Genomic DNA, 144179 nt, shown 5'->3' on the forward strand with positions numbered 1-144179 from the left:
ACGTGACATAGCTTTGCAGACGATAAGTACAACCGTTTCAGAGAAAAGAGCAGCCAATGTGACGATCTGGCTTTAAGACGAATCGATAACCAATGACCAAAACGTATGGATTTCTCAGGTTTTTACTACATATGAACACTTTTCACATTCTCCCGTACAACTCGGCTGCTAGTCCTTCTTTCATGCAGGATCTTAAGGTCCTAGCTCATGTCCAAGGCACCAAAGCCAGCTACAAAGTCAATAATCGATACCTAAAACTTGAATTGTACTACTTCTTACTGGCTATTACATCAACTTTGAAGCTTCATCTGTGTTCTACTATGGTGCATTTAGTGTCTCTGCATACCGCAGCACGCGACATAGCTTTGCAGACGATAAGTACAACCGTTTCAGAGAGGAGAGCGGCCAATGTGACGATCTGGCTTTAAGTCGATTCCATAACAAATGACGAAAACGGACGGATTTCTCAGGTTTTTACTACATATGAACACTTTTCACATTCTCCCGTGCAACTCAGCTGCTAGCCCTCCTTTCATGCAGAATCTTAAGGTCCTACCTCATGTCCAAGGCACCAAAGCCAGCTAAAAGTCAATAATCGATACCTAAAACTGGTATTGTACTAATTCTTACTGGCTATTACATCATCTTAGGAGCTTCATCTGTGTTCTACTATGGTGCTTTTAGTGTCTCCGCATACCGCAGCACGCGACATAGCTTTCAGACGATAAATACAACCGTTTCGGAGAGAGAAGAGCGGGCAATGTGACGATCTGGCTTTAAGTCGATTCGATAACAAATGACGAAAACCGACGGATTTCTCAGGTTTTTACCACATATGAACACTTTTCACATTCTCCCTTGCAACTCGGCTGCTAGTCCTCCTTTCATGCAGAATCTTAAGGTCCCAGCTCATGTCCAAGGCACCAAAGCCAGCTAAAAAGTCAATAATCGATATCTAAAATTCCAATTGTACTACTTCTTACTAGCTAGTACATCAACTTAGAAGCTTCATCTGTGTTCTACTATGGTGCTTTTAGTGTCTCCGCATACCGCAGCACGCGACATAGCTTTGCAGACGATAAGTACAACCGTTTCAGAGAGAAGAGCGGCCAATGTCACGATCCGGTTTTAAGTCGAGTCGATAACAAATGACGAAAATGGACCGATTTCTCAGGTTTTTACTACATATGAAAACTTTTCACATTCTCCCGTGCAACTCGGCTGCTAGTCCTCCTTTCATGCAGAATCTTAAGGTCCTAGCTCAGGTCCAACGCACCAAAGCCAGCTAAAAGTCAATAATCGATACCTAAAACTGGTATTGTACTAATTCTTACTGGCTATTACATCATCTTAGAAGCTTCATCTGTGTTCTACTATGGTGCTTTTAGTGTCTCCGCATACCGCAGCACGCGACATATCTTTCAGACGATAAGTACAACCGTTTCGGAGAGAAGAGCGGCCAATGTGACGATCTGGCTTTAAGTCGATTCGATAACAAATGACAAAACGGACGGACTTCTCAGGTTTTTACTACATATGAACACTTTTCACATTCTCCCGTGCAACTCGGCGGCTAGTCCCCCTTTCATGCAGCATCTTAAGGTCCTAGCTCATGTCCAAGGCACCAAAGCCAGCTAAAAAGTCAATAATCGATATCTAAAATTCCAATTGTACTACTTCTTACTCGCTATTACATCAACTTAGAAGCTTCATCTGTGTTCTACTATGGTGCTTTTAGTGTCTCCGCATACCGCAGCACGCGACATAGCTTTGCAGACGATAAGTACAACCGTTTCAGAGAGAAGAGCGGCTAATGTCACGATCCGGTTTTAAGTCGATTCGATAACAAATGACGCAAGTGGACCGATTTCTCAGGTTTTTACTACATATGAAAACTTTTCACATTCTCCCGTGCAACTCGGCTGCTAGTCCTCCTTTCATGCAGAATCTTAAGGTCCTAGCTCATGTCCAAGGCACCAAAGCCAGCTAAAAGTCAATAATCGATACCTAAAACTGGTATTGTACTAATTCTTACTGGCTATTACATCATCTTAGGAGCTTCATCTGTGTTCTACTATGGTGCTTTTAGTGTCTCCACATACCGCAGCACGCGACATAGGTTTGCAGACGATAAGTACAACCGTTTCAGAGAAAAGAGCAGCCAATGTGACGATCTGGCTTTAAGACGAATCGATAACCAGTGACGAAAACGTATGGATTTCTCAGGTTTTTACTACATATGAACACTTTTCACATTCTCCCGTACAACTCGGCTGCTAGTCCTTCTTTCATTCAGAATCTTAAGGTCCTAGCTCATGTCCAAGGCACCAAAGCCAGCTACAAAGTCAATAATCGATACCTAAAACTTGAATTGTACTACTTCTTACTGGCTATTACATCAACTTAGAAGCTTCATCTGTGTTCTACTATGGTGCATTTAGTGTCTCCGCATACCGCAGCACGCGACATAGCTTTCAGACGATAAATACAACCGTTTCGGAGAGAAGAGCGGGCAATGTGACGATCTGGCTTTAAGTCGATTCGATAACAAATGACGAAAACCGACGGATTTCTCAGGTTTTTACTACATATGAACACTTTTCACATTCTCCCGTGCAACTCGGCTGCTAGTCCTCCTTTCATACAGAATCTTAAGGTCCTATCTCATGTCCAAGGCACCAAAGCCAGCTGAAAGTCAATAATCGATAAGTAAAACTTGAATTGTACTACTTCTTACTGGCTATTCCATCAAATTAGAAGCTTGATCTGTGTTCTACTATGGTGCCTTTAGTGTCTCCGCATACCGCAGCAACGCGACATAGCTTTGCAGACGATAAGTACAACCGTTTCAGAGAGTAGAGCGGAAAATGTGACCTTCTGGCTTTAAGTCGATTCAATAACAAATGATGATGGCGAACGGATCTCTCAGGTTTTTACTACATATGAGCACTTTTCACATTCTCTCGTGCAACTTAGCTGCTAGTCCCCCTCTCATGCAGATTCTTAGGGTCCTAGCTCATGTCCAAGGCACAAAAGCCAGCTAAAAAGTCAATAATCGATACCTAAAACTTGAGTTGTACTACTTCTTACTGGCTATTACATCAACTTAGAAGCTTCATCTGTGTTCTGCTATGGTGCTTTTAGAGTCTCCACATACCGCAGCACTGCGACATAGCTTTGCGGACGATAAGTACAACCGATTCAGTGAGAAGAGCGGCCAATGTGACGATCTGGCTTTAAGTCGATTCGATAACAAATGACGAAAACGGACGGATTTCACAGGTTTTTACTACATATGAACACTTTTCACATTCTCTCATGCAACTCGGCTGCTAGTCCTCCTTTCATGTAGAATCTTAAGGTCCTAGCTCATGTCCAAGGCACCAAAGCCAGCTAAAAAGTCAATAATCGATACCTAAAACTGGAATTGTACTAATTCTTACTGGCTATTACATCATCTTAGAAGCTTCATCTGTGTTCTACTATGGTTCTTTTAGTGTCTCCGCATACCGCAGCACGCGACATAGCTTTCAGACGATAAGTACAACCGTTTCAGAGAGAAGAGCGGCCAATGTGACGATCTGGCTTTAAGTCGATTCGATAACAAATGACGAAAACGGACGGATTTCACAGGTTTTTACTACATATGAACACTTTTCACATTCTCCCATGCAACGCGGCTGCTAGTCCTCCTTTCATGCAGAATCTTAAGGTCCTAGCTCATGTCCAAGGCACCAAAGCCAGCTAAAAAGTCAATAATCGATACCTAAAACTTGAATTGTACTACTTCTTACTGGTTATTACATCAACTTAGAAGCTTCATCTGTGTTCTACTATGGTGCTTTTAGTGTCTCCGCATACCGCAGCACGCGACATAGCTTTCAGACGATAAGTACAACCGTTTCAGAGAGAAGAGCGGCCAATGTGTCGATCTGGCTTTAAGTCGATTCGATAACAAATAACGAAAACGGACGGATTTCTCAGGTTTTTACTACATATGAACACTTTTCACAATCTCCCGTGCAATTCGGCTGCTAGTCCTCCTTTCATGCAGAATCTTATGGTCCTAGCTCATGTCCAAGGCACCAAAGCCAGCTAAAAAGTCAATAATCGATACCTAAAACTTGAATTGTACTACTTCTTACTGGTTATTACATCAACTTAGAAGCTTCATCTGTGTTCTATGATGGTGCTTTTAGTGTCTCCGCATACCGCAGCACGCGACATAGCTTTGCAGACGATAAGTACAACCGTTGCAGAGAGAAGAGCGGCCAATGTCACGATCCGGTTTTAAGTCGATTCGATAACAAATGACGAAAATGGACCGATTTCTCAGGTTTTTTCTACATATGAAAACTTTTCACATTCTCCCGTGCAACTCGGCTGCTAGTCCTCCTTTCATGCAGAATCTTAAGGTCCTAGCTCATGTCCAAGGCACCAAAGCCAGGTAAAAAGTCAATAATCGATACTTAAAACTTGAATTGTACTACCTCTTACTAGCTATTACGTCAACTTAGAAGCTTCATCTGTGTTCTACTATGGTGCTTTTAGTGTCTCCACATACCGCAGCACGTGACATAGCTTTGCAGACGATAAGTACAACCGTTTCAGAGAAAAGAGCAGCCAATGTGACGATCTGGCTTTAAGACGAATCGATAACCAATGACCAAAACGTATGGATTTCTCAGGTTTTTACTACATATGAACACTTTTCACATTCTCCCGTACAACTCGGCTGCTAGTCCTTCTTTCATGCAGAATCTTAAGGTCCTAGCTCATGTCCAAGGCACCAAAGCCAGCTACAAAGTCAATAATCGATACCTAAAACTTGAATTGTACTACTTCTTACTGGCTATTACATCAACTTTGAAGCTTCATCTGTGTTCTACTATGGTGCATTTAGTGTCTCTGCATACCGCAGCACGCGACATAGCTTTGCAGACGATAAGTACAACCGTTTCAGAGAGGAGAGCGGCCAATGTGACGATCTGGCTTTAAGTCGATTCCATAACAAATGACGAAAACGGACGGATTTCTCAGGTTTTTACTACATATGAACACTTTTCACATTCTCCCGTGCAACTCAGCTGCTAGCCCTCCTTTCATGCAGAATCTTAAGGTCCTACCTCATGTCCAAGGCATCAAAGCCAGCTAAAAGTCAATAATCGATACCTAAAACTGGTATTGTACTAATTCTTACTGGCTATTACATCATCTTAGAAGCTTCATCTGTGTTCTACTATGGTGCTTTTAGTGTCTCCGCATACCGCAGCACGCGACATAGCTTTCAGACGATAAATACAACCGTTTCGGAGAGAGAAGAGCGGGCAATGTGACGATCTGGCTTTAAGTCGATTCGATAACAAATGACGAAAACCGACGGATTTCTCAGGTTTTTACCACATATGAACACTTTTCACATTCTCCCTTGCAACTCGGCTGCTAGTCCTCCTTTCATGCAGAATCTTAAGGTCCCAGCTCATGTCCAAGGCACCAAAGCCAGCTAAAAAGTCAATAATCGATATCTAAAATTCCAATTGTACTACTTCTTACTAGCTAGTACATCAACTTAGAAGCTTCATCTGTGTTCTACTATGGTGCTTTTAGTGTCTCCGCATACCGCAGCACGCGACATAGCTTTGCAGACGATAAGTACAACCGTTTCAGAGAGAAGAGCGGCCTATGTCACGATCCGGTTTTAAGTCGAGTCGATAACAAATGACGAAAATGGACCGATTTCTCAGGTTTTTACTACATATGAAAACTTTTCACATTCTCCCGTGCAACTCGGCTGCTAGTCCTCCTTTCATGCAGAATCTTAAGGTCGTAGCTCATGTCCAACGCACCAAAGCCAGCTAAAAGTCAATAATCGATACCTAAAACTGGTATTGTACTAATTCTTACTGGCTATTACATCATCTTAGAAGCTTCATCTGTGTTCTACTATGGTGCTTTTAGTGTCTCCGCATACCGCAGCACGCGACATATCTTTCAGACGATAAGTACAACCGTTTCGGAGAGAAGAGCGGCCAATGTGACGATCTGGCTTTAAGTCGATTCGATAACAAATGACAAAACGGACGGACTTCTCAGGTTTTTACTACATATGAACACTTTTCACATTCTCCCGTGCAACTCGGCGGCTAGTCCTCCTTTCATGCAGCATCTTAAGGTCCTAGCTCATGTCCAAGGCACCAAAGCCAGCTAAAAAGTCAATAATCGGTATCTAAAATTCCAATTGTACTACTTCTTACTAGCTATTACATCAACTTAGAAGCTTCATCTGTGTTCTACTATGGTGCTTTTAGTGTCTCCGCATACCGCAGCACGCGACATAGCTTTGCAGACGATAAGTACAACCGTTTCAGAGAGAAGAGCGGCCAATGTCACGATCCGGTTTTAAGTCGATTCGATAACAAATGACGAAAGTGGACCGATTTCTCAGGTTTTTACTACATATGAAAACTTTTCACATTCTCCCGTGCAACTCGGCTGCTAGTCCTCCTTTCATGCAGGAACTTAAGGTCCTAGCTCATGTCCAAGGCACCAAAGCCAGCTAAAAAGTCAATAATCGATAAGTAAAACTTGAATTGTACTACTCCTTACTGGCTATTACATCAAATTAGAAGCTTGATCTGTGTTCTACTATGGTGCCTTTAGTGTCTCCGCATACCGCAGCAACGCGACATAGCTTTGCAGACGATAAGTACAACCGTTTCAGAGAGTAGAGCGGAAAATGTGACGATCTGGCTTTAAGTCGATTCAATAACAAATGATGATGGCGAACGGATCTCTCAGGTTTTTACTACATATGAGCACTTTTCACATTCTCTCGTGCAACTTAGCTGCTAGTCCCCCTCTCATGCAGATTCTTAGGGTCCTAGCTCATGTCCAAGGCACAAAAGCCAGCTAAAAAGTCAATAATCGATACCTAAAACTTGAGTTGTACTACTTCTTACTGGCTATTACATCAACTTAGAAGCTTCATCTGTGTTCTGCTATGGTGCTTTTAGAGTCTCCACATACCGCAGCACTGCGACATAGCTTTGCGGACGATAAGTACAACCGATTCAGTGAGAAGAGCGGCCAATGTGACGATCTGGCTTTAAGTCGATTCGATAACAAATGACGAAAACGGACGGATTTCACAGGTTTTTACTACATATGAACACTTTTCACATTCTCTCATGCAACTCGGCTGCTAGTCCTCCTTTCATGTAGAATCTTAAGGTCCTAGCTCATGTCCAAGGCACCAAAGCCAGCTAAAAAGTCAATAATCGATACCTAAAACTGGAATTGTACTAATTCTTACTGGCTATTACATCATCTTAGAAGCTTCATCTGTGTTCTACTATGGTTCTTTTAGTGTCTCCGCATACCGCAGCACGCGACATAGCTTTCAGACGATAAGTACAACCGTTTCAGAGAGAAGAGCGGCCAATGTGACGATCTGGCTTTAAGTCGATTCGATAACAAATGACGAAAACGGACGGATTTCACAGGTTTTTACTACATATGAACACTTTTCACATTCTCCCATGCAACGCGGCTGCTAGTCCTCCTTTCATGCAGAATCTTAAGGTCCTAGCTCATGTCCAAGGCACCAAAGCCAGCTAAAAAGTCAATAATCGATACCTAAAACTTGAATTGTACTACTTCTTACTGGTTATTACATCAACTTAGAAGCTTCATCTGTGTTCTACTATGGTGCTTTTAGTGTCTCCGCATACCGCAGCACGCGACATAGCTTTCAGACGATAAGTACAACCGTTTCAGAGAGAAGAGCGGCCAATGTGTCGATCTGGCTTTAAGTCGATTCGATAACAAATAACGAAAACGGACGGATTTCTCAGGTTTTTACTACATATGAACACTTTTCACAATCTCCCGTGCAATTCGGCTGCTAGTCCTCCTTTCATGCAGAATCTTATGGTCCTAGCTCATGTCCAAGGCACCAAAGCCAGCTAAAAAGTCAATAATCGATACCTAAAACTTGAATTGTACTACTTCTTACTGGTTATTACATCAACTTAGAAGCTTCATCTGTGTTCTATGATGGTGCTTTTAGTGTCTCCGCATACCGCAGCACGCGACATAGCTTTGCAGACGATAAGTACAACCGTTGCAGAGAGAAGAGCGGCCAATGTCACGATCCGGTTTTAAGTCGATTCGATAACAAATGACGAAAATGGACCGATTTCTCAGGTTTTTTCTACATATGAAAACTTTTCACATTCTCCCGTGCAACTCGGCTGCTAGTCCTCCTTTCATGCAGAATCTTAAGGTCCTAGCTCATGTCCAAGGCACCAAAGCCAGGTAAAAAGTCAATAATCGATACTTAAAACTTGAATTGTACTACCTCTTACTAGCTATTACGTCAACTTAGAAGCTTCATCTGTGTTCTACTATGGTGCTTTTAGTGTCTCCACATACCGCAGCACGTGACATAGCTTTGCAGACGATAAGTACAACCGTTTCAGAGAAAAGAGCAGCCAATGTGACGATCTGGCTTTAAGACGAATCGATAACCAATAACCAAAACGTATGGATTTCTCAGGTTTTTACTACATATGAACACTTTTCACATTCTCCCGTACAACTCGGCTGCTAGTCCTTCTTTCATGCAGAATCTTAAGGTCCTAGCTCATGTCCAAGGCACCAAAGCCAGCTACAAATTCAATAATCGATACCTAAAACTTGAATTGTACTACTTCTTACTGGCTATTACATCAACTTTGAAGCTTCATCTGTGTTCTACTATGGTGCATTTAGTGTCTCTGCATACCGCAGCACGCGACATAGCTTTGCAGACGATAAGTACAACCGTTTCAGAGAGGAGAGCGGCCAATGTGACGATCTGGCTTTAAGTCGATTCCATAACAAATGACGAAAACGGACGGATTTCTCAGGTTTTTACTACATATGAACACTTTTCACATTCTCCCGTGCAACTCAGCTGCTAGCCCTCCTTTCATGCAGAATCTTAAGGTCCTACCTCATGTCCAAGGCATCAAAGCCAGCTAAAAGTCAATAATCGATACCTAAAACTGGTATTGTACTAATTCTTACTGGCTATTACATCATCTTAGAAGCTTCATCTGTGTTCTACTATGGTGCTTTTAGTGTCTCCGCATACCGCAGCACGCGACATAGCTTTCAGACGATAAATACAACCGTTTCGGAGAGAGAAGAGCGGGCAATGTGACGATCTGGCTTTAAGTCGATTCGATAACAAATGACGAAAACCGACGGATTTCTCAGGTTTTTACCACATATGAACACTTTTCACATTCTCCCTTGCAACTCGGCTGCTAGTCCTCCTTTCATGCAGAATCTTAAGGTCCCAGCTCATGTCCAAGGCACCAAAGCCAGCTAAAAAGTCAATAATCGATATCTAAAATTCCAATTGTACTACTTCTTACTAGCTAGTACATCAACTTAGAAGCTTCATCTGTGTTCTACTATGGTGCTTTTAGTGTCTCCGCATACCGCAGCACGCGACATAGCTTTGCAGACGATAAGTACAACCGTTTCAGAGAGAAGAGCGGCCAATGTCACGATCCGGTTTTAAGTCGATTCGATAACAAATGACGAAAGTGGACCGATTTCTCAGGTTTTTACTACATATGAAAACTTTTCACATTCTCCCGTGCAACTCGGCTGCTAGTCCTCCTTTCATGCAGGATCTTAAGGTCCTAGCTCATGTCCAAGGCACCAAAGCCAGCTAAAAAGTCAATAATCGATAAGTAAAACTTGAATTGTACTACTCCTTACTGGCTATTACATCAAATTAGAAGCTTGATCTGTGTTCTACTATGGTGCCTTTAGTGTCTCCGCATACCGCAGAACGCGACATAGCTTTGCAGACGATAAGTACAACCGTTTCAGAGAGTAGAGCGGAAAATGTGACGATCTGGCTTTAAGTCGATTCAATAACAAATGATGATGGCGAACGGATCTCTCAGGTTTTTACTACATATGAGCACTTTTCACATTCTCTCGTGCAACTTAGCTGCTAGTCCCCCTCTCATGCAGATTCTTAGGGTCCTAGCTCATGTCCAAGGCACAAAAGCCAGCTAAAAAGTCAATAATCGATACCTAAAACTTGAGTTGTACTACTTCTTACTGGCTATTACATCAACTTAGAAGCTTCATCTGTGTTCTGCTATGGTGCTTTTAGAGTCTCCACATACCGCAGCACTGCGACATAGCTTTGCGGACGATAAGTACAACCGTTTCAGTGAGAAGAGCGGCCAATGTGACGATCTGGCTTTAAGTCGATTCGATAACAAATGACGAAAACGGACGGATTTCACAGGTTTTTACTACATATGAACACTTTTCACATTCTCCCATGCAACTCGGCTGCTAGTCCTCCTTTCATGTAGAATCTTAAGGTCCTAGCTCATGTCCAAGGCACCAAAGCCAGCTAAAAAGTCAATAATCGATACCTAAAACTGGAATTGTACTAATTCTTACTGGCTATTACATCATCTTAGAAGCTTCATCTGTGTTCTACTATGGTTCTTTTAGTGTCTCCGCATACCGCAGCACGCGACATAGCTTTCAGACGATAAGTACAACCGTTTCAGAGAGAAGAGCGGCCAATGTGACGATCTGGCTTTAAGTCGATTCGATAACAAATGACGAAAACGGACGGATTTCACAGGTTTTTACTACATATGAACACTTTTCACATTCTCCCATGCAACGCGGCTGCTAGTCCTCCTTTCATGCAGAATCTTAAGGTCCTAGCTCATGTCCAAGGCACCAAAGCCAGCTAAAAAGTCAATAATCGATACCTAAAACTTTAATTGTACTACTTCTTACTGGCTATTACATCACCTTAGAAGCCTCATCTGTGTTCTACGATGGTGAGTTTAGTGTCTCCGCATACCGCAGCACGCGACATACCTTTGCAGACGATAAGTACAACCGTTTCAGAGAGCAGAGCGGCCAATGTGACGATCTGGCTTGAAGACGATTCGATAATAAATGACGATAACGAACGGATTTCTCAGGTTTTTACTACGTATGAACACTTTTCACATTTTCCCGTGCAACTCGGCTGCTAGTCCTCCTTTCATGCTGAATCTTAAGGTCCTAACTCATGTCCAAGGCATCAAAGCCAGCTAAAAGTCAATAATCGATACCTAAAACTGGTATTGTACTAATTCTTACTGGCTATTACATCATCTTAGAAGCTTCATCTGTGTTCTACTATGGTGCTTTTAGTGTCTCCGCATACCGCAGCACGCGACATAGCTTTCAGACGATAAATACAACCGTTTCGGAGAGAGAAGAGCGGGCAATGTGACGATCTGGCTTTAAGTCGATTCGATAACAAATGACGAAAACCGACGGATTTCTCAGGTTTTTACCACATATGAACACTTTTCACATTCTCCCTTGCAACTCGGCTGCTAGTCCTCCTTTCATGCAGAATCTTAAGGTCCCAGCTCATGTCCAAGGCACCAAAGCCAGCTAAAAAGTCAATAATCGATATCTAAAATTCCAATTGTACTACTTCTTACTAGCTAGTACATCAACTTAGAAGCTTCATCTGTGTTCTACTATGGTGCTTTTAGTGTCTCCGCATACCGCAGCACGCGACATAGCTTTGCAGACGATAAGTACAACCGTTTCAGAGAGAAGAGCGGCCAATGTCACGATCCGGTTTTAAGTCGATTCGATAACAAATGACGAAAGTGGACCGATTTCTCAGGTTTTTACTACATATGAAAACTTTTCACATTCTCCCGTGCAACTCGGCTGCTAGTCCTCCTTTCATGCAGGATCTTAAGGTCCTAGCTCATGTCCAAGGCACCAAAGCCAGCTAAAAAGTCAATAATCGATAAGTAAAACTTGAATTGTACTACTCCTTACTGGCTATTACATCAAATTAGAAGCTTGATCTGTGTTCTACTATGGTGCCTTTAGTGTCTCCGCATACCGCAGAACGCGACATAGCTTTGCAGACGATAAGTACAACCGTTTCAGAGAGTAGAGCGGAAAATGTGACGATCTGGCTTTAAGTCGATTCAATAACAAATGATGATGGCGAACGGATCTCTCAGGTTTTTACTACATATGAGCACTTTTCACATTCTCTCGTGCAACTTAGCTGCTAGTCCCCCTCTCATGCAGATTCTTAGGGTCCTAGCTCATGTCCAAGGCACAAAAGCCAGCTAAAAAGTCAATAATCGATACCTAAAACTTGAGTTGTACTACTTCTTACTGGCTATTACATCAACTTAGAAGCTTCATCTGTGTTCTGCTATGGTGCTTTTAGAGTCTCCACATACCGCAGCACTGCGACATAGCTTTGCGGACGATAAGTACAACCGTTTCAGTGAGAAGAGCGGCCAATGTGACGATCTGGCTTTAAGTCGATTCGATAACAAATGACGAAAACGGACGGATTTCACAGGTTTTTACTACATATGAACACTTTTCACATTCTCCCATGCAACTCGGCTGCTAGTCCTCCTTTCATGTAGAATCTTAAGGTCCTAGCTCATGTCCAAGGCACCAAAGCCAGCTAAAAAGTCAATAATCGATACCTAAAACTGGAATTGTACTAATTCTTACTGGCTATTACATCATCTTAGAAGCTTCATCTGTGTTCTACTATGGTTCTTTTAGTGTCTCCGCATACCGCAGCACGCGACATAGCTTTCAGACGATAAGTACAACCGTTTCAGAGAGAAGAGCGGCCAATGTGACGATCTGGCTTTAAGTCGATTCGATAACAAATGACGAAAACGGACGGATTTCACAGGTTTTTACTACATATGAACACTTTTCACATTCTCCCATGCAACGCGGCTGCTAGTCCTCCTTTCATGCAGAATCTTAAGGTCCTAGCTCATGTCCAAGGCACCAAAGCCAGCTAAAAAGTCAATAATCGATACCTAAAACTTTAATTGTACTACTTCTTACTGGCTATTACATCAACTTAGAAGCCTCATCTGTGTTCTACGATGGTGAGTTTAGTGTCTCCGCATACCGCAGCACGCGACATACCTTTGCAGACGATAAGTACAACCGTTTCAGAGAGCAGAGCGGCCAATGTGACGATCTGGCTTGAAGACGATTCGATAATAAATGACGATAACGAACGGATTTCTCAGGTTTTTACTACGTATGAACACTTTTCACATTTTCCCGTGCAACTCGGCTGCTAGTCCTCCTTTCATGCTGAATCTTAAGGTCCTAACTCATGTCCAAGGCACCAAAGCCAGCTAAAAAGTCAATAATCGATACCTAAAACTGGTATTGTACTAATCCTTACTGGCTATTACATCATCTTTGAAGCTTCATCTGTGTTTTACTATGGTGCTTTTAGTGTCTCCGCATACCGCAGCACGCGACGTAACTTTCAGACGATAAGTACAACCGTTACAGAGAGAAGAGCGGCCAATGTGACGATCTGGCTTTCAGTCGATTCAATAACAAATGTCGAAAACGGACGGATTTCTCAGGTTTTTACTACATATGAACACTTTTCACATTCTCCCATGCAACGCGGCTGCTAGTCCTCCTTTCATGCAGAATCTTAAGGTCCTAGCTCATGTCCAAGGCACCAAAGCCAGCTAAAAAGTCAATAATCGATACCTAAAACTTGAATTGTACTACCTTTTACTGGCTATTACATCAACTTAGAAGCTTCATCAGCGTTCTACTATGGTGATTTTAGTGTCTCCACATACCGCAGCACGCGACATAGCTTTCAGACGATATGTAGAACCGTTTCAGAGAGAAGAGCGGCCAATGTGTCGATCTGGCTTTAAGTCGACTCGATAACAAATGATGAAAACGGACGGATTTCTCAGGTTTTTACTACATATGAACACTTTTCACATCCTCCTGTGCAACTCAGCTGCTAGTCCTCCTTTCATGCAGAATCTTAAGGTCCTAGCTCATGTCTAAGGCACCAAAGCCAGCTAAAAAGTCAATAATCGATACCTAAAACTTGAATTGTACTACTTCTTACTGGATATTACATCATCTTAGAAGCTTCATCTGTGTTCTACTATGGTGCTTTTGGTGTCTCCGCATACCGCAGCACGCGACATAGCTTTCAGACGATAAGTACAACCGTTTCAGAGAGATGAGCGGCCAATGTGACGATCTGGCTTTAAGTCGATTCAATAACAAATGACGAAAACGGAAGGATTTCTCAGGTTTTTACTACATATGAACACTTTTCACATTCTCCCGTGCAACGCGGCTGCTTGTCCTCCTTTAATGCAGAGTCTTAAGGTCTTAGCTCATGTCCAAGGCACCAAAGCCAGCTAAAAAGTCAATAATCGATACCTAAAACTTGAATTGTACTGCTTCTTACTAGCTATAGCATCAACTTAGAAGCTTCATCTGTGTTCTACTATGGTGATTTTAGTGTCTCCACATACCGCAGCACGCGACATAGCTTTCAGACGATATGTAGAACCGTTTCAGAGAGAAGAGCGGCCAATGTGTCGATCTGGCTTTAAGTCGATTCGATAACAAATGACGAAAACGGACGGATTTCTCAGGTTTTTACTACATATGAACACTTTTCACATACTCTTGTGCAACTCAGCTGCTATTCCTCCTTTCATGCAGAATCTTAAGGTCCTAGCTCATGTCCAAGGCACCAAAGCCAGCTAAAAAGTCAATAATCGATAACTAAAACTTGAATTGTACTACATCTTACTGGCTATTACATCATCTTAGAAGCTTCATCTGTGTTCTACTATGGTGCTTTTAGTGTCTCCGCATACCGCAGCACGCGACATAGCTTTCAGACGATAAGTACATCTGTTTCAGAGAGAAGAGCGGCCAATGTGACGATCTGGCTTTAAGTCGATTCGATAACAAATGACGAAAACGGACGGATTTCTCAGGTTTTTACTACATATGAACACTTTTCACATTCTCCCATGCAACTCGGCTGCTAGTCCTGCTTTCATGCAGAATCTTAAGGTCCTAGCTCATGTCCAAGGCACCAAAGCCAGCTAAAAAGTCAATAATCGATACCTAAAACTTGAATTGTACTACTTCTTACTGGCTATTACATCAACTTAGAAGCCTCATCTGTGTTCTACGATGGTGAGTTTAGTGTCTCCGCATACCGCAGCACGCGACATACCTTTGCAGACGATAAGTACAACCGTTTCAGAGAGCAGAGCGGCCAATGTGACGATCTGGCTTGAAGACGAGTCGATAATAAATGACGATAACGAACGGATTTCTCAGGTTTTTACTACGTATGAACACTTTTCACATTTTCCCGTGCAACTCGGCTGCTAGTCCTCCTTTCATGCTGAATCTTAAGGTCCTAACTCATGTCCAAGGCACCAAAGCCAGCTAAAAAGTCAATAATCGATACCTAAAACTGGTATTGTACTAATTCTTACTGGCTATTACATCATCTTAGAAGCTTCATCTGTGTTCTACTATGGTGCTTTTAGTGTCTCCGCATACCGCAGCACGCGACATAGCTTTCAGACGATAAGTAAAACCGTTTCAGAGAGAAAAGCGGCCAATGTGACGATCTGGCTTTAAGTCGATTCGATAACAAATGACGAAAACGGACGGATTTCTCAGTTTTGTACTACATATGAAGACTTTTCACATCCTCCCGTTCAACTCGGCTGCTACTACTCATTTCATGCAGATTCGTAAGGTCCTAGCTCATGTCCAAGGCACCAAAGCCAGCTAAAAATTCAATAATCGATAACTAAAACTTGAATTGTACTACATCTTACTGGCTATTACATCATCTTAGAAGCTTCATCTGTGTTCTACTATGGTGCTTTTAGTGTCTCCGCATACCGCAGCACGCGACATAGCTTTCAGACGATAAGTACAACTGTTTCAGAGAGAAGAGCGGCCAATGTGACGATCTGGCTTTAAGTCGATTCGATAACAAATGACGAAAACGGACGGATTTCTCAGGTTTTTACTACATATGAACACTTTTCACATTCTCCCATGCAACTCGGCTGCTAGTCCTGCTTTCATGCAGAATCTTAAGGTCCTCGCTCATGTCCAAGGCACCAAAGCCAGCTAAAAAGTCAATAATCGATACCTAAAACTTGAATTGTACTACTTCTTACTGGCTATTACATCAACTTAGAAGCCTCATCTGTGTTCTACGATGGTGAGTTTAGTGTCTCCGCATACCGCAGCACGCGACATAGCTTTGCAGACGATAAGTACAACCGTTTCAGAGAGCAGAGCGGTCAATGTGACGATCTGGCTTGAAGACGATTCGATAATAAATGACGATAACGAACGGATTTCTCAGGTTTTTACTACGTATGAACACTTTTCACATTTTCCCGTGCAACTCGGCTGCTAGTCCTCCTTTCATGCTGAATCTTAAGGTCCTAACTCATGTCCAAGGCACCAAAGCCAGCTAAAAAGTCAATAATCGATACCTAAAACTGGTATTGTACTAATCCTTACTGGCTATTACATCATCTTTGAAGCTTCATCTGTGTTCTACTATGGTGCTTTTAGTGTCTCCGCATACCGCAGCACGCGACGTAACTTTCAGACGATAAGTACAACCGTTTCGGAGAGAAGAGCGGCCAATGTGACGATCTGGCTTTAAGTCGATCCAATAACAAATGTCGAAAACGGACGGATTTCTCAGGTTTTTACTAAATATGAACACTTTTCACATTCTCCCGTGCAACGCGGCTGCTAGTCCTCCTTTAATGCAGAATCTTAAGGTCGCTGCTCATGTCCAAGGCACCAAAGCCAGCTAAAAACTCAATAATCGATACCTAAAACTTGAATTGTACTACCTTTTACTGGCTATTACATCAACTTAGAAGCTTCATCAGTGTTCTGCTATGGTGATTTTAGTGTCTCCACATACCGCAGCACGCGACATAGCTTTCAGAGGATATGTAGAACCGTTTCAGAGAGAAGAGCGGCCAATGTGTCGATCTGGCTTTAAGTCGACTCGATAACAAATGACGAAAACGGACGGATTTCTCAGGTTTTTACCACATATGAACACTTTTCACATCCTGCTGTGCAACTCAGCTGCTAGTCCTCCTTTCATGCAGAATCTTAAGGTCCTAGCTCATGTCCAAGGCACCAAAGCCAGCTAAAAAGTCAATAATCGATACCTAAAACTTGAATTGTACTACTTCTTACTGGCTATTACATCATCTTAGAAGCTTCATCTGTGTTCTACTATGGTGCTTTTAGTGTCTCCGCATACCGCAGCACGCGACATAGCTCTCAGACGATAAGTACAACCGTTTATGAGAGAAGAGCGGCCAATGTGACGATCTGGCTTTAAGTCGATTCGATAACAAATGACGATAACGAACGAATTTCTCAGGTTTTTACTACATATGGACACTTTTCACATTCTCCCATGCAACTCGGCTGCTAGTCCTCCTTTCATGCAGAATCTGAAGGTCCTAGCTCATGTCCAAGGCAGCAAAGCCAGCTAAAATGTCAATAATCGATACCCAAAACTGGTATTGTACTAATTCTTACTGGCTATTACATCATCTTAGAAGCTTCATCTGTGTTCTACTATGGTGCTTTTAGTGTCTCCGCATACCGCAGCACGCGACATAGCTTTCAGACGATAAGTACAACCGTTTCAGAGAGAAAAGCGGCCAATGTGACGATCAGGCTTTGAGTCGATTCGATAACAAATGACGAAAACGGACGAATTTCTCAGTTTTGTACTACATATGAAGACTTATCACATCCTCCCATTCAACTCGGCTGCTACTACTCCTTTCATGCAGAATCGTAAGGTCCTAGCTCATGTCCAAGGCACCAAAGCCAGCTAAAAAGTCAATAATCGATACCTAAAACTTGAATTGTACTACTTCTTACTGGCTATTACATCTACTTAGAAGCTTCATCTGTGTTCTACTATGGTGATTTTAGGGTCTCCGCATACCGCAGCACGCGACATATCTTTGCAGACGATAAATGTAACCGTCTCAGAGAAAAAAGCAGCCAATGTGACGACCTGGCTTTCAGTCGATTCGATAACAAATGACGAAAACGGACGGATTTCTCAGGTTTTTACTACATATGAACACTTTTCACATTCTCCCTTGCTACTCGGCTGCTAGTCCTCCTTTCATGCAGAATCTTAAGGTCCTAGATCATGTCCAAGGCACCAAAGCCAGGTAAAAAGTCAATAATCGATACTTAAAACTTGAATTGTACTACCTCTTACTAGCTATTACGTCAACTTAGAAGCTTCATCTGTGTTCTACTATGGTGCTTTTAGTGTCTCCACATACCGCAGCACGTGACATAGCTTTGCAGACGATAAGTACAACCGTTTCAGAGAAAAGAGCAGCCAATGTGACGATCTGGCTTTAAGACGAATCGATAACCAATGACCAAAACGTATGGATTTCTCAGGTTTTTACTACATATGAACACTTTTCACATTCTCCCGTACAACTCGGCTGCTAGTCCTTCTTTCATGCAGAATCTTAAGGTCCTAGCTCATGTCCAAGGCACCAAAGAAAGCTACAAAGTCAATAATCGATACCTAAAACTTGAATTGTACTACTTCTTACTGGCTATTACATCAACTTAGAATCTTCATCTGTGTTCTACTATGGTGCATTTAGTGTCTCTGCATACCGCAGCACGCGACATAGCTTTGCAGACGATAAGTACAACCGTTTCAGAGAGGAGAGCGGCCAATGTGACGATCTGGCTTTAAGTCGATTCCATAACAAATGACGAAAACGGACGGATTTCTCAGGTTTTTACTACATATGAACACTTTTCACATTCTCCCGTGCAACTCAGCTGCTAGCCCTCCTTTCATGCAGAATCTTAAGGTCCTACCTCATGTCCAAGGCACCAAAGCCAGCTAAAAGTCAATAATCGATACCTAAAACTGGGATTGTACTAATTCTTACTGGCTATTACATCATCTTAGAAGCTTCATCTGTGTTCTACTATGGTGCTTTTAGTGTCTCCGCATACCGCAGCACGCGACATAGCTTTCAGACGATAAATACAACCGTTTCGGAGAGAAGAGCGGGCAATGTGACGATCTGGCTTTAAGTCGATTCGATAACAAATGACGAAAACCGACGGATTTCTCAGGTTTTTACCACATATGAACACTTTTCACATTCTCCCTTGCAACTCGGCTGCTAGTCCTCCTTTCATGCAGAATCTTAAGGTCCCAGCTCATGTCCAAGGCACCAAAGCCAGCTAAAAAGTCAATAATCGATATCTAAAATTCCAATTGTACTACTTCTTACTAGCTAGTACATCAACTTAGAAGCTTCATCTGTGTTCTACTATGGTGCTTTTAGTGTCTCCGCATACCGCAGCACGCGACATAGCTTTGCAGACGATAAGTACAACCGTTTCAGAGAGAAGAGCGGCCAATGTGACGATCAGGCTTTAAGTCGATTCGATAACAAATGACGAAAACGGACGGATTTCTCAGTTTTGTACTACATATGAAGACTTTTCACATCCTCCCGTTCAACTCGGCTGCTACTACTCATTTCATGCAGATTCGTAAGGTCCTAGCTCATGTCCAAGGCACCAAAGCCAGCTAAAAATTCAATAATCGATAACTAAAACTTGAATTGTACTACATCTTACTGGCTATTACATCATCTTAGAAGCTTCATCTGTGTTCTACTATGGTGCTTTTAGTGTCTCCGCATACCGCAGCACGCGACATAGCTTTCAGACGATAAGTACAACTGTTTCAGAGAGAAGAGCGGCCAATGTGACGATCAGGCTTTAAGTCGATTCGATAACAAATGACGAAAACGGACGGATTTCTCAGTTTTGTACTACATATGAAGACTTTTCACATCCTCCCGTTCAACTCGGCTGCTACTACTCATTTCATGCAGATTCGTAAGGTCCTAGCTCATGTCCAAGGCACCAAAGCCAGCTGAAAGTCAATAATCGATAAGTAAAACTTGAATTGTACTACTTCTTACTGGCTATTACATCAAATTAGAAGCTTGATCTGTGTTCTACTATGGTGCCTTTAGTGTCTCCGCATACCGCAGCAACGCGACATAGCTTTGCAGACGATAAGTACAACCGTTTCAGAGAGTAGAGGGGAAAATGTGACGATCTGGTTTTAAGTCGATTCAATAACAAATGATGATGGCGAACGGATCTCTCAGGTTTTTACTACATATGAGCACTTTTCACATTCTCTCGTGCAACTTAGCTGCTAGTCCCCCTCTCATGCAGATTCTTAGGGTCCTAGCTCATGTCCAAGGCACAAAAGCCAGCTAAAAAGTCAATAATCGATACCTAAAACTTGAGTTGTACTACTTCTTACTGGCTATTACATCAACTTAGAAGCATCTGTGTTCTGCTATGGTGCTTTTAGAGTCTCCACATACCGCAGCACTGCGACATAGCTTTGCGGACGATAAGTACAACCGTTTCAGTGAGAAGAGCGGCCAATGTGACGATCTGGCTTTAAGTCGATTCGATAACAAATGACGAAAACGGACGGATTTCACAGGCTTTTACTACTTATGAACACTTTTCACATTCTCCCATGCAACTCGGCTGCTAGTACTCCTTTCATGTAGAATCTTAAGGTCCTAGCTCATGTCCAAGGCACCAAAGCCAGCTAAAAAGTCAATAATCGATACCTAAAACTGGAATTGTACTAATTCTTACTGGCTATTACATCATCTTAGAAGCTTCATCTGTGTTCTACTATGGTTCTTTTAGTGTCTCCGCATACCGCAGCACGCGACATAGCTTTCAGACGATAAGTACAACCGTTTCAGAGAGAAGAGCGGCCAATGTGACGATCTGGCTTTAAGTCGATTCGATAACAAATGATGAAAACGGACGGATTTCACAGGTTTTTACTACATATGAACACTTTTCACATTCTCCCATGCAACGCGGCTGCTAGTCCTCCTTTCATGCAGAATCTTAAGGTCCTAGCTCATGTCCAAGGCACCAAAGCCAGCTAAAAAGTCAATAATCGATACCTAAAACTTGAATTGTACTACTTCTTACTGGTTATTACATCAACTTAGAAGCTTCATCTGTGTTCTACTATGGTGATTTTAGTGTCTCCGCATACCACAGTACGCGACATAGCTTTCAGACGATAAGTACAACCGTTTCAGAGAGAAGAGCGGCCAATGTGTCGATCTGGCTTTAAGTCGATTCGATAACAAATAACGAAAACGGACGGATTTCTCAGGTTTTTACTAAATATGAACACTTTTCACAATCTCCCGTGCAATTCGGCTGCTAGTCCTCCTTTCATGCAGAATCTTATGGTCCTAGCTCATGTCCAAGGCACCAAAGCCAGCTAAAAAGTCAATAATCGATACCTAAAACTTGAATTGTACTACTTCTTACTGGTTATTACATCAACTTAGAAGCTTCATCTGTGTTCTACTATGGTGCTTTTAGTGTCTCCACATACCGCAGCACGCGACATAGCTTTCAGACGATAAGTACAACCGTTTCAGAGAGAAGAGCGGCCAATGTGACGATCTGGCTTTAAGTCGATTCCATAACAAATGACGAAAACGGACGGATTTCTCAGTTTTTTAATACATATGAACACTTTTCACAATCTCCCATGCAATTCGGCTGCTAGTCCACCTTTCATGCAGAATCTTAATGTCCTAGCTCATGTCCAAGGCACCAAAGCCAGCTAAAAAGTCAATAATCGATACCTAAAACTGGTATTGTACTAATCCTTACTGGCTATTACATCAACTTAGAAGCATCATCTGTGTTCTACTATGGTGATTTTAGTGTCTCCGCATACCGCAGCACGCGACATATCTTTGCAGACGATAAGTACAAACGTTTCAGAGAGAAGAGTGGCCAATGTGTCGATCTGGCTTTAAGTCGATTCGATAACAAATGACGAAAACGGACGGATTTCTCAGGTTTTTACTCCATATGAACACTTTTCACATTTTCCCGTGCAATTCGGCTGCTGGTCCTCCTTTCATGCAGAATCTTAAGGTCCTAGCTCATGTCCAAGGCACCAAAGCCAGCTAAAAAGTCAATAATCGATATCTAAAATTTCAATTGTACTACTTCTTACTGGCTATTACATCAACTTAGAAGCTTCCTCTGTGTTCTGCTATGGTGCTTTTAGAGTCTCCACATACCGCAACACGCGACATAGCTTTGCAGACGATAAGTACAACCGTTTCAGATAGAAGAGCGACCAATGTGACAATCTGGCTATAAGTCGATTCGATAACAAATGACGAAAACGGAAGGATTTCTCAGGTTTTTACTACATATGAACACTTTTCACATTCTCCCGTGCAACGCGGCTGCTAGTCCTCCTTTAATGCAGAGTCTTAAGGTCTTAGCTCATGTCCAAGGCACCAAAGCCAGCTAAAAAGTCAATAATCGATACCTAAAACTTGAATTGTACTGCTTCTTACTGGCTATTACATCAACTTAGAAGCTTCATCTGTGTTCTACTATGGTGATTTTAGTGTCTCCACATACCGCAGCACGCGACATAGCTTTCAGACGATATGTAGAACCGTTTCAGAGAGAAGAGCGGCCAATGTGTCGATCTGGCTTTAAGTCGATTCGATAACAAATGACGAAAACGGACGGATTTCTCAGGTTTTTACTACATATGAACACTTTTCACATACTCCTGTGCAACTCAGCTGCTAGTCCTCCTTTCATGCAGAATCTTAAGGTCCTAGCTCATGTCCAAGGCACCAAAGCCAGCTAAAAAGTCAGTTATCGATAACTAAAACTTGAATTGTACTACATCTTACTGGCTATTACATCATCTTAGAAGCTTCATCTGTGTTCTACTATGGTGCTTTTAGTGTCTCCGCATACCGCAGCACGCGACATAGCTTTCAGACGATAAGTACAACTGTTTCAGAGAGAAGAGCGGCCAATGTGACGATCTGGCTTTAAGTCGATTCGATAACAAATGACGAAAACGGACGGATTTCTCAGGTTTTTACTACATATGAACACTTTTCACATTCTCCCATGCAACTCGGCTGCTAGTCCTGCTTTCATGCAGAATCTTAAGGTCCTAGCTCATGTCCAAGGCACCAAAGCCAGCTAAAAAGTCAATAATCGATACCTAAAACTTGAATTGTACTACTTCTTACTGGCTATTACATCAACTTAGAAGCCTCATCTGTGTTCTACGATGGTGAGTTTAGTGTCTCCGCATACCGCAGCACGCGACATAGCTTTGCAGACGATAAGTACAACCGTTTCAGAGAGCAGAGCGGCCAATGTGACGATCTGGCTTGAAGACGATTCGATAATAAATGACGATAACGAACGGATTTCTCAGGTTTTTACTACGTATGAACACTTTTCACATTTTCCCGTGCAACTCGGCTGCTAGTCCTCCTTTCATGCTGAATCTTAAGGTCCTAACTCATGTCCAAGGCACCAAAGCCAGCTAAAAAGTCAATAATCGATACCTAAAACTGGTATTGTACTAATCCTTACTGGCTATTACATCATCTTTGAAGCTTCATCTGTGTTTTACTATGGTGCTTTTAGTGTCTCCGCATACCGCAGCACGCGACGTAACTTTCAGACGATAAGTACAACCGTTTCAGAGAGAAGAGCGGCCAATGTGACGATCTGGCTTTAAGTCGATTCAATAACAAATGTCGAAAACGGACGGATTTCTCAGGTTTTTACTACATATGAACACTTTTCACATTCTCCCGTGCAACGCGGCTGCTAGTCCTCCTTTAATGCAGAATCTTAAGGTCCTAGCTCATGTCCAAGGCACCAAAGCCAGCTAAAAAGTCAATAATCGATACCTAAAACTTGAATTGTACTACCTTTTACTGGCTATTACATCAACTTAGAAGCTTCATCAGCGTTCTACTATGGTGATTTTAGTGTCTCCACATACCGCAGCACGCGACATAGCTTTCAGACGATATGTAGAACCGTTTCAGAGAGAAGAGCGGCCAATGTGTCGATCTGGCTTTAAGTCGACTCGATAACAAATGACGAAAACGGACGGATTTCTCAGGTTTTTACTACATATGAACACTTTTCACATCCTCCTGTGCAACTCAGCTGCTAGTCCTCCTTTCATGCAGAATCTTAAGGTCCTAGCTCATGTCCAAGGCACCAAAGCCAGCTAAAAAGTCAATAATCGATACCTAAAACTTGAATTGTACTACTTCTTGCTGGATATTACATCATCTTAGAAGCTTCATCTGTGTTCTACTATGGTGCTTTTGGTGTCTCCGCATACCGCAGCACGCGACATAGCTTTCAGACGATAAGTACAACCGTTTCAGAGAGAAGAGCGGCCAATGTGACGACCTGGCTTTAAGTCGATTCGACAACAAATGACGATAACGAACGAATTTCTCAGGTTTTTACTACATATGAACACTTTTCACATTCTCCCATGCAACTCAGCTGCTAGTCCTCCTTTCATGCAGAATCTGAAGGTCCTAGCTCATGTCCAAGGCAGCAAAGCCAGCTAAAATGTCAATAATCGATACCTAAAATTGGTATTGTACTCATTCTTACTGGCTATTACATCATCTTAGAAGCTTCATCTGTGTTCTACTATGGTGCTTTTAGTGTCTCCGCATACCGCAGCACGCGACATAGCTTTCAGACGATAAGTACAACCGTTTCAGAGAGAAAAGCGGCCAATGTGACGATCAGGCTTTAAGTCGATTCGATAACAAATGACGAAAACGGACGGATTTCTCAGTTTTGTACTACATATGAAGACTTTTCACATCCTCCCATTCAACTTGGCTGCTACTACTCATTTCATGCAGAATCGTAAGGTCCTAGCTCATGTCCAAGGCACCAAAGCCAGCTAAAAAGTCAATAATTGATACCTAAAACTTGAATTGTACTACTTCTTACTGGCTATTACATCTACTTAGAAGCTTCATCTGTGTTCTACTATGGTGATTTTAGGGTCTCCGCATACCGCAGCACGCGACATAGCTTTGCAGACGATAAGTACAACCGTTTCAGAGAGAAAAGCGGCCAATGTGACGATCTGGCTTTCAGTCGATTCGATAACAAATGACGAAAACGGACGGATTTCTCAGGTTTTTACTACATATGAACACTTTTCACATCCTCCTGTGCAACTCAGCTGCTAGTCCTCCTTTCATGCAGAATCTTAAGGTCCTAGCTCATGTCCAAGGCACCAAAGCCAGCTAAAAAGTCAATAATCGATAACTAAAACTTGAATTGTACTACATCTTACTGGCTATTACATCATCTTAGAAGCTTCATCTGTGTTCTACTATGGTGCTTTTAGTGTCTCCGCATACCGCAGCACGCGACATAGCTTTCAGACGATAAGTACAACTGTTTCAGAGAGAAGAGCGGCCAATGTGACGATCTGGCTTTAAGTCGATTCGATAACAAATGACGAAAACGGACGGATTTCTCAGGTTTTTACAACATATGAACACTTTTCACATTCTCCCATGCAACTCGGCTGCTAGTCCTGCTTTCATGCAGAATCTTAAGGTCCTAGCTCATGTCCAAGGCACCAAAGCCAGCTAAAAAGTCAATAATCGATACCTAAAACTTGAATTGTACTACTTCTTACTGGCTATTACATCAACTTAGAAGCTTCATCTGTGTTCTACTATGGTGCTTTTAGTGTCTCCGCATACCGCAGCACGCGACGTAACTTTCAGACGATAAGTACAACCGTTTCAGAGAGAAGAGCGGCCAATGTGACGATCTGGCTATAAGTCGAACCAATAACAAATGTCGAAAACGGACGGATTTCTCAGGTTTTTACTACATATGAACACTTTTCACATTCTCCCGTGCAACGCGGCTGCTAGTCCTCCTTTAATGCAGAATCTTAAGGTCCCAGCTCATGTCCAAGGCACCAAAGCCAGCTAAAAAGTCAATAATCGATACCTAAAACTTGAATTGTACTACCTTTTACTGGCTATTACATCAACTTAGAAGCTTCATCAGTGTTCTGCTATGGTGATTTTGGTGTCTCCACATACCGCAGCACGCGACATAGCTTTCAGACGATATGTAGAACCGTTTCAGAGAGAAGAGCGGCCAATGTGTCGATCTGGCTTTAAGTCGACTCGATAACAAATGACGAAAACGGACGGATTTCTCAGGTTTTTACTACATATGAACACTTTTCACATCCTCCTGTGCAACTCAGCTGCTAGTCCTCCTTTCATGCAGAATCTTAAGGTCCTAGCTCATGTCCAAGGCACCAAAGCCAGCTAAAAAGTCAATAATCGATACCTAAAACTTGAATTGTACTACTTCTTACTGGCTATTACATCATCTTAGAAGCTTCATCTGTGTTCTACTATGGTGCTTTTAGTGTCTCCGCATACCGCAGCACGCGACATAGCTTTCAGACGATAAGTACAACCGTTTCAGAGAGAAGAGCGGCCAATGTGACGAGCTGGCTTTAAAACGATTCGATAACAAATGACGATAACGAACGAATTTCTCAGGTTTTTACTACATATGAACACTTTTCACATTCTCCCATGCAACTCGGCTGCTAGTCCTCCTTTCATGCAGAATCTGAAGGTCCTAGCTCATGTCCAAGGCAGCAAAGCCAGCTAAAATGTCAATAATCGATACCTAAAACTGGTATTGTACTAATTCTTACTGGCTATTACATCATCTTAGAAGCTTCATCTGTGTTCTACTATGGTGCTTTTAGTGTCTCCGCATACCGCAGCACGCTACATAGCTTTCAGACGATAAGTACAACCGTTTCAGAGAGAAAAGCGGCCAATGTGACGATCAGGCTTTGAGTCCATTCGATAACAAATGACGAAAACGGACGGATTTCTCAGTTTTGTACTACATATGAAGACTTTTCACATCCTCCCGTTCAACTCGGCTGCTACTACTCCTTTCATGCAGAATCGTAAGGTCCTAGCTCATGTCCAAGGCACCAAAGCCAGCTAAAAAGTCAATAATCGATATCTAAAATTTCAATTGTACTACTTCTTACTGGTTATTACATCAACTTAGAAGCTTCATCTGTGTTCTACTATGGTGCTATTAGTGTCTCCGCATACCGCAGCACGCGACATTGCTTTCAGACAATAAGTACAACCATTTCAGAGAGAAAAGCGGCCAATGTGACGATCTGGCTTTAAGTCGATTCGATAACAAATGACGAAAACGGACGGATTTCTCAGGTTTTTACTACATATGAAGACTTTTCACATCCTCCCGTTCACCTCGGCTGCTAGTACTCCTTTCATGCAGAATCGTAAGGTCCTAGCTCACGTCCAAGGCACCAAAGCCAGCTAAAAGTCAATAATCGATGCCTAAAACTTGAATTGTACTACTTCTTAGTGGCTATTACATCTACTTAGAAGCTTCATCTGTGTTCTACTATGGTGATTTTAGTGTCTCCGCATACCGCAGCACGCGACATAGCTTTGCAGACGATAAGTACAACCGTTTCAGAGAGAAGAGCGGCCAATGTGATGACCTGGCTTTAAGTTGATTCCGTAACAAATGACGAAAACGGACGGATTTCTCAGGTTTTTACTACATATGAACACTTTTCACATTATCCAGTGCAATTCGGCTGCTAGTCCTCCTTTCATGCAGAATCTTAAGGTCCTAGCTCATGTCCAAGGCACCAAAGCCAGCTAAGAAGTCAATAATCGATACCTAAAACTGGTACTAATTCTTACTGGCTATTACTTCATCTTAGAAGCTTCATCTGTGTTCTACTATGGTGCTTTTAGTGTCTCCGCATACCGCTGCACGCGACATAGCTTTCAGACGATAAGTACAACCGTTTCAGAGAGAACAGCGGCTAATGTGACGATCTGGCTTTAAGTCGATTCGATAACAAATGACGGAAACGGACGGATTTCTCAGGTTTTTACTACATATGAACACTTTTCGTATTCTCCCATGCAACTCGGCTGCTAGTCCTCCTTTCATGCAGAATCTTAAGGTCCTAGCTCATGTCCAAGGCACCAAAGCCAGCTAAAAAGTCAATAATCGATACCTATAACTGGTCATGTACTAACCTTACTGGCTATTACGTCATCTTTGAAGCTTCATCTGTGTTCTACTATGGTGCTTTTAGTGTCTTCGCATACCGCAGCACGCGACGTAGCTTTCAGACGTTAACCACAACCGTTTCAGAGAGAGGAGCGGCCGATGTGACGATCTGGCTTTAAGTCGATTCAATAACAAATGACGAAAACGGAAGGATTTCTCAGGTTTTTACTACATATGAACACTTTTCACATTCTCCCGTGCAACGCGGCTGCTAGTCCTCCTTTAATGCAGAATCTTAAGGTCCTAGCTCATGTCCAAGGCACCAAAGCCAGCTACAAAGTCAATAATCGATACCTAAAACTTGAATTGTACTACTTCTTACTGGCTATTACATCAACGTAGAAGCTTCATCTGTGTTCTACTATGGTGATTTTAGTGTCTCCACATACCGCAGCACGCGACATAGCTTTCAGACGATAAGTACAACCGTTTCAGAGAGAAGAGCCCCCAATGTGACGATCTGGCTTTAAGTAGATTCGATAACAAATGACGAAAACGGACGGATTTCTCAAGTTTTTACTACATATGAACACTTTTCACATTCTCCCGTACAACTCGGCTGCTAGTCCTCCTTCATGCAAAATTTTAATTTCCTAGCTCATGTCCAAGGCACTAAAGAAGGGTAAAAAGTCAATAATCATTACCTAAAACTTGAATTGTACTACTTCTTACTGGCTATTACATCAACTTAGAAGCTTCATCTGTGTTCTACTATGGTGATTTTAGGGTCTCCGCATACCGCAGCACGCGACATAGCTTTGCAGACGATAAATGTAACCGTCTCAGAGAAAAAAGCAGCCAATGTGACGACCTGGCTTTCAGTCGATTCGATAACAAATGACGAAAACGGACGGATTTCTCAGGTTTTTACTACATATGAACACTTTTCACATTCTCCCTTGCTACTCGGCTGCTAGTCCTCCTTTCATGCAGAATCTTAAGGTCCTAGCTCATGTCCAAGGCACCAAAGCCAGCTAAAAAGTCAATAATCGATATCTAAAATTTCAATTGTACTACTTCTTACTGGTTATTACATCAACTTAGAAGCTTCATCTGTGTTCTACTATGGTGCTATTAGTGTCTCCGCATACCGCAGCACGCGACATTGCTTTCAGACAATAAGTACAACCCTTTCAGAGAGAAAAGCGGCCAATGTGACGATCTGGCTTTAAGTCGATTCGATAACAAATGACGAAAACGGACGGATTTCTCAGGTTTTTACTACATATGAAGACTTTTCACATCCTCCCGTTCACCTCGGCTGCTAGTACTCCTTTCATGCAGAATCGTAAGGTCCTAGCTCACGTCCAAGGCACCAAAGCCAGCTAAAAGTCAATAATCGATGCCTAAAACTTGAATTGTACTACTTCTTAGTGGCTATTACATCTACTTAGAAGCTTCATCTGTGTTCTACTATGGTGATTTTAGTGTCTCCGCATACCGCAGCACGCGACATAGCTTTGCAGACGATAAGTACAACCGTTTCAGAGAGAAGAGCGGCCAATGTGATGACCTGGCTTTAAGTTGATTCCGTAACAAATGACGAAAACGGACGGATTTCTCAGGTTTTTACTACATATGAACACTTTTCACATTATCCAGTGCAATTCGGCTGCTAGTCCTCCTTTCATGCAGAATCTTAAGGTCCTAGCTCATGTCCAAGGCACCAAAGCCAGCTAAGAAGTCAATAATCGATACCTAAAACTGGTACTAATTCTTACTGGCTATTACTTCATCTTAGAAGCTTCATCAGTGTTCTACTATGGTGCTTTTAGTGTCTCCGCATACCGCTGCACGCGACATAGCTTTCAGACGATAAGTACAACCGTTTCAGAGAGAAGAGCGGCTAATGTGACGATCTGGCTTTAAGTCGATTCGATAACAAATGACGGAAACGGAAGGATTTCTCAGGTTTTTACTACATATGAACACTTTTCGCATTCTCCCATGCAACTCGGCTGCTAGTCCTCCTTTCATGCAGAATCTTAAGGTCCTAGCTCATGTCCAAGGCACCAAAGCCAGCTAAAAAGTCAATAATCGATACCTATAACTGGTCATGTACTAACCTTACTGGCTATTACGTCATCTTTGAAGCTTCATCTGTGTTCTACTATGGTGCTTTTAGTGTCTTCGCATACCGCAGCACGCGACGTAGCTTTCAGACGATAACCACAACCGTTTCAGAGAGAGGAGCGGCCGATGTGACGATCTGGCTTTAAGTCGATTCAATAACAAATGACGAAAACGGAAGGATTTCTCAGGTTTTTACTACATATGAACACTTTTCACATTCTCCCGTGCAACGCGGCTGCTAGTCCTCCTTTAATGCAGAATCTTAAGGTCCTAGCTCATGTCCAAGGCACCAAAGCCAGCTACAAAGTCAATAATCGATACCTAAAACTTGAATTGTACTACTTCTTACTGGCTATTACATCAACGTAGAAGCTTCATCAGTGTTCTACTATGGTGATTTTAGTGTCTCCACATACCGCAGCACGCGACATAGCTTTCAGACGATATGTAGAACCGTTTCAGAGAGAAGAGCGGCCAATGTGTCGATCTGGCTTTAAGTCGATTCGATAACAAATGACGAAAACGGACGGATTTCTCAGGTTTTTACTACATATGAACACTTTTCACTTTCTCCCATGCAACTCGGCTGCTAGTCCTGCTTTCATGCAGAATCTTAAGGTCCTAGCTCATGTCCAAGGCACCAAAGCCAGCTAAGAAGTCAATAATCGATACCTAAAACTTGAATTGTACTACTTCTTACTGGCTATTACATCAACTTGGAAGCCTCATCTGTGTTCTACGATGGTGATTTTAGTGTCTCCGCATACCGCAGCACGCGACATAGCTTTGCAGACGATAAGTACAACCGTTTCAGAGAGCAGAGCGGCCAATGTGACGATCTGGCTTGAAGACGATTCGATAATAAATGACGATAACGAACGGATTTCTCAGGTTTTTACTACGTATGAACACTTTTCACATTTTCCCGTGCAACTCGGCTGCTAGTCCTCCTTTCATGCAGAATCTTAAGGTCCTAACTCATGTAGAAGGCACCAAAGCCAGCTAAAAAGTCAATAATCGATACCTAAAACTGGTATTGTACTAATCCTTACTGGCTATTACATCATCTTTGAAGCTTCATCTGTGTTCTACTATGGTGCTTTTAGTGTCTCCGCATACCGCAGCACGCGACGTAGCTTTCAGACGATAAGTACAACCGTTTCAGAGAGAAGAGCGGCCAATGTGACGATCTGGCTTTAAGTCGATTCAATAACAAATGACGAAAACGGACGTATTTCTCAGGTTTTTTCAACATATGAACACTTTTCACCTTCTCCCATGCAACTTGGCTGCTAGTCCTCCTTTAATGCAGACACTTATGGTCCTAGCTCATGCCCAAGGCACCAAAGCCAGCTAAAAAGTCAATAATCGATACCTAAAACTTGAATTGTACTACTTCTTACTGGCTATTACATCTACTTAGAAGCTTCATCTGTGTTCTACTATGGTGATTTTAGGGTCTCCGCATACCGCAGCACGCGACATAGCTTTGCAGACGATAAATGTAACCGTCTCAGAGAAAAAAGCAGCCAATGTGACGACCTGGCTTTCAGTCGATTCGATAACAAATGACGAAAACGGACGGATTTCTCAGGTTTTTACTACATATGAACACTTTTCACATTCTCCCTTGCTACTCGGCTGCTAGTCCTCCTTTCATGCAGAATCTTAAGGTCCTAGCTCATGTCCAAGGCACCAAAGAGAGCTAAAAAGTCAATAATCGATATCTAAAATTTCAATTGTACTACTTCTTACTGGTTATTACATCAACTTAGAAGCTTCATCTGTGTTCTACTATGGTGCTATTAGTGTCTCCGCATACCGCAGCACGCGACATAGCTTTGCAGACGATAAGTACAACCGTTTCAGAGAGAAGAGCGGCCAATGTGATGACCTGGCTTTAAGTTGATTCCGTAACAAATGACGAAAACGGACGGATTTCTCAGGTTTTTACTACATATGAACACTTTTCACATTATCCAGTGCAATTCGGCTGCTAGTCCTCCTTTCATGCAGAATCTTAAGGTCCTAGCTCATGTCCAAGGCACCAAAGCCAGCTAAGAAGTCAATAATCGATACCTAAAACTGGTACTAATTCTTACTGGCTATTACTTCATCTTAGAAGCTTCATCAGTGTTCTACTATGGTGCTTTTAGTGTCTCCGCATACCGCTGCACGCGACATAGCTTTCAGACGATAAGTACAACCGTTTCAGAGAGAAGAGCGGCTAATGTGACGATCTGGCTTTAAGTCGATTCGATAACAAATGACGGAAACGGACGGATTTCTCAGGTTTTTACTACATATGAACAATTTTCGCATTCTCCCATGCAACTCGGCTGCTAGTCCTCCTTTCATGCAGAATCTTAAGGTCCTAGCTCATGTCCAAGGCACCAAAGCCAGCTAAAAAGTCAATAATCGATACCTATAACTGGTCATGTACTAACCTTACTGGCTATTACGTCATCTTTGAAGCTTCATCTGTGTTCTACTATGGTGCTTTTAGTGTCTTCGCATACCGCAGCACGCGACGTAGCTTTCAGACGATAACCACAACCGATTCAGAGAGAGGAGCGGCCGATGTGACGATCTGGCTTTAAGTCGATTCAATAACAAATGACGAAAACGGAAGGATTTCTCAGGTTTTTACTACATATGAACACTTTTCACATTCTCCCGTGCAACGCGGCTGCTAGTCCTCCTTTAATGCAGAATCTTAAGGTCCTAGCTCATGTCCAAGGCACCAAAGCCAGCTACAAAGTCAATAATCGATACCTAAAACTTGAATTGTACTACTTCTTACTGGCTATTACATCAACTTAGAAGCCTCATCTGTGTTCTACGATGGTGATTTTAGTGTCTCCGCATACCGCAGCACGCGACATAGCTTTGCAGACGATAAGTACAACCGTTTCAGAGAGCAGAGCGGCCAATGTGACGATCTGGCTTGAAGACGATTCGATAATAAATGACGATAACGAACGGATTTCTCAGGTTTTTACTACGTATGAACACTTTTCACATTTTCCCGTGCAACTCGGCTGCTAGTCCTCCTTTCATGCAGAATCTTAAGGTCCTAACTCATGTCCAAGGCACCAAAGCCAGCTAAAAAGTCAATAATCGATACCTATAACTGGTATTGTACTAATCCTTACTGGCTATTACATCATCTTTGAAGCTTCATCTGTGTTCTACTATGGTGCTTTTAGTGTCTCCGCATACCGCAGCACGCGACGTAGCTTTCAGACGATAAGTACAACCGTTTCAGAGAGAAGAGCGGCCAATGTGACGATCTGGCTTTAAGTCGATTCAATAACAAATGACGAAAACGGACGTATTTCTCAGGTTTTTTCAACATATGAACACTTTTCACCTTCTCCCGTGCAACTTGGCTGCTAGTCCTCCTTTAATGCAGACACTTATGGTCCTAGCTCATGCCCAAGGCACCAAAGCCAGCTAAAAAGTCAATAATCGATACCTAAAACTTGAATTGTACTACCTTTTACTGGCTATTACATCAACTTAGAAGCTTCATCAGTGTTCTACTATGGTGCTTTTAGTGTCTCCACATACCGCAGCACGCGACATAGCTTTCAGACAATAAGTACAACCCTTTCAGAGCGAAAAGCGGCCAATGTGACGATCTGGCTTTAAGTCGATTCGATAACAAATGACGAAAACGGACGGATTTCTCAGGTTTTTACTACATATGAAGACTTTTCACATCCTCCCGTTCAACTCGGCTGCTAGTCCTCCGTTCATGCAGAATCTTAGGGTCCTAGCTCATGTCCAAGACACCAAAGCCAGCTAAAAAGTCAATAATCGATACCTAAAACTGGGATTGTACTAATTCTTACTGGCTATTACATCATCTTATAAGCTTCATCTGTGTTCTACTATGGTGCTTTTAGTGTCTCCGCATACCGCAGCACGCAACATAGCTTTGCAGAAGATAAGTACAACCGTTTCAGAGAGAAGAGCGGCTAATGTGACGATCTGGCTTTCAGTCGATTCGATAACAAATGACGAAAACGGACGGATTTCTCAGGTTTTTACTACATATGAACGCTTTTCACATTCTCCCTTGCTACTCGGCTGCTAGTCCTCCTTTCATGCAGAATCTTAAGGTCCTAGCTCATGTCCAAAGCACCAAAGAATGGTAAAAAGTCAATAATCGATATCTAAAATTTCACTTGTACTACTTCTTACTGGCTATTGCATCTACTTAGAAGCTTCATCTGTGTTCTACTATGGTGATTTTAGGGTCTCCGCATACCGCAGCACGCGACATAGCTTTGCAGACGATAAGTACAACCATTTCAGAGAGAAGAGCGGCCAATGTGACGATCTGGCTTTAAGTAGATTCCATAACAAATGACGAATACGGACGAATTTCTCAGGTTTTTACTACATATGAACACTTTTCACAATCTCGCGTGCAATTCGGCTGCCAGTCCTCCTTTCATGCAGAATCTTATGGTACAAGCTCATGTCCAAGGCACCAAAGCCAGCTAAAAAGTCAATAATCGATACCTAGAACTTGAGTTGTACTACTCCTTACTGGCTATTACTTCATCTTAGAAGCTTCATCTGTGTTCTACTATGGTGCTTTTAGTGTCTCCGCATACCGCAGCACGCGACATAGCTTTCAGACGATAAGTACAACCGATTCAGAGAGAAGAGCGGCCAATGTGACGATCTGGCTTTAAGTCGATTCGATAACAAATGACGAATACAGACGGATTTCTCAGGTTTTTACTACATATGAACACTTTTCACACTCTCTCGTGCAACTCGGCATGCTAGTCCTCGTTTCATGCAGAATCTTATGGTCCTAGCTCATGTCCAAGGCACCAAAGCCAGCTAAAAAGTCAATAATCGATATCTAGAACTTGAGATGTACTACTTCTTACTGGCTATTACATCAACTTAGAAGCTTCATCTGTGTTCTACTATGGTGCTTTTAGAGTCTCCACACACCGCAACACGCGACATAGCTTTGCAGACGATATGTACAACCGTTTCAGACAGAAGAGCGGCCAATGTGACGACCTGGCTTTAAGTCGACTCGATAACAAATGACGGAAACGGACGGATTTCTCAGGTTTTTAGTACATATGAACACTTTTCACATTCTCCGGTGCAATTCGGCTGCTAGTCCTCCGTTCATGCAGAATCTTAAGGTCCTAGCTCATGTCCAAGGCACCAAAGCCAGTTAAAAAATCAATAATCGATACCTAAAACTGGTATTGTACTAATTCTTACTGGCTATTACATCATCTTATAAGCTTCATCTGTGTTCTACTATGGTGCTTTTAGTGTCTCCGCATACCGCAGCACGCGACATAGCTTTCAGACGATAAGTACAACCGTTTCAGAGAGAAGAGCGGCCAATGTGACGATCTGGCTTTAAGTCGATTCGATAACAAATGACGAAAACGGACGGATTTCTCAGGTTTTTACTACATATGAACACTTTTCACATTCTCCCTTGCTACTCGGCTGCTAATCCTCCTTTCATGCAGAATCTTAAGGTCCTAGCTCATGTCCAAGGCACCAAAGAATGGTAAAAAGTCAATAATCGATATCTAAAATTTCACTTGTACTACTTCTTACTGGCTATTACATCAACTTAGAAGCTTCATCTGTGTTCTACTATGGTGCTTTTAGTGCCTCCACATACCACAGCACGCGACATAGCTTTGCAGACGATAAGTACAACCGTTTCAGAGAGAAGAGCGGCCAATGTGAGGATCTGGCTTTAAGTCGATTCGATAACAAATGACGAAAACGGACGGATGTCTCAGGTTTTTACTACATATGAACACTTTTCACATCCTCCCGTGCAACTCGGCTGCTAGTCCTCCTTTCATGCAGAATCTTAGGGTCCTAGCTCATGTCCAAGGCACCAAAGCCAGCTAAAAAGTCAATAATCGATACTTAAAACTTGAATTGTACTACTTCTTACTGGCTATTACATCATCTTAGAAGCTTCATCTGTGTTCTACTATGGTGCTTTTAGTGTCTCCGCATACCGCAGCACGCGACATAGCTTTGCAGACGATAAGTACAACCGTTTCAGAGAGAAGAGCGGCCAATGTGACGATCTGGCTTTAAGTAGATTCCATAACAAATGACGAATACGGACGAATTTCTCAGGTTTTTACTACTAATGAACACTTTTCACAATCTCGCGTGCAATTCGGCTGCTAGTCCTCCTTTCATGCAGAATCTTAAGGTCCTAGCTCATGTCCAAGGCAAGAAAGCCAGCTAAAAAGTCAATAATCGATACCTAAATCTGGTATTGTACTAATTCTTACTGGCTATTACATCATCTTAGAAGTTTCATCTGTGTTCTACTATGGTGCTTTTAGTGTATCCGCATACTGCAGCACGCGACATAGCTTTCAGACGATAAGTACAACCGTTTCAGAGAGAAGAGTGGCCAATGTGACGATCTGGCTTTAAGTCGATTCGATAACAAATGACGAAAACGGACGGATTTCTCAGGTTTTTACTACATATGAACACTTTTCACATTCTCCCTTGCAACTCGGCTGCTAGTCCTCCTTTCATGCAGAATCTTATGGTCCTAGCTCATGTCCAAGGCACCAAAGCCAGCTAAATAGTCTATATTCGATACCTAGAACTTGAGTTGTACTACTTCTTACTGGCTATTACATCATCTTAGAAGCTTCATCTGTGTTCTACTATGGTGCTTTTAGTGTCTCCGCATACCGCAGCACGCGACATAGCTTTCAGACGATAAGTACAACCGATTCAGAGAGAAGAGCGGCCAATGTGACGATCTGGCTTTAAGTCGATTCGATAACAAATGACGAAAACGGACGGATTTCTCAGGTTTTTACTACATATGAACACTTTTCACACTCTCTCGTGCAACTCGGCATGCTAGTCCTCGTTTCATGCAGAATCCTATGGTCCTAGCTCATGTCCAAGGCACCAAAGCCAGCTAAAAAGTCAAAAATCGATATCTAGAACTTGAGATGTACTACTTTTTACTGGCTATTACATCAACTTAGAAGCTTCATCTGTGTTCTACTATGGTGCTTTTAGAGTCTCCACACACCGCAACACGCGACATAGCTTTGCAGACGATATGTACAACCGTTTCAGACAGAAGAGCGGCCAATGTGATGACCTGGCTTTAAGTCGATTCGATAACAAATGACGGAAACGGACGGATTTCTCAGGTTTTTAGTACATATGAACACTTTTCACATTCTCCCGTACAACTCGGCTGCTAGTCCTCCTTTCATGCAGAATCTTAAGGTCCTAGCTCATGTCCAAGGCACCAAAGCCAGCTAAAAAGTCGATAATCGACACTTAAAACTTGAATTGTACTACTTCTTACTGGCTATTACATCTACTTAGAAGCTTCATCTGTGTTCTACTATGGTGATTTTAGTGTCTCCGCATACCGCAGCACGCGACATAGCTTTGCAGACGATAAGTACAACCGTTTCAGAGAGAAGAGCGGCCAATAAGATGACCTGGCTTTAAGTTGATTCCGTAACAAATGACGAAAACGGACGGATTTCTCAGGTTTTTACTACATATGAACACTTTTCACGTTCTCCAGTGCAATTCGGCTGCTAGTCCTCCGTTCATGCACAATCTTAAGGTCCTAGCTCATGTCCAAGGCACCAAAGCCAGTTAAAAAGTCAATAATCGATACCTAAAACTGGTATTGTACTAATTCTTACTGGCTATTACATCATCTTATAAGCTTCATCTGTGTTCTACTATGGTGCTTTTAGTGTCTCCGCATACCGCAGCACGCGACATAGCTTTGCACACGATAAGTACAACCGTTTCAGAGAGAAGAGCGGCCAATGTGACGATCCGGCTTTAAGTCGATTCGGTAATATATGACGATAACGAACCGATTTCTCATGTTTTTACTACATATGAACACTTTTCACATTCTCCCATGCAACACGGCTGCTAGTCCTCCGTTCATGCAGAATCTTAGGGTCCTAGCTCATGTCCAAGGCACCAAAGCCAGCTAAAAAGTCAATAATCGATACCTAAAACTGGTATTGTACTAATTCTTACTGGCAATTACAACATCTTATAAGCTTCATCTGTGTTCTACTATGGTGCTTTTAGTGTCTCCGCATACCAGAGCACGCGACATAGCTTTCAGACGATAAGTACAACCGTTTCAGAGAGAAGAGCGGCCAATGTGACGATCTGGCTTTAAGTCGATTCGATAACAAATGACGAAAACGGACGGATTTCTCAGGTTTTTACTACATGTGAACACTTTTCACATTCTCCCATGCAACTCGGCTGCTAGTCCTCCTTTCATGCAGAATCTTATGGTCCTAGCTCATGTCCAAGGCACCAAAGTCAGCTAAAAAGTCAATAATCGATACCTAAAACTTGAGTTGTACTACTTCTTACTAGCTATTACATCAACTTAGAAGTTTCATCTGTGTTCTACAATGGTGCTTTTAGTGTCTCCACATACCGCAGCACGCGACATAGCTTTGCAGACGATAAGTACAACCGTTTCAGAGAGAAGAGCGGCTAATGTGACGATCTGGCTTTCAGTCGATTCGATAACAAATGACGAAAACGGACGGATTTCTCAGGTTTTTACTACATATGAACACTTTTCACATTCTCACTTGCTACTCGGCTGCTAGTCCTCCTTTCATGCAGAATCTTAAGGTCCTAGCTCATGTCCAAGGCACCAAAGAATGGTAAAAAGTCAATAATCGATATCTAAAATTTCACTTGTACTACTTCTTACTGGCTATTACATCAACTTAGAAGCTTCATCTGTGTTCTACTATGGTGCTTTTAGTGCCTCCACATACCACAGCACGCGACACAGCTTTGCAGACGATAAGTACAACCGTTTCAGAGAGAAGAGCGGCCAATGTGACGATCTGGCTTTAAGTCGATTCGATAACAAATGACGAAAACGGACGGATTTCTCAGGTTTTTACTACTAATGAACACTTTTCACCTTCTCCCGTGCAACTTGGCTGCTAGTCCTCCTTTCATGCAGAATCTTAAGGTCTTAGCTCACGTCCAATGCACCAAAGCCAGCTGAAAAGTCAATAATCGATACCTAAAACTTGGATTGTACTACTTCTTAGTGGCTATTACATCAACTTAGAAGCGTCATCTGTGTTCTACTATGGTGCTATTAGTTTCTCCGCATAACGAAGCTCGCGACATAGCTTTGCAGGCGATAAGTACAACCGTTTCAGAGCGAAGAGCGGCCAATGTGACGATCTGGCTTTAAGTCGATTCGATAACAAATGACGAAAACGGACGGATGTCTCAGGTTTTTACTACATATGAACACTTTTCACATCCTCCCGTGCAACTCGGCTGCTAGTCCTCCTTTCATGCAGAATCTTAAGGTCCTAGCTCATGTCCAAGGCACCAAAGCCAGCTAAAAAGTCAATAATCGATACTTAAAACTTAAATTGTACTACTTCTTACTGGCTATTACATCATCTTAGAAGCTTCATCTGTGTTCTACTATGGTGCTTTTAGTGTCTCCGCATACCGCAGCACGCGACATAGCTTTGCAGACGATAAGTACAACCGTTTCAGAGAGAAGAGCGGCCAATGTGACGATCTGGATTTAAGTAGATTCCATAACAAATGACGAATACGGACGAATTTCTCAGGTTTTTACTACATATGAACACTTTTCACAATCTCGCGTGCATTCGGCTGCTAGTCCTCCTTTCATGCAGAATCTTAAGGTCCTAGCTCATGTCCAAGGCACCAAAGCCAGCTAAAAAGTCAATAATCGATACCTAAATCAGGTATTGTACTAATTCTTACTGGCTATTACATCATCTTACAAGTTTCATCTGTGTTCTACTATGGTGATTTTAGTGTATCCGCATACTGCAGCACGCGACATAGCTTTCAGACGTTAAGTACAACCGTTTCAGAGAGAAGAGTAGCCAATGTGACGATCTGGCTTTAAGTCGATTCGATAACAAATGACGAAAACGGACGGATTTCTCAGGTTTTTACTACATATGAACACTTTTCACATTCTCCCTTGCAACTCGGCTGCTAGTCCTCCTTTCATGCAGAATCTTATGGTCCTAGCTCATGTCCAAGGCACCAAAGCCAGCTAAAAAGTCAATAATCGATACCTAGAACTTGAGTTGTACTACTTCTTACTGGCTATTACATCATCTTAGAAGCTTCATCTGTGTTCTACTATGGTGCTTTTAGTGTCTCCGCATACCGCAGCACGCGACATAGCTTTCAGACGATAAGTACAACCGATTCAGAGATAAGAGCGGTCAATGTGACGATCTGGCTTCAAGTCTATTCGATAACAAATGACGAATACAGACGGATTTCTCAGGTTTTTACTACATATGAACACTTTTCACACTCTCTCGTGCAACTCGGCATGCTAGTCCTCGTTTCATGAAGAATCTCATGGTCCTAGCTCATGTCCAAGGCACCAAAGCCAGCTAAAAAGTCAATAATCGATATCTAGAACTTGAGATGTACTACTTCTTACTGGCTATTACATCAACTTAGAAGCTTCATATGTGTTCTACTATGGTGCTTTTAGAGTCTCCACACACCGCAACACGCGACATAGCTTTGCAGACGATATGTACAACCGTTTCAGACAGAAGAGCGGCCAATGTGACGACCTGGCTTTAAGTCGATTCGATAACAAATGACGGAAACGGACGGATTTCTCAGGTTTTTAGTACATATGAACACTTTTCACATTCTCCCGTGCAACTCGGCTGCTAGTCCTCCTTTCATGCAGAATCTTAAGGTCTTAGCTCACGTCCAATGCACCAAAGCCAGCTAAAAAGTCAAAAATCGATACCTAAAACTTGGATTGTACTACTTCTTACTGGCTATTACATCAATTTAGAAGCTTCATCTGTGTTCTACTATGGTGCTATTAGTGTCTCCGCATAACGCAGCACGCGACATAGCTTGGAAGGCGATAAATACAACCGTTTCAGAGCGAAGAGCGGCCAATGTGACGATCTGGCTTTTAGTCGATTCGATAACAAATGATGAAAACGGACGGATGTCTCAGGTTTTTACTATATATGAACACTTTTCACATCCTCCCGTGCAACTCGGCTGCTAGTCCTCCTTTCATGCAGAATCTTAAGGTCCTAGCTCATGTCCAAGGCACCAAAGCCAGCTAAAAAGTCAATAATCGACACTTAAAACTTGAATTGTACTACTTCTTACTGGTTATTACATCAACTTAGAAGCTTCATCTGTGTTCTACAATGGTGCTTTTAGTGTCTCCGCATACCGCAGCACGCGACATAGCTTTCAGACGATAAGTACAACCGTTTCAGAGAGAAGAGCAGCTAATGTGACGATCTGGCTTTAAGTCGATTCGATAACAAATGACGAAAACGGACGGATTTCTCAGGTTTTTACTACATATGAACACTTTTCACATTGTCTCGTGCAACTCGGCTGCTAGTCCTCGTTTCATGCAGAATCTTATGGTCCTAGCTCATGTCCAAGGCACCAAAGCCAGCTAAAAAGTCAATAATCGATACCTAGTACTTGAGATGTACTACTTCTTACTGGCTATTACATCAACTTAGAAGCTTCATCTGTGTTCTACTATGGTGCTTTTAGTGCCTCCACATACCGCAGCACGAGACATAGCTTTGCAGACGATAAGTACAACCGTTTCAGACAGAAGAGCGGCCAATGTGACGATCTGGCTTTAAGTCGATTCGATAACAAATGACGAAAACGGACGGATTTCTCAGGTTTTTACTACATATGAACACTTTTCACATCCTCCCGTGCAACTCGGCTGCTAGTCCTCCTTTCATGCAGAATCTTAAGGTCCTAGCTCATGTCCAAGGCACCAAAGCCAGCTAAAAAGTCAATAATCGATACTTAAAACTTGAATTGTACTACTTCTTACTGGCTATTACATCATCTTAGAAGCTTCATCTGTGTTCTACTATGGTTCTTTTAGTGTCTCCGCATACCGCAGCACACGACATAGCTTTGCAGACGATAAGTACAACCGTTGCAGAGAGAAGAGCGGCCAATGTGACGATCTGGCTTTAAGTAGATTCGATAACAAATGACAAATACGGACGAATTTCTCAGGTTTTTACTACATATGAACACTATTCACATTCTCCCGTGCAACTCGGCTGCTAGTCCTCCTTTCATGCAGAATCTTATGGTCCTAGCTCATGTCCAAGGCACCAAAGCCAGCTAAAAAGTCAATAATCGATACCTAGAACTTGAGATGAACTACTTCTTACTGGCTATTACATCAACTTAGAAGCGTCATCTGTGTTCTACTATGGTGCTTTTAGAGTCTCCACATACCGCAACACGCGACATAGCTTTGCAGACGATATGTACAACCGTTTCAGACAGAAGAGCGGCCAATGTGACGACCTGGCTTTAAGTCGATTCGATAACAAATGACGGAAACGGACGGATTTCTCAGGTTTTTAGTACATATGAACACTTTTCACATTCTCCCGTGCAACTCGGCTGCTAGTCCTCCTTTCATGCAGAATCTTAAGGTCTTAGCTCACGTCCAATGCACCAAAGCCAGCTAAAAAGTCAAAAATCGATACCTAAAACTTGGATTGTACTACTTCTTACTGGCTATTACATCAATTTAGAAGCTTCATCTGTGTTCTACTATGGTGCTATTAGTGTCTCCGCATAACGCAGCACGCGACATAGCTTGGAAGGCGATAAATACAACCGTTTCAGAGCGAAGAGCGGCCAATGTGACGATCTGGCTTTTAGTCGATTCGATAACAAATGACGAAAACGGACGGATGTCTCAGGTTTTTACTATATATGAACACTTTTCACATCCTCCCGTGCAACTCGGCTGCTAGTCCTCCTTTCATGCAGAATCTTAAGGTCCTAGCTCATGTCCAAGGCACCAAAGCCAGCTAAAAAGTCAATAATCGACACTTAAAACTTGAATTGTACTACTTCTTACTGGTTATTACATCAACTTAGAAGCTTCATCTGTGTTCTACAATGGTGCTTTTAGTGTCTCCGCATACCGCAGCACGCGACATAGCTTTCAGACGATAAGTACAACCGTTTCAGAGAGAAGAGCAGCTAATGTGACGATCTGGCTTTAAGTCGATTCGATAACAAATGACGAAAACGGACGGATTTCTCAGGTTTTTACTACATATGAACACTTTTCACATTGTCTCGTGCAACTCGGCTGCTAGTCCTCGTTTCATGCAGAATCTTATGGTCCTAGCTCATGTCCAAGGCACCAAAGCCAGCTAAAAAGTCAATAATCGATACCTAGTACTTGAGATGTACTACTTCTTACTGGCTATTACATCAACTTAGAAGCTTCATCTGTGTTCTACTATGGTGCTTTTAGTGCCTCCACATACCGCAGCACGAGACATAGCTTTGCAGACGATAAGTACAACCGTTTCAGACAGAAGAGCGGCCAATGTGACGATCTGGCTTTAAGTCGATTCGATAACAAATGACGAAAACGGACGGATTTCTCAGGTTTTTACTACATATGAACACTTTTCACATCCTCCCGTGCAACTCGGCTGCTAGTCCTCCTTTCATGCAGAATCTTAAGGTCCTAGCTCATGTCCAAGGCACCAAAGCCAGCTAAAAAGTCAATAATCGATACTTAAAACTTGAATTGTACTACTTCTTACTGGCTATTACATCATCTTAGAAGCTTCATCTGTGTTCTACTATGGTTCTTTTAGTGTCTCCGCATACCGCAGCACACGACATAGCTTTGCAGACGATAAGTACAACCGTTGCAGAGAGAAGAGCGGCCAATGTGACGATCTGGCTTTAAGTAGATTCGATAACAAATGACAAATACGGACGAATTTCTCAGGTTTTTACTACATATGAACACTATTCACATTCTCCCGTGCAACTCGGCTGCTAGTCCTCCTTTCATGCAGAATCTTATGGTCCTAGCTCATGTCCAAGGCACCAAAGCCAGCTAAAAAGTCAATAATCGATACCTAGAACTTGAGATGAACTACTTCTTACTGGCTATTACATCAACTTAGAAGCGTCATCTGTGTTCTACTATGGTGCTTTTAGAGTCTCCACATACCGCAACACGCGACATAGCTTTGCAGACGATATGTACAACCGTTTCAGGTAGAAGGTCGGCCAATGTGACGACCTGGCTTTAAGTCGATTCCATAACAAATGAAGAAAACGGACGGATTTCTCAGGTTTTTACTACATATGAACACTTTTCACATTCTTCCTTGCTACTCGGCTGCTAGTCCTCCTTTCATGCAGAATCTTAAGGTCCTAGCTCATGTCCAAGGCACCAAAGCCAGCTAAAAATTCAATAATCGAAATCTAAAATTTCACTTGTACTACTTCTTACTGGGTATTACATCAACTTCGAAGCTTCATCTGTGTTCTACTATGGTGCTTTTAGTGCCTCTACATACCGCATCACGCGACATAGCTTTGCAGACGATAAGTACAACCGTTTTAGAGAGAAGAGCGGCCAATGTGACGATCTGGCTTTAAGTCGATTCGATAACAAATGACGAAAACGGACGGATTTCTCAGGTTTTTACTACATATGAACACTTTTCACATCCTCCCGTGCAACTTGGCTGCTAGTCCTCCTTTCATGCAGAATCTTAAGGTCTGAGCTCACGTCCAATGCACCAAAGCCAGCTAAAAAGTCAGTAATCGATACCTAAAACTTATATTGTACTACTTCTTACTGGTTATTACATCAACTTTGAAGCTTCATCTGTGATCTAATATGGTGCTATTAGTGTCTCCGCATAACGCAGCACGCGACATAGCTTTGCAGGCGATAGGTACAACCGTTTCAGAGCGAAGAGCGGCCAATGTGACGATCTGGCTTTAAGTCGATTCAATAACAAATGACGAAAACGGATGGATGTCTCAGGTTTTTACTACATATGAACACTTTTCACATCCTCCCGTGCAACTCGGCTACTAGTCTTCCTTTCATGCAGAATCATAAGGTCCTAGCTCATGTCCAAGGCACCAAAGCCAGCTAAAAAGTCAATAATCGATACTTAAAACTTGAATTGTACTACTTCTTACAGGCTATTACATCATCTTAGAAGCTTCATCTGTGTTCTGCTATGGTGCTTTTAGTGTCTCCGCATACCGCAGCACGCGACATAGCTTTCAGACGATAAGTACAACCGTTTCAGAGGGAAGAGCGGCCAATGTGACGATCTGGCTTTAAGTCGATTCGATAACAAATGACGAATACAGACGGATTTCTCAGGTTTTTACTACATATGAACACTTTTCACATTCTCTCGTGCAACTCGGCTGCTAGTCCTCGTTTCATGCAGAATCTTATGGTCCTAGCTCATGTCCAAGGCACCAAAGCCAGCTAAAAAGTCAATAATCGATACCTAGAACTTGAGATGTACTACTTCTTACTGGATATTACATCAACTTAGAAGCTTCATCTGTGTTCTACTATGGTGCTTGTAGAGTCTCCACATACCGCAACACGCGACATAGCTTTGCAGACGATATGTACAACCGTTTCAGACAGAAGAGCGGCCAATGTGACGACTTGGCTTTAAGTCGATTCGATAACAAATGACGAAAACGGACGGATTCCTCAGGTTTTTACTACATATGAACACTTTTCACATTCTCCCGTGCAACTCGCCTGCTAGTCCTCCTTTCATGCAGAATCTTAAGGTCCTAGCTCATGTCCAAGGCACCAAAGCCAGCTAAAAAGTCAATAATTGATACTTAAAACTTGAATTGTACTACTTCTTACTGGTTATTACATCATCTTAGAAGCTTCATCTGTGTTCTACTATGGTGCTTTTAGTGTCTCCGCATACTGCAGCACGCGACATAGCTTTCAGACGATAAGTACAACCGTTTCAGAGAGAAGAGTGGCCAATGTGACGATCTGGCTTTAAGTCGATTCGATAACAAATGACGAAAACGGACGGATTTCTCAGGTTTTTACTACATATGAACACTTTTCACATTCTCCCATGCAACTCGGCTGCTAGTCCTCCTTTCATGCAGAATCTTATGGGCCTAGCTCATGTCCAAGGCACCAAAGCAAGCTAAAAAGTCAATAATCGATACCTAGAACTTGAGTTGTACTACTTCTTACTGGCTATTACATCATCTTAGAAGCTTCATCTGTGTTCTACTATGGTGCTTATAGTGTCTCCGCATACCGCAGCACGCGACATAGCTTTCAGACGATAAGTACATTCGTTTCAGAGAGAAGAGCAGCTAATGTGACGATCTGGCTTTAAGTCGATTCGATAACAAATGACGAAAACGGACGGATTTCTCAGGTTTTTACTACATATGAACACTTTTCACATTCTCTCGTGCAAATCGGCTGCTAGTCCTCGTATCATGCAGAATCTTATGGTCCTAGCTCATGTCCAAGGCACCAAATCCAGCTAAAAATTCAATAATCGAAACCTAAATCTGGTATTGTACTAATTCTTACTGGCTATTACATCATCTTAGAAGCTTCATCTGTGTTCTACTATGGTGCTTTTAGTGTCTCCGCATACCGCAGCACGCGACATAGCTTTCAGACGATCAGTACAACCGTTTCAGAGAGAAGAGCGGCCAATGCGACGATCTGGCTTTAAGTCGATTCGATAACAAATGACGAAAACGGACGGATTTCTCAGGTTTTTATTACATATGAACACGTTTCACATTCTCCCATGCAACTCGGCTGCTAGTCCTCCTTTCATGCAGAATCTTATAGTCCTAGCTCATGTCCAAGGCACCAAAGCCAGCTAAAAAGTCAATAATCGATACCTAAAACTTGAGTTGTACTACTTCTTACTGGCTATTACATCAACTTAGAAGCTTCATCTGTGTTCGACAATGCTGCTTTTAGTGTCTCCACATACCGCAGCACGCGACATACCTTTGCAGACGATAAGTACAACCGTTTCAGAGAGAAGAGCGGCCAATGTGACGATCTGGCTTTAAGTCGATTCGATAACAAATGACGAGAACGGACGGATTTCTCAGGTTTTTACTACATATGAACACTTTTCACAATCTAGCGTGCAATTCGGCTGCTAGTCCTCCTTTCATGCAGAATCTTAAGGTCCTAGCTCATGTCCAAGGCACCAAAGCCTGCTAAAAAGTCAATAATCGATACCTAAAACTGGTATTGTACTAATACTTACTGGCTATTTCATCATCTTAGAAGCTTCATCTGTGTCCTACTATGGTGCTTTTAGTGTCTCCGCATACCGCAGCACGCGACATAGCTTTCAGACGATAAGTACAACCGTTTCAGAGAGGAGAGCGGCCAATGTGACGATCTGGCTTTAAATCGATTCGATAACAAATGACGAAAACGGACGGATCTCTCAGGATTTTACTACATATGAACACTTTTCACATTCTCCCGTGCAACTCGGCTGCTAGTCTTCCTTTTATGAAGAATCTTATGGTCCTAGCTCATGTCCAAGGCACCAAAGCCAGCTAAAAAGTCAATAATTGATACTTAAAACTTGAATTGTACTACTTCTTACTGGTTATTACATCATCTTAGAAGCTTCATCTGTGTTCTACTATGGTGCTTTTAGTGTCTCCGCATACTGCAGCACGCGACATAGCTTTCAGACGATAAGTACAACCGTTTCAGAGAGAAGAGTGGCCAATGTGACGATCTGGCTTTAAGTCGATTCGATAACAAATGACGAAAACGGACGGATTTCTCAGGTTTTTACTACATATGAACACTTTTCACATTCTCCCATGCAACTCGGCTGCTAGTCCTCCTTTCATGCAGAATCTTATGGGCCTAGCTCATGTCCAAGGCACCAAAGCAAGCTAAAAAGTCAATAATCGATACCTAGAACTTGAGTTGTACTACTTCTTACTGGCTATTACATCATCTTAGAAGCTTCATCTGTGTTCTACTATGGTGCTTTTAGTGTCTCCGCATACCGCAGCACGCGACATAGCTTTCAGACGATAAGTACATTCGTTTCAGAGAGAAGAGCAGCTAATGTGACGATCTGGCTTTAAGTCGATTCGATAACAAATGACGAAAACGGACGGATTTCTCAGGTTTTTACTACATATGAACACTTTTCACATTCTCTCGTGCAAATCGGCTGCTAGTCCTCGTATCATGCAGAATCTTATGGTCCTAGCTCATGTCCAAGGCACCAAATCCAGCTAAAAATTCAATAATCGAAACCTAAATCTGGTATTGTACTAATTCTTACTGGCTATTACATCATCTTAGAAGCTTCATCTGTGTTCTACTATGGTGCTTTTAGTGTCTCCGCATACCGCAGCACGCGACATAGCTTTCAGACGAAAAGTACAACCGTTTCAGAGAGAAGAGCGGCCAATGCGACGATCTGGCTTTAAGTCGATTCGATAACAAATGACGAAAACGGACGGATTTCTCAGGTTTTTATTACATATGAACACGTTTCACATTCTCCCATGCAACTCGGCTGCTAGTCCTCCTTTCATGCAGAATCTTATAGTCCTAGCTCATGTCCAAGGCACCAAAGCCAGCTAAAAAGTCAATAATCGATACCTAAAACTTGAGTTGTACTACTTCTTACTGGCTATTACATCAACTTAGAAGCTTCATCTGTGTTCGACAATGCTGCTTTTAGTGTCTCCACATACCGCAGCACGCGACATAGCTTTGCAGACGATAAGTACAACCGTTTCAGAGAGAAGAGCGGCCAATGTGACGATCTGGCTTTAAGTCGATTCGATAACAAATGACGAGAACGGACGGATTTCTCAGGTTTTTACTACATATGAACACTTTTCACAATCTAGCGTGCAATTCGGCTGCTAGTCCTCCTTTCATGCAGAATCTTAAGGTCCTAGCTCATGTCCAAGGCACCAAAGCCTGCTAAAAAGTCAATAATCGATACCTAAAACTGGTATTGTACTAATACTTACTGGCTATTTCATCATCTTAGAAGCTTCATCTGTGTCCTACTATGGTGCTTTTAGTGTCTCCGCATACCGCAGCACGCGACATAGCTTTCAGACGATAAGTACAACCGTTTCAGAGAGGAGAGCGGCCAATGTGACGATCTGGCTTTAAATCGATTCGATAACAAATGACGAAAACGGACGGATCTCTCAGGATTTTACTACATATGAACACTTTTCACATTCTCCCGTGCAACTCGGCTGCTAGTCTTCCTTTTATGCAGAATCTTATGGTCCTAGCCCATGTCCAAGGCACCAAAGCCAGCTAAAAAGTCAATAATTGATACTTAAAACTTGAATTGTACTACTTCTTACTGGTTATTACATCATCTTAGAAGCTTCATCTGTGTTCTACTATGGTGCTTTTAGTGTCTCCGCATACTGCAGCACGCGACATAGCTTTCAGACGATAAGTACAACCGTTTCAGAGAGAAGAGTGGCCAATGTGACGATCTGGCTTTAAGTCGATTCGATAACAAATGACGAAAACGGACGGATTTCTCAGGTTTTTACTACATATGAACACTTTTCACATTCTCCCATGCAACTCGGCTGCTAGTCCTCCTTTCATGCAGAATCTTATGGGCCTAGCTCATGTCCAAGGCACCAAAGCAAGCTAAAAAGTCAATAATCGATACCTAGAACTTGAGTTGTACTACATCTTACTGGCTATTACATCATCTTAGAAGCTTCATCTGTGTTCTACTATGGTGCTTTTAGTGTCTCCGCATACCGCAGCACGCGACATAGCTTTCAGACGATAAGTACATTCGTTTCAGAGAGAAGAGCAGCTAATGTGACGATCTGGCTTTAAGTCGATTCGATAACAAATGACGAAAACGGACGGATTTCTCAGGTTTTTACTACATATGAACACTTTTCACATTCTCTCGTGCAAATCGGCTGCTAGTCCTCGTATCATGCAGAATCTTATGGTCCTAGCTCATGTCCAAGGCACCAAATCCAGCTAAAAATTCAATAATCGAAACCTAAATCTGGTATTGTACTAATTCTTACTGGCTATTACATCATCTTAGAAGCTTCATCTGTGTTCTACTATGGTGCTTTTAGTGTCTCCGCATACCGCAGCACGCGACATAGCTTTCAGACGATAAGTACAACCGTTTCAGAGAGAAGAGCGGCCAATGCGACGATCTGGCTTTAAGTCGATTCGATAACAAATGACGAAAACGGACGGATTTCTCAGGTTTTTATTACATATGAACACGTTTCACATTCTCCCATGCAACTCGGCTGCTAGTCCTCCTTTCATGCAGAATCTTATGGTCCTAGCTCATGTCCAAGGCACCAAAGCCAGCTAAAAAGTCAATAATCGATACCTAGAACTTGAGATGTACTACTTCTTACTGGCTATTACATCAACTTAGAAGCTTTATCTGTGTTCTACTATGGTGCTTTTAGTGCCTCCACATACCGCATCACGCGACATAGCTTTGCAGACGATAAGTACAACCGTTTTAGAGAGAAGAGCGGCCAATGTGACGATCTGGCTTTAAGTCGATTCGATAACAAATGACGAAAACGGACGGATTTCTCAGGTTTTTACTACATATGAACACTTTTCACATCCTCCCGTGCAACTTGGCTGCTAGTCCTCCTTTCATGCAGAATCTTAAGGTCTTAGCTCACGTCCAATGCACCAAAGCCAGCTAAAAAGTCAGTAATCGATACCTAAAACTTATATTGTACTACTTCTTACTGGTTATTACATCAACTTTGAAGCTTCATCTGTGATCTACTATGGTGCTATTAGTGTCTCCGCATAACGCAGCACGCGACATAGATTTGCAGGCGATAGGTACAACCGTTTCAGAGCGAAGAGCGGCCAATGTGACGATCTGGTTTTAAGTCGATTCAATAACAAATGACGAAAACGGACGGATGTCTCAGGTTTTTACTACATATGAACACTTTTCACATCCTCCCGTGCAACTCGGCTACTAGTCTTCCTGTCATGCAGAATCTTAAGGTCCTAGCTCATGTCCAAGGCACCAAAGCCAGCCAAAAAGTCAATAATCGATACTTAAAACTTGCATTGTACTACTTCTTACTGGCTATTACATCATCTTAGAAGCTTCATCTGTGTTCTGCTATGGTGCTTTTAGTGTCTCCGCATACCGCAGCACGCGACATAGCTTTCAGACGATAAGTACAACCGTTTCAGAGGGAAGAGCGGCCAATGTGACGATCTGGCTTTAAGTCGATTCGATAACAAATGACGAATACAGACGGATTTCTCAGGTTTTTACTACATATGAACACTTTTCACATTCTCTCGTGCAACTCGGCTGCTAGTCCTCGTTTCATGCAGAATCTTATGGTCCTATCTCATGTCCAAGGCACCAAAGCCAGCTAAAAAGTCAATAATCGATACTTAAAACTTGAATTGTACTACTTCTTACTGGTTATTACATCAACTTAGAAGCTTCATCTGTGTTCTACTATGGTGCTTTTAGTGTCTCCGCATACTGCAGCACGCGACATAGCTTTCAGACGATAAGTACAACCGTTTCAGAGAGAAGAGCGGCCAATGCGACGATCTGGCTTTAAGTCGATTCGATAACAAATGACGAAAACGGACGGATTTCTCAGGTTTTTATTACATATGAACACGTTTCACATTCTCCCATGCAACTCGGCTGCTAGTCCTCCTTTCATGCAGAATCTTATATTCCTAGCTCATGTCCAAGGCACCAAAGCCAGCTAAAAAGTCAATAATCGATACCTAAAACTTGAGTTGTACTACTTCTTACTGGCTATTACATCAACTTAGAAGCTTCATCTGTGTTCGACAATGCTGCTTTTAGTGTCTCCACATACCGCAGCACGCGACATAGCTTTGCAGACGATAAGTACAACCGTTTCAGAGAGAAGAGCGGCCAATGTGACGATCTGGCTTTAAGTCGATTCGATAACAAATGACGAGAACGGACGGATTTCTCAGGTTTTTACTACATATGAACACTTTTCACAATCTAGCGTGCAATTCGGCTGCTAGTCCTCCTTTCATGCAGAATCTTAAGGTCCTAGCTCATGTCCAAGGCACCAAAGCCTGCTAAAAAGTCAATAATCGATACCTAAAACTGGTATTGTACTAATACTTACTGGCTATTTCATCATCTTAGAAGCTTCATCTGTGTCCTACTATGGTGCTTTTAGTGTCTCCGCATACCGCAGCACGCGACATAGCTTTCAGACGATAAGTACAACCGTTTCAGAGAGGAGAGCGGCCAATGTGACGATCTGGCTTTAAATCGATTCGATAACAAATGACGAAAACGGACGGATCTGTCAGGATTTTACTACATATGAACACTTTTCACATTCTCCCGTGCAACTCGGCTGCTAGTCTTCCTTTTATGCAGAATCTTATGGTCCTAGCCCATGTCCAAGGCACCAAAGCCAGCTAAAAAGTCAATAATTGATACTTAAAACTTGAATTGTACTACTTCTTACTGGTTATTACATCATCTTAGAAGCTTCATCTGTGTTCTACTATGGTGCTTTTAGTGTCTCCGCATACTGCAGCACGCGACATAGCTTTCAGACGATAAGTACAACCGTTTCAGAGAGAAGAGTGGCCAATGTGACGATCTGGCTTTAAGTCGATTCGATAACAAATGACGAAAACGGACGGATTTCTCAGGTTTTTACTACATATGAACACTTTTCACATTCTCCCATGCAACTCGGCTGCTAGTCCTCCTTTCATGCAGAATCTTATGGGCCTAGCTCATGTCCAAGGCACCAAAGCAAGCTAAAAAGTCAATAATCGATACCTAGAACTTGAGTTGTACTACATCTTACTGGCTATTACATCATCTTAGAAGCTTCATCTGTGTTCTACTATGGTGCTTTTAGTGTCTCCGCATACCGCAGCACGCGACATAGCTTTCAGACGATAAGTACATTCGTTTCAGAGAGAAGAGCAGCTAATGTGACGATCTGGCTTTAAGTCGATTCGATAACAAATGACGAAAACGGACGGATTTCTCAGGTTTTTACTACATATGAACACTTTTCACATTCTCTCGTGCAAATCGGCTGCTAGTCCTCGTATCATGCAGAATCTTATGGTCCTAGCTCATGTCCAAGGCACCAAATCCAGCTAAAAATTCACTAATCGAAACCTAAATCTGGTATTGTACTAATTCTTACTGGCTATTACATCATCTTAGAAGCATCATCTGTGTTCTGCTATGGTGCTTTTAGTGTCTCCGCATACGGCAGCACGCGACATAGTTTTCAGACGATAAGTACAACCGTTTCAGAGAGAAGAGCGGCCAATGCGACGATCTGGCTTTAAGTCGATTCGATAACAAATGACGAAAACGGACGAATTTCTCAGGTTTTTACTACATATGAACACGTTTCACATTCTCCCTTGCTACTCGGCTGCTAGTCCTCCTTTCATGCAGAGTCTTAAGGTCCTAGCTCACGTCCAATGCACCAAGGCCAGCTAAAAAGTCAACAATCGATACCTGAAACTTGAATTGTACTACTTCTTACTGGCTATTACATCAACTTAGAAGCTTCATCTGTGTTCTACTATGGTGCTTTTAGTGTCTCCACAAACCGCAGCATGCGACATAGCTTTGCAGACGATAAGTACAACCGTTTCAGAGAGAAGAGCGGCCAATGTGACGATCTGGGTTTAAGTCGATTCCATACCAAATGACGAATACAGACGGATTTCTCAGGTTTTCACTACATATGAACACTTTTTACCTTCTCCCGTGCAACTTGGCTGCTAGTCCACCTTTCATGCAGAATCTTAAGGTCTTAGCTCACGTCCAATGCACCAAAGCCAGCTAAAAAGTCAATAATCGATACCTAAATCTGGTATGGTACTAATTCTTACTAGCTATTACATCATCGTAGAAGCTTCATCTGTGTTCTACTATGGTGCTTTTAGTGTCTCCGCATACCGCAGCACGCGACATAGCTTTCAGACGATAAGTACAACCGTTTCAGAAAGAAGAGCGGCCAATGCGACGATCTGGCTTTAAGTCGATTCGATAACAAATGACGGAAACGGACGGATTTCTCAGGTTTTTAATACATATGAACACGTTTCACATTCTCCCATGCAACTCGGCTGCTAGTCCTCCTTTCATGCAGAATCTTAAGGTCCTAGGTCACGTCCAATGCACCAAGGCCAGCTAAAAAGTCAATAATCGATACCTAAATCTTGAATTGTACTACTTCTTACTGGCTATTACATCAACTTAGAAGCTTCATCTGTGTTCTACTATGGTGCTTTTAGTGTCTCCACAAACCGCAGCACGCGACATAGCTTTGCAAACGATAAGTACAACCGTTTCAGAGAGAAGAGGGGCCAATGTGACGATCTGGCTTTAAGTCGATTCCATACCAAATGACGAATACAGACGGATTTCTCAGGTTTTTACTACATATGAACACTTTTCACAATCTCGCGTGCAATTCGGCAGCTAGTCCTCCTTTCATGCAGAATCTTAAGGTTCTAGCTCATGTCCAAGGCACCAAAGCCTGCTAAAAAGTCAATAATCGATACCTAAAACTGGTATTGTACTAATTCTTACTGGCTATTTCATCATCTTAGAAGCTTCATCTGTGTCCTACTATGGTGCTTTTAGTGTCTCCGCATACCGCAGCACGCGACATAGCTTTCAGACGATAAGTACAACCGTTTCAGAGAGGAGAGCGGCCAATGTGACGATCTGGTTTTAAATCGATTCGATAACAAATGACAAAAACGGACCGATCTCTCAGGATTTTACTACATATGAACACTTTTCACATTCTCCCGTGCAACTCGGCTGCTAGTCCTCCTTTTATGCAGAATCTTATGGTCCTAGCTCATGTCCAAGGCACCAAAGCCAGCTAAAAAGTCAATAATCGATACCTATAACTTGAGATGTACTACTTCTTACTGGCTATTACATCAACTTAGAAGCTTCATCTGTGTTCTACTATGGTGCTTTTAGTGTCTCCGCATACTGCAGCACGCGACATAGCTTTCAGACGATAAGTACAACCGTATCAGTGAGAAGAGTGGCCAATGTGACGATCTGGCTTTAAGTCGATTCGATAACAAATGACGAAAACGGACGGATTTCTCAGGTTTTTACTACATATGAACACTTTTCACATTCTCCCATGCAACTCGGCTGCTAGTCCCCCTTTCATGCAGAATCTTATGGTCCTAGCTCATGTCCAAGGCACCAAAGCAAGCTAAAAAGTCAATAATCGATACCTAGAACTTGAGTTGTACTACTTCTTACTGGCTATTACATCATCTTAGAAGCTTCATCTTTGTTCTACTATGGTGCTTTTAGTGTCTCCGCATACCGCAGCACGCGACAAAGATTTCAGACGATAAGTACAACCGTTTCAGAGAGAAGAGCGGCCAATGTGACGATCTGGCTTTAAGTCGATTCGATAACAAATGACGAAAACGGACGGATTTCTCAGGTTTTTACTACATATGAACACTTTTCACATTCTCTCGTGCAACTCGGCTGCTAGTCCGCGTTTCATGCAGAATATTATGGTCCTAGCTCATGTCCAAGGCACCAAAGCCAGCTAAAAAGTCAATAATCTATACCTAGAACTTGAGATGTACTACTTCTTACTGGCTATTACATCAACTTAGAAGCTTCAGCTGTGTTCTACTATGGTGCTTTTAGAGTCTCCACATACCGCAACACGCGACATAGCTTTGCAGACGATATGTACAACCGTTTCAGTCAGAAGATCGGCCAATGTGACGACCTGGCTTTAAGTCGATTCGATAACAAATGACGAAAACGGACGAATTTCTCAGGTTTTTACTACATATGAACACTTTTCACATTCTCCCGTGCAACTCGCCTGCTAGTCCTCCTTTCATCCAGAATCTTAAGGTCCTAGCTCATGTCCAAGGCACCAAAGCCAGCTAAAAATTCAATAATCGATACTTAAAACTTGAATTGTACTACTTCTTACTGGTTATTACATCAACTTAGAAGCTTCATCTGTGTTCTACAATGGTGCTTTTAGTGTCTCCGCATACCGCAGCACGCGACATAGCTTTGCAGACGATAAGTACAACCGTTTCAGAGCGAAGGGAGGCCAATATGACGATCTGGCTTTAAGGCGATTCGATAACAAATGACGAAACCGGACGGATTTCTCAGGTTTTTACTACATATGTACACTTTTCACATCCTCCCATGCAACTCGGCTGCTAGTCCTCCTTTCAAGCAGAGTCTTAAGGTCCTAGCTCATGTCCAAGGCACCAAAGCCAGCTAAAAAGTCAATAATCGATACTTAAAACTTGAATTCTTCTACTTCTTACTGGCTATTACATCATCTTAGAAGCTTCATCTGTGTTCTACTATGGTGCTTTTAGTGTCTCCGCATACCGCAGCACGCGACATAGCTTTCAGACGATAAGTACAACCGTTTCAGAGGGAAGAGCGGCCAATGTGACGATCTGGCTTTAAGTCGATTCGATAACAAATGACGAATACAGACGGATTTCTCAGGTTTTTACTACATATGAACACTTTTCACATTCTCTCGTGCAACTCGGCTGCTAGTCCTCGTTTCATGCAGAATCTTATGGTCCTATCTCATGTCCAAGGCACCAAAGCCAGCTAAAAAGTCAATAATCGATACTTAAAACTTGAATTGTACTACTTCTTACTGGTTATTACATCAACTTAGAAGCTTCATCTGTGTTCTACTATGGTGCTTTTAGTGTCTCCGCATACCGCAGCACGCGACATAGCTTTCAGACGATAAGTACAACCGTTTCAGAGAGAAGAGTGGCCAATGTGACGATCTGGCTTTAAGTCGATTCGATAACAAATGACGAAAACGGACGGATTTCTCAGGTTTTTACTACATATGAACACTTTTCACATTCTCCCATGCAACTCGGCTGCTAGTCCTCCTTTCATGCAGAATCTTATGGTCCTAGCTCATCTCCAAGGCACCAAAGCAAGCTAAAAAGTCAATAATCGATACCTAGAACTTGAGTTGGACTACTCCTTACTGGCTATTACATCATCTTAGAAGCTTCATCTTTGTTCTACTATGGTGCTTTTAGTGTCTCCGCATACCGCAGCACGCGACATAGCTTTCAGACGATAAATACAACCGTTTCAGAGAGAAGAGCAGCTAATGTGACAATCTGGCTTTAAGTCGATTCGATAACAAATGACGAAAACGGACGGATTTCTCAGGTTTTTACTACATATGAACACTTTTCACATTCTCTCGTGCAAATCTTCAGCTAGTCCTCGTTTCATGCAGAATCTTATGGTCCTAGCTCATGTCCAAGGCACCAAATCCAGCTAAAAATTCACTAATCGAAACCTAAATCTGGTATTGTACTAATTCTTACTGGCTATTACATCATCTTAGAAGCATCATCTGTGTTCTGCTATGGTGCTTTTAGTGTCTCCGCATACCGCAGCACGCGACATAGTTTTCAGACGATAAGTACAACCGTTTCAGAGAGAAGAGCGGCCAATGCGACGATCTGGCTTTAAGTCGATTCGATAACAAATGACGAAAACGGACGAATTTCTCAGGTTTTTACTACATATGAACACGTTTCACATTCTCCCTTGCTACTCGGCTGCTAGTCCTCCTTTCATGCAGAGTCTTAAGGTCCTAGCTCACGTCCAATGCACCAAGGCCAGCTAAAAAGTCAATAATCGATACCTGAAACTTGAATTGTACTACTTCTTACTGGCTATTACATCAACTTAGAAGCTTCATCTGTGTTCTACTATGGTGCTTTTAGTGTCTCCACAAACCGCAGCATGCGACATAGCTTTGCAGACGATAAGTACAACCGTTTCAGAGAGAAGAGCGGCCAATGTGACGATCTGGGTTTAAGTCGATTCCATACCAAATGACGAATACAGACGGATTTCTCAGGTTTTCACTACATATGAACACTTTTTACCTTCTCCCGTGCAACTTGGCTGCTAGTCCACCTTTCATGCAGAATCTTAAGGTCTTAGCTCACGTCCAATGCACCAAAGCCAGCTAAAAAGTCAATAATCGATACCTAAATCTGGTATGGTACTAATTCTTACTAGCTATTACATCATCGTAGAAGCTTCATCTGTGTTCTACTATGGTGCTTTTAGTGTCTCCGCATACCGCAGCACGCGACATAGCTTTCAGACGATAAGTACAACCGTTTCAGAGAGAAGAGCGGCCAATGCGACGATCTGGCTTTAAGTCGATTCGATAACAAATGACGGAAACGGACGGATTTCTCAGGTTTTTAATACATATGAACACGTTTCACATTCTCCCATGCAACTCGGCTGCTAGTCCTCCTTTCATGCAGAATCTTAAGGTCCTAGGTCACGTCCAATGCACCAAGGCCAGCTAAAAAGTCAATAATCGATACCTAAATCTTGAATTGTACTACTTCTTACTGGCTATTACATCAACTTAGAAGCTTCATCTGTGTTCTACTATGGTGCTTTTAGTGTCTCCACAAACCGCAGCACGCGACATAGCTTTGCAAACGATAAGTACAACCGTTTCAGAGAGAAGAGGGGCCAATGTGACGATCTGGCTTTAAGTCGATTCCATACCAAATGACGAATACAGACGGATTTCTCAGGTTTTTACTACATATGAACACTTTTCACAATCTCGCGTGCAATTCGGCAGCTAGTCCTCCTTTCATGCAGAATCTTAAGGTTCTAGCTCATGTCCAAGGCACCAAAGCCTGCTAAAAAGTCAATAATCGATACCTAAAACTGGTATTGTACTAATTCTTACTGGCTATTTCATCATCTTAGAAGCTTCATCTGTGTCCTACTATGGTGCTTTTAGTGTCTCCGCATACCGCAGCACGCGACATAGCTTTCAGACGATAAGTACAACCGTTTCAGAGAGGAGAGCGGCCAATGTGACGATCTGGTTTTAAATCGATTCGATAACAAATGACAAAAACGGACCGATCTCTCAGGATTTTACTACATATGAACACTTTTCACATTCTCCCGTGCAACTCGGCTGCTAGTCCTCCTTTTATGCAGAATCTTATGGTCCTAGCTCATGTCCAAGGCACCAAAGCCAGCTAAAAAGTCAATAATCGATACCTATAACTTGAGATGTACTACTTCTTACTGGCTATTACATCAACTTAGAAGCTTCATCTGTGTTCTACTATGGTGCTTTTAGTGTCTCCGCATACTGCAGCACGCGACATAGCTTTCAGACGATAAGTACAACCGTATCAGTGAGAAGAGTGGCCAATGTGACGATCTGGCTTTAAGTCGATTCGATAACAAATGACGAAAACGGACGGATTTCTCAGGTTTTTACTACATATGAACACTTTTCACATTCTCCCATGCAACTCGGCTGCTAGTCCCCCTTTCATGCAGAATCTTATGGTCCTAGCTCATGTCCAAGGCACCAAAGCAAGCTAAAAAGTCAATAATCGATACCTAGAACTTGAGTTGTACTACTTCTTACTGGCTATTACATCATCTTAGAAGCTTCATCTTTGTTCTACTATGGTGCTTTTAGTGTCTCCGCATACCGCAGCACGCGACAAAGATTTCAGACGATAAGTACAACCGTTTCAGAGAGAAGAGCGGCCAATGTGACGATCTGGCTTTAAGTCGATTCGATAACAAATGACGAAAACGGACGGATTTCTCAGGTTTTTACTACATATGAACACTTTTCACATTCTCTCGTGCAACTCGGCTGCTAGTCCGCGTTTCATGCAGAATATTATGGTCCTAGCTCATGTCCAAGGCACCAAAGCCAGCTAAAAAGTCAATAATCGATACCTAGAACTTGAGATGTACTACTTCTTACTGGCTATTACATCAACTTAGAAGCTTCAGCTGTGTTCTACTATGGTGCTTTTAGAGTCTCCACATACCGCAACACGCGACATAGCTTTGCAGACGATATGTACAACCGTTTCAGTCAGAAGATCGGCCAATGTGACGACCTGGCTTTAAGTCGATTCGATAACAAATGACGAAAACGGACGAATTTCTCAGGTTTTTACTACATATGAACACTTTTCACATTCTCCCGTGCAACTCGCCTGCTAGTCCTCCTTTCATCCAGAATCTTAAGGTCCTAGCTCATGTCCAAGGCACCAAAGCCAGCTAAAAATTCAATAATCGATACTTAAAACTTGAATTGTACTACTTCTTACTGGTTATTACATCAACTTAGAAGCTTCATCTGTGTTCTACAATGGTGCTTTTAGTGTCTCCGCATACCGCAGCACGCGACATAGCTTTGCAGACGATAAGTACAACCGTTTCAGAGCGAAGGGAGGCCAATATGACGATCTGGCTTTAAGGCGATTCGATAACAAATGACGAAACCGGACGGATTTCTCAGGTTTTTACTACATATGTACACTTTTCACATCCTCCCATGCAACTCGGCTGCTAGTCCTCCTTTCAAGCAGAGTCTTAAGGTCCTAGCTCATGTCCAAGGCACCAAAGCCAGCTAAAAAGTCAATAATCGATACTTAAAACTTGAATTCTTCTACTTCTTACTGGCTATTACATCATCTTAGAAGCTTCATCTGTGTTCTACTATGGTGCTTTTAGTGTCTCCACAAACAGCAGCACGCGACATAGCTTTGCAGACGATAAGTACAACCGTTTCAGAGAGAAGAGCGGCCAATGTGACGATCTGGCTTTAAGTCGATTCCATAACAAATGACGTATACGGACGGATTTCTCAGGTTTTTACTACATATGAACACTTTTCACAATCTCGCGTGCAATTCGGCTGCTAGTCCTCCTTTCATGCAGAATCTTAAGGTCCTAGCTCATGTCCAAGGCAACAAATCCAGCTAAAAATTCAATAATCGATACCTAAATCTGGTAATGTACTAATTCTTACTAGCTATTACATCAACTTAGAATCTTCATCAATGTTCTACTATGGTGATTTTAGTGTCCCCGCATATCGCAGCACGCGACATAGCTTTGCAGACGATAAGTACAACCGCTTCAGAGAGAAGAGCGGCCAATGTGACGATCTGGCTTTAAGTCGATTCGATAACAAATGACGAAAACGGACGGATTTCTCAGGTTTTTACTACATATGAACACTTTTCACATTCTCCCTTGCTACTCGGCTGCTAGTCCTCCTTTCATGCAGAGTCTTAAGGTCCTAGCTCACGTCCAATGCACCAAGGCCAGCTAAAAAGTCAATAATCGATACCTGAAACTTGAATTGTACTACTTCTTACTGGCTATTACATCAACTTAGAAGCTTCATCTGTGTTCTACTATGGTGCTTTTAGTGTCTCCACAAACCGCAGCACGTGGCATAGCTTTGCAGACGATAAGTACAACCGTTTCAGAGAGAAGAGCGGCCAATGTGACGATCTGGCTTTAAGTCGATTCCATACCAAATGACGAATACAGACGGATTTCTCAGGTTTTTACTACATATGAACACTTTTCACATCCTCCCGTGCAACTCGGCTGCTAGTCCTCCTTTCATGCAGAATCTTAAGGTCTTAGCTCATGTCCAAGGCACCAAATCCAGCAAAAAGTCAATAATCGATACCTAAATCTGGTATTGCACTAATTCTTACTGGCTATTACATCATCTTGGTAGCTTCATCTATGTTCTACTATGGTGCTTTTAGTGTCTCCGCATACTGGAGCACGCGACATAGCTTTCAGACGATAAGTACAACCGTTTCAACGAGAAGAGCGGCCAATGTGACGATCTGGCTTTAAGTCGATTCGATAACAAATGACGAAAACGGACGGATTTCTCAGGTTTTTACTACATATGAACACTTTTCACATTCTCCCGTGCAACTTGGATGCTAGTCCTCCTTTCATGCAGAATCTTATGGTGCTAGCTCATGTCCAAGGCACCAAAGCCAGCTAAAAAGTCAATAATCGATACCTAGAACTTGAGTTGCAACTACTTCTTACTGGCTATTACATCAACTTACAAGCATCATCTGTGTTCTACTATGGTGCTTTTAGAGTCTCCACATACCGCATCACGTGACATAGCTTTGCAGACGATATGAACAACCGTTTCATAGAGAAGAGCGGCCAATGTGACGACCTGGCTTTAAGTCGATTCGATAACAAATGACGAAAACGGACGGATTTCTCAGGTTTTTACTACATATGAACACTTTTCACATCCTCCCCTGCAACTCGGCTGCTAGTCCTCCTTTCATGCAGAATCTTAATGTCCTAGCTCATGTCCAAGGCACCAAAGCCTGCTAAAAAGTCAATAATCGATACCTAAAACTGGTATTGTACTAATTCTTACTGGCTATTTCATCATCGTAGAAGCTTCATCTGTGTCCTACTATGGTGCTTTTAGTGTCTCCGCATACCGCAGCACGTGACATAGCTTTCAGACGATATGTACAACCGTTTCAGAGAGAAGAGCGGACAATGTGACGACCTGGCTTTAAATCGATTCAGTAACAAATGAAGAAAACGGACGGATTTCTCAGGTTTTTACTACATATGAACACTTTTCACATTCTCCCGTGCAATTCGGCTGCTAGTCCTCCTTTCATGCAGAATCTTAAGGTCCTAGCTCATGTCCAAGGCACCAAATCCAGCTGAAAATTCAATAATCGATACCTAAATCTGGTATTGTACTAATTCTTACTGGCTATTACATCGTCTTAGAAGCTTCATCTGTGTTCTACTATGGTGCTTTTAGTGTCTCCGCATACCGCAGCACGCGACATAGCTTTCAGACGATAAGTACAACCGTTTCAGAGAGAAGAGCGGCCAATGCTTCGATCTGGCTTTAAGTCGATTCGTTAACAAATGACGAAAACGGACGAATTTCTCAGGTTTTTACTACATATGAACACGTTTCCCATTCTCCCATGCAACTCGGCTGCTAGTCCTCCTTTCATGTAGAATCTTATGGTCCTAGCTCATGTCCAAAGCACCAAAGCCAGCTAAAAAGTCAATAATCGATACCTAAAACTTGAGTTGTACTACTCCTTACTGGCTATTACATCAACTTAGAAGCTTCATCTGTGTTCGACAATGGTGCTTTTAATGTCTCCACCTACCGCAGCACGCGACATAGCTTTGCAGACGATAAGTACAACCGTTTCAGAGAGAAGAGCGGCCAATGTGACGATCTGGCTTTAAGTCGATTCGATAACAAATGACGAAAACGGACGGATTTCTCAGGTTTTTACTACATATGAACACTTTCCACATTCTCCCTTGCTACTCGGCTGCTAGTCCTCCTTTCATGCAGAGTCTTTAGGTCCTAGCTCACGTCCAATGCACCAAGGCCAGCTAAAAAGTCAATAATCGATACCTGAAACTTGAATTGTACTACTTCTTACTGGCTATTACATCAACTTAGAAGCTTCATCTGTGTTCTACTATGGTGCTTTTAGTGTCTCCACAAACCGCAGCACGCGACATAGCTTTGCAGACGATAAGTACAACCGTTTCAGAGAGAAGAGCGGCCAATGTGACGATCTGGCTTTAAGTCGATTCCATAACAAATGACGAATACAGACGGATTTCTCAGGTTTTTACTACATATGAACACTTTTCACAATTTCGCGTGCAATTCGGCTGCTAGTCCTACTTTCATACAGAGTCTTAAGGTCCTAGCTCATGTCCAAGGCACCAAATCCAGCTGAAAAGTCATTAATCGATACCTAAATCTGGTATTGTACTAATTCTTACTAGCTGTTACATCATCTTGGAAGCTTCATCTATGTTCTACTATGGTGCTTTTAGTGTCTCCGCATACTGGAGCACGCGACATAGCTTTCAGACGATAAGTACAACCGTTTCAGAGAGAAGAGCGGCCAATGTGACGATCTGGCTTTAAGTCGATTCGATAACAAATGACGAAAACGGACGGATTTCTCCGGTTTTTACTACATATGAACACTTTTCACATTCTCCCGTGCAACTCGGCTGCTAGTCCTCCTTTCATGCAGAATCTTATGGTGCTAGCTCATGTCCAAGGCACAAAAGCCAGCTAAAAAGTCAATAATCGATACCTAGAACTTGAGTTGTACTACTTCTTACTGGCTATTACATCAACTTACAAGCATCATCTGTGTTCTACTATGGTGCTTTTAGAGTCTCCACATACCGCAACACGTGACATAGCTTTGCAGACGATATGTACAACCGTTTCAGAGAGAAGAGCGGCCAATGTGACGATCTGGCTTTAAGTCGATTCGATAACAAATGACGAAAACGGACGGATTTCTCATGTTTTTACTACATATGAACACTTTTCACATCCTCCCGTGCAACTCGGCTGCTAGTCCTCCTTTCATGCAGAATCTTAAGGTCCTAGCTCATGTCCAAGGCACCAAAGCCTGCTAAAAAGTCAATAATCGATACCTAAAACTGGTATTGTACTAATTCTTACTGGCTATTACATTAACTTAGAAGTTTGATCTGTGTTCTACTATGGTGCTTTTAGTGTCTCCGCATACCGCAGCACGCGACATAGCTTTGCAGACGATAAGTACAATCGTTTCAGAGAGAAGAGCAGCCAATGTGACCATCTGGCTTTAAGTCGATACCATAACAAATGACGAAAACGGACGGATTTCTCAGTTTTTTACTACATATGAACACTTTTCACATTCTCCCGTGCAACTCGGCTGCTAGTCCGCCTTTCATGCAGAATCTTAAGGTCCCAGCTCATGTCCAAGGCACCAACGCCGGCTAAAAAGTCAATAATCGATACGTAAAACTTGAATTGTACTACATCTTGCTTGCTATTACATCAACTTAGAAGCTTCATCTGTGTTCAATCATGGTGCTTTTAGTGTCTCCGCATACCGCAGCACGCGACATAGCTTTGCAGACGATAAGTACAACCGTTTCAGAGAGAAGAGCAGCCAATGTGACGATCTGGCTTTAAATCGATTCGATAACAAATGACGAAAACGGACGTATTTCTCAGCTTTTTACTACATATGAACACTTTTCGCATTCTCCCATGCAACTCGGCTGCTAGTCCTCCATTAATGCAGAATCTTATGGTCCTAGCTCATGTCCAAGGCACCAAAGCCAGCTAACAAGTCAATAATCGATACCTAAAACGTGAATTGAATTACTTCTTACTGGCTATTACATCAACTTAGAAGCTTCATCTGTGTTCTACTATGGTGCTTTTAGTGTATCCGCATACCGCAGCACACGACATAGCTTTGCAGACGTTAAGTACAACCGTTTAAGGGAGAAGAGCGGCCAATGTGACGATATATCTTTAAGTTGATTCGATAACAAATGACGAAAACGGACGGATTTTTCAGGTTTTTACTACATATGAACACTTCTCACATTCTCCCGTTCAACTCGCCCGCTAGTCCTCCTTTCATGCAGAATCTTAAGGTCCTAGCTCATGTCCAAGGCACCAAAGCCAGCTAAAAAGTTAATAATCAGTACCTAAAACTTGAATTGTACTACTTCTTACTGGCTATTACATCAACATAGAAGCTTGATCTGTGTTCTACTATGGTGCTTTTAGTGTCTCCGCATACCGCAGCACGCGACATAGCTTTGCAGACGACAAGTACAACCGTTTCAGAGAGGAGAGCGCCCAATGAGACGATCTGGCTTTAAATCGATTCGATAACAAATGACGAAAACGGACGGATTTCTCAGGTTTTTACTACATATGAACACTTGTCACATTCTCCCGGGCAACTCGGCTGCTAGTCCTCCTTTAATGCAGAATCTTAAGGTCCTAGCTCGTCTAAGGCAAAAAAGCCAGCTAACAAGTCAATAATCGATACCTAAAACGTGAATTGTATTACTTCTTACTGGCTATTACATCAACTTAGAAGCTTCATCTTTGTTCTACTATGGTGCTTTTAGTGTCTCCGCATACCGCAGCACGCGACATAGCTTTGCAGACGATAAGTACAACCGTTTCAGAGAGAAGAGCGGCAATGTGTCGATCTGGCTTAAGTCGATTCGATAACAAATGACGAAAACGGACGGATTTCTCAGGTTTTTACTACATATGAACACTTTTCACATTCTCCCGTGCAACTCGGTTGCTAGTCCTTCTTTCTTGCAGAATCTTACTGTCCTAGCTCATGTCCAAGGCACCAAAGCCAGCTAAAATGTCAATAATCGATAGGTAAAACTTGAATTGTACTACTTCTTACTGGCTATTACATCAACTTAGAAGCTTCATCTGTGTTCTACTATGGTGCTTTTAGTGTCTCCGCATACCGCAACACGCGACATAGCTTTGCAGACTATAAGTACAACCGTTTCAGAGAGAAGAGCGGCCAATGTGACGATCTGGCTTTAGGTTGATTCGATAACAAATGACGAAAACGGACGGATTTCTCAGGTTTTTACTACATATGAACTCTTTTCGCATTCTCCCATGCAACTTGGATGCTAGTCCTCCTTTAATGCAGAATCTTAAGGTCCTAGCTCATGGCCAAGGCACCAAAGCCAGCTAAAAAGTAAATAATCAGTGCCCAAAACTTGAATTGTACTACTTCTTCCTGGCTATTACATCAACTTAGAAGCTTCATCTGTGTTCTACTATGGTGCTTTTAGTGTCTCCGCATACCGCAGCACGCGACATAGCTGTGCAGACGATAAGTACAACCGTTTCAGAGAGAAGAGCGGCCAATGTGACGATCTGGCTTTAAGTTGATTCGATAACAAATGACGAAAACGGACGGATTTCTCAGGTTTTTACTACATATGAACACTTGTCACATTCTCCCGTGCAACTTGGATGCTAGTCCTCCTTTCATGCAGAATCTTAAGGTCCTAGCTGATGTCCAAGGCACCATAGCCAGTTAAAAAGTCAATAATCTATACCTAAAACTTGAATTGTACTACTTCTTACTGGTTATTACATCAACTTAGAAGCTTCATCTGTGTTCTACTATGGTGCTTTTAGTGTCTCCGCATAACGCAGCACGCGACATAGCTTTGCAGACGATAAGTACAACCGTTTCAGAGAAGAGGGGAAAATGTGACGATCTGGCTTTAAGTCGATTCGATAACAAATTACGAAAACGGACGGATTTCTCATATTTTTCTACATATGAACACTTTTCACATTCTCCCATGGAACTCGGCTGCTAGTCCTCCTTTCATGCAGAATCTTAAGGTCCTAGCTCATGTCCAAGGCACCAAAGCCAGCTAAAAAGTCAATAATCGATACGTAAAACTTGGATTGTACTACTTCTTACTGGCTATTACATCAACTTAGAAGCTTCATCTGTGTTCTACTATGGTGCTTTTAGTGTCTCCGCATACCGCAGCACGCGACATAGCTTTGCAGACGATAAGTACAACCGTTTCAGAGAGAAGAGGGGCCAATGTGACGATCTGGCTTTAAGTCGATTCGATAACAAATAACGAAAACGGACGGATTTCTCAGGTTTTTACTACATATGAACACTTTTCACATTCTCCCATGCAACTCGGCTGCTAGTCCTCCTTTCATACAGAATCTTAAGGTCCTAGCTCATGTCCAAGGCACCAAAGCCAGAAAAAAGGTCAATAATCGATACCTATAACTTGAATTGTACTACTTCTTACTGGCTATTACATCAACTTAGAAGCTTCATCTGTGTTCTACTATGGTGCTTTTAGTATCTCCGCATACCGCAGCACGCGACATAGCTTTGCAGACGATAAGTACAACCGTTTCAGAGAGAAGAGCGGCCAATGTGACGATCTTGCTTTAAGTCGATTCGATAACAAATGACGAAAACGGACGGATTTCTCAGGTTTTTACTACATATGAACACTTTTCGCATTCTTCCATGAAACTCGGCTGCTAGTCCTCCTTTCATGCAGAATCTTAAGGTCCTAGCTCATGTCCAAGGCACCAAAGCCAGCTAAAAAGTCAAAAATCGATACCTAAAACGTAAATTGTACTACTTCTTACTGGCTATTACATCAACTTAGAAGCTTCATCTATGTTCTAGTATGGTGCTTTTAGTGTCTCCGCATACCGCAGCACGCGACATAGCTTTGCAGACGATAAGTACAACCGTTTCAGACAGAACTGCAGCCAATGTGATGATCCTGATTTAAGTAGATTCTATAACAAATTATGAAAACGGACGGATTTCTCAGGTTTTTACTACATATGAACACTTTTGACATTCTCCCGTGCAACTCGGCTGCTAGTCCTCCTTTCATGCAGAATCTTAAGGTCCTAGCCCATGTTCAAGGCACCAAAGCCGGCTAAAAAGTCAATAATCGATACCTAAAACTTGAATTGTACTACTTCTTACTTGCTATTACATCAACTTACAAGCTTCATCTGTGCTCTACGATGGTGCTTTTAGTGTCTCCGCATACCGCAGCACGCGACATAGCTTTGCAGACGATAAGTACTACCGTTTCAGAGAGAAGATCGGCCAATGTGACGATCTGGCTTTAAGTCGATTCGATATCAAATGACGAAAACGGACGTATTTCTCAGGATTTTTACTACATTTGAACACCTGTCACATTCTCCCGTGCAACTGGACTGCTAGTCCTCCTTGCATGCAGAATCTTAAGGTCCTATCTCATATCCAAAGCACCAAAGCCAGCTAAAAATCAATAATCGATACCTAAAACTTGAATTGTACTACTTCCTGCATGCTATTACATCAACATAGAAGCTTCATCTGTGTTGTACTATGGTGCTATTAGTGTCTCCGCATACCGCAGCACGCGACATAGCTTTGCAGACGATAAGTACAACCGTTTCAGAGAGAAGAGCGGTCAATGTGACGATCTGGCTTTTAGTCGATTCGATAACAAATGATGAAAACGGACGGATTTCTCATATTTTTACAACATATGAAGACTTTTCACATTCTCCCATGCAACTCGGCTTCTAGTCCTCCTTTCATGCAGAATCTTAAGGACCTAGCTTATGTCCAAGGCACCAAAGCCAGCTAAAAAGTCAATAATCGATACATAAAACTTGAATTGTACTACTTCTTACTGGCTATTACATCAACTTAGAAGCTTCATCTGTGTTCTACTATGGTGCTTTTAGTGTCTCCGCATACCGCAGCACGCGACATAGCTTTGCAGACGATAAGTACAACCGTTTCAGAGAGAAGAGGGGCCAATGTGACGATCTATCTTTAAGTCGATTCGATAACAAATGACGAAAACGGACGGATTTCTCAGGTTTTTACTACATATGAACACTTTTCACATTCTCCCATGCAACTCGGCTGCTAGTTCTCATTTCGTACTGAATCTTAAGGTCCTACCTCATGTCCAAGGCATCAAAGCCACCTAAAAAGTCAATAATCGATACGTAAAACTTGAATTGTACTACTTATACTGGCTATTACATCAACGTAGAAGCTTCATCTGTGTTCCACTGTGGTGATTTTAGTGTCTCCGCATAACGCAGCACGCGACATAGCTTTGCAGACGATAAGTACAACCGTTTCAGAGAGAAGAGCGGCAATGTGACGATCTGGCTTTAAGTCGACTCGATAACAAATGACGAAAACGGACGGATTTCTCAGGTTCTTACTACATATGAACACTTTTCACATTCTCCCGTGCAACTTGGTTGCTAGTCCTTCTTTCTTGCAGAATCTTAAGGTCCTAGCTCATGTCCAAGGCACCAAAGCCAGCTAAAATGTCAATAATCGATAGGTAAAACTTGAATTGTACTACTTCTTACTGGCTATTACATCAACTTAGAAGTTTCATCTGTGTTCTACTATGGTGCTTTTAGTGTCTCCGCATACCGCAACACGCGACATAGCTTTGCAGACGATAAGTACAACCGTTTCAGAGAGAAGAGCGGCCAATGTGACGATCTGGCTTTAGGTTGATTCGATAACAAGTGACGAAAACGGACGGATTTCTCAGGTTTTTACTACATATGAACACTTTTCGCATTCTCCCATGCAACTTGGATGCTAGTCCTCCTTTAATGCAGAATCTTAAGGTCCTAGCTCATGGCCAAGGCACCAAAGCCAGCTAAAAAGTAAATAATCAGTACCCAAAACTTGAATTGTACTACTTCTTACTGGCTATTACATCAACTTAGAAGCTTCATCTGTGTTCTACTATGGTGCTTTTAGTGTCTCCGCATACCGCAGCACGCGACATAGCTGTGCAGACGATAAGTACAACCGTTTCAGAGAGAAGAGCGGCCAATGTGACGATCTGGCTTTAAGTTGATTCGATAACAAATGACGAAAACGGACGGATTTCTCAGGTTTTTACTACATATGAGCACTTGTCACATTCTCCCGTGCAACTCGGCTGCTAGTCCTCCTTTCATGCAGAATCTTAAGGTCCTAGCTCATGTCCAAGGCACCATAGCCAGTTAAAAAGTCAATAATCTATACCTAAAACTTGAATTGTACTACTTCTTACTGGTTATTACATCAACTTAGAAGCTTCATCTGTGTTCTACTATGGTGCTTTTAGTGTCTCCGCATAACGCAGCACGCGACATAGCTTTGCAGGCGATAAGTACAACCGTTTCAGAGAAGAGGGGATAATGTGACGATCTGGCTTTAAGTCGATTCGATAACAAATGACGAAAACGGACGGATTTCTCATATTTTTCTACATATGAACACTTTTCACATTCTCCCATGGAACTCGGCTGCTAGTCCTCCTTTCATGCAGAATCTTAAGGTCCTAGCTCATGTCCAAGGCACCAAAGCCAGCTAAAAAGTCAATAATCGATACCTAAAACTTGAATTGTACTACTTCTTACTGGCTATTCCATCAACTTAGAAGCTTCATCTGTGTTCTACTATGGTGCATTTAGTGTCTCCCCAAATCGCAGCACGCGACATAGCTTTGCAGACGATAAGTACAACCGTTTCAGAGAGAAGAGCGGCCAATGTGACGATCTGGCTTTAAGTCGATTCGATAACAAATGACGAAAGCGGACGGATTTGTCAGGTTTTTACTACATATGAACACTTTTCTCATTCTCCCGTGCAACTCGGCTGCTAGTCCTCCTTCCATGCAGAATCATAAGGTCCTAGCTCATGTCCAATGCACCAAAGCCAGCTAAAATTCAATAATTGATACCTAAAACTTGAATTGTACTCTTTCTTACTGGCTATTACATCAACTTAGAAGCTTCATCTGTGTTCTACTATGGTGCTTTTAGTGTCTCCGCATACCGCAGCACGCGACATAGCTTTGCAGACGATAAGTACAACCGTTTCAGACAGAACTGCAGCCAATGTGATGATCCTGATTTAAGTAGATTCTATAACAAATTATGAAAACGGACGGATTTCTCAGTTTTTTACTACATATGAACACTTTTGACATTCTCCCGTGCAACTCGGCTGCTAGTCCTCCTTTCATGCAGAATCTTAAGGTCCTAGCCCATGTTCAAGGCACCAAAGCCGGCTAAAAAGTCAATAATCGATACCTAAAACTTGAATTGTACTACTTCTTACTTGCTATTACATCAACTTACAAGCTTCATCTGTGCTCTACGATGGTGCTTTTAGTGTCTCCGCATACCGCAGCACGCGACATAGCTTTGCAGACGATAAGTACTACCGTTTCAGAGAGAAGATCGGCCAATGTGAGGATCTGGCTTTAAGTCGATTCGATATCAAATGACGAAAACGGACGTATTTCTCAGGATTTTTACGACATTTGAACACTTGTCACATTCTCCCGTGCAACTCGGCTGCTAGTCCTTCTTTCATGCAGAATCTTAAGGTCCTAGCTCATGTCCAAGGCACCAAAGCCAGCTAAAAAGTCAATAATCTATACCTAAAACTTGAATTGTACTACTTCTTACTGGTTATTACATCAACTTAGAAGCTTCATCAGTGCTCTACTATGGTGCTTTTAGTGTCTCCGCATAACGCAGCACGCGACATAGCTTTGCAGACGATAAGTACAACCGTTTCAGAGAGAAGGGCGGCCAATGTGACGATCTGGCTTTAAGTCGATTCGATAACAAATGACGAAAACGGACGGATTTCTTTAGGTTTTTACTACATATGAACACTTTTCACATTCTCCCGTGCAACTCGACTGCTAGTCCTCCTTGCATGCAGAATCTTAAGGTCCTATCTCATATCCAAAGCTCCAAAGCCAGCTAAAAATCAATAATCGATACCTAAAACGTGAATTGTACTACTTCCTGCATGCTATTACATCAACATAGAGGCTTCATCTGTGTTGTACTATGGTGCTATTAGTGTCTCCGCATACCGCAGCACGCGACATAGCTTTGCAGACGATAAGTACAACCGTTTCAGAGAGAAGAGCGGTCAATGTGACGATCTGGCTTTTAGTCGATTCGATAACAAATGACGAAAACGGACGGATTTCTCATATTTTTACTACATATGAAGACTTTTCACATTCTCCCATGCAACTCGGCTGCTGGTCCTCCTTTCATACAGAATCTTAAGGACCTAGCTCATGTCCAAGGCACCAAAGCCAGCTAAAAAGTCAATAATCGATACATAAAACTTGAATTGTACTACTTCTTACTGGTTATTACATCAACTTAGAAGCTTCATCTGTGTTCTACTATGGTGCTTTTAGTGTCTCCGCATACCGCAGCACGCGACATAGCTTTGCAGACGATTAGTACAATCGTTTCAGAGAGAAGAGCGGCCAATGTGACGATCTTGCTTTAAGTCGATTCGATAACAAATGACGAAAACGGACGGATTTCTCATGTTTTTACTACATATGAACACTTTTCGCATTCTCCCATGAAACTCGGCTGCTAGTCCTCCTTTCATGCAGAATCTTAAGGTCCTAGCTCATGTCCAAGGCACCAAAGCCAGCTAAAAAGTCAAAAATCGATACCTAAATCGTAAATTGTACTACTTCTTACAGGCTATTACATCAACTTAGAAGCTTCATCTATGTTCTACTATGGTGCTTTTAGTGTCTCCGCATACCGCAGCACGCGACATAGCTTTGCAGACGATAAGTACAACCGTTTCAGAGAGAAGAGGGGCCAATGTGACGATCTATCATTAAGTCGATTCGATAACAAATGACGAAAACGGACGGATTTCTCAGGTTTTTACTACATATGAACACTTTTCACATTCTCCCATGCAACTCGGCTGCTAGTTCTCATTTCGTACTGAATCTTAAGGTCCTACCTCATGTCCAAGGCATCAAAGCCACCTAAAAAGTCAATAATCGATACCTAAAACTTGAATTGTACTACTTATACTGGCTATTACATCAACTTAGAAGCTTCATCTGTGTTCCACTGTGGTGATTTTAGTGTCTCCCCATAACGCAGCACGCGACATAGCTTTGCAGACGATAAGTACAACCGTTTCAGAGAGAAGAGCGGCAATGTGACGATCTGGCTTTAAGTCGATTCGATAACAAATGACGAAAACGGACGGATTTCTCAGGTTCTTACTACATATGAACACTTTTCACATTCTCCCGTGCAACTCGGTTGCTAGTCCTTCTTTCTTGCAGAATCTTAAGGTCCTAGCTCATGTCCAAGGCACCAAAGCCAGCTAAAATGTCAATAATCGATAGGTAAAACTTGAATTGTACTACTTCTTACTGGCTATTACATCAACTTAGAAGTTTCATCTGTGTTCTACTATGGTGCTTTTAGTGTCTCCGCATACCGCAACACGCGACATAGCTTTGCAGACGATAAGTACAACCGTTTCAGAGAGAAGAGCGGCCAATGTGACGATCTGGCTTTAGGTTGATTCGATAACAAGTGACGAAAACGGACGGATTTCTCAGGTTTTTACTACATATGAACACTTTTCGCATTCTCCCATGCAACTTGGATGCTAGTCCTCCTTTAATGCAGAATCTTAAGGTCCTAGCTCATGGCCAAGGCACCAAAGCCAGCTAAAAAGTAAATAATCAGTACCCAAAACTTGAATTGTACTACTTCTTACTGGCTATTACATCAACTTAGAAGCTTCATCTGTGTTCTACTATGGTGCTTTTAGTGTCTCCGCATACCGCAGCACGCGACATAGCTGTGCAGACGATAAGTACAACCGTTTCAGAGAGAAGAGCGGCCAATGTGACGATCTGGCTTTAAGTTGATTCGATAACAAATGACGAAAACGGACGGATTTCTCAGGTTTTTACTACATATGAACACTTGTCACATTCTCCCGTGCAACTCGGCTGCTAGTCCTCCTTTCATGCAGAATCTTAAGGTCCTAGCTCATGTCCAATGCACCAAAGCCAGCTAAAATTCAATAATTGATACCTAAAACTTGAATTGTACTCTTTCTTACTGGCTATTACATCAACTTAGAAGCTTCATCTGTGTTCTACTATGGTGCTTTTAGTGTCTCCGCATACCGCAGCACGCGACATAGCATTGCAGACGATAAGTACAACCGTTTCAGAGAGAAGAGCGGCCAATGTGACGATCTGGCTTTAAGTCGATTCGATAACAAATGACGAAAACGGACGGATTTCTCAGGTTTTTACTACATATGAACACTTTTCGCATTCTTCCATGAAACTCGGCTGCTAGTCCTCCTTTCATGCAGAATCTTAAGGTCCTAGCTCATGTCCAAGGCACCAAAGCCAGCTAAAAAGTCAAAAATCGATACCTAAAACGTAAATTGTACTACTTCTTACTGGCTATTACATCAACTTAGAAGCTTCATCTATGTTCTACTATGGTGCTTTTAGTGTCTCCGCATACCGCAGCACGCGACATAGCTTTGCAGACGATAAGTACAACCGTTTCAGACAGAACTGCAGCCAATGTGATGATCCTGATTTAAGTAGATTCTATAACAAATTATGAAAACGGACGGATTTCTCAGGTTTTTACTACATATGAACACTTTTGACATTCTCCCGTGCAACTCGGCTGCTAGTCCTCCTTTCATGCAGAATCTTAAGGTCCTAGCCCATGTTCAAGGCACCAAAGCCGGCTAAAAAGTCAATAATCGATACCTAAAACTTGAATTGTACTACTTCTTACTTGCTATTACATCAACTTACAAGCTTCATCTGTGCTCTACGATGGTGCTTTTAGTGTCTCCGCATACCGCAGCACGCGACATAGCTTTGCAGACGATAAGTACTACCGTTTCAGAGAGAAGATCGGCCAATGTGACGATCTGGCTTTAAGTCGATTCGATATCAAATGACGAAAACGGACGTATTTCTCATGATTTTTACTACATTTGAACACTTGTCACATTCTCCCGTGCAACTCGGCTGCTAGTCCTTCTTTCATGCAGAATCTTAAGGTCCTAGCTCATGTCCAAGGCACCAAAGACAGCTAAAAAGTCAATAATCTATACCTAAAACTTGAATTGTACTACTTCTTACTGGTTATTACATCAACTTAGAAGCTTCATCTGTGCTCTACTATGGTGCTTTTAGTGTCTCCGCATAACGCAGCACGCGACATAGCTTTGCAGACGATAAGTACAACCGTTTCAGAGAGAAGGGCGGCCAATGTGACGATCTGGCTTTAAGTCGATTCGATAACAAATGACGAAAACGGACGGATTTCTTTAGGTTTTTACTACATATGAACACTTTTCACATTCTCCCGTGCAACTCGACTGCTAGTCCTCCTTGCATGCAGAATCTTAAGCTCCTATCTCATATCCAAAGCACCAAAGCCAGCTAAAAATCAATAATCGATACCTAAAACTTGAATTGTACTACTTCCTGCATGCTATTACATCAACATAGAAGCTTCATCTGTGTTGTACTATGGTGCTATTAGTGTCTCCGCATACCGCAGCACGCGACATAGCTTTGCAGACGATAAGTACAACCGTTTCAGAGAGAAGAGCGGTCAATGTGACGATCTGGCTTTTAGTCGATTCGATAACAAATGACGAAAACGGACGGATTTCTCATATTTTTACTACATATGAAGACTTTTCACATTCTCCCATGCAACTCGGCTGCTAGTCCTCCTTTCATGCAGAATCTTAAGGACCTAGCTCATGTCCAAGGCACCAAAGCCAGCTAAAAAGTCAATAATCGATACATAAAACTTGAATTGTACTACTTCTTACTGGTTATTACATCAACTTAGAAGCTTCATCTGTGTTCTACTATGGTGCTTTTAGTGTCTCCGCATACCGCAGCACGCGACATAGCTTGGCAGACGATTAGTACAATCGTTTCAGAGAGAAGAGCGGCCAATGTGACGATCTTGCTTTAAGTCGATTCGATAACAAATGACGAAAACGGACGGATTTCTCATGTTTTTACTACATATGAACACTTTTCGCATTCTCCCATGAAACTCGGCTGCTAGTCCTCCTTTCATGCAGAATCTTAAGGTCCTAGCTCATGTCCAAGGCACCAAAGCCAGCTAAAAAGTCAAAAATCGATACCTAAATCGTAAATTGTACTACTTCTTACAGGCTATTACATCAACTTAGAAGCTTCATCTATGTTCTACTATGGTGCTTTTAGTGTCTCCGCATACCGCAGCACGCGACATAGCTTTGCAGACGATAAGTACAACCGTTTCAGACAGAACTGCGGCCAATGTGACGATCCTGATTTAAGTCGATTCTATAACAAATTATGAAAACGGACGTATTTTTAAGTTTTTTACTACATTTGAACACATGTCAAATTCTCCCGTGCAACTCGGCTGCTAGTCCTTCTTTCATGCAGAATCTTAAGGTCCTATCTCATATCCAAGGCACCAAAGCCAGCTAAAAATTAATAATCGATAACTAAAACTTGGATTGTACTACTTCCTGCATGCTATTACATCAACTTAGAAGCTTCATCTGTGTTCTACTATGGTGCTTTTAGTGTCTCCGCATACCGCAGCACGCGACATAGCTTTGCAGACGATAAGTACAACCGTTTCAGAGAGAAGGGCGGCCAATGTGACGATCTGGCTTTAAATCGATTCGATAACAAATGACGAAAACGGACGGATTTCTCAGGTTTTTACTACATATGAACACTTTTCACATACTCCCATGCAACGCGGCTGCTAGTCCTCGTTTCATGCAGAATCTTAAGGTCCTAGCGCATGTCCAAGGCACCAAAGATAGCTAAAAAGTCAATAATCGATACCTAAAAGTTGAACTGTACTACTTGTTACTGGCTATTACATTACTTAGAAGCTTCATCTGTGTTCTACTATGGTGCTTTTAGTGTCTCCGCATACCGCAGCACGCGACATAGCTTTGCAGACGATAAGTACAACCGTTCAGAGTGAAGAGCGGCCAATGTGACGATCTGGCTTTCAGTCGATTCGATAACAAATGACGAAAACGGAAGGATATCTCAGGTTTTTACTACATATGAACACTTTTCACATACTCCCGTGCAACGCGGCTGCTAGACCTCCTTTCATGCAGAATCTTAAGCTCCTAGCTCATGTCCAAGGCACCAAAGCCAGCTAAAAAGTCAATAATCGATACCTCAAACTGGTATTGTACTAATTCTTACTGGCTATTACATCATCTTAGAAGCTTCATCTGTGTTGTACTATGGTGCTTTTAGTGTCTCCGCATACCGCAGCACGCGACATAGCTTTGCAGACGATAAGTACAACCGTTTCAGAGAGAAGAGCGGCCAAAGTAACGATCTGGCTTTAAGTCGATTCGATAACAATAGACGAAAACGGACGGATTTCTCAGGTTGTTACTACATATGAACACTTTTCACATACTCCCGTGCAACGCGGCTGCTAGTCCTCCTTTCATGCAGATTCTTAAGCTCCTAGCTCATGTACAAAGGCACAAAAGCCAGCAAAATAGTCAATAATCGATACCTAAAACTTGAACTGTACTACTTCTTACTGGCTATTACATCAACTTACAAGCTTCATCTGTGCTCTACGATGGTGCTTTTAGTGTCTCCGCATACCGCAGCACGCGACATAGCTTTGCAGACAATAAGTACTACCGTTTCAGAGAGAAGATCGGCCAATGTGACGATCTGGCTTTAAGTCGATTCGATATCAAATGACGAAAACGGACGTATTTCTCATGATTTTTACTACATTTGAACACTTGTCACATTCTCCCGTGCAACTCGGCTGCTAGTCCTTCTTTCATGCAGAATCTTAAGGTCCTAGCTCATGTCCAAGGCACCAAAGACAGCTAAAAAGTCAATAATCTATACCTAAAACTTGAATTGTACTACTTCTTACTGGTTATTACATCAACTTAGAAGCTTCATCTGTGCTCTACTATGGTGCTTTTAGTGTCTCCGCATAACGCAGCACGCGACATAGCTTTGCAGACGATAAGTACAACCGTTTCAGAGAGAAGGGCGGCCAATGTGACGATCTGGCTTTAAGTCGATTCGATAACAAATGACGAAAACGGACGGATTTCTTTAGGTTTTTACTACATATGAACACTTTTCACATTCTCCCGTGCAACTCGACTGCTAGTCCTCCTTGCATGCAGAATCTTAAGCTCCTATCTCATATCCAAAGCACCAAAGCCAGCTAAAAATCAATAATCGATACCTAAAACTTGAATTGTACTACTTCCTGCATGCTATTACATCAACATAGAAGCTTCATCTGTGTTGTACTATGGTGCTATTAGTGTCTCCGCATACCGCAGCACGCGACATAGCTTTGCAGACGATAAGTACAACCGTTTCAGAGAGAAGAGCGGTCAATGTGACGATCTGGCTTTTAGTCGATTCGATAACAAATGACGAAAACGGACGGATTTCTCATATTTTTACTACATATGAAGACTTTTCACATTCTCCCATGCAACTCGGCTGCTAGTCCTCCTTTCATGCAGAATCTTAAGGACCTAGCTCATGTCCAAGGCACCAAAGCCAGCTAAAAAGTCAATAATCGATACATAAAACTTGAATTGTACTACTTCTTACTGGTTATTACATCAACTTAGAAGCTTCATCTGTGTTCTACTATGGTGCTTTTAGTGTCTCCGCATACCGCAGCACGCGACATAGCTTGGCAGACGATTAGTACAATCGTTTCAGAGAGAAGAGCGGCCAATGTGACGATCTTGCTTTAAGTCGATTCGATAACAAATGACGAAAACGGACGGATTTCTCATGTTTTTACTACATATGAACACTTTTCGCATTCTCCCATGAAACTCGGCTGCTAGTCCTCCTTTCATGCAGAATCTTAAGGTCCTAGCTCATGTCCAAGGCACCAAAGCCAGCTAAAAAGTCAAAAATCGATACCTAAATCGTAAATTGTACTACTTCTTACAGGCTATTACATCAACTTAGAAGCTTCATCTATGTTCTACTATGGTGCTTTTAGTGTCTCCGCATACCGCAGCACGCGACATAGCTTTGCAGACGATAAGTACAACCGTTTCAGACAGAACTGCGGCCAATGTGACGATCCTGATTTAAGTCGATTCTATAACAAATTATGAAAACGGACGTATTTTTAAGTTTTTTACTACATTTGAACACATGTCAAATTCTCCCGTGCAACTCGGCTGCTAGTCCTTCTTTCATGCAGAATCTTAAGGTCCTATCTCATATCCAAGGCACCAAAGCCAGCTAAAAATTAATAATCGATAACTAAAACTTGGATTGTACTACTTCCTGCATGCTATTACATCAACTTAGAAGCTTCATCTGTGTTCTACTATGGTGCTTTTAGTGTCTCCGCATACCGCAGCACGCGACATAGCTTTGCAGACGATAAGTACAACCGTTTCAGAGAGAAGGGCGGCCAATGTGACGATCTGGCTTTAAATCGATTCGATAACAAATGACGAGAACGGACGGATTTCTCAGGTTTTTACTACATATGAACACTTTTCACATACTCCCATGCAATGCGGCTGCTAGTCCTCGTTTCATGCAGAATCTTAAGGTCCTAGCGCATGTCCAAGGCACCAAAGATAGCTAAAAAGTCAATAATCGATACCTAAAAGTTGAACTGTACTACTTGTTACTGGCTATTACATTACTTAGAAGCTTCATCTGTGTTCTACTATGGTGCTTTTAGTGTCTCCGCATACCGCAGCACGCGACATAGCTTTGCAGACGATAAGTACAACCGTTCAGAGTGAAGAGCGGCCAATGTGACGATCTGGCTTTCAGTCGATTCGATAACAAATGACGAAAACGGAAGGATATCTCAGGTTTTTACTACATATGAACACTTTTCACATACTCCCGTGCAACGCGGCTGCTAGACCTCCTTTCATGCAGAATCTTAAGCTCCTAGCTCATGTCCAAGGCACCAAAGCCAGCTAAAAAATCAATAATCGATACCTCAAACTGGTATTGTACTAATTCTTACTGGCTATTACATCATCTTAGAAGCTTCATCTGTGTTGTACTATGGTGCTTTTAGTGTCTCCGCATACCGCAGCACGCGACATAGCTTTGCAGACGATAAGTACAACCGTTTCAGAGAGAAGAGCGGCCAAAGTAACGATCTGGCTTTAAGTCGATTCGATAACAATAGACGAAAACGGACGGATTTCTCAGGTTGTTACTACATATGAACACTTTTCACATACTCCCGTGCAACGCGGCTGCTAGTCCTCCTTTCATGCAGATTCTTAAGCTCCTAGCTCATGTACAAAGGCACAAAAGCCAGCAAAATAGTCAATAATCGATACCTAAAACTTGAACTGTACTACTTCTTACTGGCTATTACATCAACTTAGAAGCTTCATCTGTGTTCTACTATGGTGCTTTTAGTGTCTCCGTATACCGCAGCACGCGACATAGCTTTGCAGACGATAAGTACAACCGTTTCAGGGAAGGGGGGCCAATGTGACAATCTGGGTTTTAGTCGATTCGATAACAAATGACGAAAACGGACGGATTTCTCAGGTTTTTACTACATATGAACACTTTTCACATCCTCCCATGCAACTCGGCTGCTAGTCCTCCTTTCATGCAGAATCTTAAGGTCCTAGCTCATGTCCAAGGCACCAAAGAATGGTAAAAAGTCAATAATCGAACCTAAGTCTTGAATTGTACTACATTTAACTGGATATTACTTCAACTTAGAAGCTTCATCTGTGTTATACAATGGTGATTGTAGAGTCTCCGCATACCGCAGCACGCGACATAGCTTTGCAGACGATAAGTACAACCGTTTCAGAGAGAAGAGCGGCCAATGTGACGATCTGGCTTTCAGTCGATTCGATAACAAATGACGAAAACGGACGGATTTCTCTGGTTTTTACTACATATGAACACTTTTCACATACTCCCGTGCAACGCGGCTGCTAGTCAACCTTTCATTCAGAATCTTAAGCTCCTAGCTCATGTCCAAGGCACCAAAGCCAGCTAAATAGTCAATAATCGATACGTAAAACTTGAATTGTACTACTTCTTACTGGCTATTACATCAACTTAGAAGCTTCATCTGTGTTCTACTACGGTGCTTTTAGTGTCTCCGCATACCGCAGCACGCGACATAGCTTTGCAGACGATAAGTACAACCGTTTCAGAGAGAAGAGCGGCCAATGTGACGATCTTGCTTTAAGTCGATTCGATAACAAATGACGAAAACGGACGGATTTCTCAGGTTTTTACTACATATGAACACTTTTCGCATTCTCCCATGAAACTCGGCTGTTAGTCCTCCTTTCATGCAGAATCTTAAGGTCCTAGCTCATGTCCAAGGCACCAAAGCCAGCTAAAAAGTCAAAAATCGATACCTAAAACGTAAGTTGTACTACTTCTTACTGGCTATTACATCAACTTAGAAGCCTCATCTATGTTCTACTATGGTGCTTTTAGTGTCTCCGCATACTGCAGCACGCGACATAGCTTTGCAGACGATAAGTACTACCGTTTCAGAGAGAAGAGCGGCCAATGTGACGATCTTGCTTTAAGTCGATTCGATAACAAATGACGAAAATGGACGTATTTCTCAGGTTTTTACTACATTTGAACACTTGTCACATTCTCCCGTGCAACTCGGCTGCTAGTCCTTCTTTCATGCAGAATCTTAAGGTCCTAGCTCATGTCCAAGGCACCAAAGCCAGCTAAAAAGTCAATAATCTATACCTATAACTTGAATTGTACTACTTCTTACTGGTTATTACATCAACTTAGAAGCTTCATCTGTGTTCTACTATGGTGCTTTTAGTGTCTCCGCATAACGCAGCACGCGACATAGCTTTGCAGACGATAAGTACAACCGTTTCAGAGAAGAGGAGCCAATGTGACGATCTGGCTTTAAGTCGATTCGATAACAAATGACGAAAACGGACGGATTTCTTTAGGTTTTTACTACATATGAACACTTTTCACATTCTCCCGTGCAACTCGACTGCTAGTCCTCCATTCATGCAGAATCTTAAGGTCCTATCTCATATCCAAGGCACCAAAGCCAGCTAAAAATCAATAAACGATAGTTAATGCTTGAATTGTACTACTTCCTGCATGCTATTACATCAACTTCGAAGCTTCATCTGTGTTCTACTATGGTGCTATTAGTGTCTCCGCATACCGCAGCACGCGACATAGCTTTGCAGACGATAAGTACAACCGTTTCTGAGAGAAGAGCGGCCAATGTGACGATCTTGCTTTCAGTCGATTCGATAACAAATGACGAAAACGGACGGATTTCTCTGGTATTTACTACATATGAACACTTTTCACATACTCCCGTGCAACGCGGCTGCTAGTCAACCTTTCATGCAGAATCTTAAGGTCCTAGCTCATGTCCAAGGCACCAAAGCCAGCTAAAAAGTCAATAATCGATACATAAAACTTGAATTGTACAACTTCTTACTGGCTATTACATCAACTTAGAAGCTTCATCTGTGTTCTACTATGGTGCTTTTAGTATCTCCGCATACCGCAGCACGCGACGTAGCTTTGCAGACGATAAGTACAACCGTTTCAGAGAGAAGAGCGGCCAATGTGACGATCTGGCTTTAAGTCGATTCGATAACAAATGACGAAAACGGACGGATTTCTTTAGGTTTTTACTACATATGAACACTTTTCACATTCTCCCGTGCAACTGGACTGCTAGTCCTCCTTGCATGCAGAATCTTAAGGTCCTATCTCATATCCAAAGCACCAAAGCCAGCTAAAAATCAATAATCGATACCTAAAACTTGAATTGTACTACTTCCTGCATGCTATTACATCAACTTCGAAGCTTCATCTGTGTTCTACTATGGTGCTATTAGTGTCTCCGCATACCGCAGCACGCGACATAGCTTTGCAGACGATAAGTACAACCGTTTCTGAGAGAAGAGCGGCCAATGTGACGATCTTGCTTTCAGTCGATTCGATAACAAATCACGAAAACGGACGGATTTCTTTAGGTTTTTACTACATATGAACATTTTTCACATTCTCCCGTGCAACTCGACTGCTAGTCCTCCTTTCATGCAGAATCTTAAGGTCCTAGCGCATGTCCAAGGCACCAAAGATAGCTAAAAAGTCAATAATCGATACCTAAAACTTGAACTGTACTACTTCTTACTAGCTATTACATCAACTTAGAAGCTTCATCTGTGTTCTACTATGGTGCTTTTAGTGTCCCCGCATACCGCAGCACGCGACATAGCTTTGTAGACGATAAGTACAACCTTTACAGTGAGAAGAGCGGCCAATGTGACGATCTGGCTTTAAGTCGATTCCATAACAAATGACGAGAACATACGGATTTCTTTAGGTTTTTACTACATATGAACACTTTTCACATTCTCCCGTGCAACTCGACTGCTAGTCCTCCTTTCATGCAGAATCTTAAGGTCCTATCTCATATCCAAGGCACCAAAGCCAGCTAAAAATCAATAATCGATACCTAAAGCTTGAATTGTACTACTTCCTGCATGCTATTACATCAACTTAGAAGCTTCATCTGTGTTCTACTATGGTGCTATTAGTGTCTCCGCATACCGCAGCACGCTACATAACTTTGCAGACGATAAGTACAACCGTTTCAGAGAGAAGAGCGGCCAATGTGACGATCTTGCTTTCAGTCGATTCGATAACAAATGTCGAAAACGGACGGATTTCTCTGGTTTTTACTACATATGAACACTTTTCACATACTCCCGTGCAACGCGGCTGCTAGTCAACCTTTCATGCAGAATCTTAAGGTCCTAGCTCATGTCCAAGGCACCAAAACCAGCTAAAAAGTCAATAATCGATACATAAAACTTGAATTGTACTACTTCTTACTGGCTATTACATCAACTTAGAAGCTTCATCTGTGTTCTACTATGGTGCTTTTAGTGTCTCCGCATACCGCAGCACGCGACATAGCTTTGCAGACGATAAGTACAACCTTTACAGTGAGAAGAGCGGCCAATGTGACGATCTGGCTTTAAGTCGATTCCATAACAAATGACGAAAACGGACGGATATCTTTAGGTTTTTACTACATATGAACACTTTTCACATTCTCCCATGCAACTCGGCTGCTAGTCCTCCTTTCATGCAGAATCTTAAGGTCCTAGCGCATGTCCAAGGCACCAAAGATAGCTAAAAAGTCAATAATCTATACCTATAACTTGAATTGTACTACTTATTACTGGTTATTACATCAACTTAGAAGCTTCTTCTGTGTTCTACTATGGTGCTTTTAGTGTCTCCGCATAACGCAGCACGCGACATAGCTTTGCAGACAATAAGTACAACCGTTTCAGAGAAGAGGGGCCAATGTGACGATCTGGCTTTAAGTCGATTCGATAACAAATGACGAAAACGGACGGATTTCTTTAGGTTTTTACTACATATGAACACTTTTCACATTCTCCCGTGCAACTCGACTGCTAGTCCTCCTTTCATGCAGAATCTTAAGGTCCTATCTCATATCCAAGGCACCAAAGCCAGCTAAAAATCAATAATCGATACCTAAAGCTTGAATTGTACTACTTCCTGCATGCTATTACATCAACTTAGAAGCTTCATCTGTGTTCTACTATGGTGCTATTAGTGTCTCCGCATACCGCAGCACGCGACATAGCTTTGCAGACGATAAGTACAACCGTTTCAGAGAGAAGAGCGGCCAATGTGACGATCTTGCTTTCAGTCGATTCGATAACAAATGTCGAAAACGGACGGATTTCTCTGGTTTTTACTACATATGAACACTTTTCACATACTCCCGTGCAACGCGGCTGCTAGTCAACCTTTCATGCAGAATCTTAAGGTCCTAGCTCATGTCCAAGGCACCAAAGCCAGCTAAAAAGTCAATAATCGATACCTAAAACGTAAATTGTACTACTTCTTACTGGCTATTACATCAACTTAGAAGCTTCATGTGTGTTCTACTATGGTGCTTTTAGTGTCTCCGCATACTGCAGCACGCGACATAGCTTTGCAGACGATAAGTACAACCGTTTCAGAGAGAAGAGCGGCCAATGTGACGATCTGGCTTTAAGTCGATTCGATAACAAATGACGAAAACGGACGGATTTCTCAGGTTTTTACTACATATGAACACTTTTCACATACTCCCGTGCAACGCGGCTGCTAGTCCTCCTTTCATGCAGAATCTTAAGCTCCTAGCTCATGTCCAAGGCACAAAAGCCAGCAAAATAGTCAATAATCGATACCTAAAACTTGAACTGTACTACTTCTTACTTGCTATTACATCAACTTAGAAGCCTCATCTGTGTTCCACTATGGTGCTTTTAGTGTCTCCGCATACCGCAGCACGCGACATAGCTTTGCAGACGATAAGTACTACCGTTTCAGAGAGAAGAGCGGCCAATGTGACGATCTGGTTTTAAGTCGATTCGATAACAAATGACGAAAACGGACGGATTTCTCAGGTTTTTACTACATATGAACACTTTTCACATACTCCCGTGCAACGCGGCTGCTAGTTCTCCTTTCATGCAGAATCTTAAGGTCCTAGCTCATGTCCAAGGCACCAAAGCCAGCAAAATAGTCAGTAATCGATACCTAAAACTTGAATTTTACTACTTCTTACTGGCTATTACATCAACTTAGAAGCTTCATCTATGTTCTACTATGGTGGTTTAGTGTCTCCGCATACCGCAGCACGCGACATAGCTTTGCAGACGATAAGTACAACCGTTTCAGAGAGAAGAGCGGCCAATGTGACGATCTGGCTTTAAGTCGATTCGATAACAAATGACGAAAACGGACGGATTTCTCAGGTTGTTACTACATATGAACACTTTTCACATACTCCCGTGCAACGCGGCTGCTAGTCCTCTTTACATGCAGATTCTTAAGCTCCTAGCTCATGTACAAAGGCACAAAAGCCAGCAAAATAGTCAATAATCGATACCTAAAACTTGAACTGTACTACTTCTTACTGGCTATTACATCAACTTAGAAGCTTCATCTGTGTTCTACTGTGGTGCTTTTAGTGTCTCCGTATACCGCAGCACGCGACATAGCTTTGCAGACGATAAGTACAACCGTTTCAGAGAAGAGGGGCCAATGTGACAATCTGGGTTTAAGTCGATTCGATAACAAATGAAGAAAACGAACGGATTTCTCAGGTTTTTACTACATATGAACACTTTTCACATTCTCCCATGCAACTCGGCTGCTAGTCCTCCTTTCATGCAGAATCTTAAGCTCTTGCTCATGTCCAAGGCACCAAAGAATGGTAAAAAGTCAATAATCGAACCTAAGTCTTGAATTGTACTACATTTAACTGGATATTACTTCAACTTAGAAGCTTCATCTGTGTTCTACAATGGTGATTTAAGTGTCTCCGCATACCGCAGCACGCGACATAGATTTGCAGACGATAAGTACAACCGTTTCAGAGAGAAGAGCGGCCAATGTGACGATCTGGCTTTCAGTCGATTCGATAACAAATGACGAAAACGGACGGATTTCTCTGGTTTTTACTACATATGAACACTTTTCACATACTCCCGTGCAACGCGGCTGCTAGTCCTCCTTTCATGCAGAATCGTAAGCTCCTAGCTCATGTACAAAGGCACAAAAGCCAGCAAAATAGTCAATAATCGATACCTAAAACTTGAATTTTACTACTTCTTACTGGCTATTACATCAACTTAGAAGCTTCATCTATGTCCTACTATGGTGGTTTAGTGTCTCCGCATACCGCAGCACGCGACATAGCTTTGCAGACGATAAGTACAACCGTTTCAGAGAGAAGAGCGGCCAATGTGACGATCTGGCTTTAAGTCGATTCGATAACAAATGACGAAAACGGACGGATTTCTCAGGTTTTTACTACATATGAACACTTTTGACATACTCCCGTGCAACGCGGCTGCTATTTCTCCTTTCATGCAGAATCTTAAGGTCCTAGCTCATGTCCAAGGCTCCAAAGCCAGTTAAAAAGTCAATAATCGATACCTAAAACTTTAATTCTTCTACTTCTCACTCGCTATTACATCAACTTAGAAGCTTCACCTGTGTTCTACTAAGGTGCTTTTAGTGTCTCCGTATACCGCAGCACGCGACATAGCTTTGCAGACGATAAGTACAACCGTTTGAGAGAAGAGGGGCCAATTTGTCAATCTGGGTTTAAGTCGATTCGATAACAAATGACGAAAACGGACGGATTTCTCAGGTTTTTACTACATATGAACACTTTTCACATTCTCCCATGCAACTCGGCTGCTAGTCCTCCTTTCATGCAGAATCTTAAGGTCCTAGCTCATGTCCAAGGCACCAAAGCCAGCAAAAAATTCAATAATCGATACCTAAAACTTGAATTGTACTACTTCTTACTGGCTATTACATCAACTTAGAAGCTTCATCTGTGTTCATTTATGATGCTTTTAGTGTCTCCGCATACCGCAGCACGCGACATAGCTTTGTAGACGATAAGTACAACCTTTTCAGAGAGAAGAGCGGCCAATGTGACGATCTGGCTTTAAGTCGATTCGATAACAAATGAAGAAAACGAACGGATTTCTCAGGTTTTTACTACATATGAACACTTTTAACATTCTCCCTTGCAACTCGGCTGCTAGTCCTCCTTTCATGCAGAATCTTAAGGTCCTACATCATATCCATGGCTCCAGAGCCAGGTAAAAAGTCAAAAATCGATTCCTAAAACGTAAATTGTACTACTTCTTACTGGCTATTACATCAACTTAGAAGCTTCATCTATGTTCTACTATGGTGCTTTTAGTGTCTCCGCATATCGCAGCACGCGACATAGCTTTGCAGACGATAAGTACAGCCGTTTCAGACAGAACTGCGGTCAATGTGACGATCTGGATTTAAGTCGATTCTGTAACAAATGATGAAAATGGACTGATTTCTCAGGTTTTTACTACATATGAACACTTTTCACATTTTACCGTGCAACTCGGCTGCTAGTCCTCCTTTCATGCAGAATCTTAAGGTCCTATCTCATGTTCAAGGCACCAAAGCCGGCTAAAAAGTCAATAATCGATACCTAAAACTTGAATTGTACTACTTCTTACTGGCTATTACATCAACTTAGAAGCTTCATCTGTGTTCATTTATGGTGCTTTTAGTGTCTCCGCATACCGCAGCACGCGACATAGCTTTGAAGACGATAAGTACAACCGTTTGAGAGAAGAGGGGCCAATATGTCAATCTGGGTTTAAGTCGATTCGATAACAAATGACGAAAACGGACGGATTTCTCAGGTTTTTACTACATATGAACACTTTTCACATTCTCCCATGCAACTCGGCTGCTAGTCCTCCTTTCATGCAGAATCTTAAGGTCCTAGCTCATGTCCAAGGCACCAAAGCCAGCAAAAAATTCAATAATCGATACCTAAAACTTGAATTGTACTACTTCTTACTGGCTATTACATCAACTTAGAAGCTTCATCTGTGTTCTACAATGGTGATTTAAGTGTCTCCGCATACCGCAGCACGCGACATAGCTTTGCAGACGATAAGTACAACCGTTTCAGAGAGAAGAGCGGCCAATGTGACGATCTGGCTTTCAGTCGATTCGATAACAAATGACGAAAACGGACGGATTTCTCTTTTTTTTACTACATATGAACACTTTTCACATACTCCCGTGCAACTCGGCTGCTAGTCCTCCTTTCATGCAGAATCTTAAGGTCCTAGCTCATGTTCAAGGCACCAAAGCCGGATAAAAAGTCAATAATCGATACCTAAAACTTGAATTGTACTACTTCTTACTTGCTATTAAATCAACTTAGAAGCTTCATCTGTGTTCTACTATGGTGCTTTTAGTGTCTCCACATACCGCAGCACTCGACATACCTTTGCAGACGATAAGTACAACCGTTTCAGAGAGAGGACCGGCCAATGTGACGATCTGGCTTTAAGTCGATTCGATAACAAATGACGAAAACGGACGGGTTTCTCAGGTTTTTACTACATATGAACACTTTTCGCATTCACCCGTGCAACTCGGCTGCTAGTCGTCCTTTCATGCAGAATCTTAAGGTCCTAGCTCATGTCCAATGTACCAAAGCCAGCTAAAAAGTCAATAATCGATACCTAAAACTTGAATTGTACTACTTCTTACTTGCTATTACATCAACTTAGAAGCTTCATGTGTGTTCTACTATGGTGCTTTTAGTGTCTCCGCATACTGCAGCACTCGACATAGCTTTGCAGACGATAAGTACAACCGTTTCAGAGAGAAGAGCGGCCAATGTGACGATCTGGCTTTAAGTCGTTTCGATAACAAATGACGAAAAGAGACGGATTTCTCAGGTTTTTACTACATATGAACACTTTTCACATACTCCCGTGCAACGCGGCTGCTAGTCCTCCTTTCATGCATAATCTTAAGCTCCTAGCTCATGTCCAAGGCACAAAAGCCAGCAAAATAGTCAATAATCGATACCTAAAACTTGAACTGTACTGCTTCTTACTGGCTATTACATCAACTTAGAAGCCTCATCTGTGTTCCACTATGGTGCGTTTAGTGTCTCCGCATACCGCAGCACGCGACATAGCTTTGCAGACCATAAGTACTACCGTTTCAGAGAGAAGAGCGGCCAATGTGACGATCTGGCTTTAAGTCGATTCGATAACAAATGACGAAAACGGACGGATTTCTCAGGTTTTTACTACATATGAACACTTTTCACATACTCCCGTGCAACGCGGCTGCTAGTCCTCCTTTCATGCATAATCTTAAGCTCCTAGCTCATGTCCAAGGCACATAAGCCAGCAAAATAGTCAATAATCGATACCTAAAACTTGAACTGTACTGCTTCTTACTGGCTATTACATCAACTTAGAAGTATCTTCTGTGTTCTACTATGGTGCTTTTCCTGTTTCCGCCTACGGCAACACGCGACATAGCTTTGCAGACGATAAGTACAACCGTGTCAGAGAGAAGAGCGGCCAATGTGACGATCTGGCTTTAAGTCGATTCGATAACAAATGACGAAAACGGACCGATTTCTCAGGTTTTTACTACATATGAACACTTTTCAGATTCGCCCGTGCAACTCGGCTGCTAGTCCTCCTTTATTGCAGAATCTTAAGGTCCTAGCTCATGTCCAAGGCACCAAAGCCAGCTAAAAAGTCAACAACCGATACCTAAAACTTGAATTGTACTACTTCTTACTGGCTATTACATCATCTTAGAAGCTTCATCTGTGTTCTACTATGGTGCTTTTAGTGTCTCCGAATACCGCAGTACGCGACATAGCTTTGCAGACGATAAGTACAACCGTTTCAGAGAGAAGAGCGGCCAATGTGACGATCTGGCTTTAAGTAGATTCGATAATAAATGACGAAAACGGACGGATTTCTCAGGTTTTTACTACATATGAACACTTTTCACATTCTCCCGTGTAACTCGGCTGCTAGTCCTCCTTTCGTGCAGAATCTTAAGGTCCCAGCTCATGTCCAAGGCACAAAAGCCAGCTAAAAGGTCAATATTCAATACCTAATACTTGTATTGTACTACTTGCTACTGGCTATTACATCAACTTAGAAGCTTGATCTGTGATCTACTATAGTGCTTTTAGTGTCTCAGCATACCGCAGCACGCGACATAGCTTTGCAGACGGTAAGTACAACCGTTTCAGAGAAAAAAGCGGCCAATGTATCGATCTGGCTTTAAGTCGATTCGATAACAAATGACGAAAACGGACGGATTTCTCAGGTTTTTACTACATATGAACACTTTTCACATACTCCCGTGCAACGCGGCTGCTAGTCCTCCTTTCATGCAGAATCTTAAGGTCCTAGCTCATGTCCAAGGCACCAAAGCCAGCTAAAAAGTCAATAATCGATACCTAAAACGCGAATTGTACTACTTCTTACTGCATATTGCATCAACTTAGAAGCTTCATCTGTTTTCTACTGTGGTGATTTTAGTGTCTCCGCATACCGCAGCACGTGACATAGCTTTGCAGACGAGAAGTACAACCGTTTCAGAGAGAAGAGCGGCCAATGTGACGATCTGGCTTTAATTCGATTCGATAACAAATGACGAAAACGGACGGATTTCTCAGGTTTTTACTACAAATTAACACTTTTCACATTCTCCCGTGCAACTCGGCTGCTAGTCCTCCTTCATGCAAAATCTTAAGGTCCTAGCTCGTGTCCAAGGCACCAAAGAAGTGTAAAAAGTTAATAACCGATACCTAAAACTTGAATTGTACTTCTTCATACTGGCTATTACATCAACTTAGAAGCTTCATCTGTGTTCTACTATGGTGCTTTTAGTGTGTCCGCATACCGCAGCACGCGACATAGCTTTGCAGACGATAAGTACAACCGTTTCAGAGAGAAGAGCGGCCAATGTGACGATCTGGCTTTAAGTCGATTCGATAACAAATGACGAAAACGGACGGATGTCTCAGGTTTTTACTGCATATGAACACTTTTCACATTCTCCCGTGCATCTCGGCTGCTAGTCCTCCTTTCATGCAGAATCTTAAGGTCCTAGCTCATGTCCAAGGCACCAAAGCTAGCTAAAAAGTCAATAATCGATACCTAAAACTTGAATTGTACTACTTCTTACTTGCTATTACATCAACTTAGAAGCTTCATGTGTGTTCTACTATGGTGCTTTTAGTGTCTCCGCATACTGCAGCACTCGACATAGCTTTGCAGACGATAAGTACAACCGTTTCAGAGAGAAGAGCGGCCAATGTGACGATCTGGCTTTAAGTCGTTTCGATAACAAATGACGAAAAGAGACGGATTTCTCAGGTTTTTACTACATATGAACACTTTTCACATACTCCCGTGCAACGCGGCTGCTAGTCCTCCTTTCATGCATAATCTTAAGCTCCTAGCTCATGTCCAAGGCACAAAAGCCAGCAAAATAGTCAATAATCGATACCTAAAACTTGAACTGTACTGCTTCTTACTGGCTATTACATCAACTTAGAAGCCTCATCTGTGTTCCACTATGGTGCGTTTAGTGTCTCCGCATACCGCAGCACGCGACATAGCTTTGCAGACCATAAGTACTACCGTTTCAGAGAGAAGAGCGGCCAATGTGACGATCTGGCTTTAAGTCGATTCGATAACAAATGACGAAAACGGACGGATTTCTCAGGTTTTTACTACATATGAACACTTTTCACATACTCCCGTGCAACGCGGCTGCTAGTCCTCCTTTCATGCATAATCTTAAGCTCCTAGCTCATGTCCAAGGCACATAAGCCAGCAAAATAGTCAATAATCGATACCTAAAACTTGAACTGTACTGCTTCTTACTGGCTATTACATCAACTTAGAAGTATCTTCTGTGTTCTACTATGGTGCTTTTCCTGTTTCCGCCTACGGCAACACGCGACATAGCTTTGCAGACGATAAGTACAACCGTGTCAGAGAGAAGAGCGGCCAATGTGACGATCTGGCTTTAAGTCGATTCGATAACAAATGACGAAAACGGACCGATTTCTCAGGTTTTTACTACATATGAACACTTTTCAGATTCGCCCGTGCAACTCGGCTGCTAGTCCTCCTTTATTGCAGAATCTTAAGGTCCTAGCTCATGTCCAAGGCACCAAAGCCAGCTAAAAAGTCAACAACCGATACCTAAAACTTGAATTGTACTACTTCTTACTGGCTATTACATCATCTTAGAAGCTTCATCTGTGTTCTACTATGGTGCTTTTAGTGTCTCCGAATACCGCAGTACGCGACATAGCTTTGCAGACGATAAGTACAACCGTTTCAGAGAGAAGAGCGGCCAATGTGACGATCTGGCTTTAAGTAGATTCGATAATAAATGACGAAAACGGACGGATTTCTCAGGTTTTTACTACATATGAACACTTTTCACATTCTCCCGTGTAACTCGGCTGCTAGTCCTCCTTTCGTGCAGAATCTTAAGGTCCCAGCTCATGTCCAAGGCACAAAAGCCAGCTAAAAGGTCAATATTCAATACCTAATACTTGTATTGTACTACTTGCTACTGGCTATTACATCAACTTAGAAGCTTGATCTGTGATCTACTATAGTGCTTTTAGTGTCTCAGCATACCGCAGCACGCGACATAGCTTTGCAGACGGTAAGTACAACCGTTTCAGAGAAAAAAGCGGCCAATGTATCGATCTGGCTTTAAGTCGATTCGATAACAAATGACGAAAACGGACGGATTTCTCAGGTTTTTACTACATATGAACACTTTTCACATACTCCCGTGCAACGCGGCTGCTAGTCCTCCTTTCATGCAGAATCTTAAGGTCCTAGCTCATGTCCAAGGCACCAAAGCCAGCTAAAAAGTCAATAATCGATACCTAAAACGCGAATTGTACTACTTCTTACTGCATATTGCATCAACTTAGAAGCTTCATCTGTTTTCTACTGTGGTGATTTTAGTGTCTCCGCATACCGCAGCACGTGACATAGCTTTGCAGACGAGAAGTACAACCGTTTCAGAGAGAAGAGCGGCCAATGTGACGATCTGGCTTTAATTCGATTCGATAACAAATGACGAAAACGGACGGATTTCTCAGGTTTTTACTACAAATTAACACTTTTCACATTCTCCCGTGCAACTCGGCTGCTAGTCCTCCTTCATGCAAAATCTTAAGGTCCTAGCTCGTGTCCAAGGCACCAAAGAAGTGTAAAAAGTTAATAACCGATACCTAAAACTTGAATTGTACTTCTTCATACTGGCTATTACATCAACTTAGAAGCTTCATCTGTGTTCTACTATGGTGCTTTTAGTGTGTCCGCATACCGCAGCACGCGACATAGCTTTGCAGACGATAAGTACAACCGTTTCAGAGAGAAGAGCGGCCAATGTGACGATCTGGCTTTAAGTCGATTCGATAACAAATGACGAAAACGGACGGATGTCTCAGGTTTTTACTGCATATGAACACTTTTCACATTCTCCCGTGCATCTCGGCTGCTAGTCCTCCTTTCATGCAGAATCTTAAGGTCCTAGCTCATGTCCAAGGCACCAAAGCTAGCTAAAAAGTCAATAATCGATACCTAAAACTTGAATTGTACTACTTCTTACTGGCTATTACAACAACTTAGAAGTTTCATCTGTGTTCTACTATGGTGATTTTAGTGTCTCCGCATACCGCAGCACGCGACATATCTTTGTAGACGATAAGTACAACCGTGTCAGAGAGAAGAGCGACCAATGTGACGATCTGGCTTTAAGTCGATTCGATAACAAATGACGAAAACGGACGGATGTCTCAAGTTTTTAATACATATGAACACTTTTCACATTCTCCCGTGCAACTGGGCTGCTAGTCCTCCTTTTATGCAGAATCTTAAAGTCCTAGCTCATGTCCAAGGCACCAAAGCCAGCTAAAAAGTCAATAATCGATACCTAAAACTTGAATGGTATTGCTTCTTACTGGCTATTACAGCAACTTAGAGTTTCATCTGTGTTCTACTATGGTGCTTTTAGAGCCTCCGCATACCGCAGCACGCGACATAGCTTTGCAGACGATAAGTACAACCGTTTCCGAGAGCAGAGCGGCCAATGTGACGATCTGGCTTTAAGTCGATTCGATAACAAATGACGAAACCGGACGGATTTCTCAGGTTTTTACTTCATATGAACACTTTTTACATTCTCCCCTGCAACTCGGCTGCTAGTCCTCCTTTCATGCAGAATCTTAAGGTCCTAGCTCATGTCCAAGGCACCAAAGCAGGCTAAAAAGTCAATAATCCATACCTAAAACTTGAATTGTACTACTTCTTACTGGCTATTACATCAACTTAGAAGGTTCATCTGTGTTCTACTATGGTGATTTTAGTGTTTCCGCATACCGCAGCACGCGACATAGCTTTGCAGATGATAAGTACAAGTGTTTCAGAGAGAAGAGCGGCCAGCGTGACGATCTGGCTTTAAGTCGATTCGATAACAAATGACGAAAACGGACCGATTTCTCAGGTTTTTACTACTTATGAACACTTTTCACAATCTCCCTTGCAACTCGGCTGCTAGTCCTCCTTTCATGCAGAATCTTAAGGTCCTAGCTCATGTCCAAGGCACCAAAGCCAGCTAAAAAGTCAATAATCAATACCTAAAACTTGAATTGAACTACTTCTTCCTGGCTATTACATCAACTTAGAAGCTTCATCTGTGTTCTACTACGGTGCTTTTAGTTTCTCCGCATACCGCAGCACGCGACATAGTTTTGCAGACGATAAGTACAACCGTTTCAGAGAGAAGAGGGGCCAATGTGACGATCTGGCTTTAAGTCCATTCGATAACAAATGACGAAAATGGACGGATTTCTCAGGTTTTTACTACATATGAACACTTTTCACATACTCCCGTGCAACGCGGCCGCTAGTTAGTTTCTCCGCATACCGCAGCACGCGACATAGTTTTGCAGACGATAAGAACAACCGTTTCAGAGAGAAGGGCGGCCAATGTGACGATCTGGCTTTAAGTCGATTCGATAACAAATGACGAAAACGGACGAATATCTTAGGTTTTTACTACATATGAACACTTTTCACATTCTCCCGTGCAACTCGGCTGCTAGTCCTCCTTTCATGCAGAATCTTAAGGTCCTAGCTCATGTCCAAGGCACCAAAGCCAGCTAAAAAGTCAATAATCAATACCTAAAACTTGAATTGTACTACTTCTTACTGGCTATTACATCAACTTAGAAGCTTCATCTGTGTTCCACTATGCTGCTTGTAGTGTCTCAGCATACCGCAGCATGCGACATAGCTTTGCAGACGATAAGTACAAGCGTTTCAGAGAGAAGAGCGGCCAAAGTGAAGATCTGGCTTTAAGTCGATTCGAAAACAAATGACGAAAACGAACGAATTTCTCAGGTTTTACTACTTATGAACACTTTTCACATTCTCCCGTGCAACTCGGCTGCTAGTCCTCCTTTCATGCAGAATCTTAAGGTCCTAGCTCATGTCCAAGGCACCAAAGCTAGCTAAAAAGTCAATAATCGATACCTAAAACTTGAATTGTACTACTTCTTACTGGCTATTACATGAACTTAGAAGCTTCATCTGTGTTCTACTATGGTGCTTTTAGTGCCTCCGCATACCGCAGCACGCGACATAGCTTTGCAGACGATAAGTACAAGCGTTTCAGAGAGAAGAGCGGCCAATGTGACGATCTGGCTTTATGTCGATTCGATAACAAATGACGAAAACGGACGGATGTCTCAGGTTTTTACTACATATGAACACTTTTCACATTCTCCCGTGCAACTCGGCTGATAGTCCTCCTTCATGCAAAATCTTAATTTCCTAGAACGTGTCCAATGCACCAAAGAAGGGTAAAATGTCATTTACTGATACCTAAAACTTGAATTGTACTACTTCTTACTGGCTATTACATCAACTTAGAAGCTTCATCTGGGTTCTAGTATGGTGCTTTTAGTGTCTCCGCATACCGCAGCACGCGACATAGCTTTGCAGACGATAAGTACAACCGTTTCAGAGAGAAGAGCGGCCAGTGTGACGATCTGGCTTTAAGTCGATTCGATAACAAATGACGAAAACGGACGGATGTCTCAGGTTTTTAATACATATGAACACTTTTCACATTCTCCCGTGCAACTGGGATGCTAGTCCTCCTTTTATGCAGAATCTTAAAGTCCTAGCTCATGTCCAAGGCACCAAAGCCAGCTAAAAAGTCAATAATCGATACCTAAATCTTGAATTGGACTACTTCTTACTGGCTATTACATCAACTTAGAAGCTTCATCTGTGTTCTACTATGGTGCTTTTCTGTTTCCGCCTACGGCAACAAGCGACATAGCTTTGCAGACGATAAGTACAACCGTTTCCGAGAGCAGAGCGGCCAATGTGACGATCTGGCTTTAAGTCGATTCGATAACAAATGACGAAAACGGACGGATTTCTCAGGTTTTTACTACATATGAACACTTTTCACATTCTCCCATGCAAATTGGCTGCTAGTCCTCCTTTCATACACAATGTTAAGGTCCTAATTTTTGTCCAAGGCACCAAAGCCAGCTAAAAAGTCAATAACCGACACCTAAAACTTGAATTGTACTACTTCTTCCTGGCTATTACGTCAACTTAGAAGCTTCATCTGTGTTCTACTATGGTGCTTTTAGTGTCTCCGCATACCGCAGCACGCGACATAGCTTTGCAGACGATAAGTACAACCGTTTCAGAGAGAAGAGCGGCCAATGTGACGATCTGGCTTTAAGTCGATTCGATAACAAATGACGAAAACGGACCGATTTCTCAGGTTTTTACTACATATGAACACTTTTCAGATTCGCCCGTGCAACTCGGCTGCTAGTCCTCCTTTATTGCAGAATCTTAAGGTCCTAGCTCATGTCCAAGGCACCAAAGCCAGCTAAAAAGTCAACAACCGATACCTAAAACTTGAATTGTACTACTTCTTACTGGCTATTACATCATCTTAGAAGCTTCATCTGTGTTCTACTATGGTGCTTTTAGTGTCTCCGAATACCGCAGTACGCGACATAGCTTTGCAGACGATTAGTACAACCGTTTCAGAGAGAAGAGCGGCCAATGTGACGATCTGGCTTTAAGTAGATTCGATAATAAATGACGAAAACGGACGGATTTCTCAGGTTTTTACTACATATGAACACTTTTCACATTCTCCCGTGCAACTCGGCTGCTAGTCCTCCTTTCATGCAGAATCTTAAGGTCCCAGCTCATGTCCAAGGCACAAAAGCCAGCTAAAAGGTCAATATTCAATACCTAATACTTGTATTGTACTACTTCTTACTGGCTATTACATCAACTTAGAAGCTTGATCTGTGATCTACTATAGTGCTTTTAGTGTCTCAGCATACCGCAGCACGCGACATAGCTTTGCAGACGGTAAGTACAACCGTTTCAGAGAAAAAAGCGGAAAATGTATCGATCTGGCTTTAAGTCGATTCGATAACAAATGACGAAAACGGACGGATTTCTCAGGTTTTTACTACATATGAACACTTTTCACATACTCCCGTGCAACTGAGCTGCTAGTCCTCCTTTCATGCAGAATCTTAAGGTCCTAGCTCATGTCCAAGGCACCAAAGCCAGCTAAAAAGTCAATAATCGATACCTAAAACGCGAATTGTACTACTTCTTACTGCATATTGCATCAACTTAGAAGCTTCATCTGTTTTCTACTGTGGTGATTTTAGTGTCTCCGCATACCGCAGCACGTGACATAGCTTTGCAGACGAGAAGTACAACCGTTTCAGAGAGAAGAGCGGCCAATGTGACGATCTGGCTTTAATTCGATTCGATAACAAATGACGAAAACGGACGGATTTCTCAGGTTTTTACTACAAATGAACACTTTTCACATTCTCCCGTGCAACTCGGCTGCTAGTCCTCCTTCATGCAAATCTTAAGGTCCTAGCTCGTGTCCAAGGCACCAAAGAAGTGTAAAAAGTCAATAACCGATACCTAAAACTTGAATTTTACTTCTTCTTACTGGCTATTACATCAACTTAGAAGCTTCATCTGTGTTCTACTATGGTGCTTTTAGTGTGTCCGCATACCGCAGCACGCGACATAGCTTTGCAGACGATAAGTACAACCGTTTCAGAGAGAAGAGCGGCCAATGTGACGATCTGGCTTTAAGTCGATTCGATAACAAATGACGAAAACGGACGGATGTCTCAGGTTTTTACTGCATATGAACTCTTTTCACATTCTCCCGTGCATCTCGGCTGCTAGTCCTCCTTTCATGCAGAATCTTAAGGTCCTAGCTCATGTCCAAGGCACCAAAGCTAGCTAAAAAGTCAATAATCGATACCTAAAACTTGAATTCTACTACTTCTTACTGGCTATTACATCAACTTAGAAGCTTCATCTGTGTTCTACTATGGTGCTTTTAGTGTCTCCGCATACCGCAGCACGCGACATAGCTTTGCAGACGATAAGTACAACCGTTTCAGAGAGAAGAGCGGCCAATGTGACGATCTGGCTTTAAGTCGATTCGATAACAAATGACGAAAACGGACGGATGTCTCAAGTTTTTAATACATATGAACACTTTTCACATTCTCCCGTGCAACTGGGCTGCTAGTCCTCCTTTTATGCAGAATCTTAAAGTATTAGCTCATGTCCAAGGCACCAAAGCCAGCTAAAAAGTCAATAATCGATACCTAAAACTTGAATGGTATTACTTCTTACTGGCTATTACAGCAACTTAGAGTTTCATCTGTGTTCTACTATGGTGCTTTTAGAGCCTACACTAGATCGCGTGTTCGACATAGCTTTGCAGACGATAAGTACAACCGTTTCCGAGAGCAGAGCGGCCAATGTGACGATCTGGCTTTAAGTCGATTCGATAACAAATGACGAAACCGGACGGATTTCTCAGGTTTTTACTTCATATGAACACTTTTTACATTCTCCCCTGCAACTCGGCTGCTAGTCCTCCTTTCATGCAGAATCTTAAGGTCCTAGCTCATGTCCAAGGCACCAAAGCAGGCTAAAAAGTCAATAATCCATACCTAAAACTTGAATTGTACTACTTCTTACTGGCTATTACATCAACTTAGAAGGTTCATCTGTGTTCTACTATGGTGATTTTAGTGTTTCCGCATACCGCAGCACGCGACATAGCTTTGCAGATGATAAGTACAAGTGTTTCAGAGAGAAGAGCGGCCAGCGTGACGATCTGGCTTTAAGTCGATTCGATAACAAATGACGAAAACGGACCGATTTCTCAGGTTTTTACTACTTATGAACACTTTTCACAATCTCCCTTGCAACTCGGCTGCTAGTCCTCCTTTCATGCAGAATCTTAAGGTCCTAGCTCATGTCCAAGGCACCAAAGCCAGCTAAAAAGTCAATAATCAATACCTAAAACTTGAATTGAACTACTTCTTCCTGGCTATTACATCAACTTAGAAGCTTCATCTGTGTTCTACTACGGTGCTTTTAGTTTCTCCGCATACCGCAGCACGCGACATAGTTTTGCAGACGATAAGTACAACCGTTTCAGAGAGAAGAGGGGCCAATGTGACGATCTGGCTTTAAGTCCATTCGATAACAAATGACGAAAATGGACGGATTTCTCAGGTTTTACTACATATGAACACTTTTCACATACTCCCGTGCAACGCGGCCGCTAGTCCTCATTTCATGCAGAATCATAAGGTCCTAGCTCATGTCCAAGGCACCAAAGCCAGCTAAAAAGTCAATAATCAATACCTAAAACTTGAATTGTACTACTTCTTCCTGGCTATTACGTCAACGTAGAAGCTACATCTGTGTTCTACTACGGTGCTTTTAGTTTCTCCGCATACCGCAGCACGCGACATAGTTTTGCAGACGATAAGTACAACCGTTTCAGAGAGAAGAGCGGCCATTGTGACGATCTGGCTTTAAGTCGATTCGATAACAAATGACGAAAACGGACAGATTTCTCAGGTTTTTACTACATATGAACACTTTTCACATTCTCCCGTGCAACTCGGCTGCTAGTCCTCCCTCATGCAAAATCTTAAGTTCCTAGCTCGTGTCCAAGGCACCAAAGAAGGGTAAAAAGTCAATAACCGATACCTAAAACTTTAATTGTACTATTTCTTACTGGCTATTACGTCAAATTAGAAGCTTCATCTGTGTTCTACTATGGTGCTTTTATTGTCTCCGCATACCGCAGCATGCGACATAGCTTTGCAGACGATAAGTACAACCGTTTCAGAGAGAAGAGCGGAAAAGTGACGATCTGGCTTTAAGTCGATTCGATAACAAATGACGAAAACGGACGAATATCTTAGGTTTTTACTACATATGAACACTTTTCACATTCTCCCGTGCAACTCGGCTGCTAGTCCTCCTTTCATGCAGAATCTTAAGGTCCTAGCTCATGTCCAAGGCACCAAAGCCAGCTAAAAAGTCAATAATCAATACCTAAAACTTGAATTGTACTACTTCTTAGTGGCTATTACATCAACTTAGAAGCTTCATCTGTGTTCCACTATGCTGCTTGTAGTGTCTCAGCATACCGCAGCATGCGACATAGCTTTGCAGACGATAAGTACAAGCGTTTCAGAGAGAAGAGCGGCCAATGTGACGATCTGGCTTTATGTCGATTCGATAACAAATGACGAAAACGGACGGATGTCTCAGGTTTTTACTACATATGAACACTTTTCACATTCTCCCGTGCAACTCGGCTGATAGTCCTCCTTCATGCAAAATCTTAATTTCCTAGAACGTGTCCAATGCACCAAAGAAGGGTAAAATGTCATTTACTGATACCTAAAACTTGAATTGTACTACTTCTTACTGGCTATTACATCAACTTAGAAGCTTCATCTGGGTTCTAGTATGGTGCTTTTAGTGTCTCCGCATACCGCAGCACGCGACATAGCTTTGCAGACGATAAGTACAACCGTTTCAGAGAGAAGAGCGGCCAGTGTGACGATCTGGCTTTAAGTCGATTCGATAACAAATGACGAAAACGGACGGATGTCTCAGGTTTTTAATACATATGAACACTTTTCACATTCTCCCGTGCAACTGGGATGCTAGTCCTCCTTTTATGCAGAATCTTAAAGTCCTAGCTCATGTCCAAGGCACCAAAGCCAGCTAAAAAGTCAATAATCGATACCTAAATCTTGAATTGGACTACTTCTTACTGGCTATTACATCAACTTAGAAGCTTCATCTGTGTTCTACTATGGTGCTTTTCTGTTTCCGCCTACGGCAACAAGCGACATAGCTTTGCAGACGATAAGTACAACCGTTTCCGAGAGCAGAGCGGCCAATGTGACGATCTGGCTTTAAGTCGATTCGATAACAAATGACGAAAACTGACGGATTTCTCAGGTTTTTACTTCATATGAACACTTTTTACATTCTCCCCTGCAACTCGGCTGCTAGTCCTCCTTTCATGCAGAATCTTAAGGTAACAGCTCATGTCCAAGGCACCAAAGCCAGCTAAAAAGTCAATAATCGATACCTAAATCTTGAATTGGACTACTTCTTACTGGCTATTACATCAACTTAGAAGCATCATTTGTGTTCTACTATGGTGCTTTTAGTGTCTCTGCATATCGCAGCACGCGACATAGCTTTGTAGACGATAAGTACAACCGTTTCAGAGTGAAGAGCGGCCAATGTGACGATCTGGCTTTAAGTCGATTCGATAACAAATGACGAAAACGGACGGATTTCTCAGGTTTTTACTACATATGAACACTTTTCACATTCTCCCATGCAAATTGGCTGCTAGTCCTCCTTTCATACACAATGTTAAGGTCCTAATTTTTGTCCAAGGCACCAAAGCCAGCTAAAAAGTCAATAACCGACACCTAAAACTTGAATTGTACTACTTCTTCCTGGCTATTACGTCAACTTAGAAGCTTCATCTGTGTTCTACTATGGTGCTTTTAGTGTCTCCGCATACCGCAGCACGCGACATAGCTTTGCAGACGATAAGTACAACCGTTTCAGAGAGAAGAGCGGCCAATGTGACGATCTGGCTTTAAGTCGATTCGATAACAAATGACGAAAACGGACCGATTTCTCAGGTTTTTACTACATATGAACACTTTTCAGATTCGCCCGTGCAACTCGGCTGCTAGTCCTCCTTTATTGCAGAATCTTAAGGTCCTAGCTCATGTCCAAGGCACCAAAGCCAGCTAAAAAGTCAACAACCGATACCTAAAACTTGAATTGTACTACTTCTTACTGGCTATTACATCATCTTAGAAGCTTCATCTGTGTTCTACTATGGTGCTTTTAGTGTCTCCGAATACCGCAGTACGCGACATAGCTTTGCAGACGATTAGTACAACCGTTTCAGAGAGAAGAGCGGCCAATGTGACGATCTGGCTTTAAGTAGATTCGATAATAAATGACGAAAACGGACGGATTTCTCAGGTTTTTACTACATATGAACACTTTTCACATTCTCCCGTGCAACTCGGCTGCTAGTCCTCCTTTCATGCAGAATCTTAAGGTCCCAGCTCATGTCCAAGGCACAAAAGCCAGCTAAAAGGTCAATATTCAATACCTAATACTTGTATTGTACTACTTCTTACTGGCTATTACATCAACTTAGAAGCTTGATCTGTGATCTACTATAGTGCTTTTAGTGTCTCAGCATACCGCAGCACGCGACATAGCTTTGCAGACGGTAAGTACAACCGTTTCAGAGAAAAAAGCGGAAAATGTATCGATCTGGCTTTAAGTCGATTCGATAACAAATGACGAAAACGGACGGATTTCTCAGGTTTTTACTACATATGAACACTTTTCACATACTCCCGTGCAACTGAGCTGCTAGTCCTCCTTTCATGCAGAATCTTAAGGTCCTAGCTCATGTCCAAGGCACCAAAGCCAGCTAAAAAGTCAATAATCGATACCTAAAACGCGAATTGTACTACTTCTTACTGCATATTGCATCAACTTAGAAGCTTCATCTGTTTTCTACTGTGGTGATTTTAGTGTCTCCGCATACCGCAGCACGTGACATAGCTTTGCAGACGAGAAGTACAACCGTTTCAGAGAGAAGAGCGGCCAATGTGACGATCTGGCTTTAATTCGATTCGATAACAAATGACGAAAACGGACGGATTTCTCAGGTTTTTACTACAAATGAACACTTTTCACATTCTCCCGTGCAACTCGGCTGCTAGTCCTCCTTCATGCAAATCTTAAGGTCCTAGCTCGTGTCCAAGGCACCAAAGAAGTGTAAAAAGTCAATAACCGATACCTAAAACTTGAATTTTACTTCTTCTTACTGGCTATTACATCAACTTAGAAGCTTCATCTGTGTTCTACTATGGTGCTTTTAGTGTGTCCGCATACCGCAGCACGCGACATAGCTTTGCAGACGATAAGTACAACCGTTTCAGAGAGAAGAGCGGCCAATGTGACGATCTGGCTTTAAGTCGATTCGATAACAAATGACGAAAACGGACGGATGTCTCAGGTTTTTACTGCATATGAACTCTTTTCACATTCTCCCGTGCATCTCGGCTGCTAGTCCTCCTTTCATGCAGAATCTTAAGGTCCTAGCTCATGTCCAAGGCACCAAAGCTAGCTAAAAAGTCAATAATCGATACCTAAAACTTGAATTCTACTACTTCTTACTGGCTATTACATCAACTTAGAAGCTTCATCTGTGTTCTACTATGGTGCTTTTAGTGTCTCCGCATACCGCAGCACGCGACATAGCTTTGCAGACGATAAGTACAACCGTTTCAGAGAGAAGAGCGGCCAATGTGACGATCTGGCTTTAAGTCGATTCGATAACAAATGACGAAAACGGACGGATGTCTCAAGTTTTTAATACATATGAACACTTTTCACATTCTCCCGTGCAACTGGGCTGCTAGTCCTCCTTTTATGCAGAATCTTAAAGTATTAGCTCATGTCCAAGGCACCAAAGCCAGCTAAAAAGTCAATAATCGATACCTAAAACTTGAATGGTATTACTTCTTACTGGCTATTACAGCAACTTAGAGTTTCATCTGTGTTCTACTATGGTGCTTTTAGAGCCTCCGCATACCGCAGCACGCGACATAGCTTTGCAGACGATAAGTACAACCGTTTCCGAGAGCAGAGCGGCCAATGTGACGATCTGGCTTTAAGTCGATTCGATAACAAATGACGAAACCGGACGGATTTCTCAGGTTTTTACTTCATATGAACACTTTTTACATTCTCCCCTGCAACTCGGCTGCTAGTCCTCCTTTCATGCAGAATCTTAAGGTCCTAGCTCATGTCCAAGGCACCAAAGCAGGCTAAAAAGTCAATAATCCATACCTAAAACTTGAATTGTACTACTTCTTACTGGCTATTACATCAACTTAGAAGGTTCATCTGTGTTCTACTATGGTGATTTTAGTGTTTCCGCATACCGCAGCACGCGACATAGCTTTGCAGATGATAAGTACAAGTGTTTCAGAGAGAAGAGCGGCCAGCGTGACGATCTGGCTTTAAGTCGATTCGATAACAAATGACGAAAACGGACCGATTTCTCAGGTTTTTACTACTTATGAACACTTTTCACAATCTCCCTTGCAACTCGGCTGCTAGTCCTCCTTTCATGCAGAATCTTAAGGTCCTAGCTCATGTCCAAGGCACCAAAGCCAGCTAAAAAGTCAATAATCAATACCTAAAACTTGAATTGAACTACTTCTTCCTGGCTATTACATCAACTTAGAAGCTTCATCTGTGTTCTACTACGGTGCTTTTAGTTTCTCCGCATACCGCAGCACGCGACATAGTTTTGCAGACGATAAGTACAACCGTTTCAGAGAGAAGAGGGGCCAATGTGACGATCTGGCTTTAAGTCCATTCGATAACAAATGACGAAAATGGACGGATTTCTCAGGTTTTACTACATATGAACACTTTTCACATACTCCCGTGCAACGCGGCCGCTAGTCCTCATTTCATGCAGAATCATAAGGTCCTAGCTCATGTCCAAGGCACCAAAGCCAGCTAAAAAGTCAATAATCAATACCTAAAACTTGAATTGTACTACTTCTTCCTGGCTATTACGTCAACGTAGAAGCTACATCTGTGTTCTACTACGGTGCTTTTAGTTTCTCCGCATACCGCAGCACGCGACATAGTTTTGCAGACGATAAGTACAACCGTTTCAGAGAGAAGAGCGGCCATTGTGACGATCTGGCTTTAAGTCGATTCGATAACAAATGACGAAAACGGACAGATTTCTCAGGTTTTTACTACATATGAACACTTTTCACATTCTCCCGTGCAACTCGGCTGCTAGTCCTCCCTCATGCAAAATCTTAAGTTCCTAGCTCGTGTCCAAGGCACCAAAGAAGGGTAAAAAGTCAATAACCGATACCTAAAACTTTAATTGTACTATTTCTTACTGGCTATTACGTCAAATTAGAAGCTTCATCTGTGTTCTACTATGGTGCTTTTATTGTCTCCGCATACCGCAGCATGCGACATAGCTTTGCAGACGATAAGTACAACCGTTTCAGAGAGAAGAGCGGAAAAGTGACGATCTGGCTTTAAGTCGATTCGATAACAAATGACGAAAACGGACGAATATCTTAGGTTTTTACTACATATGAACACTTTTCACATTCTCCCGTGCAACTCGGCTGCTAGTCCTCCTTTCATGCAGAATCTTAAGGTCCTAGCTCATGTCCAAGGCACCAAAGCCAGCTAAAAAGTCAATAATCAATACCTAAAACTTGAATTGTACTACTTCTTAGTGGCTATTACATCAACTTAGAAGCTTCATCTGTGTTCCACTATGCTGCTTGTAGTGTCTCAGCATACCGCAGCATGCGACATAGCTTTGCAGACGATAAGTACAAGCGTTTCAGAGAGAAGAGCGGCCAAAGTGAAGATCTGGCTTTAAGTCGATTCGAAAACAAATGACGAAAACGAACGAATTTCTCAGGTTTTACTACTTATGAACACTTTTCACATTCTCCCGTGCAACTTGGCTGCTAGTCCTCCTTTCATGCAGAATCTTAAGGTCCTAGCTCATGTCCAAGGCACCAAAGCTAGCTAAAAAGTCAATAATCGATACCTAAAACTTGAATTGTACTACTTCTTACTGGCTATTACATGAACTTAGAAGCTTCATCTGTGTTCTACTATGGTGCTTTTAGTGCCTCCGCATACCGCAGCACGCGACATAGCTTTGCAGACGATAAGTACAAGCGTTTCAGAGAGAAGAGCGGCCAATGTGACGATCTGGCTTTACGTCGATTCGATAACAAATGACGAAAACGGACGGATGTCTCATGTTTTTACTACATATCAACACTTTTCACATTCTCCCGTGCAACTCGGCTGATAGTCCTCCTTCATGCAAAATCTTAATTTCCTAGAACGTGTCCAATGCACCAAAGAAGGGTAAAATGTCATTTACTGATACCTAAAACTTGAATTGTACTACTTCTTACTGGCTATTACATCAACTTAGAAGCTTCATCTGGGTTCTACTATGGTGCTTTTAGTGCCTCCGCATACCGCAGCACGCGACATAGCTTTGCAGACGATAAGTACAACCGTTTCAGAGAGAAGAGCGGCTAATTTGACGATCTGGCTTTAAGTCGATTCGATAACAAATGACGAAAACGGACGGATTTCTCGGGTTTTTACTACATATGAACACTTTTCACATTCTCCCATGCAAATCGGCTGCTAGTCCTCCTTTCATACAGAATGTTAAGGTCCTAATTTTTGTCCAAGGCACCAAAGCCAGCTAAAAAGTCAATAACCGACACCTAAAACTTGAATTGTACTACTTCTTCCTGGCTATTACGTCAACTTAGAAGCTTCATCTGTGTTCTACTATGGTGCTTTTAGTGTCTCCGCATACCGCAGCACGCGACATAGCTTTGCAGACGATAAGTACAACCGTTTCAGAGAGAAGAGCGGCCAATGTGACGATCTGGCTTTAAGTCGATTCGATAACAAATGACGAAAACGGACGAATTTCTTAGGTTTTTACTACATATGAAAACTTTTCTCATTCTCCCGTGCAACTCGGCTGCTAGTCCTCCTTTCATGCAGAATGTTAAGGTCCTAGCTCATGTCCAAGTCACCAAAGCCAGCTAAAAAGTCAATAATCGATACCTAAATCTTGAATTGGACTACTTCTTACTGGCTATTACATCAACTTAGAAGTTTCATCTGTGTTCTACTATGGTGCTTTTCCTGTTTCCGCCTACGGCAACACGCGACATTGCTTTGCAGACGATAAGTACAACCGTTTTAGAGAGAAGAGCGGCCAATGTGACGAACTGGCTTTAAGTCGATTCGATAACAAATGACGAAAACGGACCGATTTCTCAGGTTTTTACTACATATAAACACTTTTCACATTCTCCCGTGCAACTCGGTTGCTAGTCCTCCTTTATTGCAGAATCTTAAGGTCCCAGCTCATGTCCAAGGCACCAAAGCCAGCTAAAAAGTCAATAATCGATACCTAAAACTTGAATTGTACTACTTCTTACTGGCTATTACATCAACTTAGAAGGTTCATCTGTGTTCTACTATGGTGATTTTAGTGCTTCCGCATACCGCAGCACGCGACATAGCTTTGCAGACGATAAGTACAAGTGTTTCAGAGAGAAGAGCGGCCAGTGTGACGATCTGGCTTTAAGTAGATTCGATAATAAATGACGAAAACGGACGGATTTCTCAGGTTTTTACTACATATGAACACTTTTCACATTCTCCCGTATAACTCGGCTGCTAGTCCTCCTTTCATGCAGAATCTTAAGGTCCCAGCTCATGTCCAAGGCACAAAAGCCAGCTAAAAGGTCAATATTCAATACCTAATACTTGTATCGTACTACTTCTTACTGGCTATTACATCAACTTAGAAGCTTGATCTGTGTTCTACTATAGTGCTTTTAGTTTCTCAGCATACCGCAGCACGCGACATAGCTTTGCAGACGTTAAGTACAACCGTTTCAGTGAGAAAAGCGGCCAATGTGTCGAACTGGCTTTAAGTCGATTCGATAACAAATGACGAAAACGGACGGATTTCTCAGGTTTTTACTACATATGAACACTTTTCACATACTCCCGTGCAACTGAGCTGCTAGTCCTCCTTTCATGCAGAATCTTAAGGTCCTAGCTCATGTCCAAGGCACCAAAGCCAGCTAAAAAGTCAATAATCGATACCTAAAACGCGAATTGTACTACTTCTTACTGGATATTGCATCAACTTAGAAGCTTCATCTGTGTTCTACTGTGGTGATGTTAGTGTCTCCGCATACCGCAGCACGTGACATAGCTTAGCAGACGATAAGTACAACCGTTTCAGAGAGAAGAGCGGCCAATGTGACGATCTGGCTTTAAGTCGATTCGATAACAAATGACGAAAACGGACGGATTTCTCAGGTTTTTACTACATATGAACACTTTTCACATTCTCCCGTGCAACTCGGCTGCTAGTCCTCCTTCATGCAAAATCTTAAGTTCCTAGCTCGTGTCCAAGGCACCAAAGAAGTGTAAAAAGTCATTAACTGATACCTAAAACTTGAATTGTACTACTTCTTACTGGCTATTACATCAACTTAGAAGCTTCATCTGTGTTCTACTGTGGTGATTTTAGTGTCTCCGCATACCGCAGCACGTGACATAGCTTTGCAGACGATAAGTACAACCGTTTCAGAGAGAAGAGCGGCCAATGTGACGATCTGGCTTTAAGTCGATTCGATAACAAATGACGAAAACGGACGGATTTCTCAGGTTTTTACTACATATGAACACTTTTCACATTCTCCCGTGCAACTCGGCTGCTAGTCCTCCTTCATGCGAAATCTTAAGTTCCTAGCTCGTGTCCAAGGCACCAAAGAAGTGTAAAAAGTCATTAACTGATACCTAAAACTTTAATTGTACTACTTCTTACTGGCTATTACATGAACTTAGAAGCTTCATCTGGGTTCTACTATGGTGCTTTTAGTGTGTCCGCATACCGCAGCACGCGACATAGCTTTGAAGACGATAAGTACAACTTTTTCAGAGAGAAGAGCGGCCAATGTGACGATCTGGCTTTAAGTCGATTCGATAACAAATGACGAAAATGGACGGATATCTCAGGTTTTTACTACATATGAACACTTTTCACATTCTCCCGTGCAACTCGGCTGCTAGCCCTCCTTTCATGCCGAATATTAAGGTCCTAGCTCATGTCCAAGGCACCAAAGCCAGTTAAAAATTCAATATTCAATACCTAAAACTTGAATTGTACTACTTCTTACTGGCTATTACATCAACTTAGAAGCTTGATCTGTGTTCTACTATGGTGCTTTTAGTGTCTCAGCATACCGCAGCACGCGACATAGCTTTGCAGACGATAAGTACAACCGTTTCAGAGAGAAGAGCGGCCAATGTGACGATCTGGCTTTAAGTCGAATCGATAACAAATGACGAAAACGGACGGATTTCTCAGGTTTTTACTACATATGAACACTTTTCACATTCTCCCGTGCAACTCGGCTGCTAGTCCTCCTTTCATGCAGAATCATAAGGTCCTAACTCATGTCCAAGGCACCAAAGCCAGCTAAAAAGTCAATAACCGACACCTAAAACTTGAATTGTACTACTTCTTCCTGGCTATTACGTCAACTTAGAAGCTTCATCTATGTTCTACTATGGTGCTTTTAGTGTCTCCGCATACCGCAGCACGCGACATAGCTTTGCAGACGACAAGTACAAGCGTTTCAGAGAGAAGAGCCCCCAATGTGACGATCTGGCTTTAAGTCGATTCTATAACAAATGACGAAAACGGACGAATTTTTCAGGTTTTTACTACATATGAAAACTTTTCTCATTCTCCCGTGCAACTCGGCTGCTAGTCCTCCTTTCATGCAGAATCTTAAGGTCCTAGCTCATGTCCAAGGCACCAAAGCCAGCTAAAAAGTCAATAATCGATACCTAAATCTTGAATTGGACTACTTCTTACTGGCTATTACATCAACTTAGAAGTTTCATCTGTGTTCTACTGTGGTGCTTTTCCTGTTTCCGCCTACGGCAACACGCGACATTGCTTTGCAGACGATAAGTACAACCGTTTTAGAGAGAAGAGCGGCCAATGTGACGATCTGGCTTTAAGTCGATTCGATAACAAATGACGAAAACGGACCGATTTCTCAGGTTTTTACTACATATGAACACTTTTCACATTCTCCCGTGCAACTCGGTTGCTAGTCCTCCTTTATTGCAGAATCTTAAGGTCCTAGCTCATGTCGAAGGCACCAAAGCCAGCTAAAAAGTCAACAACCGATACCTAAAACTTGAATTGTACTACTTCTTACTGGCTGTTACATCAACTTAGAAGGTTCATCTGTGTTCTACTATGGTGATTTTAGTGTTTCCGCATACCGCAGCACGCGACATAGCTTTGCAGACGATAAGTACAACCGTTTCAGAGAGAAGAGCGGCCAGTGTGACGATCTGGCTTTAAGTAGATTCGATAATAAATGACGAAAACGGACGGATTTCTCAGGTTTTTACTACATATGAACACTTTTCACATTCTCCCGTGCAACTCGGCTGCTAGTCCTCCTTTCATGCAGAATCTAAAGGTCCCAGCTCATGTCCAAGGCACAAAAGCCAGCTAAAAGGTCAATATTCAATACCTAATACTTGTATTGTACTACTTCTTACTGGCTATTACATCAACTTAGAAGCTTCATCTGTGTTCTACTATGGTGCTTTTAGTGTCTCCGCATACCGCAGCCCGCGACATAGCTTTGCAGACGATAAGTACAACCGTTTCAGAGAGAAGAGCGGCCAATGTGACGATCTGGCTTTAAGTCGATTCGATAACAAATGACGAAAACGGACGGATGTCTCAGGTTTTTACTGCATATGAACACTTTTCACATTCTCCTGTGCAACTCGGCTGCTAGTCCTCCTTTCATGCAGAATCTTAAGGTCCTAGCTCATGTCCAAGGCACCAAAGCTAGCTAAAAAGTCAATAATCGATACATAAAACTTGAATTGTACAACTTCTTACTGGCTATTACATCAACTTAGAAGCTTCATCTGTGTTCTACTATGGTGCTTTTAGTATCTCCGCATACCGCAGCACGCGACATAGCTTTGCAGACGATAAGTACAACCGTTTCAGAGAGAAGAGCGGCCAATGTGACGATCTGGCTTTACGTCGATTCGATAACAAATGACGAAAACGGACGGATGTCTCAGGTTTTTACTACATATGAACACTTTTCACATTCTCCCGTGCAACTCGGCTGATAGTCCTCCTTCATGCAAAATCTTAATTTCCTAGAACGTGTCCAATGCACCAAAGAAGGGTAAAATGTCATTTACTGATACCTAAAACTTGAATTGTACTACTTCTTACTGGCTATTACATCAACTTAGAAGCTTAATCTGTGTTCTACTATGGTGCTTTTAGTGCCTCCGCATACCGCAGCACGCGACATAGCTTTGCAGACGATAAGTACAACCGTTTCAGAGAGAAGAGCGGCTAATTTGACGATCTGGCTTTAAGTCGATTCGATAACAAATGACGAAAACGGACGGATTTCTCGGGTTTTTACTACATATGAACACTTTTCACATTCTCCCATGCAAATCGGCTGCTAGTCCTCCTTTCATACAGAATGTTAAGGTCCTAATTTTTGTCCAAGGCACCAAAGCCAGCTAAAAAGTCAATAACCGACACCTAAAACTTGAATTGTACTACTTCTTCCTGGCTATTACGTCAACTTAGAAGCTTCATCTGTGTTCTACTATGGTGCTTTTAGTGTCTCCGCATACCGCAGCACGCGACATAGCTTTGCAGACGATAAGTACAACCGTTTCAGAGAGAAGAGCGGCCAATGTGACGATCTGGCTTTAAGTCGATTCGATAACAAATGACGAAAACGGACGAATTTCTTAGGTTTTTACTACATATGAAAACTTTTCTCATTCTCCCGTGCAACTCGGCTGCTAGTCCTCCTTTCATGCAGAATGTTAAGGTCCTAGCTCATGTCCAAGGCACCAAAGCCAGCTAAAAAGTCAATAATCGATACCTAAATCTTGAATTGGACTACTTCTTACTGGCTATTACATCAACTTAGAAGTTTCATCTGTGTTCTACTATGGTGATTTTAGTGCTTCCGCATACCGCAGCACGCGACATAGCTTTGCAGACGATAAGTACAAGTGTTTCAGAGAGAAGAGCGGCCAGTGTGACGATCTGGCTTTAAGTAGATTCGATAATAAATGACGAAAACGGACGGATTTCTCAGGTTTTTACTACATATGAACACTTTTCACATTCTCCCGTATAACTCGGCTGCTAGTCCTCCTTTCATGCAGAATCTTAAGGTCCCAGCTCATGTCCAAGGCACAAAAGCCAGCTAAAAGGTCAATATTCAATACCTAATACTTGTATCGTACTACTTCTTACTGGCTATTACATCAACTTAGAAGCTTGATCTGTGTTCTACTATAGTGCTTTTAGTTTCTCAGCATACCGCAGCACGCGACATAGCTTTGCAGACGTTAAGTACAACCGTTTCAGTGAGAAAAGCGGCCAATGTGTCGATCTGGCTTTAAGTCGATTCGATAACAAATGACGAAAACGGACGGATTTCTCAGGTTTTTACTACATATGAACACTTTTCACATACTCCCGTGCAACTGAGCTGCTAGTCCTCCTTTCATGCAGAATCTTAAGGTCCTAGCTCATGTCCAAGGCACCAAAGCCAGCTAAAAAGTCAATAATCGATACCTAAAACGCGAATTGTACTACTTCTTACTGGATATTGCATCAACTTAGAAGCTTCATCTGTGTTCTACTGTGGTGATGTTAGTGTCTCCGCATACCGCAGCACGTGACATAGCTTAGCAGACGATAAGTACAACCGTTTCAGAGAGAAGAGCGGCCAATGTGACGATCTGGCTTTAAGTCGATTCGATAACAAATGACGAAAACGGACGGATTTCTCAGGTTTTTACTACATATGAACACTTTTCACATTCTCCCGTGCAACTCGGCTGCTAGTCCTCCTTCATGCAAAATCTTAAGTTCCTAGCTCGTGTCCAAGGCACCAAAGAAGTGTGAAAAGTCATTAACTGATACCTAAAACTTTAATTGTACTACTTCTTACTGGCTATTACATCAACTTAGAAGCTTCATCTGTGTTCTACTGTGGTGATTTTAGTGACTCCGCATACCGCAGCACGTGACATAGCTTTGCAGACGATAAGTACAACCGTTTCAGAGAGAAGAGCGGCCAATGTGACGATCTGGCTTTAAGTCGATTCGATAACAAATGACGAAAACGGACGGATTTCTCAGGTTTTTACTACATATGAACACTTTTCACATTCTCCCGTGCAACTCGGCTGCTAGTCCTCCTTCATGCGAAATCTTAAGTTCCTAGCTCGTGTCCAAGGCACCAAAGAAGTGTAAAAAGTCATTTACTGATACCTAAAACTTTAATTGTACTACATCTTACTGGCTATTACATGAACTTAGAAGCTTCATCTGGGTTCTACTATGGTGCTTTTAGTGTGTCCGCATACCGCAGCACGCGACATAGCTTTGAAGACGATAAGTACAACTTTTTCAGAGAGAAGAGCGGCCAATGTGACGATCTGGCTTTAAGTCGATTCGATAACAAATGACGAAAATGGACGGATATCTCAGGTTTTTACTACATATGAACACTTTTCACATTCTCCCGTGCAACTCGGCTGCTAGCCCTTCTTTCATGCCGAATATTAAGGTCCTAGCTCATGTCCAAGGCACCAAAGCCAGTTAAAAATTCAATATTCAATACCTAAAACTTGAATTGTACTACTTCTTACTGGCTATTACATCAACTTAGAAGCTTGATCTGTGTTCTACTATGGTGCTTTTAGTGTCTCAGCATACCGCAGCACGCGACATAGCTTTGCAGACGATAAGTACAACCGTTTCAGAGAGAAGAGCGGCCAATGTGACGATCTGGCTTTAAGTCGAATCGATAACAAATGACGAAAACGGACGGATTTCTCAGGTTTTTACTACATATGAACACTTTTCACATTCTCCCGTGCAACTCGGCTGCTAGTGCTCCTTTCATGCAGAATCATAAGGTCCTAACTCATGTCCAAGGCACCAAAGCTAGCTAAAAAGACAATAATCGATACCTAAAACTTGAATTGTACTACTTCTTACTGGCTATTACATCAACTTAGAAGCTTCATCTGTGTTCTACTATGCTGCTTTTAGTGTCTCCGCATACCGCAGCACGCGACATAGCTTTGCAATCGATAAGTACAACCTTTTCAGAGAGAAGAGCGGCTAATTTGACGATCTGACTTTAAGTCGATTCGATAACAAATGACGAAAACGGACCGATTTCTCGGGTTTTTACTACATATGAACACTTTTCACATTCTCCCATGCAAATCGGCTGCTAGTCCTCCTCTCATACAGAATGTTAAGGTCCTAAGTTTTGTCCAAGGCACCAAAGCCAGCTAAAAAGTCAATAACCGACACCTAAAACTTGAATTGTACTACTTCTTCCTGGCTATTACGTCAACTTAGAAGCTTCATCTATGTTCTACTATGGTGCTTTTTGTGTCTCCGCATACCGCAGCACGCGACATAGCTTTGCAGACGACAAGTACAAGCGTTTCAGAGAGAAGAGCCCCCAATGTGACGATCTGGCTTTAAGTCGATTCTATAACAAATGACGAAAACGGACGAATTTTTCAGGTTTTTACTACATATGAAAACTTTTCACATTCTCCCGTGCAACTCGGCTGCTAGTCCTCCTTTCATGCAGAATCTTAAGGTCCTAGCTCATGTCCAAGGCACCAAAGCCAGCTAAAAAGTCAATAATCGATACCTAAATCTTGAATTGGACTACTTCTTACTGGCTATTACATCAACTTAGAAGTTTCATCTGTGTTCTACTGTTATGCTTTTCCTGTTTCCGCCTACGGCAACACGCGACATTGCTTTGCAGACGATAAGTACAACCGTTTTAGAGAGAAGAGCGGCCAATGTGACGATCTGGCTTTAAGTCGATTCGATAACAAATGACGAAAACGGACCGATTTCTCAGGTTTTTACTACATATGAACACTTTTCACATTCTCCCGTGCAACTCGGTTGCTAGTCCTCCTTTATTGCAGAATCTTAAGGTCCTAGCTCATGTCGAAGGCACCAAAGCCAGCTAAAAAGTCAACAACCGATACCTAAAACTTGAATTGTACTACTTCTTACTGGCTATTACATCAACTTAGAAGGTTCATCTGTGTTCTACTATGGTGATTTTAGTGTTTCCGCATACCGCAGCACGCGACATAGCTTTGCAGACGATAAGTACAACCGTTTCAGAGAGAAGAGCGGCCAGTGTGACGATCTAGCTTTAAGTAGATTCGATAATAAATGACGAAAACGGACGGATTTCTCAGGTTTTTACTACATATGAACACTTTTCACATTCTCCCGTGCAACTCGGCTGCTAGTCCTCCTTTCATGCAGAATCTAAAGGTCCCAGCTCATGTCCAAGGCACAAAAGCCAGCTAAAAGGTCAATATTCAATACCTAATACTTGTATTGTACTACTTCTTACTGGCTATTACATCAACTTAGAAGCTTCATCTGTGTTCTACTATGGTGCTTTTAGTGTCTCCGCATACCGCAGCACGCGACATAGCTTTGCAGACGATAAGTACAACCGTTTCAGAGAGAAGAGCGGCCAATGTGACGATCTGGCTTTAAGTCGATTCGATAACAAATGACGAAAACGGACGGATGTCTCAGGTTTTTACTGCATATGAACACTTTTCACATTCTCCTGTGCAACTCGGCTGCTAGTCCTCCTTTCATGCAGAATCTTAAGGTCCTAGCTCATGTCCAAGGCACCAAAGCTAGCTAAAAAGTCAATAATCGATACCTAAAACTTGAATTGTACTACTTCTTACTGGCTATTACAACAACTTAGAAGCTTCATCTTTGTTCTACTATGGTGATTTTAGTGTCTCCGCATACCGCAGCACGCGACATATCTGTGTAGACGATAATTACAACCGTGTCAGAGAGAAGAGCGACCAATGTGACGATCTGGCTTTAAGTCGATTCGATAACAAATGACGAAAACGGACAGATGTCTCAGGTTTTTACTACATATGAACACTTTTCACATTCTCCCGTGCAACTCGGCTGATAGTCCTCCTTCATGCAAAATCTTAATTTCCTAGAACGTGTCCAATGCACCAAAGAAGGGTAAAATGTCATTTACTGATACCTAAAACTTGAATTGTACTACTTCTTACTGGCTATTACATCAACTTAGAAGCTTCATCTGGGTTCTACTATGGTGCTTTTAGTGCCTCCGCATACCGCAGCACGCGACATAGCTTTGCAGACGATAAGTACAACCGTTTCAGAGAGAAGAGCGGCTAATTTGACGATCTGGCTTTAAGTCGATTCGATAACAAATGACGAAAACGGACGGATTTCTCGGGTTTTTACTACATATGAACACTTTTCACATTCTCCCATGCAAATCGGCTGCTAGTCCTCCTTTCATACAGAATGTTAAGGTCCTAATTTTTGTCCAAGGCACCAAAGCCAGCTAAAAAGTCAATAACCGACACCTAAAACTTGAATTGTACTACTTCTTCCTGGCTATTACGTCAACTTAGAAGCTTCATCTGTGTTCTACTATGGTGCTTTTAGTGTCTCCGCATACCGCAGCACGCGACATAGCTTTGCAGACGATAAGTACAACCGTTTCAGAGAGAAGAGCGGCCAATGTGACGATCTGGCTTTAAGTCGATTCGATAACAAATGACGAAAACGGACGAATTTCTTAGGTTTTTACTACATATGAAAACTTTTCTCATTCTCCCGTGCAACTCGGCTGCTAGTCCTCGTTTCATGCAGAATGTTAAGGTCCTAGCTCATGTCCAAGGCACCAAAGCCAGCTAAAAAGTCAATAATCGATACCTAAATCTTGAATTGGACTACTTCTTACTGGCTATTACATCAACTTAGAAGTTTCATCTGTGTTCTACTATGGTGCTTTTCCTGTTTCCGCCTACGGCAACACGCGACATTGCTTTGCAGACGATAAGTACAACCGTTTTAGAGAGAAGAGCGGCCAATGTGACGATCTGGCTTTAAGTCGATTCGATAACAAATGACGAAAACGGACCGATTTCTCAGGTTTTTACTACATATGAACACTTTTCACATTCTCCCGTGCAACTCGGTTGCTAGTCCCTTTTTATTGCAGAATCTTAAGGTCCTAGCTCATGTCGAAGGCACCAAAGCCAGCTAAAAAGTCAACAACCGATACCTAAAACTTGAATTGTACTACTTCTTACTGGCTATTACATCAACTTAGAAGGTTCATCTGTGTTCTACTATGGTGATTTTAGTGCTTCCGCATACCGCAGCACGCGACATAGCTTTGCAGACGATAAGTACAAGTGTTTCAGAGAGAAGAGCGGCCAGTGTGACGATCTGGCTTTAAGTAGATTCGATAATAAATGACGAAAACGGACGGATTTCTCAGGTTTTTACTACATATGAACACTGTTCACATTCTCCCGTACAACTCGGCTGCTAGTCCTCCTTTCATGCAGAATCTTATGGTCCCAGCTCATGTCCAAGGCACAAAAGCCAGCTAAAAGGTCAATATTCAATACCTAATACTTGTATCGTACTACTTCTTACTGGCTATTACATCAACTTAGAAGCTTGATCTGTGTTCTACTATAGTGCTTTTAGTTTCTCAGCATACCGCAGCACGCGACATAGCTTTGCAGACGTTAAGTACAACCGTTTCAGTGAGAAAAGCGGCCAATGTGTCGATCTGGCTTTAAGTCGATTCGATAACAAATGACGAAAACGGACGGATTTCTCAGGTTTTTACTACATATGAACACTTTTCACATTCTCCCCTGCAACTCGGCTGCTAGTCCTCCTTCATGCAAAATCTTAAGTTCCTAGCTCGTGTCCAAGGCACCAAAGAAGTGTAAAAAGTCATTAACTGATACCTAAAACTTTAATTGTACTACTTCTTACTGGCTATTACATCAACTTAGAAGCTTCATCTGTGTTCTACTGTGGTGATTTTAGTGTCTCCGCATACCGCAGCACGTGACATAGCTTTGCAGACGATAAGTACAACCGTTTCAGAGAGAAGAGCGGCCAATGTGACGATCTGGCTTTAAGTCGATTCGATAACAAATGACGAAAACGGACGGATTTCTCAGGTTTTTACTACATATGAACACTTTTCACATTCTCCCGTGCAACTCGGCTGCTAGTCCTCCTTCATGCGAAATCTTAAGTTCCTAGCTCGTGTCCAAGGCACCAAAGAAGTGTAAAAAGTCATTAACTGATACCTAAAACTTTAATTGTACTACTTCTTACTGGCTATTACATGAACTTAGAAGCTTCATCTGGGTTCTACTATGGTGCTTTTAGTGTGTCCGCATACCGCAGCACGCGACATAGCTTTGAAGACGATAAGTACAACTTTTTCAGAGAGAAGAGCGGCCAATGTGACGATCTGGCTTTAAGTCGATTCGATAACAAATGACGAAAATGGACGGATATCTCAGGTTTTTACTACATATGAACACTTTTCACATTCTCCCGTGCAACTCGGCTGCTAGCCCTCCTTTCATGCCGAATATTAAGGTCCTAGCTCATGTCCAAGGCACCAAAGCCAGTTAAAAATTCAATATTCAATACCTAAAACTTGAATTGTACTACTTCTTACTGGCTATTACATCAACTTAGAAGCTTGATCTGTGTTCTACTATGGTGCTTTTAGTGTCTCAGCATACCGCAGCACGCGACATAGCTTTGCAGACGATAAGTACAACCGTTTCAGAGAGAAGAGCGGCCAATGTGACGATCTGGCTTTAAGTCGAATCGATAACAAATGACGAAAACGGACGGATTTCTCAGGTTTTTACTACATATGAACACTTTTCACATTCTCCCGTGCAACTCGGCTGCTAGTCCTCCTTTCATGCAGAATCATAAGGTCCTAACTCATGTCCAAGGCACCAAAGCTAGCTAAAAAGACAATAATCGATACCTAAAACTTGAATTGTACTACCTCTTACTGGCTATTACATCAACTTAGAAGCTTCATCTGTGTTCTACTATGCTGCTTTTAGTGTCTCCGCATACCGCAGCACGCGACATAGCTTTGCAATCGATAAGTACAACCTTTTCAGAGAGAAGAGCGGCTAATTTGACGATCTGACTTTAAGTCGATTCGATAACAAATGACGAAAACGGACCGATTTCTCGGGTTTTTACTACATATGAACACTTTTCACATTCTCCCATGCAAATCGGCTGCTAGTCCTCCTCTCATACAGAATGTTAAGGTCCTAAGTTTTGTCCAAGGCACCAAAGCCAGGTAAAAAGTCAATAACCGACACCTAAAACTTGAATTGTACTACTTCTTCCTGGCTATTACGTCAACTTAGAAGCTTCATCTATGTTCTACTATGGTGCTTTTAGTGTCTCCGCATACCGCAGCACGCGACATAGCTTTGCAGACGACAAGTACAAGCGTTTCAGAGAGAAGAGCCCCCAATGTGACGATCTGGCTTTAAGTCGATTCTATAACAAATGACGAAAACGGACGAATTTTTCAGGTTTTTACTACATATGAAAACTTTTCTCATTCTCCCGTGCAACTCGGCTGCTAGTCCTCCTTTCATGCAGAATGTTAAGGTCCTAGCTCATGTCCAAGGCACCAAAGCCAGCTAAAAAGTCAATAATCGATACCTAAATCTTGAATTGGACTACTTCTTACTGGCTATTACATCAACTTAGAAGTTTCATCTGTGTTCTACTGTGGTGCTTTTCCTGTTTCCGCCTACGGCAACACGCGACATTGCTTTGCAGACGATAAGTACAACCGTTTTAGAGAGAAGAGCGGCCAATGTGACGATCTGGCTTTAAGTCGATTCGATAACAAATGACGAAAACGGACCGATTTCTCAGGTTTTTACTACATATGAACACTTTTCACATTCTCCCGTGCAACTCGGTTGCTAGTCCTCCTTTATTGCAGAATCTTAAGGTCCTAGCTCATGTCGAAGGCACCAAAGCCAGCTAAAAAGTCAACAACCGATACCTAAAACTTGAACTGTACTACTTCTTACTGGCTATTACATCAACTTAGAAGGTTCATCTGTGTTCTACTATGGTGATTTTAGTGTTTCCGCATACCGCAGCACGCGACATAGCTTTGCAGACGATAAGTACAACCGTTTCAGAGAGAAGAGCGGCCAGTGTGACGATCTGGCTTTAAGTAGATTCGATAATAAATGACGAAAACGGACGGATTTCTCAGGTTTTTACTACATATGAACACTTTTCACATTCTCCCGTGCAACTCGGCTGCTAGTCCTCCTTTCATGCAGAATCTAAAGGTCCCAGCTCATGTCCAAGGCACAAAAGCCAGCTAAAAGGTCAATATTCAATACCTAATACTTGTATTGTACTACTTCTTACTGGCTATTACATCAACTTAGAAGCTTCATCTGTGTTCAACTATGGTGCTTTTAGTGTCTCCGCATACCGCAGCACGCGACATAGCTTTGCAGACGATAAGTACAACCGTTTCAGAGAGAAGAGCGGCCAATGTGACGATCTGGCTTTAAGTCGATTCGATAACAAATGACGAAAACGGACGGATGTCTCAGGTTTTTACTGCATATGAACACTTTTCACATTCTCCCGTGCAACTCGGCTGCTAGTCCTCCTTTCATGCAGAATCTTAAGGTCCTAGCTCATGTCCAAGGCACCAAAGCTAGCTAAAAAGTCAATAATCGATACCTAAAACTTGAATTGTACTACTTCTTACTGGCTATTACAACAACTTAGAAGCTTCATCTTTGTTCTACTATGGTGATTTTAGTGTCTCCGCATACCGCAGCACGCGACATATCTGTGTAGACGATAAGTACAACCGTGTCAGAGAGAAGAGCCCCCAATGTGACGATCTGGCTTTAAGTCGATTCGATAACAAATGACGAAAACGGACGGATGTCTCAGGTTTTTACTACATATGAACACTTTTCACATTCTCCCGTGCAACTCGGCTGATAGTCCTCCTTCATGCAAAATCTTAATTTCCTAGAACGTGTCCAATGCACCAAAGAAGGGTAAAATGTCATTAACTGATACCTAAAACTTGAATTGTACTACTTCTTACTGGCTATTACATCAACTTAGAAGCTTCATCTGGGTTCTACTATGGTGCTTTTAGTGCCTCCGCATACCGCAGCACGCGACATAGCTTTGCAGACGATAAGTACAACCGTTTCAGAGAGAAGAGCGGCTAATTTGACGATCTGGCTTTAAGTCGATTCGATAACAAATGACGAAAACGGACGGATTTCTCGGGTTTTTACTACATATGAACACTTTTCACATTCTCCCATGCAAATCGGCTGCTAGTCTTCCTTTCATACAGAATGTTAAGGTCCTAATTTTTGTCCAAGGCACAAAAGCCAGCTAGAAAGGTTAATATTCAATACCTAATACTTGTATCGTACTACTTCTTACTGGCTATTACATCAACTTAGAAGCTTGATCTGTGTTCTACTATAGTGCTTTTAGTTTCTCAGCATACCGCAGCACGCGACATAGCTTTGCAGACGTTAAGTACAACCGTTTCAGTGAGAAAAGCGGCCAATGTGTCGATCTGGCTTTAAGTCGATTCGATAACAAATGACGAAAACGGACGGATTTCTCAGGTTTTTACTACATATGAACACTTTTCACATACTCCCGTGCAACTGACCTGCTAGTCCTCCTTTCATGCAGAATCTTAAGGTCCTAGCTCATGTCCAAGGCACCAAAGCCAGCTAAAAAGTCAATAATCGATACCTAAAACGCGATTTGTACTACTTCTTACTGGATATTGCATCAACTTAGAAGCTTCATCTGTGTTCTACTGTGGTGATTTTAGTGTCTCCGCATACCGCAGCACGTGACATAGCTTAGCAGACGATAAGTACAACCGTTTCAGAGAGAAGAGCGGCCAATGTGACGATCTGGCTTTAAGTCGATTCGATAACAAGTGACGAAAACGGACGGATTTCTCAGGTTTTTACTACATATGAACACTTTTCACATTCTCCCGTGCAACTCGGCTGCTAGTCCTCCTTCATGCAAAATCTTAAGTTCCTAGCTCGTGTCCAAGGCACCAAAGAAGTGTAAAAAGTCATTAACTGATACCTAAAACTTTAATTGTACTACTTCTTACTGGCTATTACATCAACTTAGAAGCTTCATCTGGGTTCTACTATGGTGCTTTTAGTGCCTCCGCATACCGCAGAACGCGACATAGCTTTGCAGACGATAAGTACAACCGTTTCAGAGAGAAGAGCGGCTAATTTGACGATCTGGCTTTAAGTCGATTCGATAACAAATGACGAAAACGGACGGATTTCTCGGGTTTCTACTACATATGAACACTTTTCACATTCTCCCATGCAAATCGGCTGCTAGTCCTCCTTTCATACAGAATGTTAAGGTCCTAATTTTTGTCCAAGGCATCAAAGCCAGCTAAAAAGTCAATAACCGACACCTAAAACTTGAATTGTACTACTTCTTCCTGGCTATTACGTCAACTTAGAAGCTTCATCTGTGTTCTACTATGGTGCTTTTAGTGTCTCCGCATACCGCAGCACGCGACATAGCTTTGCAGACGATAAGTACAACCGTTTCAGAGAGAAGAGCGGCCAATGTGACGATCTGGCTTTAAGTCGATTCGATAACAAATGACGAAAACGGACGGATTTCTCAGGTTTTTACTACATATGAACACTTTTCACATTCTCCCGTGCAACTCGGCTGCTAGTCCTCCTTTCATGCAGAATCATAAGGTCCTAGCTCATGTCCAAGGCACCAAAGCTAGCTAAAAAGACAATAATCGATACCTAAAACTTGAATTGTACTACTTCTTACTGGCTATTACATCAACTTAGAAGCTTCATCTGTGTTCTACTATGCTGCTTTTAGTGTCTCCGCATACCGCAGCACGCGACATAGCTTTGCAATCGATAAGTACAACCGTTTCAGAGAGAAGAGCGGCTAATTTGACGATCTGACTTTAAGTCGATTCGATAACAAATGACGAAAACGGACGGATTTCTCGGGTTTTTACTACATATGAACACTTTTCACATTCTCCCATGCAAATCGGCTGCTAGTCCTCCTCTCATACAGAATGTTAAGGTCCTAAGTTTTGTCCAAGGCACCAAAGCCAGCTAAAAAGTCAATAACCGACACCTAAAACTTGAATTGTACTACTTCTTCCTGGCTATTACGTCAACTTAGAAGCTTCATCTATGTTCTACTATGGTGCTTTTAGTGTCTCCGCATACCGCAGCACGCGACATAGCTTTGCAGACGACAAGTACAAGCGTTTCAGAGAGAAGAGCCCCCAATGTGACGATCTGGCTTTAAGTCGATTCTATAACAAATGACGAAAACGGACGAATTTTTCAGGTTTTTACTACATATGAAAACTTTTCACATTCTCCCGTGCAACTCGGCTGCTAGTCCTCCTTTCATGCAGAATCTTAAGGTCCTAGCTCATGTCCAAGGCACCAAAGCCAGCTAAAAAGTCAATAATCGATACCTACATCTTGCATTGGACTACTTCTTACTGGCTATTACATCAACTTAGAAGTTTCATCTGTGTTCTACTGTGGTGCTTTTCCTGTTTCCGCCTACGGCAACACGCGACATTGCTTTGCAGACGATAAGTACAACCGTTTTAGAGAGAAGAGCGGCCAATGTGACGATCTGGCTTTAAGTCGATTCGATAACAAATGACGAAAACGGACCGATTTCTCAGGTTTTTACTACATATGAACACTTTTCACATTCTCCCGTGCAACTCGGTTGCTAGTCCTACTTTATTGCAGAATCTTAAGGTCCTAGCTCATGTCGAAGGCACCAAAGCCAGCTAAAAAGTCAACAACCGATACCTAAAACTTGAATTGTACTACTTCTTACTGGCTATTACATCAACTTAGAAGGTTCATCTGTGTTCTACTATGGTGATTTTAGTGTTTCCGCATACCGCAGCACGCGACATAGCTTTGCAGACGATAAGTACAACCGTTTCAGAGAGAAGAGCGGCCAGTGTGACGATCTGGCTTTAAGTAGATTCGATAATAAATGACGAAAACGGACGGATTTCTCAGGTTTTTACTACATATGAACACTTTTATCATTCTCCCGTGCAACTCGGCTGCTAGTCCTCCTTTCATGCAGAATCTAAAGGTCCCAGCTCATGTCCAAGGCACAAAAGCCAGCTAAAAGGTCAATATTCAATACCTAATACTTGTATTGTACTACTTCTTACTGGCTATTACATCAACTTAGAAGCTTCATCTGTGTTCTACTATGGTGCTTTTAGTGTCTCCGCATACCGCAGCACGCGACATAGCTTTGCAGACGATAAGTACAACCGTTTCAGAAAGAAGAGCGGCCAATGTGACGATCTGGCTTTAAGTCGATTCGATAACAAATGACGAAAACGGACGGATGTCTCAGGTTTTTACTGCATATGAACACTTTTCACATTCTCCCGTGCAACTCGGCTGCTAGTCCTCCTTTCATGCAGAATCTTAAGGTCCTAGCTCATGTCCAAGGCACCAAAGCTAGCTAAAAAGTCAATAATCGATACCTAAAACTTGAATTGCACTACTTCTTACTGGCTATTACGACAACTTAGAAGCTTCATCTTTGTTCTACTATGGTGATTTTAGTGTCTCCGCATACCGCAGCACGCGACATATCCGTGTAGACGATAAGTACAACCGTGTCAGAGAGAAGAGCGACCAATGTTACGATCTGGCTTTAAGTCGATTCGATAACAAATGACGAAAACGGACGGATTTCTCAGGTATTTGTTTTACATATGAACACTTTTCACATTCTCCTGGGCAACTCGGCTGCTAGTCCTCCTTTCATGCAGAATCTTAACGTCCTAGCTCATGTCCAAGGCACCATAGCCAGCTAAAAAGTCAATAATCGATACCTAAAACTTGAATTGGACTACTTCTTACTGGCTATTACATCAACTTAGATGCTTCATCTGTGTTCTACTATGGTGATTTTAATGTCTCCGCATACCGCAGCACGCGACATAGCTTTGCAGACGATAAGTACAACCGTTTCAGAGAGAAGATCGGCCAATGTGACGATCTGGCTTTAAGTCGATTCGATAACAAATGACGAAAACGGACGGATTTCTCAGGTATTTTTTTACATATGAACACTTTTCACATTCTCCTGGGCAACTCGGCTGCTAGTCCTCCTTTCATGCAGAATCTTAACGTCCTAGCTCATGTCCAAGGCACCAAAGCCAGCTAAAAAGTCAATAATCGATACCTAAAACTTGAATTGGACTACTTCTTACTGGCTATTACATCAACTTAGATGCTTCATCTGTGTTCTACTATGGTGATTTTAGTGTCTCCGCATACCGCAGCACGCGACATAGCTTTGCAGACGATAAGTACAACCGTTTCAGAGAGAAGATCGGCCAATGTGACGATCTGGCTTTAAGTCGATTCGATAACAAATGACGAAAACGGACGGATGTCTCAGGTTTTTACTACATATGAACACTTTTCACATTCTCCCATGCAACTCGGCTGCTAGTCCTCCTTTTGTGCAGAATCTTAAAGTCCTAGCTCATGTCCAAGGCACCAAAGCATGCTAAAAAGTCAATAATCAGTACCTAAAACTTGAATTGTACTACTTCTTCCTGGCTATTACATCAACTTAGAAGCTTCATCTGTGTTCTACTACGGTGCTTTTAGTTTCTCCGCATACCGGTGCACGCGACATAGTTTTACAGACGATAAGTACAACCGTTTCAGAGAGAAGAGCGGAAAATCTGACGATCTGGCTAAAGTCAATTCGATAACAAATGACGAAATCGGACGGATTTCTCAGGTTTTTACTACATATGAACACTTTTCACATTCTCCCGTGCAACTCGGCTGATAGTCCTCCTTTCATGCAAAATCTTAATTTCCTAGCTCGTGTCCAAGGCACCAAAGAAGGGTAAATGTCATTAACCGATACCTAAAACTTTAATTGTACTACTTCTTACTGGCTATTACATCAACTTAGAAGCTTCATCTGTTTTCTACTATGGTGCATTTAGTGTGTCCGCATACCGCAGCACGCGACATAGCTTTGCAGACGATAAGTACAACTTTTTCAGAGAGAAGAGCGGCCAATGTGACGATCTGGCTTTAAGTCGATTCGATAACAAATGACGAAAACGTACGGATTTCTCAGGTTTTTACTACATATGAACACTTTTCACATTCTCCCGTGCAACTCGGCTGCTAGTCCTCCTTTCATGCAGAATCTTAAGGGCTTACCTCATGTCCAAGGTACCAAAGCTAGCTAAAAAGTCAATAATGGATACCTAAAACTTGAATTCTACTACTTCTTACTGGCTATTACATCAAGTTAGAAGCTTCATCTGTGTTCTACTATGGTGCTTTTAGTGTCTCCGCATACCGCAGCACGCGACATAGCTTTGCAGACGATAAGTACAACCGTTTCAGAGAGAAGAGCGGCCAATGTGACGATCTGGCTTTAAGTCGATTCGATAACAAATGACGAAAACGGACGGATTTCTAAGGTTTTTACTAATTATGAACACTTTTCACATTCTCCCGTGCAACTCGGCTGGTAGTAATCCTTTCATGCAGAATGTTAAGGTCCTAGTTCATGTCCAAGGCACCAAAGCCAGCTAAAAAGTCAATAATCGATACCTAAAACTTGAATTGTACTACTTCTTCCTGGCTATTACATTAACTTAGAAGCTTCATCTGTGTTCTACTACAGTGCTTTTAGTTTCTCCGCATACCGCAGCACGCGACATAGTTTTACAGACGATAAGTACAACCGTTTCAGAGAGAAGAGCGGCCAATGTGACGATCTGGCTTTAAGTCGATTCGATAACAAATGACGAAAACGGACGGATTCCTCAGGTTTTTACTACATATGAACACTTTTCACATTCTCCCGTGCAACTCGGCTGATAGTCCTCCTTCATGCAAAATCTTAATTTCCTAGCTCGTGTCCAAGGCACCAAAGAAGGGTAAATGTCATTAACCGATACCTAAAACTTTAATTGTACTACTTCTTACTGTCTATTACATCAACTTAGAAGCTTCATCTGTGTTCTACTATGGTGCTTTTCCTGTTTCCGCCTATGGCAACACGCGACATAGCTTTGCAGACGATAAGTACAACCGTTTCCGAGAGCAGAGCGGCCAATGTGACGATCTGGCATTAAGTCGATTCGATAACAAATGACGAACACGGACGGATTTCTCAGGTTTTTACTACATATGAACACTTTTCACATTTTCCCCTGCAACTCGGCTGCTAGTCTTCCTTTCATGCAGAATCTTAAGGTCCTAGCTCATGTCTAAGGCACCCAAACAAGCTAAAAAGTCAATAATCGATACCAAAATCTCTAATTGGTCCACTTCTTCCTGGCTATTACATCAACTTAGAAGCTTCATCTGTGTTCTACTACGGTGCTTTTAGTTTCTCCGCATACCGGTGCACGCGACATAGTTTTACAGACGATAAGTACAACCGTTTCAGAGAGAAGAGCGGAAAATCTGACGATCTGGCTAAAGTCAATTCGATAACAAATGACGAAAACGGACGGATTTCTCAGGTTTTTACTACATATGAACACATTTCACATTCTCCCATGCAACTCGGCTGCTAGTCCTCCCTTCATGCAGAATCTTAAGGTCCTAGCTCATGTCCAAGGCACCAAAGCCAGCTAAAAAGTCAATAATCGATACCTAAAACTTGAATTCTACTACTTCTTACTGGCTATTACATGAACTTAGAAGTTTCATCTGTGTTCTACTATGGTGCTTTTAGTGTCTCCACATACCGCAGCACGCGACATAGGTTTGCAGACGATAAGTACAACCGTTTCAGAGAGAAGAGCGGCCAATGTGACGATCTGGCTTTAAGTCGAATCGATAACAAATGACGAAAACGGACGGATTTCTAAGGTTTTTACTACATATGAACACTTTTCACATTCTCCCGTGCAACTCGGCTGCTAGTCCTCCTTTCATGCAGAATCTTAAGGTCCTAGCTCATGTCCAAGGCACCAAAGCCAGCTAAAAAGTCAATAATCGATACCTAAATCTTGCATTGGACTACTTCTTACTGGCTATTACGTCAACTTAGAAGTTTCATCTGTGTTCAACTGTGGTGCTTTTCCTGTTTGCGCCTACGGCAACACGCGACATTGCTTTGCAGACGATAAGTACAACCGTTTTAGAGAGAAGAGCGGCCAATGTGACGATCTGGCTTTAAGAGGATTCGATAACAAATGACGAAAACGGACCGATTTCTCAGGTTTTTACTACATATGAACACTTTTCACATTCTCCCGTGCAACTCGGTTGCTAGTCCTCCTTTATTGCAGAATCTTAAGGTCCTAGCTCATGTCGAAGGCACCAAAGCCAGCTAAAAAGTCAACAACCGATACCTAAAACTTGAATTGTACTACTTCTTACTGGCTATTACATCAACTTAGAAGGTTCATCTGTGTTCTACTATGGTGATTTTAGTGTTTCCGCATACCGCAGCACGCGACATAGCTTTGCAGACGATAAGTACAACCGTTTCAGAGAGAAGAGCGGCCAGTGTGACGATCTGGCTTTAAGTAGATTCGATAATAAATGACGAAAACGGACGGATTTCTCAGGTTTTTACTACATATGAACACTTTTATCATTCTCCCGTGCAACTCGGCTGCTAGTCCTCCTTTCATGCAGAATCTAAAGGTCCCAGCTCATGTCCAAGGCACAAAAGCCAGCTAAAAGGTCAATATTCAATACCTAATACTTGTATTGTACTACTTCTTACTGGCTATTACATCAACTTAGAAGCTTCATCTGTGTTCTACTATGGTGCTTTTAGTGTCTCCGCATACCGCAGCACGCGACATAGCTTTGCAGACGATAAGTACAACCGTTTCAGAAAGAAGAGCGGCCAATGTGACGATCTGGCTTTAAGTCGATTCGATAACAAATGACGAAAACGGACGGATGTCTCAGGTTTTTACTGCATATGAACACTTTTCACATTCTCCCGTGCAACTCGGCTGCTAGTCCTCCTTTCATGCAGAATCTTAAGGTCCTAGCTCATGTCCAAGGCACCAAAGCTAGCTAAAAAGTCAATAATCGATACCTAAAACTTGAATTGTACTACTTCTTACTGGCTATTACGACAACTTAGAAGCTTCATCTTTGTTCTACTATGGTGATTTTAGTGTCTCGGCATACCGCAGCACGCGACATATCCGTGTAGACGATAAGTACAACCGTGTCAGAGAGAAGAGCGACCAATGTGACGATCTGGCTTTAAGTCGATTCGATAACAAATGACGAAAACGGACGGATTTCTCAGGTATTTTTTTTACATATGAACACTTTTCACATTCTCCTGGGCAACTCGGCTGCTAGTCCTCCTTTCATGCAGAATCTTAACGTCCTAGCTCATGTCCAAGGCACCAAAGCCAGCTAAAAAGTCAATAATCGATACCTAAAACTTGAATTGGACTACTTCTTACTGGCTATTACATCAACATAGATGCTTCATCTGTGTTCTACTATGGTGATTTTAATGTCTCCGCATACCGCAGCACGCGACATAGCTTTGCACACGATAAGTACAACCGTTTCAGAGAGAAGATCGGCCAATGTGACGATCTGGCTTTAAGTCGATTCGATAACAAATGACGAAAACGGACGGATTTCTCAGGTATTTTTTTACATATGAACACTTTTCACATTCTCCTGGGCAACTCGGCTGCTAGTCCTCCTTTCATGCAGAATCTTAACGTCCTAGCTCATGTCCAAGGCACCAAAGCCAGCTAAAAAGTCAATAATCGATACCTAAAACTTGAATTGGACTACTTCTTACTGGCTATTACATGAACTTAGATGCTTCATCTGTGTTCTACTATGGTGATTTTAGTGTCTCCGCATACCGCAGCACGCGACATAGCTTTGCAGACGATAAGTACAACCGTTTCAGAGAGAAGATCGGCCAATGTGACGATCTGGCTTTAAGTCGATTCGATAACAAATGACGAAAACGGACGGAGTTCTCAGGTTTTTACTACATATGAACACTTTTCACATTCTCCCGTGCAACTCGGCTGCTAGTCCTCCTTTAATGCAGAATCTTAAGGTCCTAGCTCATGTCCAAGGCACCAGAGCCAGCTAAAAAGTCAATAATCGATACCTAAAACTTGAATTGTACTACTTCTTACTGGCTATTACATCAATGTAGAAGCTTCATCTGTGTTCTACTATGGTGCTTTTAGTGCCTCCGCATACCGCAGCACGCGACATAGCATTGCAGACGATAAGTACAAGCGTTTCAGAGAGAAGAGCGGCCAATGTGACGATCTGGCTTTAAGTCGATTCGATAACAAATGACGAAAACGGACGGATGTCTCAGGTTTTTACTACATATGAACACTTTTCACATTCTCCCATGCAACTCGGCTGCTAGTCCTCCTTTTGTGCAGAATCTTAAAGTCCTAGCTCATGTCCAAGGCACCAAAGCATGCTAAAAAGTCAATAATCAATACCTAAAACTTGAATTGTACTACTTCTTCCTGGCTATTACATCAACTTAGAAGCTTCATCTGTGTTCTACTACGGTGCTTTTAGTTTCTCCGCATACCGGTGCACGCGACATAGTTTTACAGACGATAAGTACAACCGTTTCAGAGAGAAGAGCGGAAAATCTGACGATCTGGCTAAAGTCAATTCGATAACAAATGACGAAATCGGACGGATTTCTCAGGTTTTTACTACATATGAACACTTTTCACATTCTCCCGTGCAACTCGGCTGATAGTCCTCCTTTCATGCAAAATCTTAATTTCCTAGCTCGTGTCCAAGGCACCAAAGAAGGGTAAATGTCATTAACCGATACCTAAAACTTTAATTGTACTACTTCTTACTGGCTATTACATCAACTTAGAAGCTTCATCTGTTTTCTACTATGGTGCATTTAGTGTGTCCGCATACCGCAGCACGCGACATAGCTTTGCAGACGATAAGTACAACTTTTTCAGAGAGAAGAGCGGCCAATGTGACGATCTGGCTTTAAGTCGATTCGATAACAAATGACGAAAACGTACGGATTTCTCAGGTTTTTACTACATATGAACACTTTTCACATTCTCCCGTGCAACTCGGCTGCTAGTCCTCCTTTCATGCAGAATCTTAAGGGCTTACCTCATGTCCAAGGTACCAAAGCCAGCTAAAAAGTCAATAATGGATACCTAAAACTTGAATTCTACTACTTCTTACTGGCTATTATATCAAGTTAGAAGCTTCATCTGTGTTCTACTATGGTGCTTTTAGTGTCTCCGCATACCGCAGCACGCGACATAGCTTTGCAGACGATAAGTACAACCGTTTCAGAGAGAAGAGCGTCAATGTGACGATCTGGCTTTAAGTCGATTCGATAACAAATGACGAAAACGGACGGATTTCTAAGGTTTTTACTAATTATGAACACTTTTCACATTCTCCCGTGCAACTCGGCTGGTAGTAATCCTTTCATGCAGAATGTTAAGGTCCTAGTTCATGTCCAAGGCACCAAAGCCAGCTAAAAAGTCAATAATCGATACCTAAAACTTGAATTGTACTACTTCTTCCTGGCTATTACATTAACTTAGAAGCTTCATCTGTGTTCTACTACAGTGCTTTTAGTTTCTCCGCATACCGCAGCACGCGACATAGTTTTACAGACGATAAGTACAACCGTTTCAGAGAGAAGAGCGGCCAATGTGACGATCTGGCTTTAAGTCAATTCGATAACAAATGACGAAAACGGACGGATTTCTCAGGTTTTTACTACATATGAACACTTTTCACATTCTCCCGTGCAACTCGGCTGATAGTCCTCCTTCATGCAAAATCTTAATTTCCTAGCTCGTGTCCAAGGCACCAAAGAAGGGTAAATGTCATTAACCGATACCTAAAACTTTAATTGTACTACTTCTTACTGTCTATTACATCAACTTAGAAGCTTCATCTGTGTTCTACTATGGTGCTTTTCCTGTTTCCGCCTATGGCAACACGCGACATAGCTTTGCAGACGATAAGTACAACCGTTTCCGAGAGCAGAGCGGCCAATGTGACGATCTGGCATTAAGTCGATTCGATAACAAATGACGAACACGGACGGATTTCTCAGGTTTTTACTACATATGAACACTTTTCACATTTTCCCCTGCAACTCGGCTGCTAGTCTTCCTTTCATGCAGAATCTTAAGGTCCTAGCTCATGTCTAAGGCACCCAAACAAGCTAAAAAGTCAATAATCGATACCAAAATCTCTAATTGGTCCACTTCTTCCTGGCTATTACATCAACTTAGAAGCTTCATCTGTGTTCTACTACGGTGCTTTTAGTTTCTCCGCATACCGGTGCACGCGACATAGTTTTACAGACGATAAGTACAACCGTTTCAGAGAGAAGAGCGGAAAATCTGACGATCTGGCTAAAGTCAATTCGATAACAAATGACGAAAACGGACGGATTTCTCAGGTTTTTACTACATATGAACACATTTCACATTCTCCCATGCAACTCGGCTGCTAGTCCTCCCTTCATGCAGAATCTTAAGGTCCTAGCTCATGTCCAAGGCACCAAAGCCATCTAAAAAGGCAATAATCGATACCTAAAACTAGAATTGGACTACTTCTTACTGGCTATTACATCAACTTAGAAGCTTCATCTGTGTTCTACTATGGTGCCTTTCCTGTTTCCGCATACGGCAACACGCGACATAGCTTTGCAGACGATAAGTACAACCGTTTCAGAGAGAAGAGCGGCCAATGTGACGATCTGGCTTTAAGTCGATTCGATAACAAATGATGAAAACGGACGGATGTCTCAGGTTTTTAATACATATGAACACTTTTCACATTCTCCCGTGCAACTGGGCTACTAGTCCTCCTTTTATGCAGAATCTTAAAGTCCTAGCTCATGTCTAAGGCACCCAAACAGGCTAAAAAGTCAATAATCGATACCAAAATCTCTAATTGGTCCACTTCTTCCTGGCTATTACATCAACTTAGAAGCTTCATCTGTGTTCTACTACGGTGCTTTTAGTTTCTCCGCATACCGGTGCACGCGACACAGTTTTACAGACGATAAGTACAACCGTTTCAGAGAGAAGAGCGGAAAATCTGACGATCTGGCTAAAGTCAATTCGATAACAAATGACGAAAACGGACGGATTTCTCAGGTTTTTACTACATATGAACACATTTCACATTCTCCCATGCAACTCGGCTGCTAGTCCTCCCTTCATGCAGAATCTTAAGGTCCTAGCTCATGTCCAAGGCACCAAAGCCAGCTAAAAAGTCAATAATTGATACCTAAAACTTGAATTCTACTACTTCTTACTGGCTATTACATGAACTTAGAAGTTTCATCTGTGTTCTACTATGGTGCTTTTAGTGTCTCCACATACCGCAGCACGCGACATAGCTTTGCAGACGATAAGTACAACCGTTTCAGAGAGAAGAGCGGCCAATGTGACGATCTGGCTTTAAGTCGAATCGATAACAAATGACGAAAACGGACGGATTTCTAAGGTTTTTACTACATATGAACACTTTTCACATTCTCCCGTGCAACTCGGCTGCTAGTCCTCCTTTCATGCAGAATGTTAAGGTCCGAGCTCATGTCCAAGGCACCAAAGCCAGCTAAAAAGTCAATAATCGATACCTAAAACTTGAATTGTACTACTTCTTCCTGGCTATTACATCAACTTAGAAGCTTCATCTGTGTTCTACTACAGTGCTTTTAGTTTCTCCGCATACCGCAGCGCGCGACATAGTTTTAAAGACGAGAAGTGCAACTGTTTCAGAGAAAAGAGCGGCCAATGTGACGATCTGGCTTTAAGTCGATTCGATAACAAATGACGAAAACGGACGGATTTCTCAGGTTTTTACTACATATGAACACTTTTCACATTCTCCCGTGCAACTCGGCTGATAGTCCTCCTTCATGCAAAATCTTAATTTCCTAGCTCGTGTCCAAGGCACCAAAGAAGGGTAAAAGTCATTAACCGATACCTAAAACTTGAATTGTACTACTTCTTACTGGCTATTACATCAACTTAGAAGCTTCATCTGTGTTCTACTATGGTGCTTTTATTGTGTCCGCATACCGCAGCACGCGACATAGCTTTGCAGACGATAAGTACAACTTTTTCAGAGAGAAGAGCGGCCAATGTGACGATCTGGCTTTAAGTCAATTCGATAACAAATGACGAAAACGGACGGATTTCTCAGGTTTTTACTACATATAAACACTTTTCACACTCTCCCGTGCAACTCGGCTGCTAGTCCTCCTTTTATGCAGAATCTTAAGGTCCTAGCTCATGTCCAAGGCACCAAAGCCAGCTAAAAAGTCATTAATCGATACCTAAAACATGAATTGCACTACTTCTTACTGGCTATTACATCAACTTAGAAGCTTCATCTGTGATCTCATATGGTGCTTCTAATGTCTCAACATACCGCAGCACGTGACATAGCTTTGTAGACGATAAGTACAACCGTTACAGAGAGAAGAGCGGCCAATGTGACGATCTGACTTTAAGTCGATTCGATAACAAATGACGAAAACGGACGGATTTCTCAGGTTTTTATTACATATGAACACTTTTCACATTCTCCCGTGCAACTCGGCTGCTAGTCCTCCTTTCATGCAGAATCTTAAGGTCCTAGCTCATGTCCAAGGCACCAAAGCCAGCTAAAAAGTCAATAATCGATACCTAAAACTTGAATTGGATTACTTCTTACTTCCTATTACATCAACTTAGATGCTTCATCTGTGTTCTACTATGGTGCTTTTAATGTCTCCACATACCGCAGCACGCGACATAGCTTTGCTGACGATAAGTACAACCGTTTCAGAGAGAAGAGCGGCCAATGTGACGATCTGGCTTTAAGTCGATTCGATAACAAATGACGAAAACGGATGGATTTATAAGGTTTTTACTACTTATGAACACTTTACACTTTCTCCCGTGCAACTCGGCTGCTAGTCCTCCTTTCATGCAGAATCTTAAGGTACTAGCTCATGTCCTAGGCACCAAAGCCAGCTAAAAAGTCAATAATCGATACCTAAAACTAGAATTTTACTACTTCTTACTGGCTATTACATCAACTTAGAAGCATCATCTATGTTCTACTATGGTGCTTTTCTGTTTCCGCCTACGGCAACAAGCGACATAGCTTTGCAGACGATAAGTACAACCGTTTCCGAGAGCAGAGCGGCAAATGTGACGATCTGGCTTTAAGTCGATTCGATAACAAATGACGAAAACTGACGGATTTCTCAGGTTTTTACTTCATATGAACACTTTTTACATTCTCCCCTGCAACTAGGCTGCTAGTCCACCTTTCATGCAGAATCTTAAGGTCCTAGCTCATGTCCAAGGCACCAAAGCCAGCAAAAATATCAATAATCGATACCTAAATCTTGAATTGGACTACTTCTTACTGGCTATTACATCAACTTAGACGCAACATTTGTGTTCTACTATGGTGCTTTTAATGTCTCCGCATATCGCAGCACGCGACATAGCTTTGTAGACGATAAGTACAACCGTTTCAGAGAGAAGAGCGGCCAATGTGACGATCTGGCTTTAAGTCGATGCGATAACAAATGACGAAAACGGACGGATTTCTCAGGTTTTTACTACATATGAACACTTTTCACATTCTCCCGTGCAACTCGGCTGCTAGTCCTCCCTCATGCAAAATCTTAAGTTTCTAGCTCGTGTCCAAGGCACCAAAGAAGGGTAAAAAGTCAATAACCGATACCTAAAACTTTAATTGTACTACTTCTTATTGGCTATTACATCAACTTAGAAGCTTCATCTGTGTTCTACTATGGTGCTTTTAGTGTCTCCGCATACCGCAGCACGAGACATAGCTTTGCAGACGATAAGTACAACCGTTTCAGAGAGAAGAGCGGCCAATGTGACGATCTGGCTTTAAGTCGATTCGATAACAAATGACGAAAACGGACGGATGTCTCAGGTTTTTAATACATATGAACACTTTTCACATTCTCCCGTGCAACTGGGCTGCTAGTCCTCCTTTTATGCAGAATCTTAAAGTCCTATCTCATGTCCAAGGCACCAAAGCCAGCTAATAAGTCAATAATCGATACCTAAATCTTGAATTGGACTACTTCTTACTGGCTATTACATCAACTTAGAAGCATCACTTGTGTTCTACTATGGTGCTTTTCTGTTTCCGCCTACGGCAACACGCGACATAGCTTTGCAGACGATAAGTACAACCGTTTCAGAGAGAAGAGCGGCCAATGTGACGATCTGGCTTTAAGTCGATTCGATAACAAATGACGAAAATCGACCGATTTCTCAGGTTTTTACTACATATGAACACTTTTCACATTCTCCCTTGCAACTCGGCTGCCAGTCCTCCTTTCATGCAGAATCTTAAGGTCCTAGCTCATGTCCAAGGCACCAAAGCCAGCTAAAATGTCAATAATCGATACCTAAATCTTGAATTGGACTACTTCTTACTGGCTATTACATCAACTTAGACGCATCATTTCTGTTCTACTATGGTGCTTTTAATGTCTCCGCATATCGCAGCACGCGACATAGCTTTGTAGACGATAAGTACAACCGTTTCAGAGAGAAGAGCGGCCAATGTGACGATCTGGCTTTAAGTCGATTCGATAACAAATGACGAAAACGGACGGATTTCTCAGGAATTTACTACATATGAACACTTTTCACATTCTCACGTGCAACTCGGCTGCTAGTCCTCCCTCATGCAAAATCTTAAGTTTCTAGCTCGTGTCCAAGGCACCAAAGAAGGGTAAAAATTCAATAACCGATACCTAAAACTTTAATAGTACTACTTCTTATTGGCTATTACATCAACTTAGAAGCTTCATCTGTGTTCTACTATGGTGCTTTTAGTGTCTCCGCATACCGCAGCACGCGACATAGCTTTGCAGACGATAAGTACAACCGTTTCAGAGAGAAAAGCGGCCAATGTGACGATCTGGCTTTAAGTCGATTCGACAACAAATGACGAAAACGGACGGATGTCTCAGGTTTTTAATACATATGAACACTTTTCACATTCTCCCGTGCAACTGGGCTGCTAGTCCTCCTTTTATGCAGAATCTTAAAGTCCTAGCTCATGTCCAAGGCACCAAAGCCAGCTAAAAAGTCAATAATCGATATCTAAATCTTGATTTGGACTACTTCTTACTGGCTATTACATCAACTTTGAAGCTTCATCTGTGTTCTACTATGGTGCTTTTCTGTTTCCGCCTACGGCAACAAGCGACATAGCTTTGCATACGATAAGTACAACCGTTTCCGAGAGCAGAGCGGCCAATGTGACGATCTGGCTTTAAGTCGATTCGATAACAAATGACGAAAACCGACCGATTTCTCAGGTTTTTACTACATATGAACACTTTTCACATTCTCCCATGCAACTCGGCTGCCAGTCCTCCTTTCATGCAGAATCTTAAGGTCCTAGCTCATGTCCAAGGCACCAAAGCCAGCTAAAAAGTCAATAATCAATACCTAAAACTTGAATTGTACTACTTCTTCCTGGCTATTACATCAACTTAGAAGCTTCTTCTGTGTTCTACTACGGTGCTTTTAGTTTCTCCGCATACCGCAGCACGCGACATAGTTTTGCAGACGATAAGTACAACCGTTTCAGAGAGAAGAGCGGCCAATGTGACGATCTGGCTTTAAGTCGATTCAATAACAAATGACGAAAATGGACGGATTTCTCAGGTTTTTACTACATATGAACACTTTTCACATACTCCCCTGCAACGCGGCCGCTAGTCCTCGTTTCATGCAGAATCATAAGATCCTAGCTCATGTCCAAGGCACCAAAGCCAGCTAAAATGTAAATAATCGATACCTAAATCTTGAATTGGACTACTTCTTACTGGCTATTACATCAACTTAGACGCATCATTTGTGTTCTACTATGGTGCTTTTAATGTCTCCGCATATCGCAGCACGCGACATAGATTTGTAGACGATAAGTACAACCGTTTCAGAGAGAAGAGCGGCCAATGTGACGATCTGGCTTTAAGTCGATTCGATAACAAATGACGAAAACGGACGGATTTCTCAGGTTTTTACTACATATGAACACTTTTCACATTCTCCCGTGCAACTCGGCTGCTAGTCCTCCCTCATGCAAAATCTTAAGTTTCTAGCTCCTGTCCAAGGCAACAAAGAAGGGTAAAAAGTCAATAACCGATACCTAAAACTTTAATTGTACTACTTCTTATTGGCTATTACATCAACTTAGAAGCTTCATCTGTGTTCTACTATGGTGCTTTTAGTGTCTCCGCATACCGCAGCACGCGACATAGCTTTGCAGACGATAAGTACAACCGTTTCAGAGAGAAGAGCGGCCAATGTGACGATCTGGCTTTAAGTCGATTCGATAACAAATGACGAAAACGGACGGATGTCTCAGGTTTTTAATACATATGAACACTTTTCACATTCTCCCGTGCAACTGGGCTGCTAGTCCTCCTTTTATGCAGAATCGTAAAGTCCTAGCTCATGTCCAAGGCACCAAAGTCAGCTAAAAAGTCAATAATCGATACCTAAATCTTGATTTGGACTACTTCTTACTGGCTATTACATCAACTTAGAAGCTTCATCTGTGTTCTACTATGGTGCTTTTCTGTTTCCGCCTACGGCAACACGCGACATAGCTTTGCAGACGATAAGTACAACCGTTTCAGAGAGAAGAGCGGCCAATGTGACGATCAGGATTTAAGTCGATTCGATAACAAATGACGAAAACACACGGATTTCTCAGGTTTTTTCTACATATGAACACGATTCACATTTTCCCCTGCAACTCGGCTGCTAGTCCTCCTTTCATGCAGAATCTTAAGGTCCTAGCTCATGTCCAAGGCACCAAAGCCAGCTAAAAAGTCATTAATCGATACCTAAAACATGAATTGTACTACTTCTTACTGGCTATTACATGAACTTAGAAGCTTCATCTGTGATCTCACATGGTGCTTTTAGTGTCTCCACATACCGCAGCACGTGACATAGCTTTGTAGACGATAAGTACAACCGTTTCAGAGAGAAGAGCGGCCAATGTGACGATCTGACTTTAAGTCGATTCGATAACAAATGACGAAAACAGACGGATTTCTCAGGTTTTTATTACATATGAACACATTTCACATTCTCCCGTGCAACTCGGCTGCTAGTCCTCCTTTCATGCAGAATCTTAAGGTCCTAGCTCATGTCCAAGGCACCAAAGCCAGCTAAAAAGTCAATAATCGATACCTAAAACTAGAATTGGATTACTTCTTACTTCCTATTACATCAACTTAGAAGCTTCATCTGTGTTCTACTATGGTGCTTTTAGTTTCTCCGCATACCGCAGCACGCGACATAGCTTTGCAATCGATAAGTACAACCGTTTCAGAGTGAAGAGCGGCTAATGTGACGATCTGGCTTTAAGACGATACGATAACAAATGACGAAAACGGACGGATTTCTCGGGTATTTACTACATATGAAAACTTTTCACATTCTCCCATGCAAATCGGCTGCTAGTCCTCCTTTCATGCAGAATGTAAGGTCCTAGTCCATGTCCAAGGCACCAAATCCAGCTAAATGTCAATAGTCGACACCTAAAACTTGAATTGTACTACTTCTTCCTTTCTATTACGTCAAATTAGAAGCTTCATCTGTGTTCTACTATGGTGCTTTTATTGTCTCCGCATACCGCAGCATGCGACATAGCTTTGCAGACGATAAGTACAACCGTTTCAGAGAGAAGAGCGGCCAATGTGACGATCTGGCTTTAAGTCGATTCGATAACAAATGACGAAAACGGACGAATTTCTTAGGTTTTTACTACATATGAACACTTTTCACATTCTCCCGTGCAACTCGGCTGCTAGTCCTCCTTTCATGCAGAATCTTAAGGTCCTAGCTCATGTCCAAGGCACCAGAGCCAGCTAAAAAGTCAATAATGAATACCTAAAACTTGAATTGTACTACTTCTTACTGGCTATTACATCAACTTAGAAGCTTCATCTGTGTTCTACTATGCTGCTTGTAGTGTCTCAGCATACCGCAGCATGCGACATAGCTTTGCAGACGATAAGTACAAGCGTTTCAGGGAGAAGAGCGGCCAATGTGACGATCTGGCTTTAAGTCGATTCGATAACAAATGACGAAAATGGACGGATTTCTCAGGTTTTTACTACATATGAACACTTTTCACATACTCCCGTGCAACGCGGCCGCTAGTCCTCGTTTCATGCAGAATCATAAGGTCCTAGCTCATGTCCAAGGCACCAAAGCCAGCTAAAAAGTCAATAATCGATACCTAAATCTTGAATTGGACTACTTCTTACTGGCTATTACATCAACTTAGAAGCATCACTTGTGTTCTACTATGGTGCTTTTAGTGTCTCCGCATATCGCAGCACGCGACATAGCTTTGTAGACGATAAGTACAACCGTTTCAGAGAGAAGAGCGGCCAATGTGACGATCTGGCTTTAAGTCGATTCGATAACAAATGACGAAAACGGACCGATTTCTCAGGTTTTTACTACATATGAACACTTTTCACATTCTCCCTTGGAACTAGGCTGCTAGTCATCCTTTCATGCAGAATCTTAAGGTCCTAGCTCATGTCCAAGGCACCAAAGCCAGCTAAAAAGTCAATAATCAATACCTAAAACTTGAATTGTACTACTTCTTCCTGGCTATTACGTCAAATCAGAAGCTTCATCTGTGTTCTACTATGGTGCTTTTATTGTCTCCGTATACCGCAGCATGCGACATAGCTTTGCAGACGTTAGGTACAACCGTTTCAGAGAGAAGAGCGGCCAATGTGACGATCTGGCTTTAAGTCGATTCGATAACAAATGACGAAAACGGACGAATTTCTTAGGTTTTTACTACATATGAACACTTTTCACATTCTCCCGTGCAACTCGGCTGCTAGTCCTCCTTTCATGCAGAATCTTAAGGTCCTAGCTCATGTCCAAGGCACCAGAGCCAGCTAAAAAGTCAATAATCAATACCTAAAACTTGAATTGTACTACTTCTTACTGGCTATTAATTCAACTTAGAAGCTTCATCTGTGTTCTACCATGCTGCTTGCAGTGTCTCAGCATACCGCAGCATGCGACATAGCTTTGCAGACGATAAGTACAAGCGTTTCAGAGAGAAGAGCGGCCAATGTGACGATCTGGCTTTAAGTCGATTCGAAAACAAATGACGAAAACGGACGAATTTCTCAGGTTTTTACTACTAATGAACACTTTTCACATTCGCCCGTGCAACTCGGCTGACAGTCCTCCTTCATGCAAAATCTTAATTTCCTAGAACCTGTCCAAGGCACCAAAGAAGGGTAAAAAGTCATTAACTGATACCTAAAACTTTAATTGTACTACTTCTTACTCGCTATTACATCAACTTAGAAGCTTCATCTGGGTTCTACTATGGTGCTTTTAGTGTGTCCGCATACCGCAGCACGCGACATAGCTTTGCAGACGATAAGTACAACCGTTTCAGAGAGAAGAGCGGCCAATGTGACGATCTGGCTTTAAGTCGATTCGATAACAAATGACGAAAACGGACGGATTTCTCAGGTTTTTACTACATATGAACACTTTTCACATTCTCCCGTGCAACCCGGCTGCTAGTCCTCCTTTCATCCAGAATCTTAAGGTCCTAGCTCATGTCCAAGGCACCAAAGCTAGCTAAAAAGTCAATAATCGATACCTAAAACTTGAATTGTACTACTTCTTACTGGCTATTACATCAATTTAGAAGCTTCATCTGTGTTCTACTATGGTGCTTTTAGTGTCACCGCATACCGCAGCACGCGACATAGCTTTGCAATCGATAAGTACAACCGTTTCAGAGAGAAGAGCGGCTAATTTGACGATCTGGCTTTAAGTCGATTCGATAACAAATGACGAAAACGGACGGATTTCTCGGGTTTTTACTACATATGAACACTTTTCACATTCTCCCGTGCAATTCGGCTGCTAGTCCTCCTTTCATGCAGATTCTTAAGGTCCTAGCTCATGTCCAAGGCACCAAAGCCAGCTAAAATGTCAATAATCGATACCTAAATCTTGAATTGGACTACTTCTTACTGGCTATTACATCAACTTAGAAGTTTAATCTGTGTTCTACTATGGTGCTTTTCCTGTTTCCGCCTACGGCAACACGCGACATAGCTTTGCAGACGATAAGTACAACCGTTTCAGAGAGAAGAGCGGCCAATGTGACGATCTGGCTTTAAGTCGATTCGATAACAAATGACGAAAACGGACCGATTTCTCAGGTTTTCACTACATATGAACACTTTTCACATTGTCCCGTGCAACTCGGCTGCTAGTCCTCCTTTCATGCAGATTCTTAAGGTCCTAGCTCATGTCCAAGGCACCAAAGCCAGCTAAAAAGTCAACAACCGATACCTAAAACTTGAATTGTACTACTTCTTACTGGCTATTACATCATCTTAGAAGCTTCATCTGTGTTCTACTATGGTGCTTTTAGCGTCTCCGAATACCGCAGTACGCGACATAGCTTTGCAGACGATAAGTACAACCGTTTCAGAGAGAAGAGCGGCCAATGTGACGATCTGGCTTTAAGTAGATTCGATAATAAATGACGAAAACGGACGTATTTCTCAGGTTTTTACTACATATGAACACTTTTCACATTCTCCCTTGCAACTCGGCTGCTAGTCCTCCTTTCATGCAGAAATTTAAGGTCCTAGCTCATGTACAAGGCACAAAAGCCAGCTAAAAGATCAATATTCAATACCTAATACTTGTATTGTACTACTTCTTACTGGCTATTACATCAACTTAGGAGCTTGATCTGTGTTCTACTATAGTGCTTTTAGTGTCTCAGCATACCGCAGCACGCGACATAGCTTTGCAGACGATAAGTACAACCGTTTCAGACAGAAAAGCGGCCAATGTGTCGATCTGGCTTTAAGTCGATTCGATAACAAATGACGAAAACGGACGGATTTCTCAGGTTTTTACTACATATGAACACTTTTCACATACTCCCGTGCAACTGAGCTGCTAGTCCTCCTTTCATGCAGAATCTTAAGGTCCTAGCTCAT

The sequence above is a fragment of the Schistocerca gregaria genome, unplaced genomic scaffold (genome assembly GCF_023897955.1).
Source record: "Schistocerca gregaria isolate iqSchGreg1 unplaced genomic scaffold, iqSchGreg1.2 ptg000378l, whole genome shotgun sequence".
In the NCBI taxonomy this organism is placed as follows: Eukaryota; Metazoa; Arthropoda; class Insecta; order Orthoptera; family Acrididae; genus Schistocerca; species Schistocerca gregaria.